The 142,095-nt window shown below is 47.2% G+C and overlaps 3 protein-coding genes and 1 long non-coding RNA gene across 7 annotated transcripts; 2 read left to right on the forward strand and 2 right to left on the reverse strand.

Moving 5' to 3' along the window:
* Positions 1-22,385: 22,385 nt before the first annotated feature.
* Positions 22,386-27,664, reverse strand: FAM43A (family with sequence similarity 43 member A). The gene has a single exon (XM_046003581.1). It carries the CDS (start codon positions 26,727-26,729, stop codon positions 25,446-25,448), a length of 1,284 nt encoding a protein of 427 aa, XP_045859537.1. The 5' UTR covers positions 26,730-27,664; the 3' UTR covers positions 22,386-25,445.
* A 13,920-nt stretch (positions 27,665-41,584) lies between these two features.
* Positions 41,585-75,230, forward strand: LSG1 (large 60S subunit nuclear export GTPase 1). The gene is made up of 14 exons (XM_046001698.1): positions 41,585-41,707; positions 43,221-43,347; positions 48,687-48,807; positions 48,974-49,060; positions 49,559-49,645; positions 54,019-54,079; positions 55,771-55,947; positions 60,283-60,699; positions 63,703-63,804; positions 63,935-64,078; positions 66,200-66,323; positions 69,649-69,728; positions 71,194-71,367; positions 74,235-75,230. Exons 1-14 carry the CDS (start codon positions 41,609-41,611, stop codon positions 74,412-74,414), a joined length of 1,980 nt encoding a protein of 659 aa, XP_045857654.1. The 5' UTR covers positions 41,585-41,608; the 3' UTR covers positions 74,415-75,230.
* LOC123939799 lies at positions 60,447-86,757 on the reverse strand. Its single transcript, XR_006817979.1, has 5 exons — positions 86,624-86,757; positions 70,834-71,265; positions 69,598-69,805; positions 64,557-65,000; positions 60,447-60,579 (listed from the first exon to the last, which is right to left on the reverse strand). It is a non-coding gene; the product is annotated as an uncharacterized LOC123939799 (long non-coding RNA).
* On the forward strand, positions 86,275-117,680 carry TMEM44 (transmembrane protein 44). 4 transcript variants are annotated; one of them, XR_006817978.1, is made up of 11 exons: positions 86,275-86,712; positions 89,335-89,461; positions 91,557-91,650; positions 92,950-93,116; positions 93,308-93,394; positions 97,082-97,252; positions 99,040-99,168; positions 101,393-101,497; positions 106,377-106,535; positions 114,775-115,270; positions 117,340-117,455. XR_006817978.1 is itself a non-coding variant. In XM_046001699.1 (11 exons), exons 1-11 carry the CDS (start codon positions 86,588-86,590, stop codon positions 117,526-117,528), a joined length of 1,386 nt encoding a protein of 461 aa, XP_045857655.1. In that variant the 5' UTR covers positions 86,275-86,587; the 3' UTR covers positions 117,529-117,680. The 4 variants fall into 4 exon arrangements, 3 of the variants coding, with proteins under 3 accessions (XP_045857655.1, XP_045857656.1, XP_045857658.1); XM_046001699.1 differs by having other exon boundaries at positions 114,775-114,807; positions 117,340-117,680; XM_046001700.1 differs by lacking the exon at positions 114,775-115,270 and having other exon boundaries at positions 117,340-117,680.
* Positions 117,681-142,095: the final 24,415 nt, after the last annotated feature.

Here is a 142,095-nt window from a genome sequence, read left to right on the forward strand (position 1 = left end):
ATGACCTAAGCAGAAGACAGAGCTTAACCAACTGAGCCATCCAAGCGCCCCTCAGGTATATATATATTTTTTAGAGCAAAACCTCACAAATAGCTTTGAAGCCTCCATGTAGCACTCCCTGATTTCTTTTCCCTTCCTCTGATCCCAAGGGAAAACACTCTTCGGAATTTGATGTTTATTATTCACATGCATGACTTTTTACCTTTACCACATGGAGACATCCAAAAATAATCAGGGGTATTTTCACATATTTTTAACTTAATCGTACTGGAATCGTGCTGTAAACTTAATAAAGCTGATATAATGTTAATAGATCATAATAACAATTTTATATAAAATTAGAACTAAATAGATAAATAATATATGGAATATGATTTTAAATACATATTAATATAGATGAAATCAAACAGCTGCTTTCTTTGTTTTTTGCTAACACCACTGATTTGGGATTCATCTGTGTTCATGTGAATTCATTTATTTGGATGCTGTGTAGTGTCTCACTGTAGGAAAATATTATAATTTATGTATCCTTTGATAGACAGAAAGGTTTTCCTCTTTTTTTCCAGTGTTCCAGTTTTTTCACTGTTGCAAACAGGGGCAGAATGAGTATTCATGCTTATGTATGGGTTTGCCTGGACTGTGCACCTGGGAGCAGCATTGCTGGGTCAAGGAAATGTGTATCCTTTACTTCTTTTCAGCCTCTTTTCCCTATTCCTTGCTGTCATGAGTACCTCCCCAGATAGGAGGAGATCAGGAACGGAGGGGCCTTCCAGAACTCCTGGAACCAAAGTTCCGGAAATGCAACCCATTCCAACAGAAATTGCTAGACATAAGCATGCACTACATTTGAGGGTCCACTCTGAGCTAGGCTATGTGTGCTGGTTGTGGGATCCTCCAGCTCAGATGATCTCTGGGAGCTGAGAAAAGCAAGCTGCTCATCAGAGATGGAAGTCTGTAGCATTCCCACAAGCTGGGCTTGGGGTTCAACCTGAAACAGACAGCTGCCCTGCTTTTGTTTTTTTTTTTTTTTTTCCTTTTAAATATTTAACTTCATTTTCCCCTGATCATCAAAGTAATATGTACTCTTGACAAAGACCTTAGAAATTTTAGAAAAATATTTTTGTGTTAATCATGTAAAATTTCACTCTTCAGAGACATTCATGATTAACATTTCAGCCTAGTTCTCTCATCGTTTTTTAGTATTTTTCCCTTGCATATATATTCTACTGTACTTGGATTTTTAGCCTAATAGTGTATAACTTCCATATTATTACCTTCCATATTATTAATTTCCATATTATTAACAGATTATAAACATAATTTGAATTTATTCAGATTATTTTATCTTTTACTTTGTGTTTTATTATCTACCTAAGAATTCTTATATAGTGGGTATTCAAGTTATTCTTAATTTCTATTTTCACAATTATAAATGCAGTGGCCATCTTTGGGGATAAATAGTTGATGGTCTTTTGGACCCTTAAGAGGAAATCTTAGATGTAATTCTTAGAAGGGCAAAGTGCATTTTTTTAAGGTTTTGATAAACATTACTAAACATTCTAGAGACACCATATTACAGGCCCGCTGACAAAGCATTCAGAACACCGAGCTGGCCCACCTTCACCCAGTCCGCTAACTGTAAGCTCTTCTTACACCAGGGCAAGGAAAGGGAACCTTACATGGAAGGAAAGGGAACCTTTAAATGCTGCCAGGTTTGGTGGAGAAGAACATTTGGCATTGTCCCCAGCAGTGTGTAGCAGGCTGCTTCCTTCCATGAGAACCAACAAGACAGCAAAATGGATGAATCATACTGTGGGAAAGTCAGACTCCAGAACCAGGTACCTTATATATAGTAGACAATTGAAAGAGGCCCCTGGGGACAGAAGATAATGCTATTTAAATTGCCTTAGGTTGAAAGCAACAGCAACAATAAAAAAGATTCTGGCTAATTTAAACAAAACAGAAAGGACTTTGCTGGAAGGATACTGGGGTCAGAGGGCTGTTGGGTTTGTTGTGCACTGCATAACTCAGGCCATGGGGAATCATTCACATTATCTGTGTGAATGGCACTTCCTGGGGTTGTACAGTTCACTGCCTACACAACTGTATTCAACAGCCCTGCTGGAATATCTGATAAAACAGTTATTTCTCAAATCATCTGTGCTGAAGGACTAGGTTTATTATTGTTGTTGTTGTCAAAATCCATTGTAGATCAATACTTGGGTAAATTAAATAAATGTAAATTACTACAAAACTGAAATACCATTTGGTGTCTCAGTAGTGTCAATTACTACAGAAATTCCTAAATGCTCAGTTTCTGAATGTCTGAATTTACGTCACGTTAGTTTCGGAAACTTAGTTTGGGAAACAACACTGGTCCACAAACCACACTTTGATTACACTTTGAGGGTAGTACTGACATAGATCACCCAAATGCAGAGAAATGGAATGTAATGAGAAGTCCAGAACAAATAGAACCGGGAAATCATTCTCCCGTTCTCGACATGGTTTTCTCTCTGCCTGTTGGTACTATGGAACCTCACTGCAGAATGACTTTCTCCAGATGGTAGCATGCATACCAACTAACAGCTCTTTACATTTTATGTCTTAAAGCTTCAACCTCCAGAGAAAGAATTATTTGGTCTCAAATCTAAAAATCCCAGGGAAGAGGCTTAGTGGCCTAGCCTGGGCCTAGAGCTCACTCCTACAGCTACAAGCTGTGTCATTTGTGGCCAAAGGGTAAGACACATAAGAAAACACCAGCTCCTTTGGGGATCAGACAAATGGTGCTGGGAGCAGTCTTTAGAAGAGGAGTTCAGTGTTACCCAAAATGAGTGAGTGTGCCAGGCAGATAAAACAGTAGGTTTCCAATTATTTGGTCTATGTTTTCCTTTTTCTGTATTCTACTGCATTCTTCTGAAATGTATTTCCCTCCATAAAAAGGGCTGATAAACAATTAAATGTGGGAAAAAACTACAGATTTCAGCACCCTCACAGAAATTTAGAAGACATGTTAGTGTATTAAAGGCTCTGAGAAGTCCTGCAAGAAGGAAACCTATTTAACTGTGTTTAATCCAGTGTTTCCTGAGCTCATTTGACCACTGATAACTTTTTTAACATAACATCCAATAACACCCCATGATTTAATGTTTCAAGAACACGTTTTGGGAAAGCCTTCTAGATGATGGATATTCTCCAGAAAGATGTGACTCAAATCCTTAAAAAAAAGAAAGAAAAGAAAAAAAACTTTTAAACAAACTAGACGGCTGGGTACTTACAGAAACTGTAAATTATTTGCAAAGAGCCCATTTTATTTTTTTTTTAAAGATTTTATTTATTTACTTGACAGACAGATCACAAGCAGGCAGAGAGAGGAGGAAGCAGGCTCCCTGCTGAGCAGAGAGCCCAATACGGGGCTCGATCCCAGGACCCTGGGATCATGACCTGAGCTGAAGGCAGAGGCTTTAACCCACTGAGCCACCCAGGCGCCCCGCAAAGAGTCATTTTATAACAGAAGTTACACACCATCGTGGTTACCAGCTTGTAAGCTCAGAGTTTTGTACGCTCAACCTTATTAACATGGGGTACATCTCTGCAACGCCAGACCCTCCCTCTCTGGAGCATTCCTTTCCCAAGGCACTCTCTCCCTGGTTGTTCGCAACCCTTTCCATGTGATGTCTAGCACATCATTAGCCATGATATGATTGGTCACTGTGGTTTGCAAAAGCAACTTAATAGCATGCAGCCCCTGTCCTACCCCGTGTGCTTGTGTAATAAAGGACCCCACTGGGGTGAGCAGCACACCTGAGAGCAGCGTTAAAAACACCCCACATCTGGAGAGGCTTGGAGGTGGGGCCCATATTAATAAGTACAATGAAGGCCTTCTCCTCTTTAAGAAGAGATTAGAATCTTACCCCAGATCATCCAGCTGGATTACCAGCACAACTAAAGGACAGAGAAAGCCACTGGAGCGATCAGGATCAGAGGGCAGAATATAGGTTGGCCACCTCTGGTCTGGAAACAAAGGCAAATATATAATCAATGGGTTGATATGATATTATAATGGCATTGATTGATTTTATCGTATAATGCATGATAAAATAGCCAGAACCAGTACTTGTAGCAAGCAGGACCTAATGTCAGAAGGTGCTGTTCTAAATGCTTCACCTGAATTAGCTAATTTAATTCTCACAAAACCCATGCAAAATGGGTACTTTCGGTCCTTCCTAAGGGAATAGGGAAGGAAACAAGGCACACAGGGATTCAGTTCCTGGCCCGTTGGTGAGCAAGAGAAGTTGAGCTTTGAGCCCAGAAAACCTCACTCTGGAGTGCAAACTTGCACCCACCACAATGCAGCTGCCCCCTCCAGCCCTTCACACCCCGGGGCCAGAGGCCCAGGTACCTGGGTTTGGCTGAACAGCCATCAGTAAACAGGGCTTTAGGGCTCTCTATCTTGCCTGCTTTTGCTTTAACACAGGTGGCATAGCAACAATCACCATCACCAACATCTGCATTGTTCTTTGCGGTTTGGTTCTCATCACAAGCCATTATGGCAAACCAGGCAGAAACTAGAGTTCCACTTACAGATGAGGAAGCTGAGCCTCTACCCACATGCCTACCTACCAAGTGGCCAAACCAAGCCCTCTAAGTCGAGAGTCTCATGGGCTTAACTCATTTCCCATGTTGGGTTCTGTGGTAGCCAACATCCAAGATGGTCCCCGACGATCCCCGCCTCTCACGTCATCCTCCCCCATACTGAACGAGACTCCCCTGTGTGACCACTAGGATGTTGTGGAAATGGGACTGATTTCCGAACACAAGTCATGAAAGACGTTGGAGCTTCTGCTCTGATCTCTCTGAACCACTCACTCAGGAGGAAGCAGAGGCCGCGTCGTGGGGATGCTCCAGCAGCCCCAGAGAGGGGTCCCCAGCGAGGAAGTGGCGCTTCCTGCCCACAGCAGCATGAATGTGACCGCCATGTGAGTGAGCCCCATGGAAGGGAGCCTTTAGCCCCCGCCAGCTGAGCACGGCCCCAGCTGACATCTTCACCGCAGTTTTGTGAGACCCTGTGATGACTATTGTATGCATTATTTTGACTAGCCATGGGGTACCCGATTAAACATTATTTCTAGGGGGTCTATGACAGTGTTTCTGATGGAATTAGCATTTGGATTGGTGGGCTTAGTAGAATAGACTGCTCTCCCCTGTGTGGGTGGCATTATCCAATCCACTGAGGGCCAGAATAGAACAAAAGATGGAGGGAGGTAGAGCTCACCCCTTTTTCTCCTGCCTCACTTCTTGAGCCAGAACATCTCATCTTCTCCTGCCCTCACACTGGGATTTACACCATCGGCTCCCCGACGCTCAAGCCTTCAGACTCAGACTGAACTACACCACCAGCCTTCCTTCTAGCCTATAGACAACAGACTGTGGGACTTCTTAGCCTCTATAATTGTGTGAGCTGATTCCTCATAATAAACTGTTTATTAATATACTATATTCATAGGTGGTGATATTCATTCTGTGCTATATTCATACAGCATATGTTTTCTATTGGTTTTGTTTCTCTGGGAAACCCTGACTAGTACAGACCTCAGGCCAAATCCACCTGGCTAAATGACTCCTGAACTCCCATGAGATAGGAGCGCCTAGGGGGCTCAGTTGGTGGAACATCTGCCTTGGGCTCAGGTCATGATCCCAGGGTCCTGGGAACAAACCCCACCTCAGGCTCCCAGGTCAACAGGGAGCCTGCTTCTCCCTCTGCCCCTTACCCTGCTGGTACTCTTTCTTGCTCTGTCTCTCTCAAATACATATATAAAATCTTTGTTTTTAAAGAAGATTAATATGAGATAATAAATGTTTTTTTGTTGTTGTAAGCCATTTTTAACTGTGGTTTTATTTATTTTTTTTAAGTTTGGGGGAAATTTGTTCTACAGCTCCCCATAACTAATCCAAGTTCCAACTCCAAAGCTCTGCTCTGATGAGGGTCACTAACCAGCTGTGATCTTGAGAAAGTCTTTGAAACACACACTTGGACTCAGTTTTCTCCCCTGCTAAATAATAATCTAGGAGAATTTCTGAGTCATTCTTAAGGTAACTAACCAACCATTACAGGGATTCAGGGAATGCTATCAAGATGAACTTCTGGCGCAAAGAGGCTAGCTCATGACCAATGTCCTCATACACTGTATTTAGGGGACATTTCATGTGTGCATCTGATCTATCGACTCATAGAGATCTAATTCGAGACTCTGCTCGCAATCACCCGCACATGGTCCCTGAGCGGCTCTTTACTCCCTTGCTCTGTGCTGAGACTCTCCAGAAACAGGTGAGCCTTTGCTCACACTGTGGTTCACTGAAAATGCCTTCCCAGCCCTCCATCTCCCCAAACCGCTCCCCTGCCGAAGGCCCATCTCAGATGCCTTGGACCCTGTGACTCGGGACCACCCACAGCAGGAGAAGCAGCAGGCATCTAGGCAATGGTGAGCTGGTAAATGTGGAACAACCAACTCTCTGGGGAGAAAAGGTTCAGATTTGCCATTTTTCTTGATTTCTGTGGTATTGACCGTCCTCCCGCAGCCTGTTTGAAGCTCCCAACAGGGCACCCCTGAGTGCAGACTTGGGAGGGGACACGCACGGTCAGGTTACTCTGCTGGTACAGGCTGGCCCTAGGGCACCCCTGCATTTTGGACACCTCACCTTCCCTGACTGTCCTCTTCATCATTTTGGAATGTCCCTGGGATCTGTCTCCCTCTCCCATCCCCAGCATTTCCCCCTCATCCCAGGCCTTCTTCATCTCCTGCCTGGACTACTGGGACAGCCTCCTCCCCGTTCTCTCTGCCCGCACACCCTCCTCACTCCCATCCCTCCCCACCCCCGACACCACTGAGGGAGCCTTCCTCTATCGTCACCTCATGGCCCCATGTTGCCCATCCTCAAAGTCCTTCAAAACCATGAGTTCCAAGGGGAAGGTCAAGGTTGTTGAATATGCAAGCTCTCTACGACCTGACCTCTGTCCACCTCTCCATCTTCTCATACACACGCACACACGCGCGCGCGCACGCACACGTGCACACACGTGCACACGACACCCAAAGCACTTCTCTGAGGAACCATGGTGCTCTTCATGCCCCCGATATTCCTACAGCTGTCTGGCTTCTCTCCAGTCACAAATCCCACTCCCCGCTCTGGGCTCATCAACTTCCCCCTCTTCCTCCAGCCCCTGTGACTCCACATTCCCATGGTGTTTTGTTGAGAACTCAGTGGAGGAAATTACCATGGGAAATCACAGCCGATTTTGTGGCCCTCTGTCTTTCTCTCCCCTCTCAAAGCCACAAGCTCCTGGAGGGCAGAACCCTAGACCAAGTCTCCTATTCTTCAGTGCCTGGCACCGTGTTGTGGCCTGATGGAAAAGCCTTTCTGGGTCTGGAGGAGAGTGGCACCAGGAAGTCAATGGGGTGAGGCAGTGGGAAAGGGCAGAGCCAAGGAACGCTCCCACCAAAACCTAGGATGGACCCTAATGAACAGAGATGTAGGTTGCTGAGGCCAGGGATTGTAGAAGGAAGGGACTGAGAACTCTATAGCTCCCAAGACCCCAGCCCTATCTGTTCTCCCTATCCTTCTCCCTGGCTGGACAGGCCACTCTTCCTAGTTAAAACCCCATCTCTTAGGCTCTGTGTTTTTTCTGTTGCTTTAAATTGAATAATTATGGGTTCAAAATAGCTACTGGACCACATGTTAACGGCTCTGGTCCAGGCCTGAGCCCAAGGGTGAAGGGCAGTCTCTCCCCGTTCCCCCCAAAACATTAAACCTAGGTCATGGATCACCTAGACAATACCTCAGAGCTTGGGTAGTTTCCTTAAAATAATTACAAAAGAACCACCCTTGGCATGTCAGCTCTGCTCCATTTACTGAGAGACCAGTTTCTTCACTCCAGCTGGTTTTCCATCTGAAAAAGGAAGTTAGTGACCAGCTGCTCACTAAAACCTCTGACACCGTGATTCTAAGTCAGTTCCCCCTCTCTGTGCCTTTTCTCATCTGTAAAATGGGACTAATAGTATCTACCCATCTCAGAAGGCTATTGAAGATCAAATGAGATAATGGTTATAAAAATACCATTGTAGGGGGGAGCCCGAGTGGCTCAATGGGTTAAGCCTCTGCCTTCGGCTCAGGTCATGAGCCCAGGGTGCTGGGATCGAGCCCCGCATCGGGCTCTCTGCTCAGCAGGGAGCCTGCTTCCTCCTCTCTCTCTGCCTGCCTCTCTGACTACTTGTGATCTCTGTCTGTCAAATAAATAAATAAAATATTTTTTAAAATTAATTAATTACTTAATTAATTTAATTAAATAAATAAATAATACCATTGTAGGGATGCCTGGATGGCTCAGTAGGTTAAGCATCTGGACTCTATTTTTTTTTAAAGATTTTATTATTTATTTTTTTATTTGACAGAGAGAAACACAGTGAAAGAGGGAACACAAGCAGGGGAAGTGGGTGAAGGAGAAGCAGGCTTCCTGCATGGCAGGGAGCCCAAAGTGGGGCTCGATCCCAGGACCCCAGGATCATGACCTGAGCCAAAGGCAGACGCTTAATGACTAAGCCACCCAGGTGCCCCAAGCATCCAGACTCTTGATTTCAGTTCAGGTCATGATCTCAGTGATGTGAGATTGAGCCCTGTGTCGGGCTTCACGCTGGGAGGGGAGCCTGCCTAAGATGTTCTCTCTCCCTCTCCTTCTACCCATCCCCTACTCTCTCTCTCCCTCTCAAATAAATAAATAATAATACGAAATAAAAAATAAAATAAAAATAAATAAAATACCACCATAGCCATATCTATTAGTTATTACTTGTGAAAGTTAATTACTGTGCTGAAAGTCCTTTATAAACATTCCTAGGTGATTTAACTAAACTTCAACATGATCACAGTCATCTCAGAAATGTTAATTTAGAAGAAATACAAGAATTCATTAAAGTTTCCCAAGTGAGGACTCTTCTCATCGTTGGGCAAATGCAGAGGTAAGACTTCGACTGGGTGAGCTATGGCAGAAACTGCAGACCAAGCCCGTAGCTTCATTCCTGCATGTGTATTCCCCAAGATCTACACAGAGGACTGGCCATTAGAATCCAGGCATGCCTGTTTATTTTAAGGCTTGTCCCGAATGTTCAGTCAGCCTTTTAACAGAGCTGCTGGAGAGAATTAAAGTAACTCATGCCTGTTTGCCTTTCCCAGGTATAGCATAACTAGGTCACTCTGGTATTCCAGAACGTCCTCTTTCCATCATCGTCGTTTTATTGCAGGTGGTGTTATTATTCAGCCCTTCGGAAGCAAGGTCAAGGTTCAGAAGTAAGCTAGGACTCACTTTGATCTTCACAATCATGGTCACACTCTGTCCAGCAGCATGCCCTTTGTCTCCCGGTCTTCAAGCACAATAAAAGTCTAATTAGGAAATCTCTATAATGTCCTTGAGAACTAGTACTCTTGGAGTGGCTGAAGCCAGGGACAGCAGGAATGACACCATGTCACTCCACAGCTTCGGCCTGAAAATTACTGCTGACCACTGTCCCAAGCTGCCAACAGAAGAAGGCCGCTCCCTTTCATTTTGCTCTGCAGATAGGCAGGGAAGCTCTTTTGAGTAAACATCTGTGAGTAAATCACCATTGGCTCACGCCTCCCTGGGCCCCTTGCCACCCAGGCCCTCCCTCTGGAATCCTCCTGCCACTACACCCATGACACAGGGAGTACAGTTTCTGTTACAGTCATTCCAACTGATGTTCAGAATAAAAAGGTGAATTCTAAGCATCTTACTTTTTTATCAATGTACGCTTACTCAATCTAGAAAGGTAGACGGCAATGGACAGCCAGATGACCTAGCTACAGGTGACCATCTTCTCTTGCAACAGTGCGAAAATCCCTGCGGGTGTAAGACACTGAGCAGGAAAGACTGCCTTATGTCTCCCCACCACCCCTAAAGCAAGAGTTAGCCAAGGCCCACAGTCCCCTGATAAGCGATCAGAAACCTCCTCTTGGGATTAGGAAAGCAGCTCGTTAGACAAGAGGCAGGACAGCAGAGCCCACAGGTGCCTCTGCGATAGGATGAAATATCATTATTAATAAGAAAATATTATTATGATTATAAAAGTTTTGATATTTGTCAATCAATTTACAGATTGAAAAACAAGCTGTTCTCAGGGGCGCCTGGGTGGCTCAGTGGATTAAGCCGCTGCCTTCGGCTCAGGTCATGATCTCAGGGTTCTGGGATCGAGTCCCGCATCGGGCTCTCTGCTCTGCGGGGAGCCTGCTTCCTCCTCTCTCTGTGCCTGCCTCTCTGCCTACTTGTGATCTCTCTCTCTGTCAAATAAATAAATAAAATCTTTTAAAAAAAAAACAAAAAAAAAAAACCAAGCTGTTCTCAAGATTGACATCTTGCTAATACAGCCGTGCAGGTTGGTGAAATGTGTCCGTATCTGTTGGTAAACAGCCACTGAACCAAGCTTCTTCACTGTGCTCCTCCTTCTTGTGTCACCCTGGCCATCCAGCCCCTTCCTCCGGAATCCCCCTGAAACACACACCTGGCCAAGACCCGGCAATCAGAGTTCACGGCTGGCCCAACAGGGGCCCCCCGGACATGTCCTGGGCCAGTGCCATGGCCCATGGCCATTCAGATGGGTGGGTGAACCCACCACACCGGTTGTTGAATATTTTAATGCCTCCTCTGCCTATCTTCACTGAGATGTTTCCAATGGACCAGCCTTCAGGGTGCTTGTATTCTGCACCCCATGCTCTGCTCTTTGGCTGGGTGGCAGCCCCAGTCTGGGAACACAAGTCAGGTGGCTCCAGAAAGCCACGGGGCAAATGCTGAGTACCTGGTCAGGCCCTTCTTTAACTGCAAGGGAGGAGTGGGAAATGTCCGCAGTGACTAGCACTTAAAAGTTACCTTCCCCCTCCACAGTGCCCCAAAGCCCCGGGTTGGGTGCCTCTTAAAAACCAGAAATAATAACACATCACAGCCACATGGGCAAGTCCCCAACCTGCCATCTGCATCCATTTCCCTCTGTTCAATCCAATGGAGAGAGATAATAACCTATCTTTGGCTTAATTAACATCTGGGCCCGCTGCTGGGAGATTCCTAAACCCATGTCTCCCTGTAATTGCAAACCTTTATTTATCTGGGCACTTTGATGACAGCCTCATAATGGGAGCTGTGGCCCCAACCCCACCCACATCCTCTCCCTTGCCAGCTGCCCACCTCCCCTTTACATCCCCCCCCCCCCCCCAACCAGCCCCTCTCTATTTCTCTGCTGCCTATCTACCCCCAGGCCCTCAGGATCCCTTGCCCCTAATCCCTCTCTCCTGTGCCATTCTGTGCTGAGAGAGTGCTGGGAATGTGGAGACTGGGACAGCAGTCCCAGATCTGCCCAAGACTTACTCCCCACCATGAGATACCTGCACTTGAAGTGCCCAACCCTTTGCTTTGCTCTCAGTAGGTGCTAAAGCTTGTCAGCAGTCCTCCTTTCTCCTCCATTCTATTTTTTAATCCCTAGATCTCTCATCTGAAAACTGTTATTGCTGCTTCCCCTGCCTGCCTCCCTGGGTGGCTATGAGCTCAGGAAAGAGAGTGGCTGAAAGCTTCCTTATGTTAAGTTTTTAAGTACCACCGACACAGAAAGCCAGCCTCCTCGGAAGGAGAGGGGGTTCGGTCATGGCCAGACACGCCTCCCACAGGGCTGGTTCCTGGTGGAGCCACCCCAGGTCAGGTTCTGGCCTCCCATAGTGCAGATCTTGAGGAAATACTTGATCTCCAGCCCCAAGAAGGTTGGAGAAGAAGCACTCCCAGGAAGTAACAAGAGAAGGACAGAGCAGGCTTGGTCACCATGTGGCCCAACCCGCCCGAGAACCAGCCCGAGCCTGCCCTTCAAGTCCCTCCCAGAGGACAGCAGTGAAAATGCCTCACATCTGTATCACTCTTTCCATAAAAAGTGGCTCATAGTCTTGATATTCTTTGAATTGCGCAATGGCGTAAGGTAGCATAAGAATCCCTATTTACAAACAAGGTAACTAGACCTCAAGGAATTGAACTTCTTTGTGCCAGGTCACACAGGGAGCCTTGTAGAAGGGGATTCAATCCCAGGCCTCGGAGTTGGAATCCTGTGCTCCTCCCTAGTGGTGGTGACCTCCAGAAAAGACACCACTTTGTGTTTCTCCTTCCTTCCTTCCTTCCTTCCTTCCTTTTCCTGCCTTGATAATAGTACATTTATTTCTACTATTTGCAGGTTTATCCCTAAACTTATCAAAGAATAATGACTGAGAAGCTAATGTCATATTCCATTGGCACATATAACAGTAAATTTCCAGAAACTTCTGTTAGATCCCACAAGCCTTTTTTAAAATATCATTTTGAATGAAAGCATTTCTAAAATGCTTTATACAGTTCTTTCTTTTAAAATTAGATTGGGGGCGGCGCCTGGATGGCTCAGTTGGTTGAGCGACTGCCTTTGGCTCGGGTCATGATCCTGGACTTCCAGGATCGAGTCCCGCATCAGGCTCCCAGCTCCTTGGGGAATCTGTTTCTCCCTCTGACCTCCCTCTCATGCTCTCTCTCACTCATTCTCTCTCAAACAAACAAATAAAATCTCTTAAAAAAAAATAAAACTAGATTGGGGAGGGCACCTGGGTAGCTCAGTTGGTTAACCGTGTGGCTCTTGATTCAAGCTCTGGTCATCATCTCAGAGTCCTGGGATTAAGCCCTGTGTCCAGCTCCGCACTCAGCGGGAAGTCTGCTCCAGGGTTCTTTCTCTCTCCCACTGCCCCTCCCCCTACTCGTGCTTTCTCTCTCTAAAATAAATAAATCTTAAAAATAAAAATAAAATTAGATTAAGTGTGCCTCGGTGATGCAGTTGGTTAAGCCTCCAACTCCTGGTTTCAGCTCAAGTTGTGATCTCAGGGTAACTAGATCAAGCCCTGGGTCAGGCTGTGTGCTCAACATGGAGTCTGCTTCAGATTCTCTCTCCCTCCCCCTCTTTCCCTCCAGCTCATGCACGCTCTCGAGCTCTCTCTAATATATAAACAAAATCATTTTAAAAAATAAAATAAATTAGATTAGGTTATTATAAATGTAACACACAATTTAAAAAAAAGCCCCATCAGCACAGTACAGTATAAAGTATAAAGTAAAAATTCCCCTATCCTGCCTACCCCCTGGGCCAGTGTGCAGTCTTGGCTGGCTGGTAGAGATGTTTCTGACAGGAGACAGCAGGACCTCTATCAGACCACTGGGTGAGGCTTGGAATTCATTTCAACCCTTCCAGGAGCACTCAGCAACCACTCACACATCTGGCCAGGTCCCCCTCTCACCTGGAAAGCAGAGCTGTCCCTCTTCCCCAGTGTCTGGGCTCCACGGGGGGAGGAGCAGAGCCCTCAGTGGGAGAGAAGAGCACCAGCATCTCCCCTCAGGTGGCCGGAAGTGAGTGAAGAAGGAACCTCCTCGTGGGGCTTCTGCTCTGCCAGGCACACTGGGTAAGAATGAGCCTACCCACTCTGCAGTCTCACAGAAAAGTGTGACAGACAGCAGGAAGGCAAAACTTAGAAGAACTTTTCAAGAACCACAGCTGCCCCTGCAGGTGCGGGGCTGTCTCAGGAGAGAGGTCTGCTCCCAAAGATGGCAGGAATTCCCAGACACCCTACAGAGGAGAGAGCCCACCTCAAATGTTTCCTTTAGTCTTGAGCAGATGTTTGCAGCCTCTGTGTCTGAAAAGTTACTTGAGTTCTGGGTCCTGAGCTGGTCAAAGCAACCCTTAGGACCAGGTGTCAACTGAATGATGCTTCCCTTCATAAACTCTTATAAATAGCAATTTCCTCTTGATCCTCCTAAGGTCTTTGATCAAATAAACCTGAGCTAGACTGCATTTCCCAGCTGTTCTTGCAGTTACGTGTAGCTAGGGGCTGAGTCCTGGCCACACACACAGAGGTTGTGTGCATCACTGCTAGGCATGCCCATTAAAATCTCCAAAAGATCATGCACTCTCTTTCTCTGTCCACTGGAAGACATTGTCTGGTAGAAGCAGGTGACCCAGAGAGACTTCTGAGACACTGGGGTAGGGGTCAGCACATGTTTTCTGTAATGGTCCAGATAGTAAATATTTTAGGCCTGTGGGCTATGATCTTTGTTGCAACTACTCAACTGTGCCATTGTAATGCAAAGCCACCATAGAGAATATGTAAATGAATGAGCGAGATTGTGTTCCAATAAAACTCCAGATACAAAAACAGCCAGCAGGCCCAGTTTAGCCAACTCCTGTTCTAGAAAGTGGTGGAGACACAATACAGACAGAGCCTGGGCCCTGACTGATGGTTTGACAACCAAGACTCTTCATTCAGAACAGTGCATAGGTGAGAAATAAACTCTTCCTATGTTAAGCCAGTGAGTGTGGGACCTGTTAAAGCAGCTAGAATTCTTCATCCTATTTGATTATACCCACTATATTCTATTACTTCTGGTTGCCAAGTTCATGGGTCAGGAACCAATGAGAAAGAAATGAGGACCAATGAGAAAGAAATCCCAAATATTATTCTGGCCTTTAAAAGTACAGGGCTGGAAAGAGGTTGCAGGTAGGGGATCTTCAAACACATCCTCCACCCACCTCCCCCATCAGAAAAAAAAAAAAAAAAAAAGTTCTAGAAAACTATGCTTCCTCTAGAACCTAGATCAGGCAAGGTTTGATGACTCCATCAGAGCCTTTGAGGAGACCACTTTGACAGTTGAACAGGATGATCATCTCTTATGTGAAGCCCTCTACAACTACACCCCCTCCCTTGGATGGATTGGGGTTGGAGAGCTTCCCTTCCTCTGTGTTCCCTCAGTACTTTACACATAAATTTACTACACCTCTTTTGATATTGGATGGATATCACATATTTTGGTCTTTCCCACTGGATTATGAGCTTCATGGGGGCAAGGACTGCTTGTGGTTTCCATCCTTGTTCCCTTCTTGTTTCCCACCTCCATAACCCGAACTCACACGGCCCCCATCTCTCCCCCACAACTAGCACAGTGCTCGGCACACAAATAGGTGCATTATAAATGCACACAGTATGGGGTGCCTGGGTGGTTCAGTTGTTAAGCGTCTGCCTTCCACTCAGGTCATGATCCCAGGGTCCTGGGATCGAGCCCTGTACCAGGCTCCCTGCCCCATGGGAAACCTGTTCTCCATCTCCCACTTCCCCTGCCTGTGTTCCCTTTCTCACTGTGTCTCCCTCTGTCAAAAATATAAACAAAAATCTTTTAAAATAAGTAAATACACACAGTAGATGCATTATAAATGTTTCTTCAGTGAGGGAGAGAACAGGAATAAATGGATGGAGACCTGTGAAAGTTAAGGTCAATATTACCTGAGTTATAGATTGGGAAACTACATCATTTATCATCCAAACTAGGACACTTTGAGAGTGAAGGGTGGCTCTGTTATAATTATGTGATGACCGTGGGCATAACTGGGACTGTCCTGAGCAAACCAGAATCAATGGCCACCCCAGCAGTAGGCTTCTTTGGATCAAGGTCTCCAGTGATACTGAGCATTCTTAAAGGAATTTGGTGATTTCTGTTAGGTTAAGGACTTTTTTAAGCTTAAAAATAAACAAAAAAGAAAACAGGATACAATGGAAAGGAAAGGGTGATGTGATTTGAAGTTTTTCTTGGCAGAAATGTGGGAGGGTCAACATAGCTCTCTCATTGCGCTATGAGTTTTCACTGATCATTTCACACTAATGCCAACCACAACAGCTTGAGTTTACAGTACAGCTCATATTCACCCTTGAGCACAGTCCCAGGCATACACACACACACAGACACACACACACCAGTTCCATCAGGACAAGAGGACCCTAAATTTTCCTGTGTGTACTCTAACTGTGTAGAGGGTTTCCAATAAAAACCTAGAACATCCCCATTTCTTTTTTTTTTTTTTTTTCAGGATTTTATTTATTTACTTGAGAGAGTGATTGAGAGAAAACATGAATAGAGGCAGAGGGAGAGGGGGAAGAAGACTCCCCTGCTGAGCAAGGAACCTGGTGTGAGGCTCGATCCCAGGACCCTGGGATCATGACCTGAGCCGAAGGCAGGCACTTAACAGACTCAGCCACCCAGGTGCCTCAACCTCCACATTTGTACAAAACAGTGTACAGAATTACTTTAAGAGGACTGTGTCCTTGTCATAAACATCTATCTGAGAGGTGAATTAAATAATGACTGCAAATATTTGTGGAACGCTTTGGGGAAAGGGGTGTGTGTGTGTGTGTGTGTGTGTGCGTGCATGCCCACGTGTGCCTGAGTATAGAGTACTAACCATAGTAGAATTACTGATCTGGGCTGATAATCTCATGCTGATGAAATGAATCCCATTACAAAGAACAAATAAAAATCCCTCCAGAACATGGGGACATGGAGAGGAGAAGGGAGTTGAGGGAAATTGGAAGGGGAGATGAACCATGAGAGACTATGGACTCTGAAAAACAACCTGAGGGTTTTGAAGGGGCGGGGGGTGGGGGGTTGGGGAACCAGGTGGTGGGTAATAGAGAGGGCACGTATTGCATGGAGCACTGGGTGTGGTGCAAAAACAATGAATACTGTTACGCTGAAAATATAAAAAAAAAAAAAAATCCCTCCAGAGAGCGCAAGCAGATGCCATGCTCTCCTGCTATGCCTGATGGACGAGATTGGGCTGGACACAGAGCCACATGGTACATGTGGGTATCTAGAGCTTCAAACGGAAAGTTAGCCCCAATCTTTCCACATAAAGCACCCCATTTAGAGACCTACCTACTGTTTCCTATTCTTAATAGATTACTTTTCATTTTGCCTTGTTTTCCTTCCTTCAGTCCTGGGAATATGTTTCATGGAAAATGTTCCTGCCCATGACACATTTGCACTATGGGGGAGCCCCTCCGAGGCTCACGCATCCCAACTGTGTTATTTCAATCGGGATATTTCAGTAGCAACCACTCCTTTCCTGTACTACCCTTGATAAAACACCTGCTCATCCAATTTTTAGATTTTTGAACCTCAAAACAATCTGAGAGAAAGTTTAATTATGACTATCTCCATTTCACAGAAAGAACTGGCCCCCAAGGAGACTTGCTCAAGGTCCACGAGCTACAGTACAGGAAAACCAGGGCTAGAATCGAATCTCAAGTCCATTTCTCTTTCAGCCATACCTTATAGCCTTGTCCACAGGAATACTGCCTGCCATCCACCATAGCTACTCAGTCCTACACCTTTCAGTTAATATGGGACATTTGCTAAGACCTGAGTCAAGGAAAGGAATGGCAGAGATACAGCATAAGACTAATACCTCTTTTGACTTCAGCAGTGTGAACATCTCCAAACAGGTCTGACCAGCCGTGGTCTCTGGGAGCTTTCTTCCGTGGCAACAACTGCTGCAGATATGAGAGGAAGGGTCCCCCACACCTTGGTGTGTTTACATACCACTGTTGGACAACCATTATGTGGTTTTGTGGAAGCACAGACGGGAGCAGCAAATCACGTGATGCTCTTTTAAAGAGATGAGCTCCTCTGCTGGAAACCAGGTGGTGAAGAGTTTTCCCTGAGAATCAGGGACACTGGGGGCAATTTGACGTGAAAAGGCTAAGACATATTTCTCTACAGAGGAGGCCTTGGGGGAGGACAGACAGCAGCCATAAATAAAGAAGTGCTGGTGGTTTTGCCGTTCAGTAGATAGTACTTGGGAATCATTTGCAAGCCCTGAACTGGAACACAGAACTGAGAGTGTGCTGATGCAGGACCCTGTGGCCCTCCCCACCCATCCTCCTTGAACTCACATGACCTTGGAACTATCACTTTCTCTTTTTCTGTATAGCCATTCAGCTGCAAGAGTGGAACCTTCAGGAATATGGCTTATGGGGTCAGAACATCTGTAATGTGAATATTTCTTCCTGCCTCCTTCCGTCATGGTGCCCAAAACATCCTTCCTATTTGGCATCTTATATCTCAAAGGCTTTGAATATTCAAGAGTCCCCTGTTAGAATGTTAATTCCCTAAAAGGGCCCTTTAGGTAAGGGACAGCCTCTGTAGGCTGAGGAACAATAGCTTGAGAAGACAAAATTGCAGACCTTACCTCTTGCAGAAGGGAGGGGAGCCCTACACTTCAGACACACACAATGGGCCCACGGTACCAGGGAAGAGGGACTCCCCACGTTACTGTTGAGAGTTTCTAAAAGAGGGCAGTGTGGTGTCTTGGAAAGAGATGAGGGGAAAGTAGAAGCCTGCTCCAAGCTCTGATCCCTGTGACACCTGTCTTTCCCTCTGCTGGGCCTGTCTCCTCATCTGTAGAGGGAAGGGATTGAGCTGGAGGAGTGCTAATGTTCTGTCCGGCTCTCAGGCTCTCAGCGCTAGGGCAGGGAGGAGATCTTGGAGTCAGCTGGTGACCCTTTGAGTTGAAGGTTAGCTAGTCCTGGAACAGAGCAGAGGGAGAATCCCTGACAAGCAGCTAAGAAGAAATTCTCCTAGGAGAAGGATCTGGAATTGGGGTGGGTCCTAGAGCAGGGAGTAGCCTGCTACAAGGGGAGGTAGGCACGCATGCCCCAGGTTATCAACCTCCTCTTATTCCCAGACTTGCTGCTAGTGGGTCCTGGTCTCCATCCTTAGGAGAACAAACACCCTGCTGCCTGGTGCCCTCAGGGCCTTTGATCAGATGCCTGGACTCTGCCAAGTTTCTCTTGATAGTGGCTGGGTTGCTTCCAGACTTAACTGATCTCAACCCAAAAGACACAGGGAAAAGAGTATAGGACTTAGAGTCAGGAGACCTGAATTCCGGCCCCATCTTGCTGAGTGATCAAACTTAGGCAAGTCCTTTTATGGTCCTTTACCTGGCCCTAACCTGGTCCTTAGATTCAATGTGGGTGCCCATTTTAGGACCCACTGTGGACTCCAAGCTTTGAGGTAGGGAAAGGGCTGCTTAACAAGCAAGTCTTGCTCTGGCTTGGTCGAGAAAACCTCCGCATTAAACTCCAGTGGGGGGATCCAGGCCACAGGGTGGTCCCAATGATGAGCCCTGGTCCCTAGAGCCCCAGGACAAAGGTTTCTTCTATCCTGTTCCACTAAGGGATGGAGGAAGGCAGAAACACACTTGAACTTAACCTTTACTCCTTTTTCAATTCAGAACATTAATGCTGAAAGTCTTTCTATTATATAATCCAACACATCCATTTTATTCATGAGGTTCTGAGGCTAGAGGGGGATTAGTGACTTCATTAGGTTAATGCGAAGGGATTCCAGGTCATTTTAAGGCCTGTATCCAAGGCTTTTCCTGAAGGCTGTCTGGCATACCACATTATCTGAGCCTTCATTTGACTCAAATTAGAGGGATTGGGGCCATAACCTTGGGGCTGAGATGAGCAGGAATGGGATTCCAACTCCATCCAAAGCCAATTCCAAATAAAACTATCCTTCTCCAGACCAGAATCACCCCTCCCTAGGAAGTTCAGGGGAGTTCCAAGGAAACTCTTGAGAATTGAATCTACCTCGTGTAGAGACGAGAAGTCAGTTGAACCCCAATCTTCCCTCCTTCCCAAACATATGTCCTCAAAACCTTAAGGGGCACATGCGTGGCTCAGTCAGTTAAGCATCTGACTCTTGATTTCAGCTCAGGTCATGATCTCAAGGTCATGATCGCATGGTCCTGAGATTGAGCCCCTCATCAGGCTCCTTGCTGGGCCTGCAACCTGCTTAAGACTTTCTTTCTCCCTCTCTCTCTGCTCCTCCCTCCCTCCCACCTCAAGCACACACACACTCTCTCTCTAAAAACAAAAAACAACAACTACAAAAACCTTGACTCCTCCATCTAGGTAATGCCCTTGAACTTTACCAGGCCTATTCTCCTAGCTATTCTCCTAGGCTGAAATAGAATGGTTCCTTTACTCCTTCACTGCTATTGCCTGAGTACCAACTAGGTGCAAGGCTCTGTGTTAAGTTTGGTGAATCAGAGATGCCTGGAGACACATGCCTGTCCTTGGAGTGTTCAGCCAGCCAGGAAAGATACGGATGGTTAATAATCATGATGCAATGGGAAGAGCTCCCCCACCCTCGAACTAGACCTGCTCTTCTAGGGTGAGATCTCACCAGACCAGATCTCAGGGTAGGAGCAAGAGGAGACCAGGTTCCTCTGGGGGCCGCCACCCCACCCACCAGGAGCATTCTTGCCAGGAGGACACCACCTGCCCTTTCTACCTCCAACATCAAGCAGCCAGCAGATACTCATTCACACCTGGTGGCAGGAATGGCATGTTTAAGAATGACTTGACAAGTATTTATCATCAAGCATCTACCAGGCATGAAATGTAGAGGTATCAAAGAAGGGGGGTGCGGATCACAGAAAAATTCCACTACCAGTTTCTGCCATCCCAAAGTGAAAAATCTGGTTATAAGCCAAGAGAATGGGAGGAATGTGAAAAGAGCATGGGTTTCAGAGTTTGGACCCTTGGGTCTTGGTCCCTCCTGTGTAACCTTGGGCGTGACATCACCCCTCTTGGGCTCAGTTTGCTTATCTGTAAATGAGGGAAGCCCAGGGATTGCAGGGCCAGGGCCAACGAATGACTGTGTGTTTGATTTGTTTGTCCTTTAAAGTTTGGGCTGCCTTTTCTTTTAGGTTTGGTTTCAGGTCTGAGCTAGGCTTTCAGGAAGGAGGAGACATGAAGACAGGATCAGGTGGGAAGCTGGGCAATTAGAGAAGCCAGAGGGAAACGAGGCCTTACAGGAGGAAATGGGATGGACAGAGCTGAAGAGGAGTTGTAGAAGAGGGGGCTGTCAGAAGGGTCACCATCTGGGGGGTTAGAAACATGACCCTTGTTGGTGCCACTGAACAGACCTAGAGAGGGAAGGGAATGGGTGCCACGTTCCAGGGCCACCTAGTCATTCCAGCCACCAACGTGGTGGTTATTCAGGGCTGCTCAAAATGGGATCACCTCACAGCGGCTCATAGGGTGGGGGGTGGGGGGGGTGGCCCCAGGCAGCGTGTGGCCTGGGATGGGCCAGCGGGAGCAGAAAAGGCCCCAGCTGACAATAAAGCCAGATCCAGATGTGGCCATATGCAGGAAAACCTGGTACTGGGGGTCCAGAGTGCCCTGACCTGTGGCCTCCCAGCCCTCCCCGAGCCTGGAGCAGTTTCCCGCATGTCACACGTGATTCCCAGGCACCCATTGCACACACACTTCTCGCTCCGTCGTGCATCACTTGCCAGCAAGATGCGAGGACCACTGATGCATACCACGTAGAGGAAAGTGTTCTGTTTATTAAATTACTAAGTCCTGCTAAAAATGAGGGCAACTGGCTCCTAACAGAATTTGTATGTTTCTCGTGATCCTTGGTGGACTCCCGTGCAGTTTTTTCTGTCTCGAGTGTGGTGCCAGGGGTGGGTTCTACCAGCCCATTCCCTGTCCTTTCAAGAGCAGGGACCTTGAAAAGCAGCTCTGTCTCTGGGAAGGAATTGTGCTTTCTCAGTCTAACAGAACCTTTCTATTTGTTTAAAATCTGTTCTGCTGACTCTGGGGGCTGTGAGTGGGAGGTTTGCTTTAGGCACCAGCGTGCAAGTGCGTGGAGTGGGTGTTCTCTGCAACTCTCAGTGCTGAGAAGGTCTGTAATACTACTGTTTATTTCATACTGTCCCACCTTTCCCTCGCTCCCCATCAACGCACACCACACATGGTACAAATGAATAGGGGAGGATGTTTTTGCGGTCAAAGAAACGCGTCCTCCGGGGACTCGCACTGCCACCCGACAAGACCTCTCTTGCCACCGGAAGTCACTTCGTTTTTCACGCAGTCCGTGGTGCACTGTTGGACACAAAGGATTACTTGGGCTGGGGGAGAATGTGGAAAGTGTCTCGCAGCATTTAAAGTACCATCAGGTTACGCAGAAGAGGAACCTGAACCCCAGCTCGCAGGAAGGTAAAGCTAGATGGGATGAGTAAGCCAGACCTCAGTGCTCTCTGGAAGGCATATTTCATCTAAGGGCTTAGTTTTGCTTTGGGCACCACTCTTTTCCGTCCAAGTGTCAGGAGCAAAGCAGTGTTCCATTTTGTTTTTGTTTTTATTTCATTCAGACTTCTCTTCTTATGCTAATGATATCATCCCTGGAAGACTGAGATGTAAGAAGAGGTGTATCACCTTTGGATCTCTTCTAGAATTACAGCAGCCAGAGTGGTATGGGTGCAGTGGGGATAAAAGCCAAAAGGTAGAGGGGAGGAAGGAGGGAAGGGGAGGGCACCAGGAGGGAGGGAGGGAACTGGTTCTTTTGCAGGCTGCTTATTTTCTTCTTCCTCCTTCCTCAACCCCTAGACCCCCCTTCCCTATTTATAAATCAAATAACTGGAAATTCAGACTTAAAGGAACAGTTGTTTTCCATTTATTGATGGTGTTCGTTTAAAAGTCATTTGTCTGCACTTTCTGACCAATTGCCCTACCCCCATCAGTCACAGATAAAAGCCAACCTTGGCATTGGCATTAGACCATTAACTGGTTAAGAATGAAAACACACAGGGGCACCTGGGTGGTTCAGTTGGTTACGTGCCCAACTCTTGATTTCAGCTCACATCATAATCTCAGGGGTGTGAAATGTTGTCCTGCATCAGGCTCCGTGCTCAGTGGGGTCTGCTTGAGATTCTCTCTTTCTGCCCCTCCCCCCCCACTCTCTCTCTCTCTCACACACACACACACACACTCTCTCTCAAATAAATCTTAAAAAAAAAAAAAGGAATGAAGACCCACAGACCCTGCCCACCACCATGTACCAGCCACGTGATCTTCACCCTCTTTAATGTTCTCATCCGTTTCAAAGAGCAGAGGAACTTGGCAATGTGTGAAAATAATTTCAAATGTGAAATCCAGTCATGCAAAATAGTGATGGGCCACACAGCTGCCTGCCAGGCTGGTGAGAGCTATACGGAAAGCATATGGTGTGAGTATCTGGGGAAGGGAGGACTGGATTCTCCCGACCTCTCTCTACATGGGGGTTTTAAAGCTTATGCAATGATGTATATCGGAGGTATTTGGGCAGAAGGGTAGGGACTCTCAACCAAACCAAAATATAAGATTCAAAAGCCTGGACCTTATCTTAATGCCCTTAAAAAGTGATTCTGAGTATTTTTTTAGTTATTTCCCATCCACTTACACATTGCTTTTCATTTCTCAAGGTAATCTTTTTTTTTTTAAAGATCTTATTTATCCATTTGAGAGAGCAAGTGAGAGAAAGCATGAGAGGGGAGAAGGTCAGAGGGAGAAGCCGACTCTCGGTGGAGCTGGGAGCCTGATGCTGGACTCAATCCCAGGACTCCAGGATCATGACCTGAGCCGAAGGCAGTTGCTTAACCAACTGAGACACCCAAGTGCCCCACGTTTCTCAAGTTAATCTTATGCCCAAACCAACTCTGTTAATTAGGAAGACAATCTTTCACCGTCCCTCTACGGTTCTAACAAATTCCAGACTCCTCAGGATCTGTGGGTCTAGTTGTCCAAAACATAATTATGATGAAAACAAAACAGAGTGGCCTCAGGACAGCAGGGAAGGCCAGAAGTGGGATCATTTCTGCAACACAGGAAATGGAGCCCAAAGGGGCAAAGGGAAGAAAATAATTTGAGGAAGGCACAGTTTTGGCAGTGTCTCATTACAACTTCCGGCTGATCGTGTATAGCCAAACCAGAGACATCTGTTTGGAGTTTACAACAGAAACAAGCTCACAGAAAGCCTGAAAACACACACACACACACACACACACACACACACACACACACACACACACACCACTCTACCAGTTCTTGTCTGCCTTGACCTCCACACTATTCCCCCACTGGGTCACGCTGGGTTGTAGAAGGGAAGGAAATAGGTTCTTCCGCCGGCCTCCCCACCGGCCCCACCTGCGCCATGACTCATTCGCGCCATGATCAGAACTTACCAACCTTCCTCTCTCTTGACTTTCCTCCAGGAAAAACAGAGATGGCCCCACTCCTCACAGAGCCCCAAGCCACTTTCTTTAGGTCTCAGGTTGATCTTTAAAGCCCCTTGAGCTGTTTGTAAGGGAACAGGTGACCCACAGAAGAAGGTGATAAAATCTCAGATGACCCTGAAAGCCACTCCTTCCTAAATTACCTCACAAGTCTGAGAGTGAGTAACAGAACTCACCCTGTACCTCCAAGAATGAACTCCGAGAGACCAGAAAAAGTCCACACCGCTGCAGTTTACTGCATGAAGAATATGGGAGGATAGGCTCAAAGAGAAGGCAAGGACTGGCCCCAGCCGCTGCACCCACCCTGGTGGAGAGCGACAGAGGCCCTGGAGTATGCAAACAGCGGTTCCCCTTCTGGAATCACCTCCAAGCACCTCGAAGGCCAAACCCTGTCCTACCGCGCCATGGCACCGATGGCCAGGCCCTCTTCCAGCCCTGTGGCCCCCCAGCATTTTCAGCAGCACTTCCAGACGCTCACCTGTTCGGTGATATTGTCCTCTTTATTCTCTCCCCTCTGGCGTGCAAACACAACCAGAGCAGTGCTACTCTTAAAAAATAACAAAATGTTTTATACCCATTTCTGTATATACAGCTGAACAACATTTTACATGTCCCTTTTGCACAGCAAAAGATATAAACATTTAGCTCTGAGAACACAGTTATGTACAAAAAAAATGTCAAAAATACTTCACAACAGTGCAAAATATTTTACACAGTATCATGGAGGGAGATCTTTTGAGCAGGAGGAAGGTGTGTATGTTTTTAAAGGAAAACTCCTTTTTTGTTGTTTTAAAGATATTAGACTTCTTTAACTGTAAACAAAATGCAACTTTCTTCCATTTCCCCCCACCACCATCCCCAAACAATTATTTGAGGAATTTGGCAGAATTTCAAGGGTCTGAGTCTGAGGTAAACAACCCAAGCTCTCGCACCAAAAAGACTGGGGGCAAGGAGGTGGCATTACAGCCCCAAACGTTGCGAGAGAGAGAAAAAAAAATGTTTTTTAATGACATGTCAATGACAGCGCCAGGCCGCTCCCTGTTACTGGGTCCGGTGGGGGGGGGGGGGGAGGAAATTAACCCCTCTTCCTCAGGCCCCAGCTGCCCCACAAACAGGAAACTGGCCTGCCGGCAGGCATCCCTCCCTAACCAGCGGGCTCTTTTCTCACAATCCGCCCGCCCCCTGCCCCCACCCCCAGCCCCGTCTCTCTCTCCCTTCCTGCAGTCTGACCCCTTGCACATCTCCACACGCAACCTGAGCCCCGCTTCAAACAGAGCCAAGTGTGCTGAAGGAGAGGGCCAGGGTAACTCTCTGGGCCTCAAGTGTCCCATTTCCCCTTTCCTGGGGCAGGCGGGGGACGGAGGAGATGGGGGTTGTCCAAAAGACAGGTGGGAAGTCACGGTGGGGCGCGAGGGGTGCGCGCAGGGGGCTGCTGAGATCTCAACCCGAGTGGGGCTCCTCTGAGTTGGCGCCGTCGTTAGGGCCCGACCGGTCCGCTGCGGTAGCCGGGGAGGTGGCGTCCGGGCCCCCGCCTTCGATGGAGCTCTCGCTGCCGGTGCTCTCGCCTGACAACAGGCGGGTCACCCGCAAGTCGGCCTGCAGGCTGCGCACGTCGTTGCCGAAGCTGAGTTCTCCCAGGTCGTTAATAAGCTGAGACAGCTCGGCCTTCATGTCCGAGGCGCTGCCCAGCAGCAGAGGCGGCGGCCCAGCCCCAGGGCCCAGGGAGACCCCGCCGCCCCCTAGTGCCTCCTCGCGGCCACTTTCCAGCGTGTCCTGCAAGTCCCCGCATTCCAAGTGCATGGCCACCACCAGAGCTCGCTGCCCCTCGGCGTCTTCCGCTGCCGCGTCCCCCTCCTCAGCACGGTCCGCCTCCTCCTCCTCCTCCTCCAGGCAGCTCTCCGTGTGCTCCTCTTCCTCTTCCTCCTGCAGCTCCTGCTCCTGCTGTTCACCGAGCAAGTCCTCGGTGATGGAGCCCAGTTTGGGGGCGCTGCGGCTGCGTTCCACCGGTGGCTTGTAGCAGCAGGGTCCGTGCAGGAGCAGCTTGCGCAGAGGCACTAGCGGGATGGTGTGCGCGCCCACCAGCTCCTGCTGCTGGTGACGCGCATCGTCCCTCCGCTTGAGCCGTTTAAATTCCGCCAGCGCGTTGGCCGACGTCTGGTACAGCAGCAGGGCCATAGCCTGAGCCTTCTCGGGCTTGGACACCAGCACCGCGTGGCAGCGCAGCATCACCGCCTTGTGCTTGAGCTCGTGCCGGTATACCCAGGCGAACACCTTGGGCAGCCGCGCGTCTGCCACGCAATAGGTAACGCGGTGCAGCAGGTAGAGGTGGCCCGGGCGGCGCAGCGCGCGCTCCTCGGCGTGCACCATGCGGATACCCTGCGCGCTCACAGTCAGCTTCATCTTGGTGCCCTGACGACCCGCCTCGCTCTTGCTCCAGATCTTGCCCACCGCTAGGTCAGTGCAGCCGTCGCCGCGCGCCTGGATGGTGGTGGCATTGCCCAGGTAGAGCACAGTGTAAGTGGGGTCCTCGCTGGTGATGTGCAGCTTCTTGCGCTTGGAGCGGAACATGCTGCCCACCCGGCTGAGCGCGCCTTCGGGGCACGCCCGCGCCAGCGAGCTGAGCGCCGAGTAGTGCAGGCTCACCGCGTAGCCCTTGGGCTTGGACGCCTGCCGTGGCGGCGCCTCGGCCAGCAGCTCGAACTTGTGTTTCTTCCACGGCAGCATCTCCGGAGGGCGCCCCCGCGCAGTTGGGCGGCGGCGGCGGAGCGCGGGGTATGAGCCCCGCTGAGCCACCCGCCCTGGCCGGGCTCGGCCCGGGCAAGACAGAAAAATAAAACTCAGCAGGGAGTGGCCCACTGGTAGAGAGGGGCTTAGGGAGTATCGTGCTCAGGGACCCCGCCGAAGTGGGTACGGGTTAAAATTTTAAAAGAAAAGAAAATAGTCAGCTGCGAGTTGGCGGGGGGGGGGGGGGGGGGGGGGGGGAGGAGCGCGCACAGATTTACCCCAGCCAGGGCAAGGACGAGGGCAAAGAGTCTTAGGCAAGCAAATTGAGAGAAAGACGAAATCAGAGTGGAACGTTAAAAAAAGATGAGCGCGCGCAAACAGAGGGAGCCCCAGCCAAAACAGCCCGGACGGGGCGAGAATATGCAGGAACTCCTCGGTGAACGTGGAAAGGGCCCCCGCTCGCTCTCCCCCCCCCCCCCCCCGCCCCAGGGCTGGAACTAGAAAGAGCGGAAACTCGATAGCGAGTGTGCCCAGGGGTCCGGGCTCCCGTCCCCAGGGGGTGCTGGAAACCGAGAGCCCCTCGGCGGGGCTGATCCCAGAATGTGCGGCTTGCCCGGAGTGCGGTCAGATGCTGCCCCGGCTGGCCGCGGCGGGCCCGGCGCAGCACTCCGGCGGTGGCTCACTGCATCTTCGCTCCGGCCCAACGCGGGGACTCGGGCTCGGCGGGCTCACTGCCCCGGCTGGCTCGGTCGGGGCAGCGTGGGGCGCCGAGGGCGGGGCGCGCGCATGGTAGGCTCCGGGGACGGTCGCTACCTCATTTCTTCCCTCCGGGGGGGGGGGGTCCGACTCCGCTCCCGAGGTTCCCAAGGTCTGCTGCCCGCCCTTGCGGCGCGCCCGTCCGGTGCTGCGAGCGCTGGCAGGCTCGCCAGCCTCACATCCTTACGGTCCGGCAGCAAGATCTCGGGTAAATATAGGCCGGCGCGAACCATTCGCCGCGCGGGGACAGGGGAGGAACACAGAAGAGGATGCGTTTCGGGCCCAGACGCCCGGCGGGTTCCTGATCTCTTAAAGGGACCTAGTTGCAGCCATTTGTCGAAGGAAAGGGGAAACCGGTCCAATCCCGCAATTACATCTCAAATTTACCAGCATCTCATTTATCTACAGGTATCGCCAAGACCCGGGGTTACCCCCTCGGGAAAGGCGACTTGAATTCTGACACTCCACCCTCGGGCTGAATTGCAACTCACTAAATAAATGTGTGTCTACATCGAAACTTCTGGGGGAAGTGGTGGAAGATGGGATTTAGACTAATTTACTATGTAAAAAGGTTGGGGAAAGAGTGGTTCTTTCCTCGTGTGACAGCTCTCTGAGAATGACTCGTGCTGTTTAATAATGTATTTTTTCACAAGTTATTTTTCACTAAATGAAGCAAGGAAAGCCGGAAGCAAGAAAAACAGCGAGACTTATCTTTTAGGATCTTGGAGCCCTTTCTTCACAGACAAGCAGATAGTGAGAAGTGAGATGAGCGTAATGCGGTGATAGGAGTGAACAGTATTGTACAGAGTCCATAAATAAAATGTTTCTGTCCCGAATCCCTAGCAGCGGCCCTTCCTGCTCTCAGGACTCAGAGGAGACTAGTTTTCAGAGACCTATCCCATTCCTAAGTAATGCTTATGTGTGGTTAGAACTCATTTTGTTTTGGCAGGCCAGTCATTCCGTTTTATTACATCATTGACACATTTTGGGTGAGAATTCCTAGTAAAAATCCAAATGACATTTTTTTAAAGATTTTATTTATTTATTTGACAGAGAGAGAGATCACAAATAGGCAGAGAGAGAGGAGGAAGCAGGCTCCCCGCGGAGCAGAGAGCCCGATGCGGGGCTCGATCCCAGGATCCTGAGCGGGGCTCGATCCCAGGATCCCGAGATCACGACCTGAGCCCAAGGCAGCGGCTTAATCCACTGAGCCACCCAGGCGCCCCCAAATGACGTTTTTTTATTTCACTGTCTAATAATGCTCAGCCACCATCCACTAGGAATGACGATCACATTATTATCATTTTCTCCTGGGCTGCCTGAACAGCATAGCCTCAGTCCTCTGACCAGCTTGACCCTTGGCTGGTAACTCATTTCTGGGATCCTCAAACAACATGCTTGCCTCGGTGGTCTGCTCAGTGAAAGCAAAAAGACTTCAACTGGAGTGTGGGATAAATGTCCAGATGATCCTACATCAAACTGCCAAGTTTGTCCCAGAGGAGGACAACGGAATCCCTTACGCCACCAGCCTCATCCCCTGAAGATCTTGGATATCTTTGGCTTCCATGCCAAAACCACTGATTTCAGAACCCCTGCAGCCCATCCTGGAAATTCTCTGGAGCCCTACCTTTGCCAACTTTCTTTGAAATTTAAATAACCTTTTTTTTTTTTTAAGATTTTATTTATTTATCTATTTGACACACAGAGAGAGATCACAAGTAGGCAGAGAAGCAGGCAGAGAGAGAGGAGGAAGCAGGCTCCCTGCCTAGCAGAGAGCCCGATGCGGGGCTCGATCCCAGGACCCCGGGATCCTGACCTGAGCCGAAGGCAGAGGCTTTAACCCACTGAGCCACCCAGGTGCCCCATTAAATAACCTTTCTTTAAATTCTAACCCAATTTTCTCAGACTCATTGGTGCTGAGTTTCAATGTAACTTTCTTGAGTACTTTTTGGTGCCAGGCCCTGAGCTAAGAGCAGACCCAGTTCCTGTCTCCAAGGAGCTCCCAGTCCAACAAAAGATGCAAACTGCACCCAGCTCAGGCTTCCACTGAATCTAGGAGAGCACCCTGTGTCCCCTAGTGCCTGGTACACAAATAGGCACTACTTGATTGTTGAATTAATGAATGAGATATGCGTGTGAACAGGAAGACAGAGCAGGCTATGTGCCCTGAGAAAGACCCAATGTACGAAAAGCAGGAAGAAGAGAAAGTTCGTTTTGAGTAGGAAAATCAGAACAGGCTCTGCAGAACGTGGTGTGTGAGGAATGAGCAGGCTTTCTCCAGGCAGGAAAGAAGTAAAGGGCTTTCTGGATATAGAGGACAGCAGAATTCTAGAACACGAAAATGCATACACACATGCGGATGAGGGTGGAGTTTAATGATTAAAACAAGGAGAGTAGAAAGTTTCCCGGTGGTGCTTTTCAGGCCCTCCTAGTCTCTGAGGGAAGGAATGGCCTTTTCGTGTCTGAGTCTTGCCCCAGGGTGTGATGCCTTACTCCCCAGCTGCACTAATGGGCTAAAGGAGGGACACCAGGCCTGGTGCTGGAATGAACTAGTTAGTACAATAATAAGCCACTTAAGTCAAGGTGACTTCCTCTTCTGCTCGAATTCCTGGAAAATCTTGCAATGGCAATCGGGTAGACTGTATGGGCTCCAAACCGAAAAGTCTGGTAAAAAAAACAACCACACCAGATTCACCTGTGTTAAGTGACCCTTAGCCAGTCCATAATCTCGAAGTCTAAACTCTACAAGCAGATGTCATGTTCAAGCGGGTACCATTTCCAAGTTGCTCAGAGGTCCGAGGGTCAGAAGGGCTTGGGGAACATAAGGAAGGGCCAGTGGTGGAAGCTAAGGCTGGTCTCAGTTCCCACAAGGGCACGCCCTTCGGCATCAGGTGGTAGCAGGGAGCTCTGGGGACTACAAGGGCAGGGAGGTTTCCACTGGCCGGCCTGGCTTCTTTGAGGCAACGAGGGCATCAGTTCTGGGGGCAGAGGCCCACAGAGCTGCTCCTCTGGGCTGGTCTCTGCCACGCCTGGGATGCCTTCGTGATAAGTTTGTTTTCAACCTTGGGAGGGCAGAGAGGTTCTAGGTAAACGTGAGCAGTCTGAGGTGTGAGTCACAGTCTGTGCTGGGGCTCACAGACCCGGAGGAGGAGGGCCAGGCTGTCTCTTGTTAGCCTGGGCCCAGGGCCTGGACCTGGGCCTGAGCCTGGGCTGGCTGGCGGAGTTTCTTCAGCCGGGAAAACTGGTGGCACCATCTATGAGCACACACGATGGACCTGAGACACAGGGCAGTTCCAGAACAGAACAGGAGCCAAGGCAGTTGGGAAACAGGTCAGCAACTACATCACACCTTGGACTGGGCTTTTTTTGTGTGATGCTGCCCCACCTACTGGTGCCGGGCAGAAGTGCCATTTCGCTGGCTGGTTTCTCCTCCAACCGGTTGAATCAACTCACAGCCAAGTCACAGCGGGCAAGAAACCTGGCCTCAGACCTGATGTCTGAGAGTCAGCCTTTGAGCACACAGAAAGCATTCAGGCCAGCTCTCTCCCACCTTATTTCTTGCATCATGGTCCTCCCTCTCAGGCCTCCTCCCCCAACACCTCACGGAATGCCTGTTGGCTTCAGAGATAACAAATGACTATCTCTGATCCTCGAAGTCATCCAATAAACATTTGTTGTGAGTCTACGGTGGGTGTGATGTAGTTGCTGGGGATACCGTATGAAAGCAGACAGACAGGTCTTTGCGCTCATGGGATTTATATCCCACAGGGGGGCAGATAATACGCAAACAAATAATAAAATCTCCAACAGTGATAAGTCTCAACACACACAAAAATTCAGGGCTAGGATCAGAAGGTGGCTGGTTGAGACCACATGTCCAGGAAAGGAGTCTCTGGTCAGTGATCTCAAGGAGATGGAGTTGGCCACGCAGGAACATTCTAGCCTGTGCTGATGAGTAAGGAGGTCACAAGGCACGTGGGGCCATTGCACACATGAAATGCAGTTGGTCCAAACTGAAGTGTGATGCAGGTGTGAAGCACATGCTGAATTTTCCAGACTTAGAAAAAATGAAAATGTCTCAATCGCCTCATAATAATTATATGTGGAAAGATAATATTTTGGCTATGTTGAGTTAAATACACCATATTATTAAAATTAATTTTGCCTGTTCCCTGTAACCTATTTATTGTGGGTTCTAGAACACTTACAGCTATAGATCTGGATAGCATTGTGCGAGGCTACCATGCAGGCCTGAAGGTGGGAATGAGCTCAGGGGGTTCAAGGACTCCCCAGCTTCAAAAATCCTACTGTGTGATGACGGCCTCTGGCCTTTCAGCCCTCCTCATTTCTAGCTCCTATTTTATCAATTCCTTAACCTCCTCAAGACCTCCAGGATCAACATCAGCATCTGTCACAGGTGTCACCCGCAGGCCACACCAGGAGCCCCTGCGCCAATTTCTGGGTCCTTTAAATCAGAATCTCCACTGAAACACCTCCGTGGTTGAACACATCCTGAAGTTTGGGGAGCCTCCTGCCCTGGCCTACCTCATGTCTTCCACTACCAACTTTCCTAGCCTCTTATCCTTCCCTCTCCCCCTTCCCAGGCTCCCTCAAAGTGGAGGTGGAACCCTCAAGGAGAGTGTGCTAAGTGAGAGAAGCCAGACATAAAAGGTCACATATCATCGGAGTCCATTCATAGCAACTGTAGGCATTAGGTGAATGCATAGTGACAGGACACAGGTGGGTGTTTGCCAGGGGAGGGAGAGAGGAAGGAACGGGGAACAGCTGTTTAGTGGATATGGGGCTTCCTTCTGGGATGATGAAAATGTCTTGTAACTACATAGGAGTGATGGTAATACAACATTGTGAACGTTAATTATTGCTTCGTTGTTGGCCTCAAAATGGTTAATTTTATGGTATACGCACCTTATCTTGACGTTTTTTTCTAAAATGGAAGAAGGAGGCAGAGAGAGGTCAGAGCGGTGTGATGTGAGGAGCCAATGCTCCCTTGTAGGCTTTGAAGGTGGAGGGAGGGGCCACATGCCAAAGAAGACAGGCAGGCTCTAGAAACTGGAAAAGGTCAAGACAAATTCTCCCCCAGAGTGTCCACAAGGGGACCCTGTGACACCTTGATTGCAGCCCACTGAGACCTGGGTTGGGCTTTTAACCCACAGAATTGTCAAGCTCCTGTTGACTTACACCAAGTGTATGGTCATCTGTTACAGCAGTCATACTCCTCCTCGCCAGCCGTCTCATCTCTTCTCCTAATTCCATTTCCTCCCCCACTTGCCTCAGTGAGCACCCTCAGTCCTCACCATTCTTCCAAAGCTGCCCACTCCCCAGCAGAGCCAAGTTCAGGACCTAGAGCTTCTTCAACAAAACCAAGGCAGTCAGAGCAACATTCACGGTGTGCCCAACTAACCCACTGGCTCAGCCACGTCCATACCTTCTCCCACCCCTTTCCTCCAGGCACCCTGGGGTGCATGGGTGGCTCAGTCGTTTGAGTGACCAGCTCTTGGTTTGAGCTCAGATTATGATTTCAGGGTCGTGAGATGGAGCCCCACGTGGGGCTCTGTGCTCAGCACCCGGTCTGCTGAAGATTCTTTCCCTCTCCCCACCCCACTCTGCTGCTCACCCTGTTCTCAAATACGTAAGTAAATAAATAAATAAAATCTTTTTTTAAAAGAAGTCTCTTTTCCTTTGAACCTATCCCCCTCAAGTTCACCCCCCACACTGACACCAAGCCACAGACTTGACCTTGTACCCCCTCCCACTATAACCACTTGGTGGGTTCCTACCGACACAGGTTGCAGCCTCAGCTTCTCAGCAGAATACATGAGAATTTTCAGGTCTGGCACCTGCCTACCTCTCCAGCTTCATTTGCCGACTTCCCTGGCTGACCCCTTCTCACTTTTCAAAAGCCAGCTCAGGCACCATCTTGTCGAGAAAAGGGCCCAGGCCTCCCTAACTCCTTCTCCATGCTCCTTGTATCTCTACCTCTGCACTTGCCTTTTGTAATGTTATTGTCTTTAACTCTGCCTCCCTCACTGAACTGTGAGCTCTTGGAGAGCAGCAACTACACTGAATTCATCTTTCTGTCCTCAGCTCCTAGCACAATGCCTGCCACCAAGTCGGTACGCCATAAACAGTGTACAATGAACAAACATTAACCCCGTGTTTATTTTCACAGCAAGCGGACTATCACAAGCACAGGCTGTCAGAACTGGCAGGGCTCTTCAGGACAATCTTTTTTGTTTTGTTTTGTTTAAGATTTTATTCCTCTATTTATTTGAGAGCGTGGGGGGAGGGAGAAGGACAAGCTGACCCTATGCTGAGCATGAAGCCTGACACAGGGCTCGATCCTACCCCCCTGAGATCAGAACTTGAGCTGAAATCACGGGTTGGATGCTCAACTGACTGAGCCACCCAGGTAACCCCTTCAAGGACAATCTAGTCCCCCCTCTCCTGATTCCACAGATGAGGAAACTGAGGTCCCAAGAGTGCACGTGCATGGCTGTACCATTATTCAGCAGCCAAGCCCAAATCAGGTAAGACCCACGTGGCCTGAATCTCCATTCAAGGCTTTCTCCTTCAGCTAAACATAAAGCCAGAGACTTTTAAATACACAAATATGCAGAGCACATTTCCTGCTCCCTCCTTCTATGAAGGGCTATATCTGGGGGGTGGGGGCTTATGGCTTCATTTGGTTGAATGGGCAGACTCAGCCCTCATCAACCAAACACTTCCCCCCATAGCCTAAGCTGCCACTCGCCGGGTTCCTTAATGGAAATTCCCCTTGTTATTAGCTGTCGCTGACACCAAAGAAGTTGGAGTCAAGCATGACTGTCATGGGATTTACACAGTGAGACTTTGGTCTCTCTAGCAGTCAAGATCACGTCCAGGACCACGAGAGTCTGGTGGCCCACTGGGCTCCTCTGCTCTGCCCGGTGACCCTTAATTTCTCTGGGGTTTTCACTTCAAAAACACTGAGAGTTGTAGCAGTTCTTATCTTACAGGAAATGGCATAAAGAAGGGCCAATGAAATTAAATGTGCCTGGTAAATGCTTGGAGGTTTTCACATTGAGAAAGGATATTATGCAACTTGTGTTTTCGTTTGTCTCTTGTTTTGGAACGTCTCTCTGGGCATGTTGACCTGGCGCATCTTTAGCGAGCCTATGCAAATCAGCTGGCAAAGTTACAACTATTCCGTCACAAATGGTAAGGGCACTGGCCTCGCCCCGCTAGGTGCTGGGGGGATGCTCAAGGCACCTTCAAGGTTCTAATCCAGTATCCGTTGTTTCTGAAAGAACTTGAGGAGGTACTTCGGTATGCTGTAGGAGAGAAGATACAGGTGCAAATAATGTGATCTGAGCTAACACAGGCTGAGCTGAACACAAAACACTGGCTCAGAGGGAAAAACAATCTGCTCAGACATTGAAGACACTCATCAGGGAAGGGGAAGGCTTCAGACGCCATTGAAGGACGAGCAGGTTGCTATGGACAGAGACAGGAGAAAGGAATCCAGAGGGCGAAAATGGCCCATGTAGATGGTGGCTAGTGTTGAACACTAAACAACTAGACCAAAAGCAGGGAACTCAAGCATACTGAGCACTTACTAGGTGTAAGACTCTGTGTTAAATGCTTTGGATCCTTCCTGATGTTTCATCCTCCTAAGAGTGTGGTGAGGTGGGGTGCCTGGGTGGCTCAGTGGGTTAAAGCCTCTGCCTTCAGCTCAGGTCATGATCCCAGGGTCCTGGGATCAAGCCCTGCGTGGGGCTCTCTGCTCAGCAGGGAGCCTGCTTCCTCCTCTCTCTCTGCCTGCTTCTCTGCCTACTTGTGGTCTCTCTCTGTCAAATAAAGAAAGAAAAGAAAAGAAGAAAAAAAAAAGTGTGGTGAGGTCCATGATGTTCTTCGCTAGAGGGAAAGGACTGAGGCTTGGAGGAGTTCAGAAACTGGCATAAGATTGCCCAGCTCTCTGGGTGTGAGTCAGGTCAGGACCTGACCCTGGAGGGCCTTGAATGGCAGGTGGAGGCTTTTCCCAAGCTGTGGTGAGTCACTAGGCATTTGAGCAGGGACTTGCTATAATCAGAGCCAGGGCTCAGACACCCACATCCCCGCCCTGACTCACTGAGGGTCCCAGGTCCTGCCCGTCTCTGGGCCCTGTCCTCCCAGTTTGTGAGCTGAGAAAATTCCCTTCTAGTTCTTAGTTGCAGGAGGCTGTACTGGTTTCCTAGGGGCACCATAACAAATTACCATAAACAGGTGGCTTAAAACAACAGAAACTCTTTTCTCTCACAATTCTGGAGGCCAGAAGAAAGAAGCATTTTCCTTGCCTATTAGCTTCGGGCTCTAGTCAGCAATTCCTATACTCCTGAACTTAAGAATCTCTGTCTCTGTCCTCACAGTCCCCGCCCCCGTGTCTTCTCTGTGTGTGTCCAAATTTGTATCTTCTTATAAAAATACATTATTGCATTAGGACCCACCCTGATTCAGTATGACCTCCTCTTCACTTGATTACATCTGTACAGACCCTTTTTCCAAATAAGGCCACATTCACAAGTATCTCGGGTTAGGATGATAATCTATCTTTTTGAGATACACCATTCAACTCAAAACAGACACCATGACAGGAAATTGCAGGAATGAGAGAGGAAATTAACAAGTCAGACACCTACAAACTCCCGAAGTCACCCTGTGGCCCACGTTGGCCATGACGCCCCTCCTTTCACGGACTGCTGGCCTACAGTGTCTGCCACCCAGACAGCACCCAGCGAGAAAAGCAAAGGCATGAAAAAGAAGTCAAAAGAAGCAAAACCTTGAGCCCTATGAGAGAGCCTTTCTCATCAATGCTATGAGAGGCATGAACCGCTTGGTTTGTACCCTCTGGAGTTGGGAGGAGGAGAAATCGTTAGCCTCTGCATGGTTAGCTTTAAAACAAAAACCTAGCCCCTTAACATTTTCACTTGTGATAATAGCATTTGTAACGAACGTTGACTGAATTTGCTAGATGGCGGTTCACGGTGCCCTCAGCCTTCCCAGGACAAGCAATGTGGGATGTCGTCTTCTCCCCAAGCTACATGGTAAAGTCATGCCCTGCAACTGTCAGCCTGAGCACCCTTTCTGAGTCCACCCTGTTATGTCAAATACTGGGGTGATGTAGGGTAGTGAGAAGAGGAAGGGAACCTCCCAGGGTAAGAAGTCTGTTAAGCACCTTAGTGATCATCTATTCCAGCCCCCACTTTGGAGCATGAACCTGCTTTAGAACATCCTGACACTTGCTTGAATACCCCTGGTGGCAGGGAGCTCACTATCTTATAAAGCTGTCCACTCCATTTTTGAACCACTCTGATTATAAGAAGGTTCCAAACAAATTAAACCTAAAATTGCCACTCTGTAGCTTCAACCCATTTGTTCTACTTCTGGCTGCCTTGTGTCTACTCAGAGCAATCTTCTCTCCCTTCCCTGTAACTGTCCTTCACATAAATACAAATGGCCCCCACATATCCTTAGAGTCTCCACTCCCGAGGCTAGTCACACTTCCTTCACCTTTTTCTCATTCCCTCACCATCCAAGTTGACATGATAACACTTGTTAGCATATTTATTAGAGTAATTTAAGGGGAGTGGTCAGAAGTCCATTCTGGTTGAGTAGGGTCTAACTGGCAGTGTGGGTCATGGCTCCACCACTGACCTGAGCTATTTAACCTTGGATGAGTCCCTCTGCAGTGATTGGCTGCAGGACAACCACTAAAATTTAAGCTCATAGGGGCAGGGTGTTTGTCCAATGCTGAATCCCTGGGCCTAGAGATGAACAAGTGAATGAATGAATGAATGAATGGGGAAAACCTGGCACTTCCTAGCTGCAGATTTTAGAGTTGATCATTAGTAATTCTACATCTACTCTCCTTTACTTTGATTCACTTTATTGGGTCTCAATTTATGCAACTAAACGTTCAGAAAAATAGGGGTGCCTGGGTGGCTCAGTTGGTTAAGTCTGATTTTTTTATTTCAACTCAGTTTCTGATCTCAGGATTGTGAGATGGAGCCCCAAGTTGGGCTCCGCACTGAGCGTGGAGTCTGCTTAAGATTCTCTCTCTCCCTCTGCTCCTTTCCCACCCCAGAAAAGAAAAACAAATGCATAAGGTGGGAATGAGAAGTTATTGTTTAATGGGTACAGGAAAAAAGTTCAGAAAAATAAAAGTTTGCTTTCTCACTTGACTACTATAAGAACAAAAATAATTACAAAGTCATCTGTGAGTAAAAATCTCTGGCTATTCCACATAAAACTACAAGAGTTTTGGGGATCTCCTGGGTGACTCAGTCACTTGAGTGTCTGACTCTTGATTTCAGCTCAGGTCATGATCTCAGGGTCATGGGATTGAGCCCCGTGTTGTGTTCCATGCTTAGCAGTCTGCTTGTCCCTCTCCCTCTGCTCCTCCCCTGCTCGCGCTCTCTCTCTCTCTCTCTCTCTCACATAAATAAATAAATAAATAAATAAATAAAATCTTAAAAAAGGAAACTACAAGAGTTTGGGAAAAATTCATAGATTCTAATATAATATAGATAAGCTCTTGCAGCCTTTATCACCAAAGCAAAAGGGTATTTTACACTTTTCATTGCACACAGAATGACTTGCACCAGCAGGCAATCAATGTTTGATTGAAGCGATTTAAGTTAGTCACTTACAAGAACCACAATTAAGGGCTGCTAAGAATCCACCCACTTTTTACAGGGATAAATTGAAAATGGCAGATGATCGAAGGGAGTTTTCCTGACTGACTGACTGCAGAGACTGCCAGACTTCCATTTTCACAACCCTCAGCCTCACGCAAACAGCTTTACTGTCCCGACGGAACGAGGTGCTATAGAGAATGGGTGAGAGGGAGGACACGCGCTGCAAGCTTCCCTTGGAACAAGGTTTCTGCCACTGACCTGTTTTTGGCCAAGGGGTGAAAAGAAAAAACGGAAACCCACCCACTCTCCTTTCTCTCTCCCCAGACAGATGTGGGGGCCAGGGAGGCACAGCAGTGTGGAGATGGTGAGCAGAAAGCCACTCCAAAATTTGTTCCTGGGTGTGGGTGTCAGGGTTTGCAACTACATTTGTTTAGCCAAGGTAAATCAGGGATTATGCAACACTGTCAATGAGGAACACTCACTCTCTGTTGCTATTTGGAAGCTGGATATGAATCAATATCAACGCAACCTCCTCCAGAGGTCAGCTGTGCAGAGAATCTCAGCTTCAACAGAAGAGCTCAGCTATGTGGGGAATCGGGAGGATCTGACCAGGTTTCCAACATGGACCTGGTGGATGAGCATTTCCACTGTCGTGTCAAAGCGATGAGAGGAGTTTGGCTGGCTTGTATTGTTCCCCAAAGTGTGTGGGTAGAATGGCTTCTATGGTGGGAGGGCAGGAACCTGGGCTGATTCATCTTTGCAACACCTCCCACTTGGTCCGTGGCCAGCACCGTACTCTACCCTCACCACCACTATCATCACTCCCGACTCAATGTCACTTTCCTCTCAGTTTGGATCCCATAATCTTATCTCATCAGGACCCTCAATCGCTTTCCTCCTTCTTCTTACTGAACTAGTCTCATAATCCCACATGTGGATTTTTACCTGCAACATCCAGTTGTTCGGGAAAGAAACTGTTCAGCTGTGACAATTGATAACCCATGAACTACTAGGCAATGATCTTTCAGCATTATTTCATTTGCTACTTCTGCAGGACAGGGATTATTCTTACTCCAATACACAAATAAGGAAAACTGAGGCTCAGATAGTTCTTTTTCAGTGACAGATTTGAGAAACGTCTTGAGGGAAATATTAGAATTATTTTTGTCTTACTTATTTGTCAGCTAAGAATAGGTGTTGCTATTGTGATCTTACAAAGTCAGTGTCTGTTTGACTCTGTTACAGTGTCCATTAAATTTTCACTTTAGGGGCGCCTGGGTGGCTTAAAGTGGATTAAGTGGATTAAAGTGGATTAAGCCGCTGCCTTCGGCTCAGGTCATGATCTCAGGGTCCTGGGATCGAGCCCCGCATCGGGCTCTCTGCTCAGCGGGGAGCCTGCTTCCTCCTCTCTCTCTGCCTGCCTCTCTGCCTGCCTGTGATCTCTGTCTGTCAAATAAATAAATAAATAAAAATCTTAAAAAAAAAATTAAAAAATTTAAATTTTCACTTTATTTGGTTAAGATTTTTTGGAGCCTGTGGATAATGACAATAGAACCCCAAAGTGCTTGCTCTCTCTAAATCTCTGGAGATGACAAAATCTGGAAAAGGAAACGAGGGTGCAATCCCAAGTTTCTGACTGAGCTCTAGGAATGAGATGGCAGGCTTCTTTCTATTACCTACTGTTGTTAGTAGAATGTAAAACCCATGCAATCTTACTTTGTGAGTTAAGCTTTATTTTTAACCACTCGGCTTCAAGAGAATTCTAGGAACTGTCAACTTCTCTCTTCCATGGATCCTTCCCATGTCTTGCCATGGAGATTATGCAGCATTTAAAGATATACCATTTCTATGTTAGGAAATGGGAGGGAAACACATTCTGATTCATTCCTTCACTGATCTGCGGTCACCGACTTCCGGAAGCTTTGCCAACTACTACACTGCTTTTCAGCAATCCCTTGGCTGTTTCCCGAAGTTCACTCCAACTCAGTTAAGAGTTAGTTCATGGGGGGCACCTGGGTGGCTCAGAGGGTTAAAGCCTCTGCCTTCTGCTTAGGTCACAATCTCAGGGTCCTGGGATCGAGCCCCACATTGGGCTCTCTGCTCAGCGGGAAGCTTGCTTCCTCCTCTCTCTCTCTCTCTGCCTGCCTCTCTGCCTACTTGTGATCTCTGTCAAATAAATTAAAAAAAAAAAAAAGAGTTAGCTCATGGTGGGCTGGGCAGGGAATCCAGAGATGATGGGTAATATGGTCTCAGCTGGTCATGCCCCTAATTCGCTGTGATTGACCTTTTAGCCAGTCCAGTGCCTTCCCCTAAACCGAAGGGAGTGGACTCCTCTTGCTACTCAAACCGTGGCCCTTGGGCCAGACCATTAGCACCGGCGTCACCGTCACCCGGAAACTTGTTAGAAGTGCAGATCTGCATTTTGACGCCATTCCACGGAGAAGTCACAGGCATGACCAAGTCGGAGAAGCACTGGGTTCTGAAACGCACGCCAACAACCCTCGTGCTTCCCTTTTCCCAGGAACATAAGAGATAGCTGATGAGATCTGGGGTTGGATACCTGACACCATACATATTCCATCTATGACGTGAGCAAGCTTCTTCCTCTCTGAACACGGGAACACTGCGGTGGTTCTCACGATGTAAGCAAAACGCGCGGCACCCACACAACCCTCCCCAGCCTTCCACCTGCCCGTCGCTGGGCCCGTAGCGATGGAGTGAGCCGGCTCACTGTTTCCACTTTAATAATAGGAAACGTTAGTGCAATTCTAAGGGGAGTTGTTGTTGTTGTTTAAATAAAGCATTTAAGTCATCCGGTTGGTTTTCCTTGCAACCTTGCCAAGCTCTGGAAACATTCCTCACGCTTCCTTTCTGAGCTCCCATCCCGGCCGCGACTTTTCTCCCCAGTTCACAGCTAGGAAAGACAAAGTAAACAAAAACTATTTAGATTCTGGGCTTGACGGCGTTGGGACCACACCTTGAGGCGCAGGCGAAAACCAGCGCCAGCCTGCGACGCCACTTGGCGCGGCAGAAACGTCCTTCACCCGTGTCTCCGCCCTTTGGTGACAAAAGCAGCTGGAAGGCGGGGCTAAGACGCGAAATACGCTCGGCCATGTTTTTCAGGTCTCCTAGTTCCTCACCGGACGTTAAAGATCGACGCACGAATCTGGAAGGTACCATTATTTTGATTCAATCATTCTATCCAAATTTGAGATATTCGTAGACATAGCTATAGAAATTAAGTTCCTTGGACATTTTCATATTTATGTTCTGTAGCAGTGGCAATGAGAGGTATACGAAGGTTAGCTTGGAGTAAGTCATTCCGCCTTCTTTTCAACGCGGGCCTCCGCTACTTGGGCTCGCTTATACGTCACTTCCGGGGACCGAGCTCTTGAATACCGGAAAACGCGCGTGCGGTGCTAGGGGCTTTTGTGCCAGTTCCGTGCTGCCATGGGCCGTAGGAGAGCTGCAGGTCCCGAGACCCTCGGCCGGACCCTTATCCGCCAGAAGACTCAGCGAAGCCGTAACCACCGTCACAGCGACTTCTGGGTAAGACAGAGCTTATCGTGCTTCTTGGCCTTTTTTTCTAGCTATGAGAGTTTGAATGCTGCGAAGCCGCGGGGTCAAAAGTCACAGGAAAATTTTGTAGGGACAATGACGCCTAAGTAGGGCTTGGAGAGAGGAGTATGTTTAAGTTCCCCTCAGGCGGATAAGCAGGCCCCCTTTCCATTGAGGCACTGGGCACAGAGGTAGAGGCGGGAAAGGAGGGCTAGTGCGATGATGAGGCTGTTGGGAGAGCTTGAAGCATTTTGAATGTAGGGAGCATTTCAAAGTTTCGGAGCAGAAAAAACATAAAAACTACTTCTTTTGGTATCGTTCAAAGAATGACTCCTCCGGGAGCGGCTGGTTGCCACCAGAAATACAACATAACTCAAATGCTTGCTGCATCCTTTTTATTCCCTAACGGTGTGGGTGGATGATGAACATTGCATCTCCAAACTGGTGAGCTGGCCCAATACTTCCCCGGACCTACGGATGAACACAGTTTCAGGATCCTTGAAAAACGGATGAAGTAGTTTGACGCTTGTTTTTCTGACATACCCCCTGGGTATTTGAGATTCACTGTGCTAACAGTGTGTGCGCCCCTTTAATACCATCTGATTTCCAGCCATTTTGTACGCAGAGTAAAGGCATACAGGGCTCTTCCGTAGTCATCAGGTCCAAGTTACTCTAGACATTAGATTACTGATCATTTTTAGTTGATTTTGAGGGAACTTGTTATAGTATAACCTTTAGGAAATGGTAGGAAGATTGAATATGAATTCTGAAGAATTGGATTCTGATCCTTACTCATATTTTTTTGCTGACATGTGGCCTTGAACCCACCATCTACTCTTTTAACCTTCAGGTTTTTTATTTATTTGTACCTGTAATGAGCATGTAGCTAGAACAGTGTTTATCAAACTCTGGATTGCACCTGGGAATCAGTTAAGTAGGTACCAACTAGTGGTTTTTTTAACCCAATGGGAAAGAACTCAAAATATCAGAGTGTATTACATGCGATAAGGTAACTTTGTTTCAGCATTCTTTTCTTTTTTTTTTTTCCATGTTCTACTGCTTGGCACAGAATTGTATCATTGTGTGTATCACAACATTTGAGTCACTGTGTAATCTGTATTTTTTACTGTGGGTCTCCATCAAAAATTTTCAATTATGTCTGCCAGGATCAGAGAGTCTGGATTCATATTTTCTCTCTACCATTTATTAGCAGCACCTATAGGCAAATTATTTTTATCTATTCGAAACTGTTTCCTTGTCAGCAAAATAGAGATACATAAAATTTATTTCAAAAGGTTTGAAAATTAAATGAAATAATGAATGGAAAGTGCTTGTTGTATTTAAATGTTTACACTGCTTAAATGTTAACTGGTATTAGCTTTGACTCTAAAGGCGCTGACACCACCCTCACGACCACAGAACAGTTCCTTGGGAGGTTAGAGTTTGTTCAAATGTCAGAAGCAGAAGGGAACAGCTGTATTATTACCCTGTGTTTTATTCATAGTTGCACACAAGTGAGCTCAATGATGGCTACGATTGGGGTCGTCTTAATCTTCAGTCAGTGACTGAACAGAGCTCCCTGGATGATTTCCTTGCAACTGCGGAACTTGCAGGAACAGAGTTTGTAGCTGGTAAGTTGCTTATTCCCGAGTACATAAGTCACTGGTCATTCTTCCAGCTTTGCTGACTAGATGCAAATTTGTCTACTTGGAAGTGTTTTGTGGACCCTACTAAACTCATAAATGGGTAGTCTTTAACCCAAAGGCAGATATCCCAGAAGAGTGTAGGAAGGTCTGTCTAATCAAGTAGAATCAAGCTGTGACGTTCAGAGTGTGCCACAGTTTTAAAATCAAGCTCTAAAAAAACCTTCAGATTATACATTGTATCGAGTTCAAGAAACTCAGTCTTTGTAGGAAAAAGACCAGTCAGCATTGTGGCGGCCGTACCAGAATTTTCCAGAAAATGTTTTCTGATACCATTGTTAGAAGCCAACTCCCTGGGCCTGCTGTTGTTATGTAGGCAGTTTGAATTGTATTTTAAAGCACTTGTTGACACACTGTAGTGAATTTTCCATGCGTGTAATTTGTTTTAATCACTGCTCTCCCATGTTTTTCTGTGTCTTCTGAGCACTTAGAAAAGTACCTGGCACAGGTAGCATTATAAACTATTTCTGTTGCTCTTTGGTTACAAACTTTATTTGCTGTTCATCGAATTCATTCGTTTATTTAAATGCTCTTATTGGGCTCCAGCTGCTTTCAGGAATTGTACTGGCTACTGAGAGTACAGTGTTGAATAAGATAACTTTGTTTCTGCAGAATTTTGTTTTAGGGGCTATGAAAGAAGTCTGTAGCAAACAATGGGATCATAAAAGATGTAGTTAGTATTCATTCTGTCTGAAGGACAACTAGGGCCAAGCAAGGAAAGCTTTACGCTGGGGCTGATTCTCAAAGGATGAGTAGGTGTTGACAGGTGAGGTGACACAGGGTGACGTATCCAGGCAGGTGGAGGACTCAAGCTAGTATGTGAGCAGTAGCTTACCTTGTTCAGAAAATGGTTGTAAGTTGGCCTTGCGGGTATTTGAAGTACACGGGGGCAGGATGTGATGAGCAAACACAGGGGGTGGGCAAGGGCTAGAGCCTGAGAGAATAAGGGCTTTAAAGGAATCTTTCGAGAGGTTTAAGCAGGTGTCAAACATGATTTTAGATTTCATTGTTTTGAAAGATCACAGATGGATTTTAAGGAGGAATGACTAGTTACATTAGTCCAGCAAGAGAAGTAGGCCAGACTGAAATGGTAGTAATGGAAGAATGGCACAAAGAAGCAGACCAAGATTAATAGGGAGATGGAATAAACCAGATGTTGTAGAAAGGCATGGAGTAAGTGCAGAAGAGTGAGGAGTGGTAGAGCCAGCACTGGAGGAGAGAGAAAAGGGCATAGAAAGAGAGGAAGGTGAGGAAGTAGAGTTCGTGAGCACGTTGTATTCTTTTGAGAGAGTTGACTATGGCAGGGAGAAGTGCATGTGTGCATGCGAGCTTATCTGTGTAATCAAGCTTAATACCAGCAGATGGGTAGGTTATGGGGTAAGAGCCAGCAGAGAGGGAGAGGTTGAAAATACAACATTTGGTATCAAATTTTTAAAGTGCATATTTTATGACCTGGTGTCTCCACAATACCTACACTAGATCAGTGGTTCTCAGGTGTTAGCATCAGAATTACCTGGAAAGCAGATTCCTGGACCCCTTCTCTGGAGATTCAGTAAGTGTGGGTTGAGCCTGACAATTTGCATTTCTGACAAGTTCCCTGATAATGCTGTATTTAAACAGTGAATACTTGGAAACAACCTAAGTGTTCAATAGGTGGGAAAATGGATAAACTGTGGTGTAGACATGCTATGGAATACTATGTGGCAAGTAAAAGGAATGAGGTAAATTTGTGGATACTAAAGTGAAGGATGTCCTTGTCCTGTTACCATATGAAAAGACCAAGTTGTGGCGTAGTACACGTAGTATGATACCATTTGCATTAAGAAAATAATCAGACTGGGTCACCTAGGTGGCTCAGTAAGATAAGCATCTGACTCTTGATTTTGGCTCAGGTCATGATCTCAGGGTCTTGTGATCAAGCACCACATTGGGTCCTGCATCAGGGTGTCTGCTCAAGATTCTTTCCCCCTCCTCCAAAAAAAAGGAAAAGGAAATAATCTGACCAATCTGTATATCTATGTGTATATTAGGAAAAAACTTAGAGGCCTACTCATTTAATCAGTAATCTCCAGGGAGAGAACTGAGATTGCAGGGGTGGACAGAAGAAGGTTGGGGGTGGGTCAAAGAAAATGTTTGCCTTTATGGTTGAATTTTTTTAAAAGGAGAGTTTATGGGGGCGCCTGGGTGGCTCAGTGGGTTAAGCCTCTGCCTTTGGCTCGAGTCATGATCTCAGGGTCCTGGGATCGCGTCCCGCATCAGGCTCTCTGCTTGGCAGGGAGCCTGCTTCCTGCTATCTCTCTGCCTACTTGTGATCTCTCTCTGTCAAATAAATAAACAAAATCTTTTTAAAAAAAAGAGTTTATGTATTATGTAGTTAAATTTTTAATTTTTAGAAACATGAGGGGAAATAGAGATTAATGAGGAAATGGAACAAAATCTGAGTCTGGAAGGAGATGGGAATAGAATGGAGTCAAAAGGAAACTGAAGGTTGGTGCACACATTAAGAAATGTGTAGATGAAAAGGTGAAATGGTGGGTGTCTAATAGTTTCAATTTTTCTATTAAGGTAGAAGATCATCTTCTGAAAGGAATGTTGTTAGAGTTCAGGGAGTGGAAGAACCAAGAATATAGAGAGATTGTTTTCCTTCTAGGTCAAGTCCTAGGACTTACCTAATATTGAGCCCATAACATTTGTAGTGACACTGAATTGTCATATAATTAATATATATTTTATGTATCTTTGGAATCTCTGTAATGGTAAGAATGTCCTTCTGTGCTAGTAAGACAATTGGTGCTTGAGGAATCTCAGGATAGTTTCAGGATGAGGATTGGTCTCTAGATGGTCCTAGTTGGTAATTAGAGGATTGGAATTTTTCAGCACTACCAAGTTAATCACGAAGGACTGATGATTTAATCAATCTTACTTACACAGTGAAACCTTCATAAACCTTTCAAAAATCCATTAAAACCTCATTGTTTCATACCTTCTCATCCTTTCCCTTAGTAATGCAGAAGTGATAGAATTCTGTTTCTGTTTTCTACAGTCTGAAGATCCTACTGGACATACAGAGACAGGGGTTCTTAATCTGGAAACTACATATTTCACTTGTCTGTGTGAACCCTGCAGTCTGCATGCCAAATTTGTGTGTATGTGTGTGTGCGCATGTGAGAGAGAGAAAATGGATGTTTTTGGATGGGTCAGTGGTTTTTTTGTTTGTTTGTTTTGTTTTGTTTTTTATTTACTTATTTGACAGACAAGTAGGCAGAGAGGCAGGCAGAGACAGAGAGGAGGAAGCAGGCTCCCCGCTGAGCAGAGAGCCCAATGCGGGGCTCCATCCCAGGACCCTGGGATCGTGACCTGAGCGGAAGGCAGAGGCTTAACCCACTGAGCCACCCAGGCGCCCCATGGGTCAGTGGTTTTTAAATAAATTTTTATATGGGCCCCTGGCCTAACCAAGGAGGGCAGAATAATAAGAAATGCTAAATGTTCTTTGGGAACTCTACTTTTAAAAGATGACACAGGTAGTACTCTTTATTTGCAGCAAATAAGTAAGTGTGATGTTGTGCTATTTTGTCTTCACCCCTGTTTCCGATAACTGGAGCTTCTAAAACCCTTGTTTGTAACTTCCTGAGTAGGGGGTGAGAGGATGTCTTTTGTTATTCATTATAATCCCCTTATAGCCATTCCTGAGTTTATGTTAATAGGGTGGCTTGTGGACCCTAGGTAGCTTCTGCAGGGGGCTGATTGCACAAGGAACCAATCCTATTATTAGAGGGTTGGAGTTCTGAGGACCTCAGTAGAGGCGCTGGAATTTAGCTTGCCGCCAGTAACCAGTGTGAATCAGTTGTGCCTGTGCAATAAAGCCTCCATAAAAGCCCATTCAGAGACTTGGCATGTGAAGTGCAACAGTTTTGGGGGACTGAGCCTTTAAACCTGTGGAGGCTCATACAACTCTTGATAGTGTCAGAATATAATGGAATTGTAGGACATCCGGTTGTCCGGAGAGGTGGAGAGCTGGTTCCTGGTGTAGGAAAAGACACATTTGGCGTCAGGAGTATTCTGAGTAAAAGGAGTTCAGAGCCAAGTGGCTGCATTATTGTGCTACTTGCTGCAGCCCTCAGAGCAATGCTGCTGAAATGAGAACGAGAATGGATAGTTGGCTTTATCTGAGGGTTGGGAGATGACACCAGTGGGTGCAGTGGGGTAAGGAACTTCTTGATGTTTAGTTGGAGACTGGTTGTACTATATGGTTTGGGTCAAATAGGAAAAGAAATGAATCCGTGAGCCGGACGAGGGACTAGGAGAAAAGGAAAGACTCAAGGGGCTTAGAGGCATGTAGAGATTAGACAAAGCAGAGTGGGAACATCAGCTGGGAGATCACCCTTGGAAGGAGGAATTCTGTGAAAGAATTACCAGATACAGGGCTTGAGGGGTGTGTTTTTTGACTCTTGTTGAGGATGCATGAATGAAAATAGTGGTTGGGTAGACTGTACTGGAGGTTACTGGACTGTGCAGATGGAGCTCCTAGATGGTGTTGATGGTCTGACAAGGGTAGCAGACTGTAATCTGCTTAAAGATGAGGAGAAACATTGCTGATGATATTCTGTTATCTTTGAATAGGACCTTCCCTTAGCAATTAGGTAAGAAGTTTAACTGGCTTCTCTCAGTGGGTCACCTGCCCATGGAGACTAGGTGGCTATGTGTGAAATAGAGACCCAGAGCCCTAGAGCAGAGGTCTCTATAGTTTGTACATGGACATGGCTTTTTTATTATTATTATTATTATTCCTTTGAATTGTTACATAGTAGTAATTATGAATTGGGCATTCATCTTAAAACATCCTACATAAATGATGGCTGTGTGATAGTTAACCGGTTTTAACTGGAATGAGTCTCCTTGCTGAATCTTTACTTCCCTACCCCCTCCCATTGGGTGCTAATTATTCCCCATAAGTAAAATGAGATGGGTTGTACTGAATCTTTGCAATCCCTTCCCACTCTTACTGTTTCTGTTTCCTTGAAATGTATTCAGCATATGGAGTTTTGTAAAATGAGTATTTGAAAAAATGATTGGCCTTTTGAAAGCTTTAGTAAAGATTTTTCTCTTTCATTCCTTTTTTGGTAGATAACTTCACTTGGAAATTATTTATCCAAGGCTGGAAACATCTACATCAAGAAAGCTCAAATTCTGTTTTAGATGCTTTATTTTTTCATTTACTCAATAGATTGCCACTTCAGTTGCAATACTTTCTTTTCTTCTCTAAACAGAGAAGCTTAATATCAAGTTTGTACATCCTGAGGCTAGAACTGGACTGCTGTCTTTTGAGGAGAGCCAGAGAATTAAGAAACTCCAAGAAGAAAACAAGCAGTTCTTGAGTGTGCCACGGAGGTGAGTTGAACAGAAATGTAGGACATTACAAGGCATCCTGAGTATAAAATTTTTCATTTGATCTCTCTTTTCCTGTTTGCTTTTATCACTCTCATTATTAAATCCAAATCCCCTGTTTTATTTTGGTAATTCACATGGAATTTTTTTTTCTCTGTGATTGTTTCAGACCAAAGTGGGACAAAAACACTAGTCCAGAAGAACTCAACCAGGCAGAGAAAGATAACTTTCTAGAATGGAGACGTCAACTTGTCCGGTGAGTGTTGGAATATATAAAGATGGGTCTTGAAATTCTGAGCCTAGCATTTTGGTGTGTTTGCGTTGGTCTTTGCATTTTGAAGGCCTAATTGTTTTAAAAAGGAAATGGTAGATTTCTTCTTTCAAGTGCAAATTCTGTGTGTGACCAGCGTTGCTGGGTACATGTGCATCTTTGCACAAAGATGATAAATTGATTACTCCACTCCATTCCTGGCCTTCTCTCCCTCATACTCTTCTCTAGCCATTAGTCACCCTAGAGTTGATCACTGCTCTCTTAAGCATTCTTCCAGTAGGAGGTGTGTGGGAAAAATGTCATTTTGAATGTCTAGGGCTTAAATAAAGTATAAAATTTCAAGTTTGATTTTCATTTGGCTCAGCAGAAATTAATAACAGTTTGATAGTTAATATTTGCAATGCAGTGAATTTGAGTGTTTCTACTATTTGAAACCTTCGATTATAATCTGGCAAAGATAAAAACTTTTCATTCTAAAGCCAGGCTAGAAGAGGAACAAAAATTGCTGTTGACTCCATTTGAAAGAAATTTGGACTTTTGGCGCCAGCTCTGGAGGGTGATTGAGAGAAGGTAAGCTACCATTTTCCTTTTGTGTAACTAAGACATTAATGGTATTAGATTAGATTCAGATGTTGGTAAATGCTCATAGATCCCGGAGCCGGGGTGCTCAGGGATTAAGCTATGCAAAAGGCTATTGAGAATTATTATAAAAACTGAAAGTGTAATGCTATATTTCTTTCAAGTATAGATTTTTTTTAATTAGGTAAACATGTTGATAAGCATGTGAGAATGGTGAATGTTTTCTGTAAGATGAGTTCTGAAGTACCTACAGTTATTTCAGCAAATGTCTGTTGATTCCTATTGGAAATATGGAAATATGGGTGTGAAAGGGGTAGATGTCTGCTTGCAAAGAGAAAATATGTTGTGTGGGGGGGGATTGGGGGCACAGGAATGAAGTGCGGTCTTTGTAGTCAGATGATCAGTACATGGTAAATCCAGAGTGTGATTCCTGCTGTGTTACAGATAGAAAGGCAGTGGGCCGAGTTATAACAGAGGAAGGAGCACCTGGTAAGGATTGTGGGACTCAGGAGTGATTTGTTTTAATTGGAATTAGTAGTGATGATCGCACAACTTTGCAAATATACTAAACACTACTGAATTGTAAACTTTTATTAGTTTTTTTAAGATTTTATTTATTTCTTTGACAGACAGAGATCACAAGTAGGCAGAGAGGCAGGCAGAGAGAGAGAGAGAGTGGGGAAAGCAGGCTACCTGCCGAGCAGAGAGCCCCATGTGGGGCTCGATCCCAGAACCCTGAGATCATGACCTGAGCCGAAGGCATAGGCTTTAACCCACTGAGCCACCCAGGCATCCCTGAATTGTAAACTTTTAAAAGGGTTAATTTTGGGGCGCCTGGCCCAAATCTCTCTGCCTGCCTCTCTGACTACTTGTGATCTCTCTCTGTCAAATAAATAAATGAAATCTTAAAAAAAAGGGGGGGGGGTAATATTATGATGTATGGATTATAGCTCAATTTTTTTTTTTTTTTTAAAGTTACTTGCATACCTTCCCCATCCTGCTCCTGCAGCGGCAGAGAGAAGGCTGTTGGGCTGGAATATAGGGAGGTCAGGGTAACAAGGCAAATCTCTAAAGAATCTAGAAAGTAGAAGCTTGCTGCTGATTCCCAGACTCTGTGCAGGCCCCTTTGATTCAGTTAGGCTTGAACGAGGCTCGGGAAGACCCACTGATCTCCTGGGAACCTCTGAGGAGCACAGTGGCTCTCTTCTTTAGGACCTCTTGAGCAGTTAAAGATGTGTACTGCTGCTTCCCAAAAAAAATGGTAACATGGTTTAACATACGGAAACCTGGCCTTGGAATGCTCCCATCTGCATATTTAACAGTATTGTTTTGTTTTTGTGTTTGTTTTTTTGATTTTAGGTTTTCTCCTACTTCCTACATTGTCTGACTTTACTCCCTATTCCTTTTTTTTTTTTTTAATTTATTCTGGTTTCTGACTTTTGTGTAAGAGGTCTTCCTCAGGTATCAAGTGACTTTTTTAAAGATGTTTGTTTATTTATTTGGGGGGTTGAGAGCACAAGCTGTGGCGGGGGGCAAGAGGGAGGATAGGGCAGGGGAAGAGGGAAAAGCATGCTGCCCACTGAGCAGGGAGCCCAACACAGGGCTTGATCCCAGGACCCTGGGATCATGCGTGACCTGAGCTAAAGACAGATGTTTAATCGACTGAGCCACCCAGGCACACCAGTGTGATTATATTTAGGAATGGAGCATTCTTAGGGCACCTAGGGGGGCTCAGTGAGTTAAGCGTCTGCTTCAGGCTCAGGTCATAATTTCAGGGTTCTGGGATCGAGTTCTGCATCGAGCTCCTTGTTCAGCAGGAAGCCTGCTTCTCACTCTGCCTGGTGCTCCCCCTGTTTGTGCTCTCTCTTGCTCACTCTGTCTGACAAATAAATAAAATCTTTAAAAAAAAAAAAAAAAAGCAGCAGCAGTATTATAAATGTGATTGACAAGACTACCTGTTTGGTTGGAATTTGCTGACTGTGGACTTCACTGTACAGGACCAAGTAGGGGTCAATTTTATTTTGTTGGAATACCCCTAAAATGTTAGGATTTGTAGGGATTTTCCCTAGAGCCAGTCAGTTTCTTAAAGAGAATGGTCTCCTGCCAAGAACATGGCTAAAGGTGGTGGGTGGTGGGATACAAAGAAGTTGTACATTTTCACTATTTGGTACGTAGACTTGTTTAATCCCCTTTTCTTCAGTATGGCACTTTCTTCCCACCTTCTGTGCTTGAGGTCCCAAGTCTTCAGCCTCTCAGGTTCATTTTCTCCATAATAAACCCTAGCCTTCTGCCATTGGGATAGGAGATTGAGGAGGTGTAGTTGCCTGCCTCGATGGCACAGGGGAGCAGACCAAAGAGCTCCTCATTCAGATTGATTGCAGTTCTACACTTCACCCTTGCCTAGAGACCTTGCATCTGACACTTCTCATCTGCTCCCTCAGGGATGGAGAGTATGAACAGGCTTGCTTCTTGACTGGGCTACCACGTCTCAATTGCTACTGTTCTTTCTCTTTGTCCTAATAAGCTTCAGAGTTTACTTTCATTCTTAGAGGTTTTGAGAGGGAAGCGTATGTGTTCATTCTTTCACGTTTGACAGAATGGCCCTTTACCCACATTTTATGTCCCTAAATAAGGACCTGGTTTCCTCAGAGGGAGCCTGTACTTGTTGAAACTCTTCACTTCAGTTATTTTACCGTGTTACCTGCTCTGTTACTTTCATTATGAAGTATTTCTCTTTTTATAAAAGAACACGTTTATAACTTGCAGTATATAGTTTTTATCACATGGAAGTGGTTCTGATTGACATAGAAATATTATTAAAGTGACTACTGCCACATTTTTTAACAGGAAATATTTATTGATGTGTTTGGTACAACAGATGTCTCCTGTTTGGTAACAGGCTAGCCTAAGCCATCTGCCTCTTTAATTTCAAGCATAGTTATTGGAAAAGATTTGATGTCTACCCTGTCACTGAAATGCAGGAAGCTGCTGGGGCACTGAGGGCAGAACTCCGTATTCAGGAAGATAAGGCACTATTGTACTGCGGAAGCCTTTCCTGGTACACGGTCAGCACTTTGCTCTGCAGCCTCAGGCAGCACACGAAGCAAGCGGTCTGAAGTTTGTCTTCTCTTTCTGGTGTCTGGTTGCAGGTAGACCTGATTGATGTTGGTGCACCTTGCAGTTTTAGTTTATTAGGCTTTGTCCATGTTTTGCAGTCATTGTTGCATTTACTGTTAAATCCTCACAGTTTGTAAGTGGTAGGTAATACCTTAAGGAAGAAATACCGGGACCCACTTAATTAGAGAACTTAACAATTTGTCATTAATTAGCAAGTCTCTGAGTTCTTGGAATCACAATATTATGCTGGAAATTTATTCTGAAAGAAAATACACTTGGATTGTTAAAGCCCTGCCTTAAATGGTAAGTTTGATTTAATACATTTCCTCCGTGTCCAGCCTAGTTGCATAAACATTACCTCAGAACAGGCTAACCAGACTCGGCTTTTTAGGAGACTGCTGTGAGCATGCCTGCAGCTTATTTCCTTCTGATGGCAGCTGACCACTAGAGCATCTCTCCTAGCCATGGAGGCAGAATGAAAGGAGGATCCTCCCAGAGAAGTGGGAGATTTATTCTCAAAGCACTCGGCTTCTCTTGTCCCCACTGCATTTGTGAGGGCTCGGAGGAGCTTGCTGTTGGCTACAGAAAGATTTCTTATTGCTGCATCTTCTGTGTGATGCAGAAGTTGGACTCCTCGGTCCTGCTTCAGTGTGCCATCTTAAGTTGATACTTTCCCGTTTTGTATTTTAGCCATTTAAATGCCTCGTTGTTGAAACTGGTGGATGATGAGTTGCTAGATTTGTTTTTTTCTTTTCAGCCCTGGGCTTAACTAAGAGACAGGCTTTGATAGTGGCATCTGTCAGCAAGTGATATATTCGTTTTCTTTTGAGGCTTGAACACCAGTGTAGATTAGGTACTGAGTACACAGTCGACCTCCCCTTGGACTGAAGTATTTGGAATACTCTTGGCTCACCAGAAGAGTTTACTAGAAGATACAGTTGAAGCTTTAGAATGAAACATCAGAGGCTCTCTAGGACATGGAACAGCAAGAGAATGTTATGATTACAAGCATGTCCTCTGGTCCAGACTGACTTGCCATTCCAGCTCCATCACTTAGCAGCTGGTGATCTTAGACGAGTGACTTCACTGTCCTATGCCTCAGTTTCCTCATAGATAAACTGGGGGTAATTGTACCTTAAAACGTTAAATGTGTCAAATGCTTAATGTGCGGAAACTGTTTGCTACTGTTATCATATGGTCAGTGTTGCACCTCACAGTGATTAGAGTATCTCCCCTTTCTTTTTCAGTGATATTGTGGTCCAGATAGTAGATGCTCGAAACCCACTCCTGTTTAGATGTGAGGATTTGGTAAGTGAAGTGTAACAGTTCAGATGTGGAGTTCTTAGAGCCGCAGCGCGATGACAGCATCACTGTTAGCTGTCCCTGCTGGCAAGCATTCAGTTCTGTCCTCTAGCTGTGTTTAAGGAGGCCTCCTTATGCATACCGCTGCTCTTTAGACAGGTGTCTTCCTTCAGAAACTAGTATTACCATCTGCAGGAAGGACAAACACATGACTTTTCTGGCTTTTAGTTTAGAAGCCAGTTTGTTAATAGACATTTGCCAGTGTTTCTCATTTTTTAGAGACATCGGTTGAACTGGCATTGTACTTATTAGTCATGGCTTACCCATACTATTAAGTTCTCTCTCTTCACACCTTAGTTATTACCTCTTGTGATATTTTACAAGCAAACTAAGTTTGTAAAACACCAGCAGGAGTAACAATTAAGGAGTGAAGGCTACATGAAATGAAATACAGGTTTTAAATTAATAAAACACTGTACACATGTGAAGTATTCCTGTTAGTGTTTGAGTCCATAATAGTAATAGTCCAGAATATTTTTTTAAAGATTTTATTTATGGGACGCCTGCATAGCTCAGTTGCTTGAGCATCTGCCTTCGGCTCAGGTCGTGATCCCAGGGTTCTGGGATCAAGCCCCACACGGGACTTCTTCCTCAGCAAGGAGCTTGCTTCTCCTACCCGCTGCGCCTCCTGCTTGTGTGCTGTCTCTCTCTTGGACAAATAAATTGATAAAATCAATTTTATTTTGATTAAATATCAAAATATTTGCCCTGCTGAGCAGGGAGCCCAATGTAGGGCCCTGCTGAGCAGGGAGCCCAATGTAGGGCTCATTCTCAGGGCCCCAAGATCATGACCCTAGCTGAAGGCAGATGCTCAAACAGCTGAGTCACCCACGCCCCCTGGTGCAGAATATTTTTAAATTCACTAGTGAGGGACAAAAATCAGAATGCTAAAACTCTTATGAAGTCTGCTTTTTTTTTTTTTTTTTTAAGATTTTATTTATTCATTTGACAGAGAGAAATCACAAGAGAGGCAGGCAGAGAGAGAGGAGGGAAGCAGGCTCTCCGCTGAGCAGAGAGCCCGATGTGGGACTCGATCCCAGGACCCCGAGATCATGACCCGAGCCGAAGGCAGCGGCTTAACCCACTGAGCCACCCAGGCGCCCCTGAAGTCTGCTTTTATACCTTGTTTCCTAAGGAAGAGCTGTGGTTGGGAATTAATTTCATTTACTGGGTCTTGTTTTTCTTTTAGAATTCAAAAAGTATTTTTTACGTGAAAAGATGAGATTATATTGACTGTCATCACTTGGCTGAAAAATAGTCCCTGCTGGCTGGGAAATGTCCTAATTTTGCATTTTTTAAACTTTTGTATAAAAGAAACAACTCAGCAGTATTAAAGAGAGGAGCTACATTATTTAAAGAAAAAGAATCTATTATACTTAACAGGGTAGGAGAGCATTTCCTTTTACCCTTTCCAGTTGCTAATGTTGAGGGTATTTTTAGGTGTATATTATCTAACTTTTTCAGAGCTTATTGAGAAGGGTCAGTAGAAAAGTACCAGGATGGAAAATCTTTAAATTAGGATTGACTTAAAAGTGAGGGCAGTAGAAACTTTTAGTACTATATGGGGACTTTGAGTATAATTAGCCCAGTTTTCACTTGTTCAAAGAAGCCTTTCTAAATACCTTTGTCTTGCCTAGGAATGTTATGTGACGGAAATAGATGATAATAAGGAAAACGTCATTCTGATAAATAAGGCGGATTTGTTGACTGCTGAGCAGCGGAGTGCCTGGGCCACATACTTCGAACAAGAAAATGTGAAGATTATCTTCTGGTCAGCTTTGGCTGAAGCCACTCAACTAATTGGTGACTCTGAGGTAACCCTGGGAGACTTTTTGAGGTTGCGTTTCTGGGAAGAAGATTTCAGTTTCTGGTTAGTAAGCTTTGTTTTCTCTTATTGAAGATTAATGGGAATCCAAATGCTCTGATAGTAGGGTGACGTATAGAAAAATGAGCCACAATGTTACTTTCCCTGGTTGTCAAATAATCTGACATCTCTGGGGCTGTATAGCTCCATAGCTATATGTATGTACAGCAGGCTGTATAGCTATAATTTTTACTTTTTTAGATTTTTTTTTTTAAGATTTTATTTATTTATTTGACAGAGATCACAAGTAGATAAGCAGGCAGAGAGAGAGAGAGAGAGAGAGAGAGTGAGAGGAGGAAGCAGGCTTCCTGCTGAGCAGAGAGCCCGATACGGGGCTTGATCCCAGATCATGGGATCTTCACCCAAGCCAAAGGCAGAGGCTTTACCCACTGAGCCACCCAGACGCCCCTATTTTTTTATATTTTTGACAGGAAATTGTATAGGAAGTCTAGTAATGACTTTGTAATTGTTTTTAATAGGAGGCAGTACAACTGAAGCATTTATTACCTCTACTTCTCAGGACTTGATTAGAATCTCTTTTGACATTGTTTTCAAAACAAACAAATGAAGTAATCCTAAAGATATACCATGTTATCTTGTTTTTTTTTCTTTTAAGATTTTATTTATTTTTTGAGACAGAGAGATAGAACAAGCAGGGGGAGGGACAGAAGGAGAGGGAAAAGGAGAACCAGACTTCCTGCTGAGCAGGGAGCCCTATGCAATGCAGGGCTCTATCCCAGGCCCCTGGCATCATGACCTGAGCCAAAGGCAGATGCTTAACTGAGCTACCCAGGCGCCCTATACCATGTTTTGTTTTTTTGTTTTTTAAGATTTTATTTATTTATTTGACAGGCAGAGAGGCAGGCAAGGGGGAAGCAGGCTCCCTGTTGAGCAGAGAGCCCGACTTGGGTCTTGATCCCAGGACCCCAGGATCATGACCTGAGCTGAAGGCAGAGGCCTTAACCCACTGAGCCACCCAGGTGCCCCAATATACAATGTTATTTTTTAACCTAAATTTTACAAAAACAGTTTGGAGTTTTTTTGTTTTTGTTTTTGTTTAAGTAATTTCTGCACGTAGTGTGGGGCTTGAGCTCACAACCCCAAGTTCAAGAGTCACATGCGCCACCAACTGAGCCAGCCAGGCACCCCTGGGGTATATTTTCTAATAAAAAATATAACTATTAGGGGCGCCTGGGTGGCTCAGTGGTTTAAAGCCTCTGCCTTCAGCTCAGGTCATGATCTCAGGGTCCTGGGATGGAGCCCCGCATCGGGCTCTCTGCTTGGCGGCGCGAGCCTGCTTCCTCTCTCCCTCTCTGCCTACCTGTGATCTCTGTCTGTCAAATAAATAAATAAAATCTTTAGATATATATATAGCTATGAAGTACAATTAGTAGTAGAATCTTAGAGCTGAAAGAGACTTAAAGTGATGCCTTTTTCCCTAGCCTTTTCCTTTCATCTCTGTCAACCATCTGTAGGCTATTTTGTATGTTGAGCTGAGTGCCAGTGAACATAATGCCCTCCCCTTGATGAGCTCACAGGTAGCCTATGAATTCCTTCCCTCACCTTCATGGCAGACAGTCATAATCTCTGTTATTTATCTGTGTTAAATGATAGAGACTAGGTAGCTCACTCTTTCTGTCTACTTTTAGAAAGTTCTTCAGTTCAGTGAAGCCAAGGCAGCCTCCCTAGCCTTTTGATCTATGGACTCTTCTTTGTCCCCTTAGTCCTCTCTGTGTATATTTTCTGGGGTCATGGGCACAATATCTGGGACACTATTCATCTCAAGTGCCTGTCTCCCTATGTCAGGAAACACTTAGAGTTGGTGGCACCTAATTGTGTGTGTTAATATTCAGAGGGATGACTATGCCTGTGATCAGAATACTCCCAGTAATTCTGTTTTTGTTTTTGTTAGTTCACCGCATTTCAGAGGAGCTGAAGCTTTTGGCTCATTTAACCTGTGAACAACAGAATCCCTCAAATATTTTTTTAAAAAGAAAACACTTATGCAAATCTGATCCCATATTTACACGTGGAAGAAGTTTTTCATTTTGTGCTTTCCTCAATTTAAGACATGTAATTACTCTGAAATATTGTTAGCAATTTAGGGCTAAGATAGAGAATTCATTTTGGTTGTATAGTTTGCTTTTCTCTCCTCCTAGCTTTGAATCTACAAGTTTTGTGTGTTTGTCCTTCTCTCTATTCTTTCCAGTCATTAATAACATTGTTAAACAGATTAGGACCAAGCCGAGAACTCGGTAACCTTTTGTGAACTTACTGAGCCCCCCTGTAAGCATTTTGATGTGGTGAATACAGATGTGTTCACAAGGATGTAACAATAATAATTATTCCATTGTTACTGTTATTAATAAAAGCTAAACCATAAAAAGCTTATTCTGTGCCAGGTACCGTTGTCCTAAGCACTTTATACATTGTATTCATTTAATCATCTCAGCAATAAGTGTAAGTGCTTATTATCCTCAGTCTGGCTGGCTTCCTGGGTAGCCTTCTTAACCGTTATTTCTGTGTTTCAATTCTTTTTTCTGGAGATCAGTGTTTTATGGAAGTTTTTTTTTAATAAATATTTATCACTGTATTACTTAGCCCTGATGTAGCAACCCCATAACTATCAAAAATGGAAAAAAGATAGTTTCTTTATTGGTGGTATTCCCTGAACTGTTAATCAAGTAGTACCTTGGTGACTGTCTTTCCAGGGCTCCCAGCTGTCTTGTAGACTTGCTCCCATACCCAATTCTGAGTTGGCAGAGCATGGTTATGGAAGATACTGTTTCTCCCTTTTTAAATTAGCCATCATTTACTTCTCCCAAGTATTCTGAAGTGTCTGCCATTTTTCATGATCTCCTGAGACCAATAACCAGCTAGAATCACACCTGTCATTTGACTGTCAAACATGAATTTATTGGAAATAGTTTGATAGTCACTGTTTTCTCACCTATATGAAATTTGGTTCTTCCTTTGCAGTTGTTTGACCCCTTCTTACTTGGGGAAAAAAAAAATTTCAGATTTCAAGCTGAGTACTTTTGTTTTCTCTTGGCTCTCTGTTAAATTGCACTGTTTCCCGCCCCCCCCCCCCCCACCAAGGGATTGACTTTTCCCTTCTTTTTTATTTTTAATATAACTGGCACAAAGTCCTTTTGTTGTCTTTATCATTTTTTCTGAACCTAAACTGCTTCTAGTTTTAGTAGTTTTTTTAATGTACATCCACATTCAGTTCACATTATTGTTTTGTTTCTTTCATATTTTGAAACGATCCAGAAGAGCTCACAGTGAAGACATACCTTCTTTATATTCATTGTTCACTTCTCATAGAAATTGCTTTTAGTTCTGTGGTTCTATTATAAGCCATGCTGCCATGTTTCTTTTTGACCTGCCAGGCTTGAGCATGAAATCATGCCTATTTTCCCTGACATTTTGTTTATATCTCTACTTTCCTAAAATTTAGGATACTTGTTTAACTGCGTTCATTGTGTCCTCTTCTGTGATGGCTACTCATTCTAACACTAGGTAATTTAGAAATGATTTAAAGTTTGCATCACTTCTCAATCCAAACCCACTCCTCTTGTTAATTCAAATTAATAATACTGTAAATTGTCTTGCTTTTGCTTTATTATCAGTAGGAATTTAGAAGAATTAACACATCCTTGAAGAGTAAATGATTCGTATCTTTCTCTTTGCTTATGTGAATAAGTTTCTCATGTGGAGTTGAGTTTTGTTGCTTCTGCATTTCATCCAGAGGGAGCTATGCTCCACAGTGCTTTTATTAAAGGCAATTACAAAGGAATAGCAGTTACCTGTAACATGGAAATCACGGTCTTTAAAAATGCAAATGTAAAAAGAAACTCGAATTATAAACCATGCCCTTCTTGTTGCTTTGTGCAAAGAAGAGAATGTTAAATATTTTATCATTAATGAGAAATGCTTTGTTCTACAGCCTGGTGCAAAATAACGTACTGCTAAAGAAGTCAGCTTGACACCGGCTTTTTCTAAACTCTTGCTTTTTTTAAAGATGTATCTGTTACAAACATAATGTGTAAAGTGAAGATTCACTGCTCCTCCCGTCCCCAGAGAGCACCACTTCTGCTAGTTTGTTGTGTCCTTCTACTGAAAAGCTTACCTTGTCTCCCTGTTTTCATCTTTTCTGGTCTCCTTCATAACTTGTCCTGTCCTGTCTTCATCTGAGATAACCAGCTCTGAGTACGTTCACTAGAGTGGAAGGTGCCATTGTCATACACTTCTGAGCTTTGGTGGTTTCTGTCCTCTCTTTCAGGAGCAGGCGAAAGAGGATGCTGGAGAAACCAACACAGCCGAGTCCGAAAAGTCCAGTTGTGATGAGGCTGCGGTCTCATGCAGTGAGCCCGGACATCTCCCAGACACCAGTTCCCTCGCACTCAGTGATGTTGCCCCTAGCGATGAAGACTCCAGTGAGTATGAGGACTGTCCGGAGGAGGAGGAAGAGGTTTGGGAGACGTGCTCGGAAGAGGATAGCAATCCTGACGAAGAGGCCTGTGGCCTGGACTGGCAGGGAAGCTGTCCTGTGGATTCTGAGGCTCAGGGTAGGAAGACCCTGCGGAAGGAGTGCACACACAATTTTACCCACCTGGTATCGAGGCAGGAATTGTTGGAGATCTTTAAGCAGCTGCACACTGGGAAGAAGGTGAAAGACGGACAACTTACAGTTGGATTGGTAAGATGAAACAGGTCCTCAGATTGTTACCGCATTGGTACTTTTTTCTTTCTTTTTCTTTTTTTTTTTTTTTTTAAGATTTTCTTATTTGAGGACTGCCTGGGTGGCTTAGATGGTTGAGTGTCTGCCTTTTGCTGAGGCCCTGGGATCGAGTCTCACATCCGGCTCCTTGCTCAGCAGGGACCCAGCTTCTCCCTCTGTCTCTTGCTCCCCCTGCTTGTGCTTATGCTCTCTTTCCACCTCCCTCTCTCCCTCCCTCCCTCCCTCTTTCTGACAAATAAAATCTTTTTTAAAAAGTTTTTTTACTGGAGAGAGAGAGCGTAGAAGCGGAAGGGGCACAGGGAGAGAGAATCCCAAGCGACTGTGCACTGAGCATGGAGCCCAAAGTAGGGCTTGATCTCAGGATCCTGAAATCACTACCTGAGCTGAAACCAGGAGCTGGACGCCCAACCGATTGTACCACGCACGTGCCCCACCACATCTCCTTTATTTCTGATCCATTGGTAACTACACTGGAACCCAAGAGACCAACCAACCTTCTGGCATCATAGGGAACATTATTGCCCTCCTGTTGCCTACTGGCATTGTGGGAGTAGCTAAAGTCCAGCTCAAAAGAGTGAATGCCCTTAAGACTTACATTGGTTACAACCCTGTTTATATCAGTTATCTTCTCTCATCTTCCATTTTAGCCCTACCAGTCCTGTAACTTACAAAGAGGTAACAGAATGAGAACGCCTTTAAGGTTGTCTTCAGACTTCCAGTTCAATAATCTTACCTTCTATAGGCTTTTGGTGTCTTGTGATCCTTGCCAACTTGTACTGTAAATATTCCAGATGTATTTTAGGGAAAATCCCAACATCTTTGGGCCAAGTAAAATGTGACTGCTGCTTTAGTTGCATAAGAACAAGGGAGGGGCACCTGGGTGGCTCAGTGGGTTAAGCCTCTGCCTTCGGTTCAGGTCATGGTCTCAGGGTTCTGTGATCCAGCCCCTCATCGGGCTCTCTGCTCAGCAGGGGGCCTGCTTACCCCTCTCTCTCTGCCTGCCTCTCTGCCTACTTGTGATCTCTGTCAAATAAATAAAATATTTAAAAAAAAAACAAACCAAAAAAAAAGGGAAAGGAGATCCCATCCTTAGCTACATATATACTAGTTCTAGAGGTGGCTGTGAGAAGTGCTACCTCAAAGATGTACAGCACAGCTCCAGAGGCCCCATCTTTAGCTAAGGAGATGTTAGATGTCAGAGAAGGTTATTGTCAAGGTCTCTCATCCAAGAGAACAAAACCATGAGGGAAAGTAGATCATGACAGGTTTAAAATCTTCTAACTCTTTAGTTACGTGCCAAGTATAGCTAATCCTAATTGTTTTGAAGCGCGCTCCCACCCCCCAACCCCCCACCCCTGCCAAGCCTACTTACAATGATTGTAGCACGTCAACGTTTCGCTTCAGAGTGCTAGTTAAAGGAATTGCCCCTAGAACTGAGCAGACCAATACACTGCCCAGTTATAGTGGGATGGACTCACTTGCTGTGAAGCTTGGAGAACTTAGGTTATTTCCCTCAGCTTCACAGCTTCAGCTTCTTTTTTTTAATATGATTGCTAAAAATTCATTTTCTTCATGCTACCAGAAACCGGCTTCCCTAAAAGCTAGTTTCTTTCTCACACTTAGGGAATTACTAAGCAGCCCCTCGACTTTCTGAATGTTTTACTCTAGAAATCCCAAGAATAGGCTAATTTACTCAGTCTGCGAACATTTACTGGTCACATGCCACAGGCCAGGCGTCCTGTTTGTCCCTAGCATTATATCGGGAGCAGACAGACCCAGTCCTCACCCTCCCAGAGCTTGGAGTTCCAGGTGTGGTGGGTGTGAGAATACATCTGCAGCCTGTAGGAGTGTGTAGTGAAGGAGCCTGATCTGCAGAAGGTGGGGGAGAGCACAGCAACAACAGTGCCCTCCCCCCAACTAATGCCATTGAAACAAATAGTAATAGGTCGTGTAATCAAGATATAAACAAACACAAAACATGAGAATATTGAGAACGATGAGCAGTCGTCTGAAATCTTTATGTAAGAGGTTTCTCACCCTGAAAGTATAATGTGAGATTTTGAAAAGTGACCATGGGAGGGCCTTCCAGACAAACAGAGGGTAAATGCTTAAGCAAAGCCCCAGGAATGGAAATATGCTCATGGAACAGCAGGTAACAGTTTGGCTAAGTGTGGAGAGGAGTGAGAGCAAAGACTGGAACAATGGATACTGTCTGTAATGAGGCCTAGAATAGAGGAGGAAGATTTGGGGTTTTATGTTTAGTGGAATTGGTATTTATAATCTTCCAGTCACGCTGATAAAGGATTCTTAGAAGTAAGAGGGAATTGGATTTGGAGGTACAGGGGGAAGCCTGAGGAAAAGCCTGGAGCAAGGCTGCCATGAGAACCTTTATATGATCCTGCTGGGAGTAATTGAAGAGCTTTAAGAGCTTGCTAACCCATATCAAGTCAATGTGCCACTTAAAATTTTTAACGAATTAAAAAAAATTTTTTTTAACCAATAAGACAGAAACTTCCTAACAAGTTATTAAAAATTAAAGATAATTGTATGTGGTGGTGTTTAAAATGCTTGTCCGATGCTTGACTTCACCCAGCAGCATGAAAAACACAGCAGAAACAGTGAAATGCCTGTAAGATGTGACATCCTGGGGAAAGCTGGGAACAGAGGGCTGAGGTTTATTGTAACATCTGCTTTTACAACAAGACCTATAAAAGTAAAACGTACTTAGCTCGACTGTTCATCACTGCAGACAGTGATGAGGAAGAATTTATTTACTGGGAAACTTGTCTGAATAAATAAATACACCCATACCACCGGGGAGAAAATTGTCAACAAACAGCATCTATTTCAAATGTTTTAAAGCCCCCAAACACTTACACTACTATTGTGCTTTGTGTGTATTTACTTTGAGTTCGACAGAGGTAGTGTTTGACTGTTCAGTAACTTAGGTGTCTCTCGCAGGTGGGCTACCCAAATGTTGGTAAGAGTTCCACAATCAACACCATCATGGGTGACAAGAAAGTGTCTGTGTCTGCCACACCTGGCCACACCAAGCATTTCCAGGTATTCCTGCAGCATCGACTTCTCTGATTCCTCCCTCTGGGTGCTTCTTTGAAGCTCTTTGCCACTGGTGTGCTGTTCTTTTCCCTTCCTCTACTGTGTGCCCAGCATAAACTTCTCACTTATCTTTCAGACCCTCTACGTGGAACCTGGCCTCTGCTTGTGTGACTGCCCCGGCCTGGTGATGCCATCATTCGTCTCTACTAAGGCAGAGATGATTTGCAGTGGAATCCTCCCAATTGACCAAATGAGAGACCACGTCCCCCCTGTGTCACTAATATCCTTTCTGCTTTGTAAAAATTGGTTGTGCTCGCTTCGGCAGCACATATACTAAAATTGTAAAAATTGGTTATTGTGTATATTAGGGCTTCAAGTTTGTTTGGGACATTGCTTTGCATTGAATAAATTCACAAATGCTATTGAATGGAAAAACCTGAAATACTTACTAGTGATCTGGCCAAGTTTATACAGTGAGGTAGCCTCAGGACTGTGCGAGAAAGACCTCATGTCCTGATGGCAACCGTGTCACCTGTTATCAGTGGGAGAGCCTGGGCTTTGGATCTCGGTCCCCAGTTGAATCCTGACACTGGTGTTGGACTATTTCTGTTACCTTTGTAAGCTTGCTTAACCTTCCAGAAACATTCCTTTTCTGAAAAATTCCGCAAACGACTTCACAGTTGATCTCACAGTGAGAATTGTAATCGTTTCAGTCAACATTTATTGCATGCTTACTGTGTGCTCCACACAATACTTACCAAGTAATCTCATTTAATTCTTAAAGCAGCCCTTGACGTGGGTACTGCTGCTGTTCGCATTTTTTCAAGCTTGAGGAAAGTCAGGCACAGAGAACTTAAACAATTTGCCCAGATCCAGCAGCTAGTAAGCAGCTGACGAGGAACTCTGTCACCTCCCAGCATAATGATACATTCTGTGAAGCATCTAGAATAGTGTCTGACATGAAAAAAGTACTCAAAGACAAACCTATTAAGAACCATGGTGTCTTAAGGTTTTACGGTCCTTATAAGCCAACAAGTTAGCCTGTTTACTATTCTGTGTGTGCTGGCGGGAGACAGGTGACTCCCTGAGACCGGCACACTGATCTGTTAGTTCCTAGGTAGCGTAAGTTACAGTTCTTGACATGATCCTTCATGACCTCCCTGAAGGCCATAGCTTTTCAGGCACCCCAGTTTAATTTCTTTCTGTAAGAAATAATGAAGAAGAAAGAATTCATTAAGGATAGGTAAAATATAGTGTATTGCTAAAATAGAATAATACACAGTAGTTAAAAAGACTGCGCTAGGGCACCTGGGTGGCTCAGTGGGTTAAAGCCTCTGCCTTCAGCTCAGGTCATGATCCCAGGGTCCTGGGATCGAGCCCCGCATTGGGCTCTCTGCTCAGCAGGGAGCCTGCTTCCTCCTCTCTCTCTCTCTCTCTCTCTCTCTCTCTCTCTCTGCCTGCCTCTGTGCCTACTTGTGATTTCTGTCTGTCAAATAAATGAATAAAATCTTTAAAAAAAAAAAAAAAAAGACTGCGCTAAGTCTACCTGTAGTGACCCGGGTAAATTTCAAAACATTACACATACGATCTGACACCATTTCTGTAAAAACTGTCATCTTGCAGAAAAATACTTTGTATTAATAGATACTGGTGAATGTCAAAGTCTGCAAAGTGGCCTGGTGACTGCACACAGACTCACTTACCTCCAGGGGGCAAGGTGGGGCTGGTACAATGTTGGAAAGGTTTGCATTTTCAGCACTTTTTTTCTTAAGTGGTTTTTTTTTTTTTTTTTTTTAACTTATTTGACAGACATCACAAGTAGGCAGAGAGGCAGGTGGAGCGGGGCTGGCAAGGGAAGCAGGCTCCCTGCTGAGCAGAGAGCCCGATGCGGGACTTGATCCCAGGACCCTGAGATCATGACCTGAGCCAAAGGCAGAGTCTTTAACCCACTGAGCCACCCAGGCACCCCTTCAGTACAGTGTTTTAATAGATGACATTGTTACTACCTCTTGATAGTTGGGAACACATGTTACACTAAATGCTTCTCTGTATTTTCAACTTCTCTGTGAATTAGTAATCAGGTATGTACTGAGTACCTATCACAAGCCAGGTTAGGTTGGGTTCCATGGAGGCTACAGGCATCAGTCAGCTGTGGATTCTGTCCTTGCCAGATTCAGTTGGGGGCGGGGGATCAGATGGAGCATGTCCATGAATAACTGGTACAAGGTAGCATGGGGTTTAAAAAAAAGAAAAAGTATTCAGAAATTAGTGAGTAACTACCCTTCTTTCCTGGAGAGGTAAAAAGGTTTCTGTCCTAGAAGTGCTGAATTAGGAAGCATGTGTCTGAAGCTGTGGTGGGGAGGGGTTCAGTTCAAGGGAATGGATTCCTTGACAAGCCTATGTTTGCCAGAATATTCCAAGACTTGTCTTAGAAGCTACCTATGGCATTAATATCATAAAGCCTAGAGAAGATGAAGATCCTCATCGACCTCCAACATCAGAAGAACTATTGACAGCTTATGGATGTGAGTTGTGATTTATTTTTAAAATATGAACAAAAAAGTAACAATTATGTTACTAGTTAGTGAGAGACCTACTCCTGCAAAGATACAATGTTAATGAGAGACCTACTCCTGCAAAGATACAAATTCACATTATTCCTTAGTATTTGCCATGTCCTTTTCCATTGTTGGTGCTTCTTTTGTCCCTGTCGGCCTTGCCCACAAGCTATTCTGGAGATGGGTTGGGAGTGCAACAGTGAGGGAGGGAGAGCTGACCATTGCCTGAGTAGTAGATTACTTTATCATGTTAAGCGCTTCCTGGAGTTAGAGAAGGAGATCATTTGAGTCCCTGGCCTCTTCTTCAGGTCTGCCCTTTGTGGATCTTGACAGTAGCAATCAGTCCCACTCCAGGGGAGACATGATTTCTCCTGCCCTCCTGGTCTCGGGCCCCTCCCTGTAGGAGGCCTACATACAGTGTCAAAAGCTCCAGGGGCATGCCAGCAGCTGTCACATGCGTTAAAGAAATGAATGCCTTAGGGCATTCACTGGTTTATGTATAGGGCATACACTGGTATTCAGGTATAGGCATGCATTTTGACTAAAGCCATGTTGGCTTTTTCTGGAGTCTTCTCCCAAACAGAAGTGAAGGAATGTTGGGAAGCAAATGGATATGCTGTGATAGCAGGATAGGAGAGTTATGAGGGCAGCATGGAAAAGGAAAGTCCTCAGAAATTGGAACAGAGTGGAGCATGGTCAGGAAGGGGACACAAAACAGTCTCCCTTGCCTTCCATTGGTCCCTTGAAAACCTTGTTTGACTTTAAAATGAGTCAACCACTCTCCAGCTTCTGTGTCTTAACCCAGTGCTACATGGGAGCTAGCTGCCTGTTGTTCTTCAGCTAATTGTGGTTTATTTGCCTTAAATAGAAACTTTAAAGGTGGTCTGGAGGAATCTTTGTCTACCTAAAGAGATAGCAGTGTTAGAAACATTTCCGTACATCTGTGGCATACATGCCTTTAAAGGAACTGCCACCAGCGGGGAAGGAGTTCAGGTTATTTGAGTAAATTAATACAAAGAGAAAAAAACATGTATTTTTCTCACAGAGAAAGGTGATTTGATATGAAACACACTTAAGCCAGAACTTAAACTTAGGTTGGGAGACTTTTATTTTTTTAAGGTTTTATTTATTTATTTGACAGAGAGAGAAGGAACACAAACATGGGGAGGGGGAGAGGGAGAAGCATGCCTCCCACCGAGCAGGGAGCCTGATGCAGGGCTAGATCCCAGGACCCTGAAATCATGACCCTAGCCAAAGGCAGATTCTTAACGACTGAGCCACCCAGGCGCCCCTAATTGGGAGGCTTTAAAGAGAATGATTTATTTTGAATACTAAGCAGTTTTGATGAGACTGGTATAGTCACAAAATCATAGAACTAGAAAAGACTTTAAAGATCCCACCACCTTTCACCTCCTTTTCTTAAGACAAGTAGTCTGAAATCAAGGGCATGAAATGACCTGACCATGATGGTGTCTGGTCAGTGGTATAGCCTGGATGAGAACCTGATTCCTAATCCTGACCTCTCTCTGGGACCAGAGCCTGAAAGATGGGGAAAGGTGGACCTCCACTGGACCTTCCATTTAGTTTCACTTCAGACAGAAAGAAAAGTAATTGAGTTTGAGTTTTTGAAGATTTCTCATCTAAATCTGATAAAATCAGAATAAAAATGGATGACCAGTTTCTGAGATCATCTGCAGGTCTATATAGTTTATATATAGTTTAGTTTATATATATATATAGTATAGTTTATATATAGTAAAGTGTAGTTTGTCACAGTTCATTTTAAAAGATGTTGCTAAATTTTAAAGTATTTTTTTTTTTAAAGATTTTATTTATTTGACAAGAGAGATCACAAGTAGGCAGAGAGGCAGGCAGAGAGAGAGGAGGAAGCAGGCTCCCTGCGGAGCAGAGAGCCCGATGCGGGGCTCGATCCCAGGACCCTGAGATCATGACCCTGAGCTGAAGGCAGCGGCTTAATCCACTGAGCCATCCAGGCGCCCCAGATGTTGCTAAATTTTAATTTGCATTTCTTTAAATACTAGTGAAATGGGACATCTATCCGTTTGTTAGCCATTTCTGTTTCTTCTGGGAATCACCTTTTTCTAAGCATCTTTTGTTCTTTTAATGATTTGTAGGAGTTTTTCATGGTTTCTTTGGTCCTGTAGACATTAACAATTTTTTTTAAGGTTTCATTTATTTGTTTGACAGAGATCACAAGTAGGCAGAGGCAGGCAGAGAGAGATGGGGGAAGCAGGCTCCCTGCTGATCAGAGAGCCCAATGCAGGACTCGATCCCAGGACCCTGAGATCATGACCTGAGCTGAAAGGAGAGGCTTAACCCACTGAGCCATGCAGGCACCTGACATTAACAATTTTAATAGCCTTTTTTTTCCTGTTTGGCTTGATGGGGTTTGGTGTTCTAGAGTCTTCCCTTAGAAGAACAAAATTGTTTCCCTCTAATATCTTTCTTTTAATACTTTTAGATTTTTAATCTGCCTAATGTATTTTTTATATTATGTGAACTAGAGTTCTGTTTTCTTCCAAAGTGGCAGAGCCTACTACACAGCTAGTAGGTGAGGAAGCCGAGTTTTGAACCCCACCTTTCTGCCAAAGCCTATATTCATAACCACTATGCTCTGCTACTTCCTCTAGTTGAGTCAGTATTAGAGGGATCTTTGCAGTATGTTTGAGAAGCTGGAAAAAGCATAACTAGATCACTAAATAAGAGACTTACTGTATTGCTTTTGATGTTGCTAATAATAGTGACAACATGGCATTCTACAGGTAGCCTCCATGATTAAATGTCCATAAAATGAAGAGATGAAAGAAATAACTGGAGTAGAGAGAAAGTCAATGTCTCTGTTACCACTTGGTGCTAGGATATCAGAACAATATCGTCTGTTCACCTGGGTTGTCAGATGTCTTTATAGTGCTAACCAGATTATCTTCTACAGTGATGGTTGCTTTTTGAAAGCTAGTGACTCAAGGGTGCCTGGTGGCTCAGATGGTTAAGTGTCTGCCTTCAGCTCAGGTCGTGATCTCCAGGTCGTAGGATTGAGCCCCATGTTGGACTCCCAGCTCAGAGGGGAGTCTGCTTCTCCCTCTGCCTCTCCCCACTGCTTATGCTCCCCCTTCCCCCCGCCCCTCCCACCCCCGGCCAAACGAATGAAAATCTTTTTAAAAAATAAAGCTAGCAAGTCAGGATGCACAGTTAGTGGGGTAAGAGACTAAATTTCCATCACCTTGGTTGTCTTTGTTGTGACTTCGGTTTTACACTGTTATTTGCCTCACAGACATGCGAGGGTTCATGACGGCGCATGGGCAGCCAGACCAGCCTCGGTCTGCTCGCTATATCCTGAAGGACTACGTCAGCGTAAGTGAGCCCTGCTCCTTGTTGCTCTGGAGTAGATAGGCCTTCGTTCTCACACTGTGCTTTTAGATGCCGGCAACCTGTTGAGTTAGAAAGGAGATATTTCCTCACTGAGGTTGTGTTGTCAGAGAGGCCATGTGGGCAAGGTTCGAGCGGCTCTTCTGGGCAAGGGGATCCGCAGCCTTGGCCAGGTGTTCTTGACCCGGGCAGCTAGCGTCATCTGGACCTGGCACGTCACGAGCAGCGTAATGCAGCAGAGAGTGCTGCACGTGTCATCGGTGAAAGTGAGAAAATGGTGCCTCCGGTTTTTCCATCTGCAGCCCTTGCTGGTTCCTGTGACAGCTGTGTCCCCACCCTCCCTGCAGTGTAGCTGGTCATGTGCCTTTCTCCCTGCGCTTGCCCTCATAACAGCAGCACTCCCAGTGAGCCCTGCTGAGGGCAGTGTGAAATGTTTTCTTTGTGTCGCTTGTTAAAAATACACGAGTCTATGAGGTTGTTATTCTCATGTTACAAATGAACATGTGCCAAGTTTGGGGTTTTCCTTGTAAGTAAAATAAGAATTAATAGTAGAATTAATAGTAATTAGAAAAGTAGAATTAATAGTAGAATTCTAAAATAGAATTCTAAAAGTAGAATTAATAGTAATAGTAGAATAATAGTAAATAGTAGAATCATAGTAAAAGTAGAATTAAGTAATAGTAGAATTAATAATCATGAGATTATTATGGGAAATAAATGAGAATATAAATGAGAAAAATATAGGTATGTGGAGACACACAACACCACTAAGCTCAGGGCCTTACACGTAATTAACCCCCAATAGTATTTATGGGTTAAGCTGAATTGTTTTCACAAACAAGCATTCTGGATCTCCAGTAATAACTGGTTATGAGGATTTGGCTTTGTTCGGCTTTCTCAAGTGCCATGTCAGTAGAGCTCTGGCAAGCACAGGAGTCAGATTGGGCAGCATACCCTCTTGCCTTCAGTTCTGGAAGAAAGAAGTTAGTAGAATATTCGTACGGATAAATTATATATTGATTCACCATTTACAAAACCTTGGAAGATGAGAAGATGAGTTAAAACCAACCACAGTTTATAGAGTGCTTACAGTGGGAAGTGGAAAATCTGCACCCAGCAAGCAACCGTGGCCAGCCCAACGTCCCCATTAGTATCGTCCCACTGTCCAGTTGTGTCCTGGTTTTTGTTTTGGAAAATATTTATTCTAAGTCTACTCATGTCAGTGTACTGAAGAACACTTCTGTAGAAAATGCAAACAAGGTAAAAAGGAGCACAGTCGTGTGTTCGTTAGGGCTCTGGTTATAGGAACTCTGCTCAGCTCGCTGCATCAGAAAGCAGGAAGCTTGCCAGAGGGTGCCTGGCAGAGATAGCTTCTTGGAGGACTTTTTTCTTCTGGGATAACACACATGGCACCTGCGATGTGCTGTTATGCTTCTTGTTGTCTTCACAGGGTAAACTTCTGTACTGTCATCCTCCTCCTGGAAGAGACCCTGTGACCTTTCAGCAGCAACACCAGCGACTCCTAGAGAACAAAACAAATGGTGGCGGACTGAAAATACATTCAGGCAGAAGTAAAAAAGTAATACAGATTGAAAATATAGTTGATAAGACTTTTTTCCATCAAGTAAGTTTTAAAGTTTTTCTTTACCTTCTGATCCAACACATTTTGTATAGCAGTTTTGTTGAAATACTCATTCACATAGCGTAAAATTCACTCTTTTAAAATACAATTCAGTAGTTTGTTTTATATTCAGAGTTGTGCAACTATCACCTTAATTTTAGAACATTTCTTCATTCTAGAAAGAAATATTATACCCATTAGCAGTGACTCACCATTCCCCCCTCCCCCCAATCCCTGCCAATCCCTCATCTACTTTCTCCTAGATAGATTGGCCTATCCATATAAATAGAATCACCCACTCTGTGGTCTTTTATGACTTGCTTCTTTAACTTGGCATCATGACATCAAGGTTCATCCGTGTATCAGTACTTCTTTTTTATTGCCAGATAATATTCCATTGAATCGATAGACCACATTTTGTTTATTTATCAGTAGATGGAATTTGGTTGTTCTTTCTTCCGTGCTGCTGTGAACATTCATGTACAAGCTTTGTTTGAACATAAGATTTTTCAGTTCTTTGGGGTATATAATTAGGAGTGGGATTGCTGGGTCCAATGGTAACTCCATGTTTAATATTTGATTTACCACCAAACTTCCCGAAGTGACTCTGCCATTATACATTCCCACCAGCAGTGTATGAGGGCTCTAAATTTTACATCCTTACCAGTATTTCTTTTATATATATATATATGTTTCAATTTTTTTTATTTAATTTTTTTAGATTTTTTTTTTTCTTTTTAATTCATTTGAGAGAGATACAGAGACAGAGAGAGCACAGCACAGGGAGAGGCAGAGGGAAAGGGAGAAGCAAACTCCCTGTTTAGCGGGCAGTCTGACATCGATCCCAGGACCTGGAGATCATGACCTGAGCCAAAGGCAGATGTTTAACCATTTGAGCCACCCAGGCGCCCCCTTACCAGTATTTCTTTTCTGTCTTTTTCATTTTAGCCATTCTAGTATATGTGAAGTGATATGTCATGATTTTGATTTGTATTTCCCTAAGGATAAATGATGTTGATAATCTGCTCATGAGCACATGTATGTCTTCTTTAGGGAACACTTATACTGTCGAGTTATAAGAGTTCTTTATATGTTCCAATATAAGCCTTTATCATAATATGCAAATATTGTTTACCATCAAGTGGGTTTTCTGAGCCAATACATATTAATTTTAAAGAACAAATATATATGCAGAACAGTTAAATCCTGTAATTGTATTTAATATATTTATTAAATGCTTTTGTGACTGCCACAGCCAGAAAAGTTGGGGTGGGGCAGGGGTCATCTGTATCCAGAGAATGAGTCTTACTGTATTTATATGATGCTTTATTTGTGTCCCTCACACCGTTTGTTAAGGTGGGCCAACCAGATAGTATTGTCCCCATTATTATCTACCAGTGAGGACATTGAAGCCCACGGAATTTAAGTGACTTATTCAAGGACACTTGTCTTAAATGGCAAAGCTGAGATAGAACTTAGATTGTTGTGGCTCCTGGTTTGAATTATTTTCAGTCTTACCAATATTTAGAAGGAAATTTAATGATATGCAGAAAGATTACAGGTTCTTCCTTGGGCCTACTGGTGTCACGCAAGACGTGTAAATGGAAGTTTTAAGTGTTTACACAATGTTTCTAAAGGTCATGTGCAAGAAAGCTAAAAACTCACAGGTACCAAAGCTTTAGCCTCTAGAGTAACATTTTACTGTTATAAGAAGATCATGAAATACTGCTTTGCATTTCCAGAATCATGTGGGATTTATTTTTTTTAACTCAGTAAACTTAAAATTGGTTTAGTTCTTTTTGTTTGTTTGTGTTCCACTTAAGTAAAGTCATAAGTTTACAGAAACTTTTTTGAGCACTTTCTATGTGTGCCTACTGCGCTAGGGCCTAGGATACCAAAATGAGTAAGACACTGTTTTCAAGGAGATCACATTCTAGCTAAGGGGAGATGGGCAAGTTAACAAATAACATGACACAGAGGTGTAAGTCAAGTACTTTGTGAACCCAGACTAGGGAGCAGTTCCTGGGAGGAGAGTAGGCAAGTGAAGAAGCTGCAGGGGTGGTGAGACCTCAGCTGACGGACAGCTAGAAATGTGCCAGGTGCAGGGAGTAGTGAGGGCGCGCCCCGGGCAGGGCAGGGGGAGTTGTCTGAACAAAGGCATGAAGAGATGGGTGTGTGGGTTCTCTGAATAAACAGTCCATGCTGTCAGTAGCCCTGTGCACCATGTGAGGGAATAGGAACTTGATTCCTCAGGCTGCAGGAAGCCACCAGGGCTTGTGAGGACAGGAAGAGGAATATGTGATTGGAGAAGTCTAGTGGAAGCCTGGAGCCTGGATGAGAGGAATCTTGCAGACTCCTCTCACTTGCAGTGGAAGTCAGTGAATACCAGGCCTAGTGGTGGAGAGGAGGGGATAGATGCACCAAATCCTAGAGCCTGCAATCCAGAGAACTCAGTGGCTGGGTGTATGCGATACACGAGGAAGGCAATGGGAGTGTTCTGTTGTGGCTCGTGAGAGATGGTATTTGAAGTTCTGGGACTAAGCAAAGTTGAGGACAAAGAATGCACTGAAGATAGAATGCTGAGAAACTTATTTAAGAATGGGGAGAGAGGGGCGCCTGGGTGACTCAGTCGGTTAAGCGTCTGCCTTCAGCTCAGGTCATGATCTCAGGAGGGGAGCCTGCTTCTCCCTCTGCCTGCTGCTCTTCCTGCTTGTGCACTCAGTCTCTTTCTGAAAAATAAATAAAATCTTACTTAAAAAAAAAAGTGAGGAGAGAAAGGAGCAGTGAAGGAAGTGGAAGTGTGCTGTCTTGGAGTTCTCCATAAATAATTCTGTGCTCACATCTCAAATAATGCTGTCTTAACTTCCTAGGAAAATGTGAGAGCTTTGACCAAAGGAGTCCAGACTGTGATGGGCTACAAGCCAGGGAGTGGCCTGGTGACCGCAGCTACTGTGAGCTCTGAGAGCAGGGCTGGGAAGGCCTGGAAAAAACATGGCAACAGAAATAAAAAAGAGAAAAGTCGCCGACTCTACAAGCACCTGGATACGTGAACTTGGGCCGTGACAAAAATGACATCTGCCTTGTGCATCCAGAATAGAAGAGGAGCTGTTCTGACCTGCGATGCTGTGGCCGCACCAAACAGTCTGTATCCAGACGGAGAGGCTCCTTGGGGCACGGACTCTCACACAGTCATCTTGGAGCCCCAGAAACCTTGTCCTGTAGAAGGCTGAACTTACGATGAGGGAACGAATGCGTGTATGTGTGTGAGAACAGATACACCGATGCATACTAATTTGTAAGTTGGGGGTTTTTTTGAAAAGTACTAAAATTAAATTGCCACTGACAGATGTTTTATTGGTTTATGTAGATACACTGCCATTTGGACATTTCACGTTCTTTAAACAGTTTGAATTTGCAAGACATGACTGGGATTTTAGATGGCTTCTTTGGGGAACATTATTTAGGTTAATGATTCTCAACCCCACACATACCCAGCACACCCCTGGGATGACAGAAGGCATATCAGATCTTGGAATAGGGGACTGGCGTGTGTAGTTTCCAGAAGCTTCTAAGCACAACCTTCCATGGAAAATCACCATCAACATGAGCTGCTACTACAGAAGGAAGCAAGCAGTTTTCTGTGGCTAACTGCAGGGGTGAAAAAATGGGGGGATAAGCAGCTAGTTTTTGTTTTAGTCATAGGGATCCCTGATCACCTTGGTACTTACAACCATCAAGAATGACAAAGGCAGGGGCACCTGGGTGGCTCAGTCAGTCAAACATCTGCCCTTGGCTCAGGTCATGATCCCAGGGTCCTGGGATCAAGTCCCATGTCAGGCTCCCTATTCAGCAGGAAGCCTGCTTCTCCCTCTTCCTCTCCCTCTCCCATTCCCCCTACTTGTGTTCCCTCTCTCGCTGTGTGTGTATGTCTCTCTCTCTCTCTCTCTGTCAAATAAAATATTTTTTAAAAAAGAATGACAAAGGCAGTTTACGTTTTATAGTGCCATTGTATGTGATAAATACACAATGGCTGTTTCAGCCTCTCACTTTATTTTTGTGTCCATTTTTCTGTGAGCCTCATTATTCCCTTAAATCAGAAACCTACCTTGTTTTTTGTGATAGGTATTTTTGAAATTCTAATGGAAGTTACGGATGCTTTCTCCAGAAAAATGCACATTTCCATAAAAAACACAGACTCTCAAAGTTCATCTATGAATTCGCAGTTAAGCCTTGCCCTGTGTGGCCATAAGGATTTTTAGATCTATTTGAAAATGTCTTCCACCTAGAAAATAAAAGAGTATACTTGTTCATTTAACAAACCCTCCTGTGTGGCGGGAAAGGGCACTAGAAAATGGCCACAGCAGGAGAAGGGCCTAAAGCAGGAAGGACGTTAGCAAGAGCCGCCACACGGGGCCTTCGAGTTTATGGGGGGATTCTGGATGTTTTCTCAAAAGTACTAGATAAGCCAAGGAAGGGTTTATAAACGGCATTACTGTTTTCTTCTTCTTTAAATGCTGAGTGAAAAGTTACTCCAGACCAAGGCGGAGGCAGACTGAGAGGAGGCAAAAGCTAAGAAGGTTCTAAAATGGTGTTGGTCCATCTGCAATAATCTACTTCTAGTCATTCTTTTAATCTGAGAAAAATGAGACAGTCTCAGTAAAAAAAAGCTCATGACAGGAACAGCATTGGCATGTTAAAATATACTTTGTGCCGGGGTGCTTGGGTGGCTCAGTCGTTCTGCATCTGCTTTCGGCTTAGGTCGTGATCTGCTCGAACCCCGCGTGGGGCTCCCTATTCAGCGGGGAGCCTGCTTCTCCCTCTCCCACTCCCCCTGCCTGTGTTCCCTCTCTTGCTGTGTCTCTGTCAAATAAATAAAGTCTTTAAAAAAAAAAAATATATATATATATATATATATATATATGTATACTTTGTTCCATTTACTGAAGAACAGGCACAGTTGTGTGGGAGAAAACTTCCATACTGAGTGAACAAAGCATGTACTGATTTAGAGTAAGTTTTGCTTTAATGATAATGTAATAGCTAAAACATGAGACTTTACAGAAAAAGTAGGCACATATGCTTCCATGTTCTTATTTTTGTAGCAGTTTTACTGAGATTCATATACTGTACAAAATCACCAATTTAAAGTATACAGCGTAGTGGTTTTTAGTATATTCAGAGTTGTATAACTTAACCAGTATAATCAATTCCACATTATTGCCACAAAAAGAAATCCAGGACCCTTTAGCTATTGGGTCCCTATCTTCTCATCCCCTCAGCCCCAAGTAACCACTAATCTACTTTATATGGATTTACCTCTTCTATACATTCCTATAAATGGATTCATAAGCTAAGTGACCTGTGACTGGCTTTCACTTAGCCCATGTCTTCAAGGTTTATATGTATTCTAACACCTCTCAGTACTTCATTGCTTTTAATTGCCAAATAATACATTCCACTGGATGTATATACCACATCTTGTTTATCCATTTATCACTTAAAAGACATTTGGGTTTCCAGGGGCATCTGGGTGGCTTCCGTCAGTTAAGGGTCTATTTCAGCTCAGCTCATGATCCTGTGGTTCTGGGGTCCTGCGATCCAGCCCTGCGTCAGGCTCTGGACACAGTGAGTGGTCTGCTTCTCCCTCTTCTGCTGCTCCCTCCACTTGTGCTCTCCCTCTCTCTCAAAATCATTAATAAAGATATGTGGGTTTCCACTTTGTGTTATATGAGTAATGCTGCTCTGAACATTTGTGTGCAAGTTTTTGTGTGGACACAGGTTTTTAAATCAGGTATATATCTAGGAGTGGACCTGCCCTACATTTAAACTTTTGAGCAACTACTAGACTTTTTCAGAATGGCTGCACCATTTTACATTTCCCATCAACAGGTTCTAATTTTCCATATACTTTTTTTTTTTTAAGATTTTATTAGAGGGGCGCCTGCATGGCTCAGTGGGTTAAAGCCTCTGCCATCGGCTCAGGTCATGATCCCAGGACCCTGGAATCAAGCCCCGCATCAGGATCTCTGCTCAGCAGGGAGCCTGCTTCCCCTTCTCTGTCTCTGCCTACTTGTGATCTCTGTCTGTCAAATAAATAAATAAAATCTTAAAAAAAAAAAAAAAAAAAGATTTGGGTGCCTGGGTGTCTCGGTTGGGCGACTGCCTTCGGCTCAGGTCATGATCCCGGACTTCCAGGATCGAGTCCCGCATCAGGCTCCCAGCTCTTTGGGGAGTCTGCTTCTCCCTCTGACCTTCTCCTCTCTTACGCTCTCTGTCACTCATTCTCTCTCAAATAAATAAATAAAATCTTAAAAAAAAAAAAAAATTAGCACAAGCAGGGGGAGCAAAAGAGGAGGAGGAAGGAGCAGGCTTCCCGTCTAGTAGGGAGCCCGATGTGGAGCTCTATCCCAGGACCCTTAGGATCATGACCTGAGCTGAAGGCAGATGCTTAACCGACTGAGTCACCCAGGCGCCCCTAATTTCTACATATCCTTGTCAACACTTGTTACTGTCTGTGCTTTTTGTCTTAGCCATCCTAGTGGGTACAAAGTGGTATCTCCTGGTTTTGATGTGCATTCTCTTAATGACTAGTGATGTTGAGCATCCTCTCATGTGCACACTCGCCACTTATATATCATCTTTTGAAAAATGTCAGTTATGTCCTTTGCCCATTCTTTAATTGAGTTATCTTGTTATTGAGTTACAAAAGTTCTTTGTACATTGTAGGTACAAGTCCCTTATCAGATCTGTCATTTGCAAATGTTTTCTGCCATTCAATAGGTTGTCTTTTCATTTTCTTATAGTGTCTTTTGGAGCACAATTTTAATTTTGCTGAATTCCAAATGTATCCATTTTTTTCTTTGGTTGCTGTGTTTGTGGTGTTAAGTTTAAGAAACTATCGACAAATCCAAGGTTTACTAAGATTTACCTCTATGTTCTTACAGAGTTTTATAGTTTTAGCTCTTAGATTTACATCTATGGTCCATTTTGTGTTATTGTATATGGTATGAAGGAGATAGACCAGCTTCATTCTTTGACATGTGGTATCCAGTAGTCCCAACACCATTTGTTGAAAAGACTAGTGTTTACCCATTGAATTGTTTTGGCACCCTTGTCAAGAATTGAACATAAACGTGAGAGCTTATTTCTGGATGTATACCCTTTGGTATTTAACTTGGTGAGTGTGGAACAATTGTGAAGAGCATCTGACTCAATTTTCTAGCAAGTCTTCCTAGTAAGAGATGTTTGTGTGGATGCCCCACACTACTCCACGTCCTTCAGCCCACGGTGGGTTCAGCTGCAGCCCCAGTGGGCAGTTCTTGTGCAGGTCTTTCCACCATAAGCCCTGTATTCCCTGCTTTCCTTTCTCCTGCCCCACAGGGCTTGCTCAGCCTGCACACAGGGCAATCTAGAAGGGCTGGGGCTATAACACCCCCAGAACACCACCAACTGGTAAATAACGGGGGCTGGTTAGTAAGTGCCCCGGCGTCTGTCACTTGGTGTACACACTGTACACATGCCTCACCGTGTCCTCAGTTCTGAGCCCCACCTGCCCACAGCCAACATCCTCTCACTAAATCACCCGTGGCCTTTCTCCCGTCCCTCACTTTCTCCACTCCCTCATTTCTGCTTCATGCAGAAATGCAGGATTGCCTCCCAAATTAAACCTAAGGGATGCCTGGGTGACTCAGTTAAGCGTCCAACGGTGATCTCAGCGTAGGCTGTGAGTTCAAGCCCCGCATTGGGCTCCACTCAAGAAAATTAGCTAAACCTAGGTCCTCTGCTTAGAGTCTGAAGAACCAAAACTAGGACATCCTGAAAGGGGGCTTTGTTTTCATCTTGGCTTCTGCCCACAATGTGTCTCGTTAAGCATCCTTTCAGTTTTTTTAGGTATCCTCACCCTTGTAGCAGTACTTTACACTTACAAAGTCCAGTCATTAACATTATCTCTATTGTTTTGAAATTTTCCCCAGCGTTTTATTACAAGAAATACACTGCCCTTATAAAGTAGAGCCTGCTATACATCTGTTGTCTGCTTACTTTTCAGGAAACTAGAAGGAAGTTAAGGTTTTGGTCAAGATGCCAGTAGCAACATGCTTTCTTTGAAGGTAAACTGGAAAATGTGGCAGCAAGCCAGAAATCTGCTTAATGCCACGCCTCTAACTTCTTTGTGGGGAGAAATGAGGAAAATCATTCAAAATACCCACCCTTAACCATTTGTTGTCTGTGTGTTCCTCATACTATTGACCAGTTGAGGGCCCTACAGAAGGGAAAGATTTTGCTTTCAAAAGACTGATATGGGATGGCTGGGTGGTTCAGTGGGTTATGCCTCTGCCTTGGGCTCAGATCATGGTCTCAGGGACCTGGGATCGAGCCCCAGAGAACCCCACATCGGGCTCTCTGCTCAGCGGGGAGCCTGCTTCCTCCACTTTCTCTGACTGCCTCTCTGCCTACTTGTGATCTCTCTCTCTGTCAAATAAATAAAATCTTAAAAAAAAAAAAAGACTCTGATATGAAGGGAAAACAATTTTGAACAATCTAGAAGTGAAAGGCATCATGTAAATGAAAAGTGTCCAGGACACAGTAGACTCTGAATACATTTTGTAAATGTTGTATTGAAGTGTAATATGTATATAGAAAGTGCACAATTGTGAGAGTATAGGTAGCTGACTTTTCACAAACAACACATTGATGCAACCGGCACCTTGATGAAGACACGGAAGGGTCAGCATTTCGTGCCTCCTTTCAGCCACAAACTGACCTTCCCCAGGGTAACTGCTGTTCTGACCTTTTCACCAGATTTTGTATGACACACACACACACAATCTACAGTGTGTCCTCCTCTATCTAGCTTCTTCAATCCAACATTGTGAGATCTGGTCACAGTCTTACATATAAGTAATAAATCTGTCATTGCTGTAGTTGATGGTTCTATTATTGATGGACATGAAGATGTTTTTGCAGGTTTGTGTTTTTTAAATTTTTCATTTATTTTCTAGAACAGTGTTTGGGTCACAGCAATATTAGGCAGTAAGTACAGAGTTCCCATATTTGACAGTCCTCACGTAGGCACAACCTCCCCCCACCCTCAACACCCCACACTCCAGTGGTACATCTGTTAACAGGGAACTTACACAGACACATCATTATTCTCCAGAGGGTTCTGTTTTTAAAAGTAGTGCTGCCATAGATGTGGTAATACAGGGATTGTTAAATAGAACTTTCTGGCCACAATGCAAATGTTCTATAATCTGGGGCTATCCTATAGGTAACCACAGCCAATGTTTACTATTAGGCACTTAAAATGTGACTCGTAACAACTTCAGAAGTTAACTGCTAACAGTAATGACTCTTAACTCTTGCCCAGCCCAATAATCAAAGGTCAGAATGGTGAGAATTTTTTCAGGAGAGTGGGGGAGGAAAAAGGGTGGATTTCACATTTATAATTTGTACATCTTAGCTACTTCTAAAGTAGCAAGATTTGCAGGAGTTAGCAAGAGTTAACTCAAATTAGCAAGAGTTGCAAATACTCAAGTACTGAATTCTATTTAGTTGGCTCTTTAAAAAGGTGAGTAACCCGGTTGGCTCAGTCGGTAGAGCGTGAGACTTGAGTCTCGGTGCGTGAGTTTGAGCCCTGCATTGGGGGTAGAGATTACTTAAAAAAAAAAAAAGGTAAAGCTTTCCTTGATACAATATTTCAACATCCGTGAGTTCCATTAGCCCCTGCCTAGCTTCTGAGCTTCACGAAGTAAGTGAATTTAAGCAACAGGATGTTATTAATAAAGAACTTGAGGGGGAAGAAAAAGTACAAGTTTCACAAGACCCAGCAGTGAGTTGATGATAGAGTTTTAAGTAGAACCCCAGGCCCCAAGACTCCTACCACCTGCTTCTCTCATGACACTCCAGCATGTCCACAGTGGGCCTGACTGAGATTTGGAAATGCCATTATTTCAAAACGCATCCTCTGAGCAGTGATTCCTCTGTCTTCCTAGCAGGTAAATCACACTGGCATAGAGCCTTTTTTAGCGCTACTTGAGTAGCAGCCACAAGCCCTTCCTCTAAATAGTACGCCCTACAGGAACACTGGCAGGGGGCAGCATGTCCTCAGAAGGGAAAGCGGCTGAGCTGCGGGCCTGTGTGTGTCCCCTCCCCCACCCGGCCTGGTGGCTGGGACCTCCAGGCACCCGTGGCCCCAGCCCCTGCAGGACAAAGTCCAGGCTGCCGCAGCCCCTCCCTGCCCAGGACAAAGCCCGTGGGCTCACGGCTCCTGCCAACAGGAAATGCCTCTAAGCGGCCGAGGGAGGACCTGTGTTCTGGTCCTTGTGTTAGCTTTTCCTTTTGGCAAGCTCTGGACAAGGGCCAAAGAAACTGGAGCTTTAGCTTCTGGGCGGGGCCACTGCAGGGCCTCTAAGGAGCCCAGGAAAGGAACTGATCCACTTCCTGAGGGCCCACAGAGTGAAAATCCTTTTGGAAGGTCCTGGTCGAATTTGGGAGGGGTCTGCACAGCAGGGAGGGCGTGGGTTAGCCTATATAACCCCAAGTGTTGCAACGGATGAAGTCCCACTGGGCGGCTTGCTCGCAGTCCGGCCTGTCTCCTAGTGCCAAAAGCAAGCTTATTCCCCAAAGCCCCCCTCGTGGGGTTCTTAAAAGCCCTCCTAACACACCCACACACACGATGGTAGGGGCACAAAAGGATCTTAAACATGCTCTTACTACGGTATCTACCCCATTTGTATGGGCTGTTTAAAAACCCATTCAGTTGGGGCCACCTGGGAGGCTCAGTCGTTTAAGGGCCTGTCTTTGGCTCAGGTCATGATCTTATAGTCCTGGGATCGAGCCCCAGGTTGGGCTACCTGCTCAGCAGGGAGTCTGCTTCTCCCACTCCTTCTGCTTCTTCCTCTCCCACTCCTTCTGCTTCTCCCCGTACTTGTACTCTCTCGCCCCTTCTCTTGCTCTGTCAAATAAATAAATGCAATCTTTAATAAATAAATAAAATCAATTGACTGGGCGGTGCAGTCGGTTAAGCATCCGACTCTTGGTTTCAGCTCCATGATCTTGGTTTCTGGCCATGATCTTGGGGTCCTGGGCTTGAGCCCTGAACTGGGCTATGCTGTCACTGGGGAGTCTGCTTGAGACTCTCCCTCTCTCTCTGCCCATCCCCCACCCCTCTCTAAAATAGATAAATCTTTTTTTAAAAATCCATCCTTTCATTCAGTAACTATTGGAGGAGTACAGGCCCAGGGGCTCGAGTCCCTACAGGATCAGGACGCAGAGCAGCCTGGGCAGGGAAGATGGCCTCGGGAGGCTCCAAAGCCCACACTCTTCCCATTGCATTTTCCTGTGAGCCAGCGTGTCCAGGGACTGGCAAGAGCTCCCCACGGTCTGTCCGCCCCCACTGAGGGCCATCTCCACAAGCCGGAGTTTCTCATAAGAATTTCACAGGAAGCCTGTGGGAAGGCAGCATCATAGGCTGAATAGTGGCCCCCCAAAATACCAGGTCCTAATCCCTGGAACCTATAAATGTCACCTTATATGGGAAAAGAGTCCACAGACGTGATTCAGTTAAGGATCTTGAGGTGGGGAGTAGCGTGGATGATCTGAGCAGGTCACAAATGCAGTCTTTCTGGGAAAGAGACAGAGGGAGGAGATCTGACACAGAAGAAAGAGGGCGATGTGAGCGCAGAGGGAGAGATGGAGTTAAGTGCTGAGGCCTCAAGCAAGGAGCGCTGGCAGCCACCAGCCGCTGGACAGAGCGAGACAATGAATGGATTCCCCTCCTAGAGTCCCCTTGATTGTGGTCCCCGGAACCTGCTCTCAGAACTGGGAGGGAATATATTTCTGTTATTTTAAGCCACTCAGTTTGTGCTCATCTGTTAGAGTGACAGGAAATGGATCAGTGCAGATTCCAAGCACTAGGTGCCCAGAGAGCTGGACTCAGCAGGGGTGCTTTCTGACAGGCGGCTGAGGGATCCCCACACCTCACCGCCCCCAGGGACTGGGGAGGGGACTCAGAGCTTAACCCCTCAAATGAAGGGTTTTTAGTCTGGGGTCTCATCCTGCAAGAAATCCATAGTTGCATTTCAGGACTTCCACAAATTCCTTAAGATTGTATGAACAACCGCGTGGGTGTGCACACATGTTCTTATTTTTTGCGGATGAGGTTTTCTCCAAATTCTCAAAGAGTTCACTGAAAAGGCTGAGAACTAACCGCCCTAATAAAAAACGGCTGAGGGGTCCAAACTTGGTCCAGGGTGGGGTGGGGAGGAATGAAGCAATTTCTCCAACCGGGCCCAGCCCCCAAGTGTTTATACTGAGCCTGAGGGACAGGGAAGTCTTCATAAGAAGCAAACCAATTAAATTCTGGTGTCTTCAAGCCTCAACAAGGCAGAGCCCAAGGCAGCCCCTACCCTATAGGAACCCTGTGAGAGGGTGACAGGACACAGGCAGGGTATGTCCTCATTTCAGCAAGAGAGTGCGTGGAACAGATTCTCTTTTGGGAACAGTAGGTAGGCCACGTGACCAGAAGAACCCGGATCCCGGTAATCGCAGGTCAGTATCCACACGTATGCCAGAAGAACCCACAAAGAACCAGCAGGCTGGGCCTGCAGACTGTGGGTGTTTTCTATAGCCTACGAGAAACTCGGCTACTATATTTTTTCTTTTTCCTTTATTTTTTAAAGATTTTATGTACTTGAGAAAAAGTGAGGGAGATTTTTCCTTTTAACTTAAACTTTTTTCTTTTTTTAAGATTATTTATTTATTTATTTAACAGACAGAGATCACAAGTAGGCAGAGAAGCAGGCAGAGAGAGAGAGAAGCAGGCTCCCCGCCGAGCAGTGAGCCCCATGCGGGGCTCAATCCCAGGACCCTGAGATCATGACCTGAGCTGAAGGCAGAGGCTTTAACCCACTTAGCCACTCAGGTGCCCCTTAAATTAAACTTTTAATTTGCCTTAGTTGTCTTAATCATTTCCATATTTTGATTTTGGCCCCTTCTGTTGAATAACATATTTTCATTTGACTTCTACTTATTCTATTGCTTCTTTAATGTCTCTCTCTCTCCTACTGGACTGTAAGCACCATGAATGTTTTTCTCAAAAACATGTCCTCAGAGGCACCTGGGTGGGCAGTTAGATAAGTGTCTGCCTTCCACAGAGGTCCTGGAATCGAGCCTGGTGTCCGGCACCCTGCTCAGTGGGGAGTCCGCCTCTCCCCCTGCCCCTCCCCCTATCCTGCTCACGTTCTCTCTTGCACTCTCTCTCTCAAATAAATAAAATCTTTAACAACAACAAGAACAACAACAACAAAAAAACCCTGTGTCCTCAGCTCCTAGCCTGACATATCTGACAAATAGTGTTTCATTTCTCCTGTGAGTGGTCATAACTTTAAACATAAATTAATCTGGGTGCCTGGGTGGCTCAGTGGGTTAAAGCCTCTGCCTTCGGCTCTGGTCATGATCCCAGGGTCCTGGGATCGAGCATCGAGCACCACATCGGGCTCTCTGCTCAGCAGGGAGCCTGCGTCCTCCACTCTCTCTGCCGGCTTCCCTGTCTACTTGTGATCTCTGTCTGTCAAATAAATAAATAAATCTTTTAAAAAAAAAACATAAATTAATCTGTAAAATAATGTAGCTACTTTGCAAAACTGTCTGGCAGTTCCTCAATACCTCAAATATAGTTACCAGGAGCCCCAGCAGTTCCACTCCTAGGGACACTCCCAAAAGAACTGAAAACCTCTGTGCACACAAAACCTTTTACACGAATGTTCACAGCGGCATTATTCATAATAACCAAAATGAGCAAACAACCCAAGCGTCCGTCAACTGATGAACGGATAAATAAAATGTGATGTATCAACACAATAGAATATTATTCAGCCATAAAAAGGAAGGAAGTTCTTACACAGGTAGTAGCATGGATGAACCTTAAAAACATTATGTGGAGTGAAAGAAGAGATAGATTTTCCAGAACAGAAACACCTGGGTGGCTCAGTCTGTTAAGCATCTGCCTTTGGCTCAGGTTATTCTGGGATCGAGCCCCACATGGGGATCCTTGCTCAGCAAGGAGCCTGTTTCTCCCTCTGCCTGCTGCTCCCCCTGCTTGCAAGTTCTCTCTTTCTCTCTCTCTCTCTCTCTCACACACACACAAATAAATAAAACCTTTCACTAACTAAATAAATAATAGAATTTCCAGAACAGAAAAATCATAGAGACAGCAAGTAGATTTGTGGTTGCCTAAGGCTGCCATTGTGGAGGGGAAGGTAATTTCTAAGAGTACTGGCTTCTTGGCAAGTGATGAAAATGTTGTAAAACGAGATAGTGGTGGTGGTTGCACAACCCTGTGAACACCCTAACAACCACTGAATTGTAAACTTTAACAGGGTGAATTTTGTGGTATATGAATGAGATCTCCATAAGGCTGCTATTTAAAAAACAAAAACAAAAACAAAACGAAAAAACCTAAATGATAGGGTCACCTCCTTGTTTAAGCAAATTTACTAAAATCAACGAGGAAATTTTAAGATGATCATAGCTTTGTTTTCTTCAAGTACAGCTCTGTGTAGCAGCATTGTGTGGCAATGTGGCTGGAGGGGACAGCAGGATGGCCAAGACCACCGCCCTCCTCGGCTCGCTGGGGCACCTTCTTGGGTGGCTTTCTGGAAGTCCGGCTTGGGGACTGCGGGGTAGGAGTGGGTTGTGTCCCTCTGCCTGGTCCCCCACCGCCCCCTGTCCATTATACCCTAGGATCAGACCTCCCGCTCCCGCCAGGAGTCGCAGCACCCAAGCGCTGCGTCAGGCGCGAAGTAAGGTGTATTGTTCGGCTCAGAAAATCGGGTGCATTCGTGAGCGGACAGAGTGCCTTACCGTGACCCCCTCGGCTCTGGCCGCCGGGGCGGGGGGCGGGGGGTGACCGCAAGGGGTCCGTCCGGGCGCGGCTGTCGGGCGCCGGGGGCCGCAGCCTTTGTGCGAAGGCCGCTGCCGGCTCCCGCCGCTGGGGGGCGGCCTCCGGCCCGCCGACCCCCGACAATAGCGCGCCGGGTGGGGAGCCGCGCGGTCCCGGAAACTTTTCCCTCGCGCCGCCGCCGCCGCCAGCGCCCATCTCCGGGCCGCGGCCGTACGCTCCGCCGGGGCCGGCGCCGCCGCGGGGGGGCACCGTGCCGGAGGAAGGGGGCGCGGGGCGGCCGCGCGGGAGGCCGGGGCCCGGGCCGGGCGGAGCGGGAGAGCCATGGGGGAGGCGGCCAGCCTCTGGGACTGGGACTACCTGGACCGCTGCTTCGCCCGCCACCGCGTCTGCATCTCCTTCGGCCTGTGGATCTGCTCCTCCTCCTGCTGGATCGCCGCCCACACGCTGTAACAGGGACGGGACCGGGCGGCGCGGGGGTGGGGGCCGGGTCTGCCGCGGGGGGCGCTGGGCGCTAACCTCCCCCCCCCCACCAGCTCCCTTCTGGAAACCTGGAGGGACGGTGGCAGAGAGGGGGGAGGCAGGAGGCAGCGCAGCTCCGCGATCGAAAGGAGCCTTCGGGGGCGGACTGGAGTCGGACAGGACTTCTTCCCGGATTCCGCGCACGGGGAGGCTGGCGCGGGGCCCGCGGGAGGAGGCTGGGTGGTGCAGTGCGTGGGGCCCGGGGCGGCAGCCGAGCGTCGGGGGTTCTATTGTCAGCGTCTCCTCGCCGACTGGCGGTGTGAGCTGGGCAAGCTGTCTGAGCCTCGATTTCCTCACCTGGATGGGGTTGATAACTCATGGGTCGGAAGGCAGGATTAGATGAGTTAGTCCCGGTAAAGCTCTTAGTATCATTAGCGCTCATTAAACATCCTTATTACTGCTCCCGCCCTGCCACCGGCCTTTGGCAGAGGCAAGGACCTAGGACGAGGCTCTCGGTGTTTCTGGCCTCCCTTTGCCCCAGGCCCTCTGATCTGCAAGGGGGACTGACGAGGATCTGACTCTAACCACAGCCTTTGCGCTGTCCAGCATCTGGAGCCGGTTGGCCAGGTGGTCACTGTAACCTGGGTCCTAAGCTGGCTGAAGTCTGGCTAAAGATGGCCTCCAGGTCTCGGGCCACCCTGTCCCCAGCTGGTGCTACCCAAGTATTCCCTGGCAGAGGAGAAAGGAGCAGCACCCCAAGGGAGGCCGGAAGCGGCTCAGCTTGGGCACCCCATGGACATCCCACTCCCTTGTGTGATATTGCTGCGGAAATTTGGCAGTGCCCCTCCCCAGTCACTGGAATGCAAAACAAACAAACCTTAGGACATTTACTGTGGGCCCAGTGTGGCATTTATTAACTCACTTCATTTTGTTATTACTCCCATGCACTCAGGGTTCTGGAGGTTCTGACAGTTAATTAACTTGTGCAAGTGAATGGAAAGAATGGAACCCCCAGACCCTTGTAGAAAGGGTGAGGAGACTTGTGAGAATTAAACTGTCCAGCGGACACTAATGAGGCAGCCTACGTGCTTTATTAGACATTTTCCTGACGTGGAAACTCTGGTTGGGAGAGGTTAGGTAACCCCCCTCCACACACACACAAATGCCCCCTCTGCTTTTTCAGCCCGCCTCCTGTCTGGACACCATCCTCCCTGAGCCCAGTCTTGTCTTCAGGGATTGTATGTCCTCCAAGCTGGGTGTGGCCTGGGGTAGAGTCCCCCGGGATCCCCCTCCCCTGACCACAGGGAGCAAAGCCTCCACCTGCAAAGCCAGAGGGTCCGCCATGAACTCCCCTAGTCAGCACAGGCCCATCTTTTCTCAGCTCTCCAGTATGAGGATTGTAATCAACTGCTTCTCATCTGAGTCCGAGGGTCTCTAGAGTCTTTTTTTTTTTTTTAAGATTTTATTTATTTATTTGACAGAGAGAAATTACAAGTAGGCAGAGAGGCAGGCAGAGAGAGAGGAGGAAGCAGGCTCCCTGCCGAGTAGAGAGCCCGATGCGGGACTCGATCCCAGGACCCTGAGATCATGACCTGAGCCGAAGGCAGAGGCTTAACCCACTGAGCCACCCAGGCGCCCCGGGTCTCTAGAGTCTTTGCTCTTAGACTTTGAATTGGTGTCAGGAGCCCAGAGCGCAAATGGAAGGTTTCTGTTCTCACTGTGAGCTTCAGGCTTTGCTGGCAGATCAGGAAACCACTGGGAACCCAGCAGGCTTCCCTCCTCCTCCATTGTTCCCCAGGGCGGGCCCTCAGAACCACCCAAACAGTCCTGATGATGTGGAGTGAGTTCCACCTTGTGGTTGAAGGAAATGAAACAAGAGCTGCAGGGTTGCCTCAGTTTCTCCATAAAATGTAGCATGGAAACTTCTAGAAAAAAAGTGTTTCTGAGATCCAACCCAGCATTTCTGAGAGATCTCTCATCCCTTCGAGGCTGTTGTGCCTTTCTGTGCTTGTTCCGGGGGAGAGGGGCAGGGCAGAAAAAGGCCAGTAAGGGAGAGAAGACAGCAGTGGGGGCCCTAGGGAGAAATCAGCCCAAAGTGCCATGGCATCTTTAAGAAGTTTTGTTCTCTGTGTGTGTGTAAGGAACATGCTTAAGTTGGGCAAGGGCTGGCAGAAGCCAGGTCACCCCTCTGCACGGACAGCTTTGAAGGATTTCATGTGAATCTGAAAGGAACAAGTTGCCTTTTTAATTTGGGCAATTACTTTTATAACCAGCATGTTTCCTTTCAGTAATCAAACCTGACAGTTTGTCAGCACTGAGTGGTCGGTCATGAACTTGAGTTTGCCTGATTTGTAGGAGGAAAGAAATTCCTCTTCATTAGAGAGACAGGTCTGGCTCCTGCCATGGTCTCCTGCTGCAGTCTTTGATCCTTGATTTTCCCATCTGTGAACCAAGTTCAAGTTCAAAAATACCTGCCAAATCCCTGGGGGAGAGAGTGCTTCCCAGGGACACAAAGTCACAAGTGCCCTTTTCAGACACCTGCTTTGGGAATCCACTCTTGGCTGCTGTGTCCTGTCCATACCCACCCGCTCCCCTATCTGTTGCTACAGGCTTCTCTATCTGAGATGCACAAAAAAATCCGGATGGGACCAGTCAGCGCTGTGTGCTGCCTGCTGCCTCCTCAGCAGCCTGTGTGACACCATCGGGGCCATTCTGGCCAGACAGCTCACCATCCAGGTGCGTCAGGCCCACAGGTGACTGTGGCTTCTCTCTGGTTCCATCACCACGGAGAGGCGCTTTCGCCTCAGACCTGTGCCCTGTTGGTCTTTCTGCCCCTGTCCGGGGCTCCTGCCCTGATGGCCACGTGGCTCACTGCTCAACTCCTTCGAGGCTTTGCTAGAGGTCAGCTTCTCAGTGAGGCCTCCCCTGAGCACTCGTGCAGACCCGTGCCCTACCTCCACCACAGAGACCCCAGGCCCCTTCACCCCACTCTGTTTTTTCCCATAGCTGACCCCTGATACACCCTCTGCTTTCCTTACTTCTTGTGCTTGTTGCTTTATGGTATGCTAACCCGTACTAGAGGTCAGCTCCCCAGGGGCAAGAGTTTGTACTCACTACTTTATCCTGGTCACTTCAAACAGCAGCTGGGACGGAGCAGATGCTCAGTAAATAGGGATGGTTGTAGTGATTGTGTTCAGAGCCTGGAGCCAGCCCCAGCTCAACAGGGGCGGCTGAATGCTTTTCCCAAGCGGCAATGCAGGCTTTGGGGCGAGTGAGAAACAGTGTCAAGCTTGCCTAAGGTCTCCCCTCAAAGCTGTGTAAACAGGGCCTATCCCAAGGGCATAGGCACTGCAGACACACCCCATGGGGCTGGTGCCCACCCAGGTGGCATGACGGAAGGCAGCCTCATGGCTGCGACACACACTGGGAGAATTCTAACCCTTCTTCGAATAATATTGTCTCACAAACAAACCACCTTTCATTTCAGGTGCCCATTCTCATTCACTGATGGAATATAGGGAGGCCCAGTTCCATCCGGGTCATAATAGCTGACGTTTATTGAATACTTCACTGTGAGAGGCGCCTGAGTGGCTCAGTCAGTTAAACGTCTGCCTTCGGCTCAGTTCATGGTGTCAGGGTCCTGGGATCAAGCCCTGAGTCTGGATCATTGCTCAGCGGGGAGCCAGCTTCTTCCTCTGCCCCTCCCCTCAACTCATGTGTGCAGGCTCACTCTCTTTCTCTCTCTCTCTCAAATAAACAAATAAAAATTTTTGAATTTTTTTAAGCACAAGTAGGGGGAGAGACAGAAGCAGACTCCCTCCTGAGCTGGGAGCCCGATGTGGGACTCGATCCTAGAAGCCAGAGATTATGACCTGAGCCAAAGGCAGACACTTAACCAACTGAGCCACCCAGGAACCCCTAAATAAAATCTTTTAAAAATAAGTAAGTAAATACTTCACTGTGTACTTGGCACTGAGAGCTTGTCTCATATTAATTCATTAAATCCTTAAATTATGACCTGGGCACTCTCCTTATCCCTGTTTTACAAACATGGACCCTCGGGCTTAGAGGCTGAATAACCTTTACAAGGTCCACTCACTAAGCAGTGTCAGGATTCAAACTCCAGAATCTACCTTTTTTTTTTTTTTGGAGATTTTATTTATTTTAAGAGAGCACACATGCACACATGAGTGGGGGGCGGAGGCAAAGGGAGGGAAAAAGGGAAAGAATCCCAAGCAGGGAAAGAAGCTCCAAGCTGAGCATGGAGCCGAACCTGGGGCCCAGTCTCATGACCCTGAGATGAGGCAGATGCTTAACTCACTAAGCCACCCAGGCACCCCTGCAGAGTCTGCTGTGAACCAGTGACTCCACTGTCAGGGTAGCTGGTGCCCTGGTAGGTAGGAGCCTTGTCAGTTCCTCCGGGTGCTGGTCTAAGCATTTTCCATGTATTGGTTCGTGTAATCTGCTTAGCATTGAGGGAGGCACTGTTACTATCCCTGCTTTACAGAGGAGGAAACTGAGGCCCAGAGAAGGCTAGTGATTGGGCCAAAGTCCCACAGCAGAGACTGGCCGTGCACTGGGAAGAGCGTGGAGTGGGAAGGGCAGGGCTGGTTCTGCTGCTGGGCCTCTGCCCCAAGGATCTGTCTCTCACACGCCACCCCCCGCCCCCCGCTCCTCGTCAGTCCAATGGAGTTGATAACCAGCCTTTCCTGGGGTCTGTAGGCAGCTTCGTTGGGATCACCACAGTAGTGGGAGAGGAGACCCAGGATGAGAGGGGCTGCAGAAGCTGGAGAACGTTCGAGCACCAAGAGTCTGTCTCCTTTGCTCCCAGGTATTCACAGGTGCCTACCTCGCCGCTGCTGACTTGGTGAACTTTGTCTTCATCCTTTTCCCCATCTGCGGCTGCCAGTGGAAGTCTCGTCGCGGTGAGTGTGTGGGCCTCGCTCCTGTGTGTTCATCCGCTCTCTCATCAGCGGGCCCTGAGCTCCTTGTCGTGCCTGAGCCGGGCCTCTGCTGGGCTCAGACAAAAGAATGAGCTCCCCGACCCCAGTCAGAGAGGAGGCAGGGCCCTATAGAACCATCCGTGCCGCGGGTGAGGCGGTGTGCACACGCCACGCGCAACCGGAGGGAAGGCGGGGCCGCAGGCGTCAGGAAAGGACGTGACCGTGGAACAGGGGCCGCAGGGAAGGATAATCCAGGTGAAAAGAATAATATGAGCAGAGGCCAGGAGGTGGGATGGGACAAGGCTGTGGGGAGGTTCAGCGCTATCTCACGGTGCAAGTCCAGGGTGGCCAAATGAAGCCCGTAACTTCCGGAAATGGATGCCAGGGGTGAGCGTGGGCCACCTGGGCCGAGCGGGGACTGCAAGTCACTGAGCGGGGATGGTCACCTTGACTCTGTGGGATTGGGCCTTCCTGAGAAGGGGCAGCAGTGTGCCCAGACCTGTGTCCAGAAAGAGAGTGCTTGCCTCAGTGGGGTGAGGTAAGATGTCTCCAGCTGCTCTGCACTGCCCAGAAGAGACATGTTCTTACTAGAATCTTCAGAGAACTGGGGTGCCTGGGTGGCTCAGTCAAGTGTCTGCCTTCGGCTCAAGTCAAGATCCGAGAGTTCTGGGATCGTGTCCTACATCGGGCTCCTTGCTCAGTGGGGAGTCTGCTTCTCCTGTTTGCCACTCTCCCTGCTTGGGCTCTCTCCTCTCTCTGAAAATAAATAAATAAAATATAAAAAAAAAAAAAAAAAAAAAAGATTTCGGAGGACTGTCTTATATTTGAAGGAGACTTCCAAGACCGTGCTCCTTTTTTGCTCAGTTTTGGGCCCCAACAAGCATGGTGGTGCTTTCTCTAAGGCTGGGCCAGTTCTGCTCTGTGCCAGGCTCTGTGGAGATTCTAGAAGCTGCTGGGACATGGGGCCTGCCCTCAGGGTTTCCAGTCTTGCAGAGGCTACTCTGTGCACAGATACATGTGAAACACAGAACGCTATGAGAGGGCGGAGCAAGGAGAAGAGCACCAGTTGTGAGGGTGGGTGGCCTGGGGTGGTGGGGAGGAGGGACTTCTCCAAAGAGGAGGCACAGCCTCGGGGTCTTGAAGGGTGGGGAGGATCTGGCCCGCAGAACAACTTGGGAACCCATTCTGGCGTCAAGGCTGGGCTGACAGCTGGTTTGCACATGTCGCTGTCCGTCGAGTTCTAGGGCCCAGGAGCCTGTGTCATTTTGCTGTTTGTTGCAGGTTGGGGCTCCCAGGAGAGGATGAGGAGGCAGCGGCTCAGGGCCAGTGTATTTGCTCTGGCCCTGCTGCTGAGTCTCGGACCAGGCTGGGCTCTCTGGGCCACCACCCCAAAGGCCTCAGGTCCCGTCCGAGGGTCCCAGCGGAGGCTGCTAGAAAGCCTGCTGCAGGTGAGGCTGAGCCCAGGAGGACATGGGGGTGGGCGTGGCCCTTCCCTCCTCACGGTCCCCAAAAATGCCCTGGGTAGGGTAGGGTTCAGGCTTGCCGTCGTTGGGAGGAAACCACTAAAATTGGCAAAGGATGGGTCTGGGGTGTATGGGCTGCCTCCTGACGCCACTGAGTGTGTCATCTGTTCCCACAGGACAATACTCAAGTCCTCGGCTACCTGCTGGGTGGCATCGCCGTCTTTGGTTCCTGGGCTTCCCGGATCCCCCCGCTCTCCAGAATCGTGAGGCTGGGTTGGGGCTGGGACTGTGGGATACTGTGGCAGGTCTTAGGGCCCTTGGGAACCTCTTCCAAGCTCCAGGTCCTGGGGTGGAGGCTTGTGTCACTTGTGTATTTTGTGTGTGTGTGTGTGTGTGTGCATTTCCACACGTGCAAAGGCTGGTCAGCCAACCCAGGGGAGCTCATGAGGCCTGCTAGAGCCTCTCACGGGAGAACCCATTGTGTTCTCTCCATAGGGAAGAAAAGCAGGCTGTTAGGGAAGAGGCACTGGGGTTCAGTAAACAGACATCCCGTTAGGAAAATGAGAAGGTTTCAGAGGAGAGCATCACACAGCTGCCAGGCTTCTGGATTTCCGGGAGCATCTCACCACAGACACTTCCCGGGCATCTAGGATGAGGGAAGCCCTGTGTTGGCCGGGTCTGGAGGGGACGCAGCCGTGACTTGAGATGCTGTGCTTGCCCTTGGGAAACTCATAGTCTCGTGGAAAGACACAGAAATGCAAAGCAGGATATTTTAACGCTTGGAGAAAGATAGAATCAAATGTTTGGGGTTTCAGAAGGAAAAAGGGCTCCCACGCCGCTCCAGTGAGTGAAGGTGAAAACGTCACACTGGCAGGGAGGGGTGGGGGTGGGAGTTGGGGGCGGGGGGCGATGCCAGGGCTGCCTCAGCGTGGCTCCAAACCAAAGGGAAGCCCAGAGGAGGCAAAGGTGAGTGTAACGGGTTCCTCACTGCTTCTAAAAAAATCACTTTCCCCAGAACATCATTTAATAGCAGTTCCAGGAGAACAGGATTTGGGGATGGCAGCTGCTTCGTTGGTCATTTGTGGAAAGTAGAAGTGTGGGGGGCTGGCTGGAAACCTCCCTGGGCGTGCTGACTCCAGATCGGGGGAGGGAAGTGTGGGAAGCCCTGGGACATGGGGCTCGAAGACCTTCAGAGGGATGGGTGCGGTGCCTGCCTATATCAGTGCCCTGGGGCCACCGTGAGAAAGAGTCACAAACTTGGGACAACAGGCTTCAAGTTTCTAGAGGCCTGCAGACCAGTACCAAGGTGTCACAGGCCTGAGCTCCCTCTGGAGGTGCTACGGAAGGAGTTCTTTCAGGCCTCTTCCCAAGTTTCTGAAAAGTTCCTCAGATGATGGCTCCATAACTCCAGGGTTCACACGGCGTTCTTTCTCCCTGCGTGTGTCCTCACGCGGCCTTCCCTCTGTACGTGTCTGTGCCTCACTTCCCCTATTATAAAGACATGGTCATACTGGGCGAGGGTCCACCCTAATGACCTCACCTGAACATAGTCATCTGCAAGGCCACGTTCACTGGCTCTGGAGGTTGGGAGCATCTTTTGTGAGAGGGGAAAACAAGTCAACCCCTGCACCAGGCACCTAACATAGCCCTGTGACTGTGTCCTTCCTGCTGTTCATTTTATTCACAACATCTGTCATAGCCTGAAGTTAGCTCCTTCAGTTATTAACCAAGTTGTTGGTCCCCAGTAGAACATGAGTGCCCTGAGGGCAGTAGTCTGGTCTGTTTCATTCCCTCTGTATTGCAGGTGCTTGGAGCCCACCCGTGGTAGGTGCCAGAAGACACTTGTTAATGATTGACCTAATCTGGTCTGGGGAAAAGTAAGCTCGTGGAAGCAGGAATTAGAAGGGCTTTCTCGGGGCAGAAAGAGCAGTGCTGTTCTCTGTGGTCTTGGGGAAGAGAACCAAAAGCAAGACTGGAAAGAGATTATGGGTTGGGGGGGGCATCCCATTTATAATTTAGATACTTTGCATAGTTTCTGGAATGTAGAAAGTGATCAGTATCGTTATTCCTGTTTTAGGAGGTAGTGGGCTCCCCATCACTAAAGGCATTCAAGCCTGATAGCCCTTGGCAGGCAGATAGAGTTAGATCGTATTAGGGATTAGATTGGGCAGTCTCTGAGGCACCGTCTCCGGTCCCAGGCAGAAGAGCCCAGAGCTAAGGGTCCCTTGTGAGGGAGAAACTCAGCAGGGTTTAGGGTGTTCTGGGAAGCCTAGCCAGCATGGCTGTGAACGCTAGATCCCCTAGAAGCTGCTTCTAATTTACCCCTGGTGGGGGCGCTGAGGAACAGAATGGTTGGGTGGCTTTGGTGGAAGTGGTTCCTATTCTTCTGAAAGTGACACACCCCCTGACCAGTATGGCCTCTGCTGGCAGCACTGGGAGTGTCCCGTTGCAGGATGCCCCACCTGCTTCCAACCCCGTGCGGATTTGCCAGGCAGCCACAGGGCTGGACAGCGCCCCTGGGTTCTCTGTGACCAGCCAGACGAAGCCCACAGGTGCTGAACCTGCCATATCCTGAGTCACCAAGCCTACCCCAACCTAGAGTAGGTGCTCAGCACCCACGGTGTGTCCAGCGTGCCAGCAAATAGAGCCCCACAGGCTCTTGTGCTGATGAAGAGAGACTGAGTTTTGAGGTCAGTGGGAGCCGGGAGTGGGTGGACACGTGAGTGACAGCAGAGAGCTCACCCGGCTTGGGGTCATCCTAAACAGCAGCAGGTGCAAGGTCAAGGGGCAGAAGGCAGGTCCCAGCGCTGGCCCTGCAAGTCATCTCCTCTCTCGAGCCCTCAGTGTCCGCAGTACATGGAGCTGGGCAGGCTGGGGGGATCCCCGAGGAGTTCTCATCACAGCAGTGCAGACTGCTGCTTCCTGGGCTGAGTCAGGGGTGGCTGGAGGGTCAGGGGCCCCCCCGCCCCAGCCCGGGTACTGGCGGTCTCTATGAACCAGTCTCCCGGACACGGCCAAAAAAAAAAAAACGGAGCCCTGGGGAACCAAACTTGAATAAATGCAGAGGGAAACGAAACATTTCCAAGCAATCTTTTCCAGAGTTAAAATAAAAACGGGGGGAAAATCAGCCAAACCTTGCTTTTACCTCTGGGTTTTTTTATTCTCTAATCATAGCCTGTATATCTCTAAATTCAGTTATTTAATAAGTAAAATAAATTATATGTAATTTGTATTTATATAAATTTAAATATACCGTGTGATTATATATAATTATAAATATGTAGTATTTGTGTATACACATATAAATGTATATATAAAGTGACTTCATACCTGTAATGGGTATTTAACATATGAATATTGAATATGGGTTATTTGCCTTTTTTTTTTTTAATCAATATTGTTATTACTCATTCTCAAAAAATAATCCCTGACTTCAGAACTTCCAGGACCTTATCTCTAATGTTCCTGGCCTTTCCTGGCTGGCCACATTCAGCACTGACGGTCTCAGGAAGAGACCGTCAGTCCCTGGCTATTCAGAATTCTTCTAATTCCCTCCCATTCTCCCAGGTGACATTCATGAGCCCCTCCCAGTGCCGGGTGTCAGGGATGCTGAAATGGGGAGGACGCTCTCAGGAGCCCTCTGTCTGCTGGGATGCATCATGTGTCATGATGGGGCCTGGAAGTGGGAGTTTCTCACCCCCGTTAGGGCGGAGGTGGTCTGAGAGTTTTCTCAGAGTTGAGTTTAAGCCAGGTTCTGAGGCACGAAGAGGAGTTCACCAGGCAAAGGAAGCAGCTTGAGCAAAAGCGTAATAAAAGCAGCACCTTTAGGAACCAGCCATGGGCAGAGAGAGGGCTGCCATGCCAAGAGCCTAGGTCTTAGAACCCAGCTCTGAGGAAGCTGTGGGGTGACAGTGTTCCCCCCTGCCCAGCTCCCTCCTCTCTCTGTCCAGTGCCAAGGTAAGGCGTTTCCCTCCATCCACCTGTGGACCCGGTTCCTGTCAGCCCTGGCTGGCCTCCTCTATGCCTCAGCCATCGTGGCCCATGACCGGCGGCCTGAGTACCTGCTTCGGGCCACGCCCTGGTTCCTGACCTCCCTCGGTCGAGCTGCGCTGGACCTCTCTGTATCCACCTGGGGTCTAGGAGGCTCAACTGCTCGTGTCTCATCTCTTCCCTGTCCCTGTGTTGCCCTCTTTCCCTTTTGCTAGATGGAGCTGTCTCCCAGGGGCCAGGGACTAGGGTTGAGTCCTGGGGCAGATAGATGCAATTGCAATTATTTGCAATTTTGTATTTTGTTCCCTTGATGTACAAGTAAGAGAAGGAGTGATCTCTTGGCTGGAGCTCTGCAGAGCGGCGAGGGGGAGTGCATAATTTCCTGGCCCTGGGAGCAGAAGACCTGTGCACCGGTCTCATTGCTGCTCCTCCCCTGGGCAGGGCCCCACCCTCCCAGAGACCCGTTTTCCTCGTCTTTGCCCTTTCTCTCAAGGCTAGGAATGGACTTTGCCAGCCGACCTGCCATGCAGGGCTAAGCATCCCTGTTCTCTTTTCTTTGGCCCTGGAGCCAGGGCTGGGGACGCAGAAATAAACGCTGACAGGAGCTGCCCTTTGTCAGTGACTGCTAAGCACCCTTCTGGTTGTCCAGGGGGTGTTGCATGACGCCCGGACACCCCAGGGACCTTGACATGAGAGCCTCAAGGGCAAGCTAAGCTCAGATGGTAGGCAGATAGAAAGGTAGACAGTGTGCAATTTGTGTATGAAAACGTGTGGATTCATCAAAAATAGTTTAGAAATAGTTTAAAACGGTGACTTTCTCATGGGCTGTATTTGTTTTCTAGGGCTGCCATATTCAGTTACCAGAAGTTGGTGGCTTGAGACAAAAGAAATGTATTCTCACAGTTCCACGGGCTACGAGTCCGAAGTCCACGCAGGGCCACACTCTCCTGGAGGCTCTGGGGGAGAACCTTCCCTTCCTCTTCCAGTTTCTGATAGCCCCTGATGCTCCTTGGCTCTGGTAGCGTAATTTTATCTCCTGCCTCAGTCTTCACAAAACCTCTTCCCTTCGTTTATCTCTGTGTGTCCTCTGCTCTTACAAGGACTCTAGTCATGGGATAAAGGGTCCATCCTAACCCACTATGACCTCATCTTAACTATATCAGCAAAAACCCTTTAAAGAAAAAAAAAGATTTTATTTTTAAGTAATCTCTACACCCAGCACAGGGCTCGAACTCACACACACCCCCACCCTGCCGCCGACCCCAGATCAAGAGTGGCTCATTCCCTGATTGAGCCAGCCAGAGCCTCCAAGACTCTATTTTTAAATAAGGCCACTTTCTGAATTTCCAGATGGATATGAATTTGGGCAGAGGGACACTATTCAACCCATTCCGTGTACTGTTCCTGTAAGCCAAGCCCTTCAAGGAAGATGTTTTCAAAATGCTGTTGTTTAATGAGTATTTGCTAAGTATCTACTAAATTCTAGAGGCAGGGTCTTGCTGGCTGCTGGGCCCTTGCCAGGGATATGTAGAGAAAGTCAGACCCAGTTCCATTTATTTATTTATTAAGATTTTATTTATTTATTTGACCACAGAGCTCACAAGTAGGCAGAGAGGCAGGCGGTGGGTAGAGGGGAAGCAGGCTCCCCGCTGAGAAGAGAGCCTGACGCGGGGCTCAATCCCAGGACCCTGAGACCACAACCTGAGCTGAAGGCAGAGCTTTAACCCACGGAGCCACCCAGACGCCCCGACCTGGTTCCATTCTTAAATGAGCTCATGTCTGTTCTGGGGCCAACCCTGGCAGAATCATCCCATGAGGGAGAGAACCTGGGCCTGGGGGGCCCTCGGGGTGCAGAGGTGAAGGCAGCCATGGGCGGCTGAAATGCTCTGCTTCCTTGGACCTTAACTCTCCCTCTCAGATCATATTCCTCTCCTGGGTGATGAAGAGCAAGATGAGACGGGCCTTGGGATTTGCCCCGGAAGCCAGAGAGAGCCCGGACACCCAAGCCCTCCTGACCTGCGCAGAGAAAGAGGAAGAAAGCCAGGAGGCAAGGTCTTGCCAGCTGGAAACCTGCTGGTCCCACGGGGGGCTGCATGTCCCTCGAACTACGACACTTGGTCACTTTAAAAAACTACTGTTTATGGAAAAAAAGAAAAAAAAAAAAACGAACTGTTTTTGCCCAAAACTAAGGGTGCCCGTAGGATTCTCTGCTTTTCCAATTACAACTATTTTTTTAAGTTTTTTTGATCATTTAATAACTTTAATATATTTTTAGCAACGTAGATGGAATAGTCAAATGTCCATGTATGCTCTGTAGCAATTTACTTCCGTATATAAATATATGTAACTTAACAGGTTAAATTAGAAATAATATGATTTTGCCCTCATAGTTTGGAGAAACACGTATTCCCACTTTCATATGTGTCCGTGACGTGTGCATCATCGCCATCACTAACACAGCCTTTTTTCAGTTGGTATTGCTAAAAGCTGGCCTTTCAAGGTGTTGTTTATGGTTGTGTCCACCGTTCACAATTACGTCAAACCAGCACATGTGTTTGTCCCCTTTTACTGACTCGAGAAGTTGACCTCTGTAAGTAGGCAGAAAGTCTCTTCTCCTGAGACAGTTTACCTTTGTCAAAAGTCCTTGGTTTCCAATAACTGAGAAGTCACCTCATGCAGCCCCCACTTTTCTAAGATAATTTCTTTATTTTTTTTAATTTTTTTTCTTAAGATTTATTTATTTATTTGACAGACAGAGATCACAAGCAGGCAGAGAGGCAGGCATAGAGAGAGGAAGGGAAGCGGGCTCCCTGCCGAGCAGAGAGCCCGATGTGGGGCTCGATCCCAGGACCCTGGGATCATGACCTGAGCTGAAGGCAGAGGCTTTAACCCACTGAGCCATCCAGGCGCCCCCTAAGATAATTTCTCGAGGAAAAATCTTGCCTATTGCCTGGGCTCCTCACTATCCTCGTTTTTCTCTCAGAGAGCATAAATGATACTCTCTGTGAGCAAACTGGCCCACTCCTTCGAAAGTTCTAGGTTTAACAAGGGAATCTGACTCAGTTCATGGAACAGAAGGTAGTGGGGCATGGCCAAGGTAAAGGCGTTGCTGTCACAGCTCGGCCCAGAGCTCCACGTTCCCAGCAAGGCTCTAACAGGAGGTTATTTTCATTCCATTCTAGAAACTTAGGAAATTGTATCCCCAAAGGGAGCCAACGTGCTTAAAGAGAGCCCCGTGTGTCTTGGTGTTCTGAAGGAAGGAAGTAGAGCCTTTGCAATGTCTTCTGTAGTTCTTTTTTTTTTTTTTTTTAAGGTTCTATTTATGTATTTGAAAGAGACAGCATGGTGGGGGAGGGGGGGTCAGAGGGAGAAGGAGATTCCCCACTGAACAGGGAGCCCAATGTGGGGCTCGATCCCAGGCCCCGGGATCATGACCTGAGCCAAAGGCAGACACTCAACCAACTAAGCCACCAGGCACCCTTCTTCTGTAGTTCTTTCCATGTGGTCTTCAACATGTAGTCCCTGGACCAGCACTGCCCACCAACTTGTTGGGGATGCAATTCTAGGGCTCCACAAGCTCCGCCATCTCTGAAGCTGAGGGTGTCTTAATGCGTCCATTGGATGCTTCTGATGCACACTAATGTCTGAGAACCATTGGTTTACAGAAGTATTTATTTAGTGCCTACTGCAGTGCTTCCGAGACTTTGCCATGCTTTAGAATCATCTAGGGGGCTTTGAAACACCAGGTCACACCCCTGCCAATGGATCAGAATGTCTGCTGGGGGTGGACAGAGCTAAATATTAGCTTGTTTTTGTTTTGTGTTTTTTACGATGCTCGGGTGACTCTACTGTGCAACAAAGTTTGGGATCCACTGACCTACTGTGACCTCAAAGAAAGAGATAAGAGGGGATGCCTGGGTGGCTCAGTCAGTTAAGCATCTGCCTTCTGCTCAGGTCATGATCCCAGGGTCCTGGGATGGAGCCCCACATTGGGCTCCCTGCTCAGCGGGGAGTCTGCTTCTCCTTCTGACCCTCTCCCCGTCACTCTCTCTCTCTAACAAATAAAATCCTAAAAAAACAAAAACAACAACAACAACAAAAAAACAGGAAAGAGATAAGATAACATCTTCTAGGAAGCAGAAAGTGAAATGTACCATGAAAGGACAGAAGAAATATTTTAGGGATTCTTTTGAACAAAATGGGACCTTGTTTTTGGAAAAATGTCTCCTGACTAAGAATTCTGTTTTTGTCTCCCCACCTCCCCTTAAAAGAATTCAGATTGGGTGCCTCTCACTACACTTCCACCCTGCAAATCACTCAGGACAATGGCAGCCATCAGTCGCTACTTGGAGCTGACCATCGAGCCGGTGCAGCAGGTACATGGCTGTGGCCCACAGCCAAAGGACGAGAAGGGTGGGAAGTAGTCATGGAAGGCTTCCTGGAGGAGGTGACACTTTACCTGCGGGTTGGGCAGAATGAGGCACGAAAGCATGTAAAAAGAGGAAGGAGCTCTCCAAGGCCTCCACCTTAGGCCAGGCGAAAGGCTGGAGAGGAGGCAAGGGAGAGATTGTCCCACCGTGGAGCCTGTCATCCTGAGGGGCAAGAGTCCAGGAGGCAATAAGACCAGAGACTCGGGGTCATATGTGCATTTTAGAGGCGTCACTCAGGCAGTGCTGGGGGGCAGACTAGCTCTCTGTGCCAGCTCTTGTGCTATCCCCGGTGTGCGTCCTGACGCCTTCCCCTCCCTCAGTCCCAGTCCTGGCAGTGTCACCACACGGCATCCCACACTTGCCACGTCCAAACAGAACTTGGGATTGCCATGTCCTCGCCCTCCCCCGTCCTCTTCCTGGCAGTTGGTCAGCCTCAGATTCCTCTCTCCCCCTCACTGCATGTCCACTCCATGTGTGAGTCTCCTAAATACCGCCTTTAAAATAGAGCCAGCAGCCTCCTCCCTCATTCCCTTCTCCACGGTCCGTCTTGTCCCACCCCCTCCACCTGCAGTCAGCAGCCAGAAGGGGCAATTACATCGTGCTCCTTCCTGGTCCCAAACCCTCTCGCTTCCCATCTCATACAGAAGAAAATTTAAGACCCTGGAGCCCAGCGCTTCCTCCCTTCCCACTCTCTTCTCTCTTCACTCACTCCCCCTAGCAGATTTCTCTCCATTCCTGTGCCTAGAATGCTCTTCCTCCAGGTTGCCTTTATATGGTGCCTCCTTCCGGTCTTCCAGACTTCAGTTTAAACATCACCTTCTCTGGGGGACTCCGTCTGTTGAGTGTCTACCTTTGGCTCAAGTCATGTCCTGAGATTGAGTCCCACATGAGCTCCCTGCTGGGCCGGAGAGTCTGCTTCTCCCTCTGCCCCTCCCCCTGCTCATGCTTGCGCTCGCGCGCTCTCTCTCTCTCTCTCTCTCCCTCTCTCAAATGAAATCTTAAAAAACAACAACAATAATAATAAATGTCACCTTCTCAAAGGCCATCCCTGACTACACACTCAGAAGTAGCCTCTGCCTGTCATATATCTCTATTTTTTTTTTTTTTTGAAGGGGAAGCAGGCTCCCTGCTGAGCAGAGAGCCCGATGCTGGCTTGATTCCAGGACCCTGGGATCATGACCTGAGCTGAAGGCAGAGGCTTTAACCCACTGAGCCACCCAGACACCCCAACATATTATTTTATTGTCTTTTTAAATGCTCTACAAAGCACTTCTCACTATCTTTTACTTTTGTTTTTGTCTGTCTCCTGCTGAGATGTAAACTTTGCTTCCTTCTATCTTGTTTGCCCAGCCACTGGTGCATGTGGCCCTTGGTAAAGGATGTTTGGACGTTTTGGAGCAGGCTTGGAGCTCAGTAGTAGTGGCCCCCGTGGGATGGGCTGGTGCTCAAGAAAGAGTTTGGACCTGAGAGATGGGTTTTACTCTTTGTTCTGTCTCCTTGGAAAGTGGGCACAGGTAACTCCGGGAGACGAGTACCGTTCAGAGAGATTCAGAGCATGCTTTCACAGTTAAGAGCCCACCTGGGCTGTTAAACCCTTCTTAGGATGGGAAGTCTGGGGAGAGAGCAGGGAACCTGGCAGCATCTGGGAACATTTGGCACTAGAAATTTTTAAATTATCAAACTTTTGAAAAATAATAGTGCAAAGCTTGCATTCAGTCTAACCCTTCCAGTACCTGAATCTTGAATGGATTCCTGCTGCAGAACAGACTCTGTGAAAGAAAAGTGTGTCCCTCCTTCATTCTCCTCTACTGAGGCATCTGGCATATTTTTGAGCAAAAACACCCCCTTGGCTTCTTCCTTCTGTGTCCACCAGAGGGCAGTGGTGTCGTTGAGGCAGCTCCCAGCAGCCATCCTGAGCCCCGCGGTCCAGCCTGGGGAAGGATGCTGCTTCTCTGGGCTCTAGGGCCACCACTCCTGTGTGTTTATTGAAAGCTAACTACTTGCCAGTCTTTGAGACAGTAGTAACAGCCATCGCTTCCGTGATGCTTCTTATGCTGGTCATAGTGCTTAGATTACTGGACTAAGTGCTTTGTAACCAACCATAGAAGTGATCCCTCTGATCTAAGTGCTTCCTGTGCATGAACTCATGTAAACCTCACAGCCTCATTTTATAGATAAGGACGACAGGGCACAGAGAGGTTAAGCAACTTGCTCAATGTCACACAGTTTGTCAATTGCAGAACCTGGATTCAGACCTGCCTGTACCCTTGACCCCTAGGCAACACTGCCTCTTCCTTGACATAATGTCTGACACCAAGTAAGCATTTGATAAATGGTGGGCTTTTATTTATTTATTTTTAAGATTTTATTTATTCGACACTGAGAAAGAGAGAGCATACAAGCAGGGGGAGCAGCAGACAGAGGGAGAGGAAGAAGAAGACTCCCTGCTGAGCAAGGAGCCCAATGCAGGGCTCAGTCCCGGGATCCTGGGATCATGACCTGAGCTGTTTAACCTACTGAGCCATCGAGGCACCCCAATGGTTGGCTTTCAAATTATTATTAATGCAAATTCTCATAACTATTATTTCTATTGTTATTATTGAATAATTAACTGTTGTATTATGATTTTAAATTGAGGCACAGGGAGGGTTAAGTAACTTGCCCAAGATCTCATACTTAGGAAAGCATAGGAATGGCTTTCAAGCCTGCCTGAGCCTGGGACCTGAGCTTTTTAATTTTTCTTTGTTTATTTATTTATTTTTAAAGATATTATTTATTTGACAGAGAGATATCACAAGTAGGCAGAGAGGCAGGCAGAAAGAGAAGGGGAAGCAGGTTCCCTGAGCAGGGATCCTGATGCGGGGCTCAATCCTAGGACCCTGAGATCATGACCTGAGCTGAAGGCAGAGGCTTAACCCACTTCGCCACCCAGGCGCCCCAGACCTGAGCTTTTTAAAGGAGAACATGTTCTCTGTGCTCATTTCATGCCCTGCTCAGTTAGCCAATTTTTTTCCTTTTTTTCATGACAATATCCTGGGGGGCAAGGTTGTGATGAACTAGGTCCCTTGTTGCCATGGGCATCACCGTGTGTCCTGTCTGCACAGCTGTCTGGGAGTAGACAACAAGGCCCACAGGGATGCTCACTTGTCTTCCCAGCAGTCCCTCCTTGGCGCTGGGCCCAGGGAGAGGTTTCCCCGGAGATGCAGCCGAGTTTAGGGTGAGCTCAGGGGCTGAATGCTGTGGGGTCATGGGGATCAGTGACTTGGAATATTTGAAAACCCAGTTCAGGTGTCATCGGGCCCTGAGGAATTTACAGACTCTAACATTGCTGTTGCCTGGGACACCTGTGCCCCCCGCCCCCCAGCCTGTCTAGCCAACTCTCACATAAAACCATGCATGTGACCCACCCGGGGCTGGAGCCCTGTGTGATTTGGGGCCCAGTATGAATAGCCAATCTCATGTGTCCAGGACATTCGCATATTAGCCCTGCGGACCGCCCCCCTTCAAAGGAGATAAGGCAGGGAATACTACCCCCTTTGCTGGATGAGGAAACTGAGGCTCCAGGAGGATGCATTTCTTGCCAAGGTGTGTGGTTCACTGTGGAAGAAGTGGTTCTAGAAGGCAGGCTGTTCCCCTGTGGTATGTCAATGGAACGACCCAAATCCCACCTGGTTCTGAAACCCCGGCCAGCAGGGCTTTGGGGATCTCCAACAGAGTCCCCGGAGCCCTATGGAGGGAAACTCTCTTCTGAGATAGATAGATGGATGGATGGATGGATGGACGGACGAACGGACAGACAGAAATCTTGCAAGTTTCTTCCTCACTTCACCCTCCAGAGCTGCTGGTGGGTATGAGGCCATGCAGTGCGTTTTGGCAGTAGCTCTCCAAATCACAAAAGCTCATACCCTCTGATCCAAGAATTCTGCTTCTAGAAATGTATCCTTTAAGTACCCTGAAACCTTGGATGTACAGTAGAATTTCCTGCAGCCAGTGTTGTAAAAGCCAGAGATGGGAAATGCCCTCAAAGTCCAGTCAGTAGAGGACGGTTTCGCAGTTTGGAAACACCTACCGGATGCCACGAAAGGAACAGAAAGAGCAACAAAGCCACTGCTATAGAACGATCACCCCGCCATAACGGGAAGTGAGACAACTCAAGGTGCCTAGGAGAGTTTAGATGTGTTGCCACCGTGCGGGGAACTAGGGAGCTGTGTGTCTGCATTTGTTTGGATATGGAGAGATCAGGAACCCGTGCCTGGCTGCTCCTGGGGAGAACTGGGTGGCTCCGCATGCAGGTGGGGGCCGACCTTGCATTCTACACCCTTCTGTACCTTTTTAAAAAAGATTTTAGGGGCGCCTGGGTGGCTCAGTGGGTTAAAGCCTCTGCCTTTGGCTCAGGTCATGATCTCAGGGTCCTGAGATCAAGCCCCACATCGGGCTCTCTGCTCAGCAGGGAGCCTGCTTCCTCCTCTCTCTCTCTCTCTCTCTGCCTGCCTCTCTGCCGACTTGTGATCTCTCTCTGTCAAATAAATAAATAAAAATCTTAAAAAAAAAAGATTTTAATTATTTATTTGAGTGAGAGCGCGAGTGCATGAGTTGGGGGAGGGGCAGATGAAGACGCAGATTCCCCTCTGGGCAGGAAGCCTCATGCGGGGCTCAACCCCCAGGACCTTGAGATCATGACCCGAGCCGAAGGCAGCCGCTTAACCCTTGGAGCCACCCAGGCGCCCCTTGTCCCCTTTGAATACTAGAGTACTGGAATGCTTTGACAATTCAAAAATAAAGCAAGCTAAGCCTCCCTGCCTGCCCTTCCCCATACAACTTGCAGGCGAGCTGCAGCACCACCAGGCTGCCCGGCGATGGACAGATGAGCCCTGGAGACGCCACCCTGCAGGAGCCCCCCTCGTACCCTCCCGTTCAGGTCATCCGGGCCCGCGTGTCTTCCAGCAGCTCCTGCGAGGTCTCCTCCATCAACTCGGACCTCGAGGTACATGCTGCCACCCGCCAGGTGCATGGCTGTCCCCCACTGCCACTTGCCGGTGCCTCCACGGGGCTTGCATGACTGTTCTCGAGGCTGCCCACGCTAAGTTCACGCGGGCTGGACGGTGAGCGAGCACGCAGGGCGCTCCTACCCCCGGGGGCGCGCACGCCCAATGGACGGTGAACGAGCACGCATGGAGCTCTCGGCCCCGGAGGCGCGCACGCGGGGCAGGACTGAGAGCTTCCCAAGTCAGATGAGTTAGGGCCTCAGGGCGTGTTGCAGTGCTGTGTTGGGGTCATCCGCATGTTCAAGTCTTAAAACGCACAAGTAATCGATTAACTTTCAGAGTCCGAGTGTTCCCCGAACCCATTTGACCATGGAGCATCTCTTCCCCAGCAGGAGCACCCGCTACCTGCATGGCGCTATCAGGGTCGCATACAGGAGCCCCATGCTGGGCACCGTGTCCGGCACTTTGGCAAACTTCGCCTCATTTTGAGTCTTTGGATCTGTGAACAAAACACAGGTCATATTTTGGATGCCACAAGTGGCTGTAACTCTCGGGTCCGAGCTGTTCGGTCTCTGTCGGTCCCCCAGCTGTGGTTCCCAGCCGGATTCTAGGAGAAGTTTTCCCTTTGCCTGCGGAAAATGAGAACAAGGGCAGTGTTGTGGGCGTGTGATGGCAACGGGACAGTGGCCGCCGTCTTCGGTAGGGCTTGGGTGGGGAAAGGAGGACTGTCCTTCCTCCGGCGTTTTGTCTTCTACCATCTGGGAGTTAAAATGCCCTTTTATAAAATGATGATAATGCAAGTGGTAGTTGTGTTGAGTTTTGGGTTTGGGTTTTTTTTAATGGCTTTATCTGGCCAAATAGTTTAGTCATCCTGGGTAAATCCCCTAAACTTGAACTCGTTGTGGACCCCAAAATCCAAAAGACTCAGAGCCACTGATCTGTGGATACAGTCCAGACTCCTCAGTGTGAGGTTCTAGACCTTTCAGGGCTACTCCAGCCTCATGGGACTCACCCTCCACCCTTATTACGTCAATGTCCACCTTGGCGGTGGACTGTTCCCTGTACCCAGGCCTCTGGGCCTTTCTCCTTGGGGTTCTCCCTGGCCCATATATCAGAAGCCTACCCAGATGTCACCTGCTGGGTGACGGTTCATCCCGCCAACACACACTAGATTAATGCCAGAACATACACCTCTCTTACACAACTTCCATTGTTGGCTGGAAAACAAGAATAACAAAGGTAGGGGCACCTGGGTGGCTCAGTCAGTTAAGCATCTGCCTTTGGTGAGCTGTAGGGGCTTGTCTCCCCAACAGGCTGGGCATGAGTTTTTTGGGACTAGGGCCTGAGCTGCACTCACCTTTCTCTGTCCCTCGATTCCAAAACACAGCAGGCCATTGAGATCTGGGTTTTAAGTGAGGAGTTCTGCACCAGACCGAGCACCATTCAGGGTCTATGTATCCCCATGTTATTCAGTACTGTTTATTTCCTGGTTCCAGTCTCAGAATTTGTAGGACACCCACAGCACATGGCTTGGCAGCCTGGATCTAGCAGTCTTGGCAGAAATCTAAGGCTGGGCAGGATGGGGGGTGGGGAGGTGGGGAGAATGAGCAGAATGAGCCTGATGGCTAAGTGTGTTCAGTGAGGAGGAGAACACAGTTAAGTCGATGGGTCAGGGAGGGGCTGGGGAGACCTAGGAGCAGTATTTGCTCTGTGGAAACAAAGGCAGCCAAAGTTGAGGTAAGGACTGGACAGTGACCTTGAAAAATTGAGAAATTTGTCTTGGTGGTAGGTTTGGGCCATTCTGTGATTTGTGTCCTTGTCCTTCCCCCATTCTATTACCTCTATCTTTCTAGACATTGGTTTTTTGAAACTACCTGAGTACAAAGGGGTTAGGGTCACACTTTTAAATTAAGCAAATGGCAAGGAAGGCTTTTCCTATGTTAAAAGAAATATAATTTTTGAAGCTCACATGCCCCAGCCCAGCCCATGGCACAGTCCTTCAGCTTCACTCCCAAAAGCACACACACACACCGCAAATGAAAAAGCTACTGAGTCCTGTAAAGAAATAACTTAGAATTTCACTAGATACATATGCTAACAGATGAAACGAATTGGAAAACTCCCAGTACAGATGGTTCAGTAGATGAGCGGGAGATTGTGCAACAGCTATGCGATCTGTGCCCTCAGCTGTCCCACCTTGTCTGTGTCTGTGTCTGTCTTGATGGCTTCTGCTTGTCGCCTCATACCCCTACGTGAATGGCGTCCCAGCTCCTACCATGGAGGCCTGGGAGCCCCTCTGTGCGGTTAAGGTGATACGTGTTTATCTCTCCGGTGGTGCTTTATGATGTTGTAACTCTCAGAGGGTGGCTTTAGGTCCATATGCCAGGCACATACCAACCGTGGTGAATACCTACTTCTTGCAGCGTTGGGGAGGCGGGGGAGCAGGGGGCCATCCCCACAACACTTAGTTCACTCCGTGCCTGCACGCCATCAGTCAGGATGATGGTTGTGATCACTGACCCTGAGGACACCCGGCGGGTCGCGTGCCAGACGCTGCGTGCTCTGTACTTTACAAGCTCCATGTAATCCTCCCAACAGCCCTGAGGCAGGTACCTTTGTTATTCTTTTTTTTTTTTTTTTTTTTAGTTTTTATTTATTTATTAGAGAGAGAGAGAACACAGGACAGAAAGCTAGTGGGGGAGGGATGGAGGGAGAGGGAGAAGCAGACTCCCCACTGAGCAGGGAGGCCCACGCAGGGCTCCATCCCAGGACCCTGAGATCATGACCTGAGCCAAAGGCAGATGCTTAACTGACTGAGCCACCCAGGTGCCCCTACCTTTGTTATTCTTGTTTTCCAGAAGAGGGGACTGGAACTCAGTGAGTTTAAGTAGCTTGCCCAAGAAAGCGTTCTTAATAATAGTAACGATAATAATATGATAAAAATAAGAGGGAGCAGACGGGAGGTTCGGCGCCAGCTCTGTCTGGCCCAGAAACCCTGCTGTTAACTGCCACAGTGCCTTGACCGGGACTCCTACCCGGGAGGTCTGCAGGACCAGGCTTATTATCCAGCATTCCCAGTTGACAGAGGAGAAACCCGACTCACTGTCCAGGACTCTTGCCGCCAGCCCTGTGCTCCGCCTGGGTGCTCAGGGCCAGAAAACACTGGGGCGTGCAAGTAAATCCAGTAACAGCAGAACAGATACAGATAAGACAGAGACAGATAAGGCCGGGTGAGCTCACGTGGAGGGAGACTTCGGATTATTTTCACCTTTCCTCAAATGTGCAGAGCTTGGTTGGTCAGGGCACCCGATGGATGATGCCAGAGCTTTCAGTGTGACTCAAGACCCTGGAGGGAGGCCATGTGTTTGGACTGTGTGGTCTTCTGGACATCTCCACAAGAGAGGCATGCTGCACAGAGACAGGATCCATGGGTTCATCCGCTCACTCACTCACCCACTCAACACGAGGCAGCCCCGCTTCTACAGAGCCACCGAGGACTGAGCAGATGCTGAGGAAGGGTGAATGCCCCTGTGGTCTGCGGTAGGGGCTGTGGCCCTGAAGGAGCAGAGCTTTGGGAGTAGCCTTTTCCCTTTTTAGAGTAGCAAGCATCTGACTTTCCTCCATTGTTGAAATTTCCTGTGCCTTTCTCCTCTCCTTTTTCCTCTCCTTTCCTTTCCTCTCCTCTCCTTTCCTTCCTCCCCCACCCCGGGATAGAAGAAAAGATTGAAATCCATCTTTGTGATGAAAGAATGTCTAGCCATTTTTCCCTCTGTGCTCCCTCACAATGCCATCGATCTGGAGAAAGAAGCTTTGTAGAAATTTTAGAAGAGGCTGTTCTGGCTTTGGAACAAAGTCTGTGTCTTGTGTACACTTGTGTACATGTGTGGGGGACAAGAACAGGACCGAATGCCAGATTGCTCTATCTAAAGAGGGTCAAGTCCCTGTATGTCCCCACTAATTCTGTGCCTAAGGCTGTTGTTGACAACCGAGACCGCTCGTTTCCTCTCCAAACCCTGCTTTCAGCACCAGCAGACCAGGACAGATTCCTTTGGATGTTTGCTATGCTGAAGACCAAATCATTCTTTTAAGGAAAAAAATTGTGTGTGTGTGTGTGTATGTATGTGTATATATGTACACACACATATAAAATATATATAAATTCTTATAAAATATATTTTAAATACGTTTATTATATATAAATTTATATTTATGTATACATTTATTACCTACTTTTAAAAAATATATACTTATATTAATGGGCTATAAAAGTGCTAATTTTAGAAGAAAATACATGTAAGTATGAAGAAGGAGGCCAGACATTCCAATAAGTACCAAAGATCAAGATCAAGTTCAGGACATGCATTCTGCCCTCCAGGGAACTGTGTCCTACCCAGACAGCGGGCGCCACTTGCAATGAGACCATGAGAAAGAATACTTCCTGAAAGGTGTTTTCAGTTGGCTAGTTCCCCCAGGGTGAGCAGAGAGACTCCCCTGGACCCCAGAGGGAAATGAGCCGTGCAGGACACAGCACAGACTCGGGCTTCTCTGGGCTCTTGCTGACCTGCCAGGCGGCCTTGGGTCCCGCTGGACTGCTTCAGTTTCAGCTTCTCCATCTGTTCCTAGGAATCCTGAGACTTGTGCTACCTGCATTACAGGATAACTAGGAGGATCAGGTGGGGGCAGCTGGTGTGCCCCCAAAGCATCGTGGGAAGCAGGCTGGAGGCAGGCTTGGGTATGCCCTCTGGGCTTCTGGCTGTGGCCTCAGTCTGGCAGCACTCATCCTTTCTCTGGGCCTGCTCTGAAAGTGGAGACAATTTCGGGAAGGGCAGTGAGGCTCCGCCAAGGTCAGGGTGTACTGTTCCCATAAATGCTCACTCTGAAACCCCAGCTCTGGACCAGGCCGTCTTTAAGGTCCTGTGCAGCACCATGACCTTGAGTGTAAACGTGTCTTGTGGAGGAGGCAGGAAGAGTTCGGGCAGGTGGGGAGGAGGAAGGCGTGGGGAGGTGAAACCCTGCCCCATCTAGGGTAGATGCTATAGAACAGCTTAATGAACTAGAGAAATAGAAAGGGTACCATTTGGAAGCATATGCTGTAAATTTTAAAAGTCTGTAAGGTTCCAGTTCAAAAGGAAATCCACTTAATGAATTCTGGGAGAAAATCGTAGCTGGTGTGTACCTGGCCAATCTTAACACTTTATAATTGGAAGAAACGAAACACTTTTATCATCTTTGGTCCTGAGTCCAACACCGTGTCACCTACCCAGTCTTGGGAGAAGTCACTTCTCCCTAAATGTAAGAGGACGCAGTCTAAAATGTAAGGCTGGAAAGTGACGGTGTTTCCTCAATGGTTAGGACACACCTCAAAGCCTACAGAAACAAAGGAAAAGTTGCCCCGTGCCTTGTAGGTGGGCGGCTATGTGTTGCTTCTTGATTTCAGAAGCAGGAAAAAGTGTGCTTTTAGAAAGGAGCTGAACTGACGTATTACCTGCTGTGGTTCATGGAGGTGATGAAATCAGGGTCCCAAAGACAATGTCAAGACCATGGTAATGCCCACAGGGAGAAAAGCCATTTGCACATTTTGGTTTGTGTGTGTATGTGTTTGTGTGTATTTCGGAGGGTTATTCAATACTGTTCATGAGGCTCTTGGAGTAGAATTATGGGATAGAATTTATTTTGTTTTGTTTTTTAATTTATTTTGTTTTTGAAAAAAATTCCTGCACAGAAATTAACACATTTTGCTCTTGAAATGGGGAAAGCACCAGAATATGTGATTTATTTTCACTTTTGGGGATGTGGAGAGAGTTCTCAGAGTCACAGGTTCATTAAAAAGAAATCCAGACTACTACTGCCACTAGAGGGCACTCTTCTTAAATTTTAGACAGTGATGGTGAAGTTTGGGAAAGGAAATTTCAATCTTTCTTACCAATCCAGTTTTTGCTTGGCTTTAAATAAACTTTTCAAATTTTGGAATAATAGGTAGTACAGAAAGATCCTATGTGCCTCTGCCCAGTTTCCTGTAATGTTAACATCTTACACAAGAATGCTGTTTGTCAAAACTGAGAAATTAACACTAGTACATTACTATTAACTAAACTACAGACTTTTATTTGGATGTTACCAGTTTTTCCATTAATATTCGTATTCTCTTCTGCATTTGATTCTTCTTCTGCATTCAATAATTTTTTTAAACAAACACAGCCCCTCACTGTGTAAAATCAGATTACTATTGCTACTTTGCATGAACATCTGTATTTTCTAAAGAAAGGTAAAAGTTAACAACTTTTCTTTCATTTCTTTTTTTTTAAAGATTTTATTTATTTATTTGACAGAGAGATCACAAGTAGGCAGAGAGGCAGGGAAGGGGGGGAAGCAGGCTCTCCTCTGAACAGAGAGCCCAATGTGGGGCTCGATTCCAGGACCCCGAGACCATGACCTGAGCCGAAGGCAGAGGCTCAACCCACTAAGCCACCCAGGCGCCCCTCTTTCATTTTTTATGTTTCGTTTGTAAAAGTTGTTTCACTCCTCAACCCCTGCATCCTCCCAACATTTCTGTCATTCGCAGTATGTTGAACTATCATTTTAGTCATTTCATATCTTCTCCAATTCACCCTGGTTTTTAAAAATTCTGTTTTGGTTTTTTGTTTGTTTGTTTTGTTTTTTTCAGTTTATGTCTCCCTTCCACAGCAGGCTGTCATTAAAAGATGAATACCATGGAATTATCACGAATCTTGTTAGGTCTAATAATGCACTGTTCTTAGGATTTTTTAGAAAATGTCCTTATTTGTGAGAGACATGTTGAAATATTTACAGATGAAATTATTTTAAAATACTTAAGCAAATAAAAAAAATTGGAGAGCTAGAGCAGATAAAACAGGGTGTGTCAATGGGTGTTCATTAGATATTCTTTTACTGGTATATGGTTGAAAATCTACAATTTAAAAAGTTGTTTAGGGTGCCTGGGTGGCTAAGTGGTTTAAGCCTCTGCCTTCGGCTAAGGTCATGATCCCAGAGTCCTGGGACCGAGTCCCGCATCGGGCTCCAGCGGAGAGCCTGTTTCCCCTTTCTCTTTGCCTGCCTCTCTGCCTACTTGTGATTTCTCTCTCTGTGTGTCAAATAGATAAAATCTTTAAAAAAAGTTGTTTAAAGTGGAAGTTTAAGGGGCGCCTGGCTGGCTCAGTCAGTAGAGCATGCAGCTGTTGACTTTGGGGTTGTAAGTTGGAGCCCCACATTGGGCACAGAGATTACTTTTTAAAAAAGCATTGGCCCTTCAACTTAAAAAAAGAATAATAATTTAAAAAATAATTTAAATTTTTTTTTAAGATTTTATTTTATTTGTCTGAGAGAGAGAGAGAGACTGTGCACGCACAAGCATGGGGAGCGGCAGCCAGAGGGAGAAGCAGGCGCCCTACAGCACAAGGAGACTGAAGCCAGACTCAATCCCAGGATCCTGGGATCATGACCTGAGCTGAAGGCAGATGCTTAACCGACTGAGCTACACAAGTGTCCCTAAAAAAAATTTTTTTTAATGGAAATTTAAAAGAATTGAACTGTACAGGCTTTGTTTTAATGTGACAAAGCCAAATCGTCAGGACTGTGCAGATCGACAGCTATTCAACAGGACAGATAAGTCTGCCGGACATCTGCAGATTCATAACTCTATGTCAGAAACACGTATCTCCCAGGCACTGCATGAGGTGCTGGATGAACAAGAGCAGACCATCCTGCAACCTTCCAGAACCTGAGTCAGACATACTCGAGCCTTGGGATGGAACCACCCATGCAGTAAAGGCTAATTAAAACTGGATCTTGGCTGGTAGAAAATACCCTGTATTTTCAAGGGGATTTTACTTGCATCTCTCTTAGTTTTATGGGTTTGAGTTGACTCATCTCAGCCACGTGGTTAATAAATGGAAGATTTATTTTTATGCCTGATAATAATAATAACTTCTAATAATAGTAATTTTAAAATCTAGTACAATTATAATTTTTCCAAGGACCCGCAGCCCTTTATAATTATCGCAATTATCCTATTGATCATTTAGCTAGATTGTAGCCACCAGGAGCTGCTGCCTTTCTGCTTGCTGAAGTCCTCTGTTCCTCTGCCCCCACATCACTGCAGGGCCCTGCTGCCTCGCTCAGTGGGCAGACCGTGCTGGCGCTGAGCCCTGCTCTGCTCTGCTCTGTGATGCTGGCGAAATCTCGCCAACACTTGTTTCCATCTCTCTTTTTATTCTGCAGCAGAAGTATTGGGAAGCCCTAAACTCGGAGCAGGTACGGACAATCATACTCTCTCTATTCCAGAAGGGACGTCCTGTGGCTTGATTCCATTTCCTGTTTTTGTGAGCCCTTCTTGGATGGCCGGGCCCATGCCACATTCCTTTAGGTAAAAAAAAAAAGAAAAAAGAAAACGAGAGGCAAGTCTGAGGATCAGGGGATTTTCCAGCCCCTCTCAGTTCCAAGTGCTTTCTGCTGTGCCCCAAATCATCAGGTAGGGACTCAGAAGATGTGGAACCCCAGGAGAAGCGTGGTTTGGCAGACAAGCCCGTGGACAAGCCGAGTAGCGGCAGGTTAGCGGTGGTGGTGGTGCTGCTGGGGGCCGGCTGCATCCCCCTACACCGTCTCTCTGGGACCCTGGGCAGCTGGCGCTGTGTCCACGCCTCCCGGGCCTGCAGGGGAGAGCTGAGCTTGTCTGATGACAACTACCTGTGCTGCTCATCTCCCAGGATTCTTTCTGGTAAGGGCGGAGATCATCTTTTGCTCAGATTTTCTTTTTGCTTGGATTCCAGCAATGTTTTCATTGCTTAAGATGAGGTTTCAAAACGCAGTCTTCCGGGAATTCGGAAGGAAGAGATTTAAAATGTGTCAGAGCCTTAACCCACTTCAAAGAGTGCACTTGATCAAAGAGGCTGGCGGTTTGGTGGCCGCTGAGTTGGTCAAGAGTAGAAAGAACAACTCTGGAGAAGCCCTTTCGGGAGCTGGAGTGGTAATTCTGAAATACTGCGGCGGCTAAAAATCACCCAAAGCACTTGTTAAAATGTCAAACCTTAGGTCCCAAATCAGAGAGGGGCGAGGGTGGATGCCCAGCATCCGTCTTTTTTTTAATGAGCACCTTGGGCGCTTCGGGTGAGGTTGATCACAGCCCGCTCCAAGAGCTGTGATCTGGAACATGGGCCTGAGCCTGAAATCAGCATTCATCACAAAGCATACCGTCCACCCTCAAAGAATGGAACAGGCCCCTACTTCCGCCCCTGGGCACCTGGGCGGTGGAGCCTGCAGGGCCAGCGGGGACTTTTTGGGAATTTGCTTGTTATCTCCCGCCCACGTCTGCACTCACGCGTAGACAAGTTAGCACTTGAATTGGCTGGCACAGCTCCAAACAAGTATGGGGTGGGGGCTGCCGAGCTGCAACAACCCAATCAGTTTAGTCCTTGGCCCGCGGGGTTATGGGAGGGGGTGGCCTTTTTAACACGTTGCTTTCTTAGGCACCAAGTAGTGGAACTCAGTTCAGTTATCAGTAAATCACTAACTGAATTGGGCTCTTCCTATTTCAAACAAAGCCACATTTTGTATTTTATAACTGGCATGCTGCGGGCATTTCTCTCGGTAGCTCAGGGAGCCCTACAAACCTTATCTGGGACCCTTCTGACTGGACTGTTGGATTGGGCTTAAGTTTGAGCAGCTGGAAGAGTGTTTTTCTTGGAGGGCATGCCATGACTGGCTATTTCCTTGCCCAGCTAGATCATCTGGCCTAGGCAGACACGATCTTTTCCTATGTTGTTTCCTGGGTCTCGATACTGTCAGATGTTATCTTGTCACTCCAAGTTATCAGTCACAGAAACTCAGAAATTAAAGAGATCATATTTAGTTGCTGATCCAACACCCCAGCTTACCCCTTGAGAAACTGAGGCCCAAAGAAGAGAAAACAAGTTAGTGGCAGAAGGAGGACTTGAGTCCAACCCCTGCTGGCCTCTGTGGCTGGACTCACCAAGAATTCCCTGCTCTTGGCCCCATGCAAAAGTTCTCTCTGTCCTTGGTCACATGAGAACAAGAGGAGGACTTTGCAAACCATGTGTCATCAATGCTTATATGACTGCTTCTCTTTTCTCAACCTTTTGCTCCTAACCTTTCCCATACTTGTGTGAGTCAGAATAATAGAGTAATCACTGGCCCTGACCACTTTCTCAATTAACTTTGAGGTGTTTGCTTTGGACAAGTCTGCTGAGCCTCAAGTTTAGAGGAAATGGTGTGGTGGGGAGGAGCGCCAGGTGGCAAGGGCAGACTGGTGCTCTGCTCATAAGGAACTCATCCTCTACCTAAAAGGACAAGGCAGTGCCCATGTTCAGCTACAAATGACTTGTACAGGCAATACAAAGAAATAAGGGTGTGCAAGCTCAATGGGTAAAAGCAGTCAGAGTAGGCTTCCTGGAAGAGGAGGTACCTATCTGGGCCATAAAGAATGGGTTGAATTTGCCTGATCTATTCCAGGAATGACTTAGGCATGGAGGTGGGAAATCTTGGGATAAAAGGAACATGACTCATTCTCACTAGAGTAAAGAGGGAAAAGGGAGGGTGGGAAGTGGGTCTCTTGGTTCCGGGTTGTTGTCCATTAACTCCTTGCTTTAAAGTTGTATGTGTCCCCTGAGTTCCTAGAAACACAGGCCTGATTAACCTGCCCTTACTGTTTCTTCTTGTCTGTGCCTGGGTTGTGAGAACAAGGACGGGAGCTGTTGTTAGCTGTGGCGCATTGTAAGAGATGGGAAGCATCTGTTCCATCCAGGTACCATTTGTGTCTTTTCTCTACAGTGGGACCCTGAAGATGTAAACCTTGAAGGGAACAAAGACAACATAGACATGCTCGGATCCCAGGCACACAAGGACTCCGCAGGGCTAGCGGTCTTGACGTCTGATGAAGAACACCTAATGCAAGGCCATCAGCTCAGAGCCCTCAGCCAAACATTTGTCAGGAAGGGAGCAGGGATCAACCTGCAGTGACCCCCATGGCAGGCATCTCAGCTTCTGCAGAGGTGGCTCATGAAAGTGAGGAGCTGGGTGTGGTCACTGAGCTTGGCTGCTCTGCGTGTGGCTCAGAACAGAGCGAAGACTCCGGGTCCTATGGACAGACCTAGGCATGCACAATTTGGTCTGAAGATCAGAAGTTCACAGACCACTCTTGCCTTGAAGTAGAAACTTTCATCTAAAGGTCACTGGGCCCTCTCTTCCTTTTCCCTTCTGATTCAGCCGTCCTCCACATCTCTGCTAGGTGCCAGGAACGAGTTCATCTAACAAGCAGCTCCTATGTTTGGATCTCCACGGAGGCCCATTCTGCAAGTCCTGGCTACACCCAGGAGATGAGAAGAGTGGGCCCATATGCAGGAGATCTAGGACACCGTCACTGGTACTGATGGGACCTGGCGCCCATCAAAGTTTTCTGCTTGCAGGGTTTTCTGCTGGAAGTTGGAGGTGGGACTGGTTGGTTGAGCAGAAGTTTGTGAGATCATGGTTATTGAAAGGGCAAGCTAAGTTCATTGCTCTAGGTACCAGGAGCTGCTCCAACCCGCCAAGATGTGTGCTGGGCAGGGTTTGCAGGTGAGAGGGCCTGTCTGCTTCAGGAGCTAACATGAAAGAGGCATGGTGGGAGGTGTTAAATTCAAGCACAGTCATCTCATTTTAGCATTATTTTGATACCATGATCATGGGAGAGGGGAAGGTTGGAGGGAATGGGGCTGAGGTGGGAGTGAATAAATTTACTGGAGTGAGTAAGTCATGATTGAGTTGCAGCATCTCACTGTGGAGTGCAGAGATGTCTGAATCCCAGCACAGCAACAAAAGCCAGCCATGAGGGGAACTGGACGGCATGTCAAGATACATAGCTTTGCTCCTGGCTCCTGGCTCTTTTGCTCCTGGCTGGCCTGTGTGACTCAGTTGCAATTACCCAGTTTCTCCAAAGGGGTAGTTTAAATCCCAGCAGCATGAAGAAGGGGGTGCCTCAGGGAAGCAAGGGGATTCCACAGACCTCAGCGGAGATCTTAATTTTTTGAATGGCCTCTGAGCTAGAAGTGAACTTAAAGCCACCCTATTTATCCCCTTTATCCAACTGCTCTGATCCCTTGGTGTCTTGAAATGGAGTTTGCTGAAGCCAGTTTTGCTTGTGCTCTTAACCATGGAAGCTGTTCTTGGAGAGGAGATAACAGTTGAGTGGGGGATGGGTTGGAGAGCACATTCCAGAAGAAATCCTGCAGAGGACTGGACCCAGAGAGGGATGGAATCCAGTCCAGGAAGGAGGAAGCTGATGTGGCCGGAATGGATGGCGCAATCTGGGCTAGGTGGTGAAGAGACTGGCAAGGAATCAGACCACACAGACAAGGGAGTTAGCCCTTAATACTGTGGCTCATTGGCAGCCGTGACCAGTACTAGAGTAGGAAGGTGACTGACATGCCTTTGGTAGGCCACAGCTTTTCAGGAAGATGTAGTCATGGGCACAGCATGGACATGGAGAACATATTTAACTGGAGCGATAGCAGCAGGGCAGAAGGTGGGCTCATCTTTAGAAAGGCAAGAAGGCCCAGGGATGGGATACCATCTCTGGAATTTACCTTTCGCATATCCTCCTTCTCTCAAAAGGAGGCTGGCCCATGCTCCCAGGGGGTACCAGAAATTGCCTGAGTCTTGAGGAAATGGCCATTTACCCAAGAACATCAAACAGTCTCGATGATTTAAGCAGCACAAACTACCCGAGTCCCAGATGTTGTCTGTCTCCCTAGTTCCCATCGTCCCAGCCCTCCTTCACAAACCAGTTCCTCATGTTGTGGTCCAATCTTGTCTCAAAGCTGAATCCTCAAGAAGTCTCTTCACCCAGAATGAACTATTAAACTGAAAATTTTGGAAGCAAACTTTGGCCTCCTTGTTCAATAAGAACCTGCCTGTTATGCAAAGCTCTGGAACCCCAGAGCCTTTGTAAAGAGGTGCCAACCCAAACTCTTCTCCTAGTCAGAGTGTCCCTGTCCTGGGCCTCCACTGCAGCTTCATCCCTGTTGGACCAGGAGGATAATGGGAGTTACTTGCCCTGAAGACTCACGGAGCAGTGAAAGGGTTACCTACAAGGGAAAAAGCTGGGAAACAAACCGTCATCATCTTCTCTCGCCCACTCATCTGGATGTGAGTGATGGTTTAATGTGGCCTCAGTTGTGTTGCCTATTATCTCCATGGCTTGGAGCTTGCTACCTAACCTTTGTGAGCTGAGTTAAACAATACCTATCTACAATGCCTGTTGTGAAGACTAAGTAAATCAACATACATGAACTGCGTAACACAATACCTAACTCTCAAAGTAACCTTGAAAAGGGATTAGTTTCCATTCTCCCTAGACCTGCTGGGCACTTAGGTGCTCAAAGGGCTGTCAGTAACAAAAAATATCAGACTCACAAAGATAATGATCTTCAGAGGGTTGAATCCCTTTGACAATCCTAATAAATGATTATGTAGCCCCCACTTAAGATCTTCCCAGGAAAAGAGAGATTTCACTATTGTATATTCTTACATCTGTATCCTTTAGGGAGAGTTCTGATCACTAAGACTTTCTTAAAATCCTGTTTAGATCCCGAAAAACCACTATCTCCGTATCTCCCGTGAGCAACATCTGAGGCCACATTCACATCATGTTTGTTACCATGGGATATGAGTCCCTACAGAGTAAGGAGAGGCACTCAGGCAAGGCGTATCACTGGGCTCTAACTCCCAAATCTGATTTGGCGCGATCCTTATCAAGTCATTTTTCTTTCTGGGTCACAGTTTCCTCATCTGTAAAACGAAAGGCCAGCTTTCTTTCTTCCGCTCTATGAATGTGCTGGTGAATTTGTTTTCCACAGAAGATGGACATCTTTATAAACTCTATTAAGACAAATTTCAGATTTACTTTGAAAATGGGATTCAATATATAACACATAGTTCTGTTTGGATTTTGCTATCCAATGAAGATAAAATTTGTCTTTGTAACGTGAAGGGATCATGGGATTTGACATTTAAAAATTTTGCAGATTCCTTTCAATACTGAACACCGAAAACTATGCCACCTTCCAAACTTGGGGATTCTGGGAGTTCATTTAGCTTATTAAGAGGCTCTACCATTGGCAGTTTATTTTGGTGAAGTCACATTCTTGCTAAACCATGTCTTATATTGAAGGAAATATGAAAAATATTTTCCACAGTGTGAGAAAAAGGACCTGGCTCAATCACTGAGGAAAAGGATACTGATGTCTTAGGAATGTCTCAAGACTGACTTCAGAATACTTTCAAGATTGTCTCCACTTCTTTTTCCGTGCCTACTTGATCATTCTCAGCACTTTCCAACAATGTGGGCATTGGTCTACTCTCTCCCACTTTACAATGCCCCCCCCCCTCCTCCCCATGTTCAGGTCAAAGCTTTGGCAGAGAAGACTCGGCCTTGAAACAAGCCCAGATACGCGCAAGGCTGACGCAGATCTCTAAAAGCTTACACATTCTGCCGGTATAAATCCAAAGGTCACCCTCAGGTGAGAGGGACGTTCTTAAACAAGAAAGAAGTTCAAGAAATGGTGCTAAATCGAACAATTTGGAGAACATCGGCTTTGCTTTTTCCTTACCAAACTCTGAAAGCTAAACAAGGCACCAGGCATCCTGGACTGCTTCTTCTGGGTCAGACACGTCAACAGCGCGTTAGCTTTTAAGTGCCTTCAGATTCATTTCAAACTAATCTGTTGCTTGGAGAACGCAGCACCCTCTCCCGCCAGGAATTTTCTACCCGCTGCCGGCACTGGCGGCAGAGGGCCCTGCTCTTCTCTTCCAGGGTCCTCAGGGTCTGCAGCTGCGATTACACCACGGCTTAGCCCTTGTGGGGGGCGGTCAGGGGCGCTTGCCCCTCCTCAACCCCTGCGGACGCGATCAGAACTGCATCCTGCCTCCGACTGCCGACCTCCCGGAGAAGCTGCCAAACCCCAACGTCCCGCGGTCCGCTCAAACCACCGCCGGGCACTTCCGGGAGGGGAGGCGCTGCGCGGGTCAGCGCGTGCGCACTCCCCGGTCACCGCCTCCCTCGCGCTCTGCGGCGCGCAGTTTCCCGCCTCGCGGCGACCGCGCGGGAGTTGGGGAGGGCCGCCTAGGGGCTGCTGGTGTCAGGATCGCCCTTCTGGTGTTTTAAGGGCATCGTTCTGAGAAGATGTTACTGTGACTAACGTAGCTGACACCACTTGACATCCTTTACGGTATACTGTAAATCAGTCTTGTGTTTTAAATACACATTTTTAAAAAAATAAAGATAGTGCGGGTAATGTTTGTTTTCAAAAAAGAATCAGGTTGTAGCAAAATGTTTATGAAGAAAAAGAACGGTGCCCTGCTCCTCCCCACTGCCCTCAGCAGCCCTCCTTCTCAAGCAACCGTCCTTTTTTTTTTTCTTTTTTCCCCTTTTTCTCTTCTGTTCTTTTCCCTTCCCTCCTCTCTCTCTCCCCTTCTGTCCTTCCCCTCCCCCTTCTTTCCTCTTCCTACAAGTTTTAACCGCTGCTTGTAGTTTTCTCATTAGGTTTGATTTCAAACACACTTTTTGGCTCTCAGATTCTAAGATTGTACTTATTTCTCTTAGCTGGATTATCTCCAGCTTGCACGAATTCCGGGCTAATGAGAAAGAGCCCCTTCACATGTGTCCTGAGCACTGTGTATAAAGAACTGTCTTCACATCCTGTGGGTTGCTATGAGATCAGCTTCCAGTGCCAGAGCTTCGTTGGTTACGTGGTGATTCCTAAACCAGCTTCCAGCTTCTGAATCCAGCCTGGTCCAACTCACATGCTCCTTCAAGGCAGGCTAGCAAGTTCCACTCCTGTACTCTGGACTTGACCTTTCCCTTCATCCTCTTACACCTCCCCCGGCCACCCCTGCCTTAGCATTTGGAGCATCTCCAGTGAAGTCTGAGCAATTTTCAAAACGCACAACTGGACAAAGGGCCCTCACCTACTGCAGCCATTTTGGCCTTTCCCAGAGATATCCTGGCCATAAGAGAGCTGTCCATAGGCCTTTCTTTCTGACTGGTAATTGAACGTGGTGAATACATCTATTCCAAAGCTCTGATTTGTATGACACCGGTTCAAATATAGTCTCTTGGGCTCCACCCCTTTGTGATTTCCTAGATCCGGGCAAGACCTAGGAATATTTACCAAGCTCCACAAGTGATTAAATCCATTACAGATGGTCCAGCACCACCCTTTGAGAAACACTGCCCTAAGGAAATTACTTTAAAACGGATCTATTTGCACGAGGTGTTCTCAATTAACTATTTAGAACAGGAAAAAAATAAAAGTTGTCAAGTCCCCATACCCACTGTTGGGACACATTAGACATATTTCAATGAAGCAATGATATTTCACCATTAAATCTAAAAGATTAAAAAAAACCCAAAAAACCCAAACATGAAAGATTGGAGAACCACAGCCTCAAGTATTAGACCTTGAATTACCTTAAAATCATCTAGTTCACTGCCTGAATGCCTTGCTCATTCTCACAAATGTATAAGTAACTTTGTCATGGATATGTTTATGAATTTTATACTTTTAATGCTTTCTACATTTTTTCAATTAGTATATGTTTATTATATAATTAGACAAAATAAAGAAACTTATAAACACATATCTGGTCCCCCAAATAGATGGAGAGGAGAGGGAGTTGGAAGAAACTGGAGGAGGAGACGAACCATGAGACACCGTGGACTTTGAAAAACAGTCTGAGGATTTTGGAGGGGCAGGGGATGGGAGGTTGGGTGAGCCTGGTGGTAGGTATTATGGAGGGCACGTATTGCATGGAGCACTGGGTGTGGTGCATAAACAACGAATTCTGGAATACTGAAAAGAAATTTTAAAAATAAAATTTTAAAATCTGCAAAAATACTAGAAAAAGGGAAATCCATACGTAGCTGTACTGTATATTGGGCAAGCATTTTTTTTTTTCCCCGATAAAGGCTGATTCTTTCTACATCTAACTCCCTGGCTGTAGATTCCAAGCTGATAAACACCTGTGCATGCATTTTTATCTTGCTCTCTGTGTGTATGTAGAAATTCTTAGTCTTAGGATACACACGCCCAGCTGTTTAGGAGAGAAGCATCATGACTTAGCAACTTTTCAATGGCTTGAGGGGGGTGAGGAGTATGTATTTCCAGGTGTATATGTATCTGGAAAGAGAAAGATACAATAAAGGAGATAAACTGAACGATTGAATAGGGGTGAACAGTGTGTATGTTTGTTGTATGATTTTTTCAACTTTTCTGTAGGTTCGAAGTCTTCCTGCATCAAAAGTTGGGCGGGGAGGGTACAGGAGTAAAGCCTTTCATACCCCCCGCCATCAAGAGATGGCTGTCCGGCTGTCCAGCTGTCCGTCCCACTTGCCAGTCAGTGGAGGACCCTGAAGCCTCAGGGCTTTGCAAAGCAACCAGGCGGATTCTTAGGGACTGTTTTTCAAGCAGCTTCCCTGTGTGGCTGGAGTCACAGCCCACTAATTGTGGGATGATGTCCTGACACAGGGGATGGACAGATTCCAGTTTGTCTGGTCCTGAGAAAAAAAATAAGTCTTCTATCTTCAACACCCCTGATAAGGCGCCTCCAGGGACATGAGTAACTGTCAGACCCTGAGGATGAACCAGAGCTAAGAAAGCTGGACAATGGAAAGCCCTGAGCACCATGACAAGGAAATTCTTCCCCTGAATTGCCTTTTCCTATTGAGATAAGATAATACACAATAAAGGACCAGACTTAGAAGTGCTGCCGATCCCAGCGGGAGCAGCCTGAGCTGAGGTCCCCAGTAGGGCTTGCCCTGGCCTGCCACAGGGCAAAGTCATTGACCTTGGATGCAGAAGGCCCGGGCACGTCCTGGTCCCACCGCTCCAGGGCTGTGATGATGAGGGAACAGAAGGATGGCTGAGGACAAAGCAGAAGCCCTGCAACCTTCCCTACCCCCACTCCTGAGTGGGACATTCTTTAGGAATCTCCCAATTATCTTAATGTTAATACCTTGCTAGAGGGGAAAACAACCTTAATCTGATAATGGCAAGGCCTGAAGGCCTTGGGTATCTTGTAGGTCCTCATATGAATGTTCTATTGAAACCTCCCTTTTTTCTTACCTCCCCAACTCTGTTGTGTATAACCTGCCACCCCTCCAGCAACTCTTTCTGCCCACGGGTCCTGTCCCTGTGCTTTAATAACCCACTGTTTTGCACCAAAGATGTCTCAGAAATTCTTTCTTGGTCATTGACTCCGGACCTCACCCCACTGAACCTCACCTATATTCTAAACCTTCATCAGTGAGACTGATTCCTGCTCTTCTCCTTCTTAAGAAAGTTCACTCCTCTCTGACCTGTCTCCTCGTTGGGCGCCACACACTGAAAACTGACCATGAATGGCCTTCTCAGCTCCTAAAGGCCAGTGAAGTATCAGTTATCATCATGACTTTGTAGGCATGAAGCAATTTTTTTTTGTCGCTCTCTCCCCCTTTTGAGTCCACCTCACCTGGATGTCTTTTAGGCCTTGACTGCACTTTTATTCTGAGATTGTATGAGTAAAGCTTCTTTGAACTTCTGCGGAGGCCGGATTGAGATACTCTGAAATGCTCCCTTTCTCCAGAGCAAACCAAGAGGAGCAGAAGGTGCCACCCCTTCGATACCCCTTCATCAGAAAATAGATCCCCACAGGCAAGTGGTGACTCTCCCATGCTGGCCTGAGGGAGGGGGAGGAGAGAGGGAGCCGCTGAGCTGACCCTGGTTCTGTGAGCTACCAGCGACGGCAAGCGGGCCTTCTGTCAGTCAGAGATGTGGCCATGGCTTCTTGGGTGAGTAGAGCAGAACAGGGAGAGCAGAGAAAGAGCAGTGCCTTTGACTGGGCTTCAGGGGGAAAGGATTGAGCTGAGTGAGTCCTATACATGCAGAGCTCCCAGACACCAGAATGACTACAACCCAGCTCCACCACCACCACTCCAACCCCTCCTCGAAGAGGCTTTAGGGAAGATGCACCATTGCCCAGAGATTTGGATCGGGAAATATGTTGGGGCTCTTCCAGACTTAAGACTCTATTAACCTGTCCTCTGCTCACTAGCCATGTGACCTTGGACATGTTTGCTAGCTTTGTGAGCCTTAGTTTTCTCAGCTGTAAAATGGGATTATTAACATTTACCCAACTTACCACATAGAGTTGTTATAAGCATCCGCAGACCTAAGATGAGGTTCCTGGTGAAATCATAAATGTACTCCCCTCTCTCTGTATACTCTGTCCCCAGTTCTGGGCTGACCAGGTGAATGCCTGGAGAGGCTGAGTGCCTGGAGTGGGTCAGAGCGAAGGTCACACGTACTCACGGGATGAATACTAAGTCAGATTTCACCAGCTGTCATCCCTCTGTGGTGACCCTTATGGCTCTTTGAGTCTTCTCTATCTCCTGTCTTTACTCTGCCCTTCTTCCTTCCCTTGTGTTCCCTCAGCTAGCACTTTCTGAGAGATTCTGCATCCCGGAGATCTTGCCGGGTGGCTGGGGGGAGTGCGCGAACCCCATGCCCTGAGACTGTGTGTCTTGCCTGGGGCTGGAGAACCCAGAGCGGGGACAGGGATGAGGAGTGCAGTGGTCTCAGGGAAGCTTGCGCTGTGGGTTCACAGGGTGGCAGTCTTTGACTGGGGACAAGGCTGGAAGAGTGGAGCCCAGACAGGGGAAGTGTTCACCGAGAACCAGGCATTTGAGGCTGTGTTTGAAGAACAGATGATTTCCACCTCACGCTTGTGTGGGTGAGTCTGGAGCCCCGTGGACTTCGATTCTCTGCTCGCCCGTCCTTCACTAGCTCTTTCCCTCTCTTCAGCCTCTACAGACAGCTTCTTTCTAGCCAGACGATCTGAAAGCTAGCAGCGCATCCTAGAATCACTGCTGCCAGGGGTTGTAAAATATTATTATGAAATCAAGGCAGTAACTCTCAATCCTGGCCATGCTCCAGAATCACCTGGGGTTTGGTTTGGGTTTTCTTTTAATCCAGGTTTCCTGGCCCCACCTTTCGTATCTTCTGATTCAGTAAATCTGGGACAGGAGCCCTGAGATTGGTATGGTCTGTGCTTACAAAACTGATCTGGAAATATTGTCACACCCATTTTGCTTTTCCACTCTCTCCCTAAGGACCGCACACGTTTTATTGCGGGAAGCTCAGCATCGCCTAGAAAAGATTCCCACCTCACTTGGGGTCGCCGAGAACCCTAAAGGCTCAGCTGGTCCCCAAAGTGAAGGAGCTGTGATAGGGTTAGGTGGCACTAGTCCGGCCTCATTCCCAGAAGGGAGAGGATGGGCAACGAACTGTCCACCAGTTAACTTTCCCATGCCTCATTTGTGAAATGGGAATAAAAACAGTTCTTCCCTCGTAAGCTAGGCTAAAGGAGCTCAGAGAACATTAGGGCTCAGTGATGATGGCTGCCCATGGTTCGGGGAGTGGACTCTGGAGCCAGACTCTCGGGTTCACAGCCTGCCAGCTACTCTCCATATAACCTCCGTGCCTCAGTTTCCTTCTCTGTACAATAGGGGTGGTGTGACTCTCTCCCAGAACTGTTCCTGGGTATTATTAAATGAATGAGTAAGCGCAAGGCAGTGAGATCAACATGGGGCAAACGGCACCAAAGACAAGACTAGCTGTTATCGTGACATCTGCCGTGACCTCTTGTGGCCTCGTGGTGTCAGTGTTGGACACCGAGCCTCTCACTTCGCCGCTGCTTGCCCCCGGGTCCTGGCAGCCTTTCAGGCCCAGTTGTGGCCCTTTCAGAAGGGTCAGCTGCCTCCCCCTTTGCTACCAGTGGCCGAGGGTACCCTGTCTTGGTCTCCTAAAATAGCTCACCTACACAGCCTCCTCCCAGGAGACCGGCTGGCCTCATGGTGCTGAGTCAGACCCGGATCCAACCCCTGCAGCTGGCAGCTCCAGATTCTCCATTCTCCCATACTCTTCCCCACAGGGACCCATCCACGCCCACGGCTTTTCTGTGACCATCCTGGACCATCCTGGACTCTAAGGATCTGAGCCTATCCCCTTCCCCAATGAAGCTACTCTTTTTTTTTTTTTTTTCGCTAAAGATTTATTTAGGGATGCCTAGGTGGCTCAGTCAGTTGGGAATCTACCTTCGGCTCAGGTCATGATCCCGGGGTCCTGGGATCGAGTCCTGAATTGGGCTCCCTGCTCAGTGGGGAGCCTGTTTCTCCCTCTGCCTGCTGCTCCCCCTGCTGTGCTCTCTCTCCCTCTTTCTCTCTCTGACAAGTAAATAAATAAAATCTTTAAAAATAATAAATATAAATTATTTATCAGAGAGAGAGAGTGGACGAGCACGAGCGGGAGGGATAGAGGGAGAGAATCTTAAGCAGTGTCCGTGCTGAGCATGAGCCCAACGAGGGGCTTGATCTCACGACTGTGAGATCATGCACTGAGCTGACACCAGGAGACCGTCGTTCGACTGACTGTGCCACCCAAGTGCCCTGAGGCTGCTCTTTTTTTTTTTTTTTAAGATTTTATTTATTCATTTGGCAGACTGAGATCACAAGTAGGCAGAGAAGCAGGCAGAGAGAGGAGGAAGCAGGCTCCTTGCTGAGCAGAGAGCCTGATGTGGGGCTCCATCCCAGGACCATGACCTGAGCTGAAGGCAGAGGCTTTAACCCACTGAGCCACCCAGGCGCCCCATGAGGCTACTCTTTCAAAGGAAGTTACCAGAGTGAGTCTTGGGGTCCCCACACCCCATTTTGTTCAGAAGGCTGTCTGTTCTCTGTGGCCCCAATCTATTCACCCTCATGAGGAAGATTCCCTAAGAGATTACCAGGTGCCCAACAGGCCCCCTTCTACCGGAAATACTGCCAGGGGTCCTGAGGCACTTTTTTGCTTCTTAGAGAAGACGAAAGAATCTCTTCTTCGAAATCATGTCATGTGTAGTTTTTAAAAATCCCACGTGTATTTCTAATATGCGGCCAAGGTAGAGAACCATTGAAATAAGACTGACACCTAATGGTTATTAAAACTCACCCGTGCCAATGGCTGTGTGCTTATTCCCTGAAGGCTGCCATTCCTCAGAACACTTTGATACTAAAATATCGGAGCTAAATCCATCCTTCGAGATCAGCTGACTCCATGATCGCCAAACTCAGTGCAGAGCAGAATCATCGGGGTGGGGGGGGGGGGTCTGCTTATCATACGCATTCTCACGTTCTGCTGAGTCCGTGGCTCTGGGAGTGGAGGAGTTGGGGGGAAATCCCAAACTAGTGAGAGGCCACTAGTGAGAGGAGGGTGTGGACAAAGTGGGTGGAAGGCTGCCCACTCAGCCGTGTCTAAGCAGAGAGTTATATGAGGCCCCAGAGGGGGGGCATCCCAGAGAGAATCCGACAGAGTATGGGCATCAGGACCTAGAAACAACGGTGCAATTGTCCAAGCTAAATTTTAAATCCCTTGCCAAATATATATCTCCTATCTGGCTTTTGGAGCATATTTTCAGATGGAGGAAAATGTGTGTCCAAAGCAGGAACCCCAATATCAGCACACTCCATGGGAGCGGAGGTGAGCCCCTGGGAAAGCAAGCCAGGAAGACAATTGCTGCCGCTGGTCAGTGAGGAAAACCTCAGGCTCCGATGACCTCATGGCTCTTTTCTGTCGCCGGTGACCGGACACTCCCTTCCCCTCTGCCCACCTCCACCCACAGGCATATCAAACAGATGACCACATGAGCACGGGGGAAAAGTGTTCCCCATCGATAACACACATTGTCACATGCTGCTGTGGCCTCATCTCCCGAAAGTCCCGTGATGTCAGGCTGAGTGAGCCTGAGTGAGGTCAGCAGGAATGTTCTCTCCCTGGAGATGCAGGAATTTGGGGGGAAAAGTCATACAAGGGCAAATGCCTGGTTAGGCCTTGAATTCTCTGTGTGAAGCCTTTAGCTCTGACAGCTCAAGTCACATTTGCTCCTTGCCTTACTGGGCATGGTTTTGTTTTTCTGAGCCCTGTGCGCTGTGAGGGGTAAAAGAGTGTTTTCCTCGGGCCCCAGAGGAGTCAGCAGGGCAGCCTGTCCAGCCAGGAAGCAGGTAATTACTGAATCAGAGGAGCCTCCAGAGCCCAGTTCCTCAGAAGGGGTCTCGCCCATCTCTCTGGATTCAGGCAGTGACCCTCAGTGACCTTTCCAAATAACTCAGGGAGTGATAAGGCACTCGGGCTGTGGGACCAGAGCCTCCCGGGTATCACCGCTCTCCACATAATGCCAGAGGGTCACCCAAATCAGTCCTTTCCCTGAATTATCATGCCCTCAAGCCTCTGACCTCTCCCCAACCTTCCCGGGCTCCTGCTTGGCTAAATATTTGGGAGCGGAAACAATACCCTCCCTGGAGCAGTAGTGGGCGAGGGCTGGAAAGTCACGTGACTGGCCACACTGAACCAATTTGTCAAAGACCATTTTCCTTTCACTCATCACCTCCCCCACCCCACGATAAGATAGGGTCCCCAGAGCACAATAATCCTTTCCTGAGATACAATGTAGAGGCTCCTGAGAAAAGAAACAAAAGTGAGGCTAATTTTGGCTTTTCTGGGACTTAAGAAAAGGAGGCAGACAGGCCCCATCCAGCTTGGGGAAGCCGGGGTGGGCCTGGTTTCATTGCTCCAGGGTATCTGCTCAGATCACCCCGGCGGATTTGGAGAACAATGCGGGGGTGGGGGGTGGGGGGGTGGGGACGATGGGAACAGAGTCTGGGCCCCAGCCATGGAGCTGGAAGTCTGGTCCAGGCTCTGGAGAGGTCTCTTAAGATGACAACCATGACTTCAGACTTGAATTTTTTTTTATCTGCAAACTCCTCACCATGGCTCCCCAACTAAATTATCAATGAATCAAGGTTTGGGGATTCCTTACAGACCAGCAGCTGTCCTCATGCTCTTTGAGACTGTGTGACACCCCTAAAGTTGTAGGTTACTGTTGGTATGCATCAGCACTTTTTTCAGGGGTGAGGGTCCTGGACTTTCCTCTGATTCTCAAAGGGATCGACCATCCAAAAAAGATGTGTACCTCTAGGAGGAGCGTGAGGGCCAGGCGGAGCTCCTGTCCTTCATGGCAATGCTGGTCAGATTCCAATGTGCGTTAGAATTGGCTGGGTATCACGTTAAAACATAGTTAAACCAGTAGGTCTGGGTGGGGCTCAGAGTCTGCATTTCTGACCATCTCTACGTGACTCAGAGTTTGCTGGCCCCCGGACCACATGACTGAAAGCCTGAGGGCCCGCAGTGAGCCTCTCACGCTGAGCCCAGATCATGGCCACAGCCTCCTGACTGATCTCTTGTCCACCCTCCCCGATGGCCACCAGAATGACACAATTCTAATTCCGTTCTTCCTCCTTCTATCCCTCCCACCCCCACCTGAGCTTCTATGTTAATTCATGGCACCTCAGAATCCATAAACAAAACGTTCCTCGATTTGTTTTCATCCTGTCTTTTCTCCCGTTGTGCTGTTGCAAGAGCAGTTCCAACCTTCTTGCTGGATTACAGAAGGGCAAGGACTGGGGGAAGTCAGGCCAGTCTGAATCCTGTTCCTGCCATTTATTAGCTCTGTGTCCACCTGAATTCCAGTTCCTTCACATGTACAATGGGAATAAAAATATCTTCCTCATGGAGTTACCATGAGGAGCAAATAAGATGGTGTATACAGAGCGTTTAGCCTTTACACAGAGCAAAGTCTTGCTAAGCAGCGGCTCTCGGGACTTAATCGTATGTGCCCTAGAGTTTCCATTTGTCCGGTGATTCCCTGTTTGTTCTCCCAGTTCCCTCCCCCACCACCTCCCCCTCCTCCAGTCCTTTCCGGTCTCCCCAGGTACCATCCTGTCTTTCACCCCAATTGTAACACGGTATGATTTCTTTCTCTATCCTGCCTATAGCCGTGGCCAGCATGGTCTGAGGCACATATTAATAACTGTCACTAGCAAAGTCTTCTGCAACAGAATTGTGTTCTTATTTCTTTTGGTTGTGCATGTGTAGTACATACCTGTAAAACCTACTCCTTCGCCACAATAGATACATATGTATTATTCTATAATTGGAGCGTTTGTTTGGTTCTTTCTTTTTTTAAATTTTTTTAAGATTATTTTTTTAAATTTATCTGACAGAGATCACAAGTTGGCAGAGAGGCAGGCAGAGAGAGAAAGAGGAGCAAGCAGGCTCCCCACTGAGCGGAGAGCCCGATGCAGGGCTTGATCCCAGGACCCTGGGATCATGACCTGAGCCGAAGGCAGAGGCTTTAACCCACTAGGCGCCCCTGGTTATTTCTTTTTTTCCCCCCAATTAATTTAATCTTCAGTCATATCTGTGACTTCTGCCCTAACAAGCTGTAGATCTCAAGAGAGTATTGGAGGAGCATGGGCTTTACCTTATATTGGGATCAGTTCACTCAATGAATATGTCTGGCATCTTCCATGTACCAGGCACAATAATGATAGGGTGAAGAGCATCACATTTGCTTAGCAACAGCACAGGGGCGTGTAGCCTTCCTTTGGGGGACCTTGGCTCTAGGACAGCTTCTGCCACTCAGGAGAAAACAGGGCCGTGCTGGGCCCCTCTCTGTCAGTCCCACGGTGTGCTCTCAGGGAGCCCATAAATATGACGATCGCACCAGACCTAAATAAGGATCCCTTGAAGCCATTTTCCAACTGCAGAAGAGCCTCATTCTCTGCAACATTAGTCCTTCTGAGGATTGTACTCCCATCCAAGCCTCGATTCCCCCCAAATAAAGCCCCCCCCCAGCAGTCTTTATAGCTTTAAGATGTTGCTGATTTTTGTCTTGATTCTGAGGGGTAAGCTGGGCAGAGTTCTTGATACCCATTTTTTTAAAAAAGATTATTTATTTATCTATTTAAGAAAGAGAGAGAGAGAGAGGGCACGCACAGTGGGCAGGAGCAGAGGGCAGGGAGAGGGGCAGAGGGAGAGGGAGAAGCAGACTCCCCGCAGAGCGGAGAACTAGCTGCTGGGCTTGATCCCAGGACCCCAGGATGATGACCTGAGCCCCTGAGCCAAAGGCAGACATTTAACCAACAGAGCCCCCTAGGTGCCCCTAGATCCCCATTTTTTTAAATGACCCTCCCCTCTCACACTGCGCCCACCTCCTCCGCGCTTCCTCCTCTCCCTCCTCCCGCCGCTCCTCTAGATCCCCATTTTTAAGTAGAGTTGCCAAAAGCTCAGAGGAATGAAGGGGTCAACCCAAGGTCTTAGCAAGTAAAGTAAACACTCAAACCCCCAAACCAGACCTGCTGACTACAGGTCCAGCCGTTCTTTCTGTTGTGATAGGATCTTGGGTCTCTTAGCTTGGAAAAGATGAAGTAGGATATCAAAACCACCCCTGGGCCCCTTATTTCTAAAAGGGAGGAGGGGCCCAGGCAAGGCCTCACAGCTGTGGGAGATGTGGAGCTGGAGGCTGGGTGGCCCTTCCATGTGTCAGCTAGCAGGAGAAGCAGCTCGAATGTAGGGGATGGACATTACACTGCCTGCTGGCGTTTCTCTCTGATTCTGCTCCACCGACTGCCCACGGGCCTCAGAAACTTGCTGGCCTTCCACCGGGGCCTAAAGCAGGGAGGCAAGCAACATCCCTCTCAGAAGACAAGTGCGCTGAAGCGGGAGCAGATTTTCTTAAAAGATGTGGCTTCTCGTGGCTACTTCCTATTTGTTGTCCCTCAGCTTTTAGCTGGGCTGTACTTCACTGGGAATTAGGGCTCCTCTGTCCAGCGAGATAGTAGCACCTGTGACTACTGAGGTCACCAAAGGTACGGTGACTCAGAAAATAAGTCCAGCTGCCCTCCCCCTGTGAAGATGTCCCTCCATCACTACCTCTAGGATTAAGGGTGATGTTTATTGAGGATACCCAAGAGTTTTTGTAGATGGGGAATATAAAAATTTCCATTGATCGCTTCTCAGTTCTTTTCAAGGACTGGGGTTCACAAGCTTCGAGCTCCAGTCCCAGCTCTGTTGCCAACAAACAGGCCAGTGCTGGGAACTGGGCCTCTCAGTCCCAGCTCTGTTGCCAACAAACAGGCCAGTGCTGGGAACTGGGTCTCTCTGCTGAGGCCTGTTGTCATGAAGGGTTAAGCGGTTTCAGGCTCCTATGGACATTCAAATCAACTGGGGAGTTTTTTTTTTTTTTTTTTTTTTTTAAGATTTTATTTATTTATTTGACAGAGAGAGATCACAAGTAGCAGAGAGGCAGGCAGAGAGAGAGAAAGGGAAGCAGGCTCCCTGCTGAGCAGAGAGCCCGATGTGGGCCTTGATCCCAGGACCCTGAGATCATGACCCAAGCTGAAGACAACGGCTTAACCCACTGAGCCACCCGGGCGCCCTCAACTGGGGAGTTTTTAAAAGCAATACCTAAGCAGGGACCTCACCCTCAGATTCTTAATCAATTGGTCCGTGGAGGTTGAGAAGTGGTATGGTTTACAAGGTCCCCCAGGAGATCTATCGTATAATCAGGGCGAAGAAGGAGGACGGGTTCATTTCTGAGCTCCCCTGAAGAGCTGGGTAAAACTCAGGTGTCCATTTGGTTCATGTTCTGCAATGCATGACGGGGCCGCTCCAGCTTTTAGACTCAGTCATGAAAGACAAGAGCAGACAGCACTGTACAGAGGCTACTGGTCAAGTCCCTTATTTCAAAGGGCAGAACCTCTGGGGAGCAATGGGTCCAGGCACACAGCCAGGCCAAGGAAGAAGATGTCCAGGCGTCCCGCCCCTAAGCCACTGGCCCTGCCTTAATGCCACACAATGCTGGAGGAAGCCAGGGGACATCACTTTTAAAATAACACTTTTGCCCACAGACTCCTGCACTTAATAACTATGTTTTCAATCCCCAGAGAAGCTGGATGTTATCATCACAGAGAAACAAGCTACAGGTGGAAAGTAGACTTGGTCACATGGCACCATGAGAACAATGGTTGTGTCAATGAAACAGAAGCCCTTGTTTCCTTCCTTTTCACCTTGACTGAGCTGTTGAGAAGCAGCAGGGCTCAGGTACTGTGAGCTCCATTGAGAACAGGGGCATGCCTGTCTGCATGGCTCCTGTCCCCTGGATGTCCTAGGAAGAAGAAAGAGCGCCTCCTGCCCTGTGTTCAGAGGTGAGCTCTTCCAGCTGCCCCCGCCCACATCATTCCCTCTGGGTGGGGGATGCGTAGGAGGGGATGAGAAGGAAAACCGTAAGGCCTTCAGTTGTCCTGTAGGTCAGCAGAACAGCTGCGAGGTGCCCTGGCATTGAACTGTAGCCTGCCACCCTCCAAAGTCGTGCTGGCTCCTGCAGACCTCGGCGTATCACCACGCATGCGTATTTATGGCTGTTTACAAAGAGCGAGAAGACTATTTCTGTCCCACTCCACAATGTCATGTCATGTAGATTTCTTTTTCGCTTTGCTCAGTGGAGAATCATTCCTGAAGCCCTGCTGTGATTTCACGACCCCTTCCCACTCAGCTCGAAATTCCTTTAAAGTCACAGAGTACATCGGGCCGCAGCGCCTCCGGTAGACACGTAGGGAGCAAAGAGTTTGTCCAGCCCAGCAAAGTGGCTTTGTGTGGCTTTGCCTTCTAGGAAACGATAAACTTGAGGTGCCTGAGTGGCTCAGCGGGTTAAATCTCTGCTTTCGGCTCAGGTCGTGATCTCAGGGTACTGGGATCAAGCCCCACATCTGGATATCTGCTCAGCAGGGAACCTGCTCCCCCCTCCCCCCCCCCCACGCCTGCTTCTCTGCCTGCTTGTGATCTCTCTCTCTCTCTGTCAAATAAATAAATAAAATCTTTTAAAAAAATAAATAAAAAATAAAATAAGTGGAAGAGCTGGCCTGGAACCTGGAACTTGGAGGGAGTTTCCATCTCTCAGCATCTTTGCTCGTCTCATTATAGCTCTTCAGCAATATCTGGAAACTTACCAGGGGAAAAAAATCATGGAAACAATTAAACCCTGACAAATGACAGCTTCTTCGGATATCATTCAAACACAAAGAAATATAAGGAACTCAACTGCTGAAGCTCCTTGATAACATCAAGGAAAAAGAGTCATTTCACATAAATCTCAGAGATGATGTCATCTAAACATACAAGCAGTTTGTGGAAGTTCCAACTCATTATGAAGGAAATGATTCTTATAAATAGTTTTGATCTAGAGATACTGTTTGGCGTCTTCAAATCATAGATTCCTGAAATAGGAAGACCTACCATAGAGGTCATCTGATCAGGGCATGCTGATCCTGCAAATACGGGGCAGGGCGAATGCCATCCTCAACTCCGTTTCCGGGGTACCTCATACCAGCTGCTGCTCCAGCATTTTGAATGTTACAGTATTCCAGATTGAACGGAAGCTTTTTCTTGTGAACTGAGAGTCGGTTTTTTCCTATTTATAAGATAAACATGCTCATTATGAAATTTTAAATAATGCAGAGATGAATAAAAAAAGACTTACCAGAAATCTCACCACCGAGAGATAACCATTGTCAGCATTTTAAGAAGCATCATTCAATTACTTCTCCATGCACGTCTGTTTACACTTGCACATCCACGGTTTTGTAAAATTGGGACGAGAGTCTAAGAATGTGCAGTTTTGTCACATTCTTTCTTTTTTTCACGATTTGTATAGATCTCTATTTTCACTTTAACGGTTTCATGATAAACCTTAATATGCTGTATGAATACACCTTAATATAGTAAGCCAGACCCTGCCTGAGGGATTAGTGGTTCCCAGGTTTTTGCTAACTTGGGGGTTATTTCCTCCTTCAGGGAGAGAGGTCATCTTGGTCACCCTTGGGGGTGAATTATGTCTGGAAACTAAAAGTAGCTTGCTTCCTCTCCAGTCGTGAGGAGAGTGAGTGTGGGGCTAAGGCTCCCCGGAGAGTGAGGGCTGGGATGGGGGTGGCGGGGGGAGATGTGCTACTGTCTCCCCCCCGGCCCCCCCACCGGGAAGGGGAATAGAAGGGGGTTTGGTTTGCTGGAGAAGCTACCGTGCTCCAGGTGGATGCCTCAAGGAGAGGGCAGTGACTGGAGCCCATCTGACCTTGCAAACCCACCCCCACCATGCCCAGAGCCGCAGCCAGAACTGAGGACGGTGCCTGGCCCAGGACTCAGCTCAGGCAGGCCAGCTGTTGTTGCATGATCAGGACCCCGCTCCCAGCCCCAGCAAGCGAGGTGGCTACCTCATTCCTTAATTCACTAAATGAAGTCAAAGCTTCATTCACTTCTGGTTTGGGTACGGATTACTTGAACAACTGCCACTCTGTCACCAACTCTTCCCCTCACAATTATAGTGAGAGATACCACCACATCCACTAACTCCCACAGGTGCTCTCTGAGGCAGGGACTGGGGGGCTCCGGCACCCACCCGCACTCTGGGGACCGCGTGGCCTGCAAATGTACCACCACCACCACCACCGGTAGCTGAGGAAGAAGGCGGATGGCAACACAATTTTTCTGTGTATGCCTTTTCCAACTTATCCAACTCTCTCCTTGGCACAAACTCCTCTAGGTGGAATTGCTGGGTCTGTGGAAAAATGCTAAACAGATCTTGCGGGAATAGTGGGTGGTGCCTGGGAAGGCCCAGCTGGCCCACTGCTGAGTACCTTCACAGGGTAGAAACCCAGTGTAGAAGTAGCCGCTGTCCAGGGTCTGGCCTTGAAGGTTCAGAAACTTGATCTCTTCAGGGCCCCAGTGTTCATGGGACTCGGAAAGCTGACTCACTCAGAGGAGACCGGAGGGGATCAAGCAGAATGCCAAATGATTAATTTATAATGAGACGTATAAATGCCAGGTGAAGCAGGCATTTGGGTCAGCCTGACCAGCCTGCTCTTTCTCACCGTGGGGAGTCTGCTTGCAAAGTCAAATGGAAATCAGGAGGCTAATGGTGCCCCTAGAACAGAGTAATGAGAGTTAGTTTGGTCATCTGAATGGGGACCCGCTGCAGTCACTCCAACACCAGGGTGCTGGACATGTTTCAGGTGACAGGGGTTGCAAAGGGAAGTCAGGTGAGAACGGCTCTGTGGCTAAGGTGAACCCCAAGCCCTTCTCCTTACAGACAGCTCTCTTCTTTCTGGCAGTCTCCAGGGTCTTGGGGACTCATAGCTTTTCTTGCAAACAAAGAGGGGGCTGATGGATCAAATGACAGCATAGGACCCTAGTTTTTTTAATAGCCTATCCATATCTCACTTTTCATCTATTCGTTTACCTATTCGAAAGTGATGGTTGGGTGCTGTTCAGGTCCTGGGGGACAGCAGTGAGCAAAGTAGATAAAATTCCTGCTCTCGTGGAGTTCACATTCTAGTGGGAGAGGAAAACAATAGACATATAGCCTAATAAATACACAGAAATCAAAGCAAATATGCCCATGAATAAATAAGACAATGACTGACTGCAAAACCTGTATGCAAGATATTGGATGGATATTTGCTATGAATAAAAATTAAGTGAGGTAAGGAGTTACAGAATGATAGGGTGGGGGGAATAATTTTTATAGGGGGATCAGGAAGGTCTTTCTAATTAGGCAACATTTGAGCAAAGATCAGACTACACAGATACTGGGGGAAATGTATTCCAGGTGGAAGGAACAGTACATGCAAAGGCTCTGAGTTCCAGCGCCTGTGGTTAAGTGTCTGCCTTAGTGGCTCTGGTCATTATTATAAGCTCAGTGGTTAAGTGTCTGCCTTTGGCTCTGGTCATTATCCCAGGATCCTGGGATCAAGCCCCACATCGGGCTCCCTGCTCAGCGGTGAGTCTCCTTCTCCCTTTCTTCCCTGCTTGCGTCCACTGTCGCTCTCTCTGTCCCTCTCTCTCAACTAAATATCTTGGGAAAAAAAACAACAACTCTGAGTCTAGAGCAGACCAGCAAAGAAGCCAGTGTGTCTGGCCTATGTATATATATATATATAAACGAAGGGAAGATGTGATAGGAAATGGGGTCAGAGAAGTCATGAGGTGGGGGGAATCAGATCATCTAGGGCTTTGTAGGCCTACATTGTCAAAATTGGATTTTTTCTGAATTATATGGAACCTACCAAAGGGTCAAATAAACTTACCTTTTATAAGGAGTTTGGCAGCTGAGTGGTGAACAAACTGATTACTCATGTGTCAAAAACAGAACATTAGGAAAGGGATCTTGGCCACTGAGACCTCTGTTACTCAAAGTGTGACCTGCAGGCCAGAAGAACTGGCGTCACACGGAGTTTGTAAGACGCGAAGAAACCTGGACTTCATCCCAGACCTCCTGAATCAGAATCTGCATTTAAAACAAGATCTCGGGGCGCCTGGGTGGCTCAGTGGTTAAGCGTCTGCCTCCACCTCAGGTCATGACCCCAGGGTCATGGCATTGAGCCCCGCATCGGTCTCCCTGCTCAGTGGGGAGCCTGCTTCTCCTTCTCCCACTCCCCGTGCTTGTGTTTGCTCTCTTGATGTCTCTCTCTCTATCAAATAAATAAATAGAATCTTTAAAAAAATTTTTTTTAATTAAAAAAAACAAAACAAACAAGAAGATCCCCAGGCCATCTATGTCCACACAGAAGCGTGAAAAGCCCCGGTGTAGACCAACCTTCTCATTTTATGAGTGATGACACCAAGTGTCAGGGCTGAGGCTTAGGCCCGGGTCTGTTGACTCTGGCAAGCCCGCTTTCTATGGCCCTAACATGACAATGAGGCCAGTGGATAATTAGTCAATAATTGACTCCATCCTTCCCTCTCTCATCACTAAGGCACCATCCCATACTCATATATAATCATCTCACTAAAGATTTTTGCCCTTTTAAGGACTCAAGAGCTAGTCAAGAGAACCTAGTAAAAGACTAGGCTAATCTATTGTAATTGGCCACCTACAATGACTGAAAAACAAAAAACAAAAACCAAAAACCCTACCGTGTTACAGGTTTCAGCCGTCCTATTTTTCCTTCCTGCCCCATCTTCTCATCTGCTGAGATTTGCTGGAAATGCCCAGGATGTTTAGGTGGGGTGCCCCCTGAAATGTTTCTTCCTCCAGAAGGGTGGGAAAAAGCACAAATTTCATTGTCTTCTCAGCAGAAAATTCCCCTATGGCCTGAAGCAATTAAAAAAAATATCTACATGAGTACCACCCCAGGATCTTGGAGATTAGACATAGAAACCCAGGTCATGTCCCAAAAGGGAAGAGTGGAGATAGGAAGGACTATTTTAAGGGGTTGATAGGGTGAATGACTGGAAGTTTCTACAATGGAAAAAAAAGGTGGGGTTATCATCTCTGTCACTGCTATTATTGTTGTTGTTATCAAAAACTTGTAAATAGTGCTCCTAAATGATTGTCCCTTTAAAACAATAAAGGAGCTAATGGAGCCTTCTGTGTGCTTTTGCCGAGAGAATACTGCTGTTCACCAGCAACTTTGCTTTAAGAAAACTGGCCTAGAGATGACCATGGGGATCCAGGCCATTCCCAGAGCAAACTAGGTGTGTTGTTTGAGGACCGAAGAGGGTCAGAGGGCCCCATAAAGAAATGGTTCTGGCAGAGTTGGAGGGAGCTTTCAAGGGAAGCAAACCACCCTCTGGAAAGCCCTTTGAGCCATCCAGGTGGTAGCGGCAGGGGAGAGGGGAAGCGAGGAGAGGAGGGGTGGAAGGGAGACACTGCGGAATGAGACTCCCATGAGGGGCAGACAGGAAGGTTTGAAGATGTTTCTCAAAGATCAAGCCTGAGGGACTGAGGGGTTACCGGGAAAGTGACTCTATTTCTGTATTAGCCTGGGCTCTTGGCACTAGCTGCTGCCTCCCCCTTCCTCCACCCCTCATCTCAATATTAGGGGCAACAAAGACTTATTTATTTCCCACTCCTCTAACAGTAAGATGTGGGTAGCGCTGGTAGGGCAGGGCTCCCACATAGCTCTCTTCCAGAGACTTCGATCGGCACCCTGGCTGGACCCCTCTGCTAACTTCACCATCTTGGAATCCTTTGCTTCCAGCTAGATGGACAGAAGAGAAAGTGAAGCTTTGTCCCCACAACGACGGATGGCAGCGATCCATCACTTTCACTTGTTTCTGTGGGTAAGGATGATTTACAAGGCCCCATCTAGCCCCCAGGGGCTGGGAAAGCTGGTTTAGACATAGACGCAGGAAGTGAGTCTGGGTCGGGAACATAGCCAGTGCGCAGCCTGGGTTGCAAGGTTGTGCAAGGCAACTGCAAGGTTGTGCCGCCCACACCTGAGCTACGCTGGGGGGCCGATCTGTGGGCAGGGAGCGTGCCCTGCCAGGAGAGGGGACGTGATTGGTGTGTCTTTATTGCAGATCGTGCCCCGGAGCTCTGTCTGAACTGTCCTTGGTTGGGGACAGCCTGGGATGCTGCCAGGGGCCACTGTGGCTCTGGCAGTGACCCCTTATAACCGGCAGAGCTCTGAACTTCGCTGTTGACTGTGGCCAGGTGGTGCAACCTTTAGTCCTCCTTCCAACTCTGAGATCTGATGACAAATATTCAGGGGCTTTGAATTCCCATCCTGTCTCTCTCAAGGGTGTCTCTTCTCCCTGGATCTTATTTTCCCAGCTGCAGAGGGAGTGGATTGGCCCAGATGACCTTTGCTGTTCTTTCCAGACCTGAGAATCTACTTCTCCTTAGGGACTAGCTTGCACCAGCACATTTCCAGCTCTCCCCAGCCCTTGGAAAGGAATGAGGCCTGAAAAACTTGGAGTTACCACCGTGAGCTTTGACCCGACTGGATCCTGCCCAAAGTTGTGTAATAAAATCAAGAGATTCCTTCAGCTGGGTGTTTAGTAGCTGATAACTATCCAAAAAAGAAAGACGGAAAGAGGAAAAAAGCAGGACCTGAATAGATACAGAGGGAGAGCCACAGGCCTGTGCTGGGAGCATAGGTCAGATTTTAAGGCCGCAAAGTGTTCTGCCTGCTTGGACCTCGGTGAGATCCAGAGCACGCGCAAGGCCCAGAACATCCAGGGATATGAGAGCAAGCCCATCCCATCAGGGTCCCAGCGGGCAGCAGGTGCCTACTCAGAAGTGTTTAACTGGAGGAAGTGGGGAGAATAGGGGCTTCATGAAGGAACTGTTTACAAAGGTAAGGCTAGAGTGAAGGAACTGACACAGAATGGCCAGGCTCCCAGAAATAGGACCAGACCCGGAGGACCAGGGGAGCCGATGGTGTGCCTGAGGCCTTGACAGCTTTAGCCATGACAGAAGGGCTTCCCCACTGAAGCCAGAGCAGCAGCAGCAGCCGTGACTGTTGTTGGAAGAGCAGTCCAGCGGGGAGCAAAGCAGGGCGGATGTGGTGGGAGGCAGTGGGGGAAGCAAGTCGACCTGGAATATCTTGCCGGTGCCTCCCATTGGTTGAGCCCAACAGGAAGCCAGACGACCAGGGAGCCCCGTGTGACAGTGAACAGAAGGCACAGCAAACAGAGGGCACAGAGCAGGGCAGGGAACGGATGGGAGACAGGTGGAGAATATCGAGGACTCTGGTCTCAGAGCTCACCCCGTCTTTCTCCCCAACAATGTGAGAAGAGCCTGGAGCAGAGTGGAAGGGGGGCACACTCCCAAGGAAATTCCCAGCCACGTGGCTGACGACAGCAATAA

The sequence above is a fragment of the Meles meles genome, chromosome 4, assembly GCF_922984935.1.
Source record: "Meles meles chromosome 4, mMelMel3.1 paternal haplotype, whole genome shotgun sequence".
NCBI lineage: Eukaryota > Metazoa > Chordata > Mammalia > Carnivora > Mustelidae > Meles > Meles meles.

Bases quoted from the DNA above. Each gene is read 5' to 3' on its own strand.
- FAM43A (XM_046003581.1), bottom strand. From the start codon at position 26,729: ATGCTGCCGTGGAAGAAACACAAGTTCGAGCTGCTGGCCGAGGCGCCG.
- LSG1 (XM_046001698.1), top strand. From the start codon at position 41,609: ATGGGCCGTAGGAGAGCTGCAGGTCCCGAGACCCTCGGCCGGACCCTT. The intron at 43,348-48,686 runs GTAAGTTGCTTA...TTCTCTAAACAG, and splicing joins AGGAACAGAGTTTGTAGCTG to AGAAGCTTAATATCAAGTTT. The intron at 64,079-66,199 runs ATATCCTTTCTG...TGACAAGCCTAT, and splicing joins ACGTCCCCCCTGTGTCACTA to GTTTGCCAGAATATTCCAAG.
- TMEM44 (XM_046001699.1), top strand. From the start codon at position 86,588: ATGGGGGAGGCGGCCAGCCTCTGGGACTGGGACTACCTGGACCGCTGC. The intron at 89,462-91,556 runs GTGCGTCAGGCC...CTTTGCTCCCAG, and splicing joins CCAGACAGCTCACCATCCAG to GTATTCACAGGTGCCTACCT. The intron at 106,536-114,774 runs GTACATGCTGCC...TTTATTCTGCAG, and splicing joins CCATCAACTCGGACCTCGAG to CAGAAGTATTGGGAAGCCCT.